This window comes from Brassica napus, chromosome C5 (genome assembly GCF_020379485.1).
Source record: "Brassica napus cultivar Da-Ae chromosome C5, Da-Ae, whole genome shotgun sequence".
Lineage (NCBI taxonomy): Eukaryota > Viridiplantae > Streptophyta > Magnoliopsida > Brassicales > Brassicaceae > Brassica > Brassica napus.
In genome coordinates this window covers 50,799,720-50,927,360 of record NC_063448.1, presented here as the reverse complement: position 1 = coordinate 50,927,360, position 127,641 = coordinate 50,799,720, and the positions used below count along the sequence as shown (strand labels likewise).

Below are 127,641 nucleotides of genomic sequence, written 5' to 3'. Positions count from 1 at the left end.
GATAAGGATAATGTCAAAATTATATATACTTATTAGGTTTTTAAGGTCAATGACGGCGCTTTTATTCCATTATCGATTGCCACTTCTGAACTTAGGTTGTTTTGTAAAAAGATATGAATGAGTTATATATGTGCTAAGCTAGTGTGGTGGTGGTTAGAGTTTTATCATGATGTGATCCAATAATTGAGTTCTTCCAACTGTGGTGTTTGAAGTTGGTAAGCTGAGATTATATGATGGGCTATTGATTAAGGATGTTGGAATGAATTTGTTGATTATATGTTTAATAAGTGTTTCTAGTCAATTATGATTTGAACGTTTTATTATAGTAATGAACTGGGATGGTAGGAGCTGGTGTTGAAGTTGAAACCCTTAAAAATAATTTTTTTTTTTAAATCGTAGTTGCAGGACACGAGTTTTTAGAACTGAACTCTTTAGGCGCTTTCTGATAATTGGTTTTCATGCTTCCCTTTCTACTGGTTAAGGAATGCTTTAAGTGAGCTTATTTTGGGAGATTTGAATGTTGTTATGTTATTGTTTTGGAATTATTTATTCGTTTGAGGAAAATTTGGTGGGACATTCAAGATTTTTTTTGTTATATGAGGTGATCTAACCGCGATGATGATGTTGTAGGTCAGATTTCAAGTGGATTTGTTGAAGTTTTTGTTGAGTTTGTAGTAATTTACAGGCTGATGTGGGGAAACTTTGGTTGGTTTTAGCAAAAAAAAAGCTTTGGTTGATTTCCGTTCATGTTCGGCTTCTGTGTTAATTTAAAATTTGTTAATCATATCAATTTATGAATATACGGCGAGGGTGGGGTGTGTCTGATTTTCCCAGTGGTGGTGTCATCGGTTTTTATTAGAACATTGTCAGTGAATGTGAAGTTGTCGAGCTATGTGTTAACCGTAACACCGTATGGCTATACGCAGAAGTTTAAATTTAATTTGCTATGAGGACAGTGTATTTATTTAAGATAACGTAACTAATTGTTTGTTTATTTTTGTAGTCAAAGATTCATAAAAACATTTGAAAAAATGTTAAGAAATTTGTAAGTGCTTTTGTAGTTACAGATTAGCATTTATATGAAATTTCTATATATATCTGTCCATTTAAATAGTAACCTTTTTTGTTTTCATCATAGGTAAAGCTTTGTAAACAATAAATATACTTCTTGTATTTAATAAAAGTGTCACTGGAATTTTTTTCACGCATTAAGAAATCACTTAAAATTCTATTTTATTCTTTGTTCACACACTAAATTTTTTGCTTTTTAATTAATTCACTAACATAATGAAATTAAAAATGAAAATTTATTTAAAATTCCGCATTGAAAATACTAAACGGCACGAAAATAAAATTCTAAATGACATTTTTTTTTAAGAAACAGAGGAAGTATGTTTTCTAAGTGAAGATTATAAACAAAATTAATTAGTTTTCTATCGGAGTTGTATACATTTAACTAAAACAAAAAACTATCCAATTACATTATTAAATACATAATTTATTAACATTAATGGTTTAAAAAATAGTATTAACGTTAAAGTGACAAAAATTATCAGTTACGTGTTCTATAAGGCACATCTTCAATATCCCACAACATACCCATCTACATTATTTTATAAATTATTCTTTAAGACGTTGGATTTCTTCAGCCAAAACCAAGTGGATTGTAACATGACAATAGTAAGCAACCTGCAAGAATCCTATTTCCACCAAAGCCATCATACATTAGATAGAAACTTGCAAAAAAATCCATTTCGAATAAAACCTATATGATATATACATACAACCTACGGCAACCAAAACATAACTTAAAGTTTTTCCAAAGTTCCATGTGGTTAAAATGTCTCCTGAATGTTGGATATCTGGATATTTATTTGGGCATCCTTGAAGCCTTTGAAACAAAACCGAACGCAGGTTAAAACGAAACGACATTCATTTACATGTGAAGTTTTTATTATATGCTTACCTGTGAGCTTACTTGTGAAGCTCAGCATTTCTTAGCTCCTGTCAAATGAAGAGAATTAGAGCTTTTAAGTCTCTCTTTATCTCCAAACAGCAATACCAACTTTCCAAGATACTCTTCTTCTTCAGATAGGTTTGTTGCTTCAGCCTGGTATTTAATGATAAGAAACGGATTCGAAAACCAATCAAAGATGGTCTTTTGGGAAGATTATTTGTAGTTATCTCCCTTACACTATCATCTACATGAAAACGCACAACATTTATGATTCAGAGAATCTCTAAAGATACGGTTCGTGTAACCATATTGCAAGGTACCCAGCAACAAACCGGTGAAACTGGATTTGATATAGCGTAGAAGCTCGTTAAGAAGGGAATAAGCGGTAAGGAAATGATGACGACGGTTGCCTTTGTTATACTTGGCTTCTTTGATGTTGTTTGAGTATATAATATCTTTCATTACCATAATCTCTGTGCTGCCTACATTCCACAAAATGAGCATCCAACTGCAAAAACCATTAAAAGATTTCAGACAATAGTAACAAATAAACAGTCAAGATAAACAGTATTAGAGAGACTCTCGAGAACATCAAGTGGTTTCAGGTCAATCATTGGACCCTTTTTTTTATCCTTGTCTTGATGGACTTGTCTTGAAAGACCACCAGAAAACGCCGAAATACCACATTCCGCTTCGTTTCAAAAAGTTTGCCTTCAAACTCCCTATTGCTCATATCAATTAAACGATTTACAAACTTCAGCATACCTGAACGCCTTTGTGACCATCATATATCTAATATACCGGCGAAGTGACCAAACTTTGAGGGAAGAGACGTTGGAGTCCACTGGCGAGGATGGTAGAATATGTATACGATGGCGGATGCTGCGACTATTTGGCAGAGCACTGGAGCTGCAAATCCTTTTTTCTTATCCAAGGAACCGGTGTTGGACTTGCAGTATTTCACTAAATAGTTTAGGCTTCACTATACAGAGCGGTTAACGTAAAACTCAATATTTTCGTAGGGGTTAATACATAGATTTTGAGAAAAATTAAAAAATATAACAATATTGCTTTAATGCATAGTTGTCTCTTGTACTAGTACATGGTGATGGTCAAAGAGGTTTGGAACCTTTGTTGTCTTCATTTCTCTATAAAATAGTGATTTTATAATGGCTAATCCATTAATTTAGGGAGAATATGAAATTTTACTAAATTAATTTTTTTAAGAAATTGAACGATGTTTATGTACCATGAAAGAGAGTTTAACATACATTAATACGAATGTAGAATGTGGTTAGAAATTTTAAAACAACACTAAAGATTATAGGGTTCAGTAAATAAAGCATTTACCAAAATTCAATATTTTTATAGAGGTTAGCACATAGATTTTGAGAAAATTTCAAAAAATATGACAATATTGTTATAATGCATAGTTGCATCCTACACTAATATATGATGATGTTGAAAGAGGTTTAGAGCCTTTTTTGCCTCCATTTTTCAAGAAAATAGCGATTTTGTAGTGGTTGGTTATTTCACTGATTTAGATATATAGTATTATGAAGTTTTACTAATTAATTGATAAAAAATTAGAACGATTCTCATATACCATAAAAGAGAGTTTAACATACATTAATACAAATTTAGAATGTCGTTAGAAAATTTAGAACAACAATAAAAAGTATATGTTTCAGTATATAGAGTGTTTAACGTAAAACTCAATATTTTCGTAGACATATAGATTTTGAGAAAAATTTAAAAAATATAATAATATTTCTTTAATGCATAGTTTCCTCATGTACTAATATATAATGATGGTCAAAAAGGTTTGAAACCTTTATTGTCTCCATTTCTTTTGAGAATAACGATTTTATATTGGTTAGTCCACTAATTTAGGGAGTATATGAAATTTTACTATATTAATTTATAAAAAAATTGAAAGATGCTCATTTACCATGAAAGATAGTTTATCATACATTAATGCAAATGTACAATGTGGTTAGAAAATTAAAAACAACACTAAAGATTATAGGCTTCAGTATATAAAGCGTTTACTAAAATTCAATATTTTTGTAGGGGTTAACACATAGATTTTGAGAAAATTTCTAAAAATATGAAAATATTGTTTTAATGCATAGTTGCATCCTGCACTAACATATGATGACGTTGAAATAGGTTTGGTGCCTTTGTTGTCTTCGTTTTTCAAGAAAATAGCCATTTTATAGCGGTTATTCCACCGATTTTGGGAGTATTATGAAGTTTTACTAAGTTAATTATTAAAACATTATAACGATTCTCATATAACATGAAAGAGAGTTTAACATACATTAATACAAATGTAGAATATGGTTAGAATTTTTAAAACAACACTAAAAAATTTAGGCTTCAGTATATAGAGCGTTTAACGTAAAACTCAATATTTTCGTAGAGGTGTTAACACATAGATTTTGAGAAAAATTCAAAAAATATAACAATATTGCTTTAATACATAGTTGCCTCATGTACTAATATATGGTGATGGTCAAAGAGGTTTGTAACCGTTGTTATCTTCATTTTTCTAGAGAATAGTGATTTTATAATGGTTAGTCCACTAATTTAGGGAGTATATGAAATTTTACTAAATTAATTTATAAAAAACTTGAACGATGCTCATGTACCATGAAAGAGAGTTTAACATACATTAATACAAATGTAGAATGTGGTTAGAAATTTTTAAAAAATACTAAAAATTATAAGGTTCAGTATACAAATCATTTACCAAAATACATAGATTTTGAGAAATTTTCAAAAAAAAAATGACAATATTGTTTTAATGCATAGTTGCATTCAACACTAATATATGATGATGTTGAAAGAGTTTAGAGCCTTTGTTGTGTCCGTTTTCAAGAAAATAGCGATTTTGTAGTGAATATTCCACTGATTAAGATAGTATTCTGAAGTTTTTCTAATTAATTGATAAAAAAAATAGAACGATTCCCATTTATCATAAAAGAGAGTTTAACATACATTAATAAAAATGTAGAATGTGGTTAGAAATTTAAAACAACACTAAAAAATTTAGGCTTAAGCATATAGAGCGTTTAACGTAAAACTCAATATTTTCATAAGGTTAACACATAGATTTTGAGAAAAACTCGAAAAAATATAACAATATTGCTGTAATGCATAGTTGCCTCCTGTACTAATATATGATGACGGTCAAAGATGTTTAGAACATTTATTGTCTCTATTTCTCTAGAGAATAGCGATTTTATATTGGTTAGTCCACTAATTTAGGGAGTATATGAAATTTTACTAAATTAACTTGTAAAAAATATTGAACGATGCTCAAACACCATGAAAGAGAGTTTAGTATACATTAATACAAATGTAGAATGTGGTTACAAATTTTAAAACAATACTAAAGATTATAGGCTTTCAGTATATAAGGCATTTACCAAAATTTAATAATTTTGTAGAGGTTACACAAAAACTTTGAGAAAATTTCAAAAAATATGACAGTATTGTTTTAATGCATATTTGCATCGTACACTAACATAAGATGATGTTGAAAGAGGTTTGGAGCCTTTGTTGTCACCGCTTTTCAAGAAAATAGCGATTTTGTAGTGGTTATTGCAGCGATTTAGGGAGTATTATGAAGTTTTACTAAATTAATTAATATAAAATTATAACGATTCTCATATACCATGAAAGAGAGTTTAACATACATTAATACAAATTTAGAATATGGTTAGAAATTTTAAAACAACACTAAAAATTTAAGGCTTCAGTATTTTGAGCGTTTAACGTAAAACTCAATATTTTCGTAGGGGTTAACACATATACTTTGAGAAAAAATAAAAAAATATAACAATATTGCTTTAATGCATATTTGTCTCATGTACTAATATATGGTGAAGGTCAAATAGGGGTTTGGAACCTTTGTTGTCTTCATTTCTCTAGAGAATAAAAATTTTATAATGGTTAGTGCATTAATTTAGGGAATATGTAATTTTACTAAATTAATTTATAAAAAATTGAACGATGCTCATGTACCATGAAAGAGAGTTTAGCATATATTAATACAAATGTAGAATGTGGTTAGAAATTTTAAAACAACACTAAAGATTATACGGTTCAATATATAAAGCATTTACCAAAATTCAATATTTTTGTTGAGGTTAACACATAGATTTTGAGAAATTTTCAAAAAATATGACAATATTGTTTTAATACATAGTTGCATTATACACTACTATATGATGATGTTGAAAGAGGTTTAGAGCCTTTGTTGTGTCCGTTTTTCAAGAAAATAGCGATTTTGTAGTGAATATTCCACTGGTTAAGATAGTATTACGAAGTTTTACTAATTAATTGATAAAAAAATAGAACGATTCATATGTACCATAAAAGAGAGTTTAACATAAATTAATACAAATGTAGAATGTAGTTAGAAATTTAAATAATACTAAAAAATTTAGGCTTAATTTAGGCTTAAGTATATAGAGCGTTTAACGTAAAACTCAATATTTTCATAGGTGTTAACACTTAGATTTTGAGAAAAACTCAAAAAATATAACAATATTTCTTTAATGCATAGTTGCCTCCTGTACTAATATATGATGATGGAAAAGAGGTTTGGAAGATTTATTGTCTCCATTTCTCTAGAGTAGCGATTTTATATTGGTTAGACCACTAATTTAGGGAGTATATGAAATTTTACTATTTTAATTTATAAAAAAAATTGAACGATGCTCATGTACCTTGAAAGAGATTTTAGAATACATTAATACAAATGTAGAATATGGTTAGAAATTTTAAAACAACACTAAATATTATAGGCTTCAGTATATAAAGCATTTACCAGAATTTAATATTTTGTAGAGGTTAAAACATAAATTTTGAGAAATTTTTTTAAAATATGACAATATCGGTTTAATGCATAGTTGCATTCTACACTAATATATGATGATGTTGAAAGAGGTTTGGATTCTTTGTTGTCACCGCTTTTCAAGAAAATAGTGATTTTGAAGTGGTTATTCCAGCGATTTAATTAGGGAGTATTATGAAGTTTTACTAAATTAATTAATAAAAAATTATAATGATTCTCATATACCATGAAAGAGAGTTTAGCATAAATTAATACAAATGTATAATGTGGTTAGAAATTTTAAAACAACACTAAAGATTATAAGGTTCAGTGTATAAAACATATACCAAAATTCAATATTTTTGTAGAGATTTTGAGAAAAAAAATTTTGAAAAAATTTAAAAAAAATATGACAATATTGTGTTAATGCATAGTTGCATCCTACACTAATATATGATGATGTTGAAAGAGGTTTAGAGCTTTTATTGTGTCCGTTTTTCAAGAAAATAACGATTTTGTAGTGATTATTCTACTGATTAAGATAGTATTACGTAGTTTTACTAATTAATTGATAAAAAAATTAGAACGATTCTCATATACCATAAAAGAGAGTTTAAAATACGTTAATACAAATGTAGAATATGATTAGAAATTTTAAAACAACACTAAAAAGTTTAGGCTTCAGTATATAGAGCGTTTAACGTAAAACTCAATATTTTCGTATGGGTTAACACATAGATTTTGAGAAAATTTCAAAAAATATAACAATATTGCTTTAATGCATAGTTGCCTCATGTACTAATATATGATGATGGTCAAAGAGGCTTGAAACTTTTGTTGTCTCCATTTCTCTATAGAACATCGATTTTATGTTACATAAACTTCGATTAGAAAGAATTTCAGTATTTCAGTATGTAACAAACCGGTGGAAATGGATTTGATATAGCGTAGAAGCTCATTAAGAAGGGAATAAGCGGGTAAGGCAATGATGACCACTTGACTGCCTTTGTTATACTTGGCTTCTTTGATGTTGTTTGAGTATATAATACCTTTCATTACCATAATCTATGTGCTGCCTACATTCTACAAAATGAGCATTCAGCTGCAAAAACCATTAAAAGATTTCAGACAATAGTAACAAATAAACAGTCAAGATAAACAGTATTAGAGAGACTCTCGAGAACATCAAGTGGTTTCAGGTCAATCATTGGACCCTTGTTTGATCCTTTTCTTGATGGACTTGTCTGAAAGACCACCAGAAAACGCCGAAATACCACTTTCCGCTTCGTTTCGAAAATTTGGCCTTTAAACTCCATATTGCTCATATTAATTAAACGATTTACAAACTGCAGCATACCTGAACGCCTTTGTGACCATCATATATCTAATATATTGGCGAAGTGATCAAACTTTGAGGGAAGAGACGTTGGAGTCCACTGGCAAGGATGGTAGAATATGTATACGATGGCGAATGCTGCGGCTATTTGGCAGAACACTGGAGCTGCAAATGCTTTTTTCTTATCCAAGGAACCGGTGTTGGACTTCGCCGAAACTTTGGTGGTGGACTTGCTAGGACTTTGCTGGTTGAGTTTTCGAGAATAGTATCCATGGAAGCAGTTTTGAATTTCGCCGGGGTTGTGGAGATTGAGTTCACCGGAGCGGTGGAGCTTGGAAGCTATATTTTGTACCCTGTAAACAATGTATGTGGTGGGTTATTAGTGAGATGATTGGGAACAGTGGAGCCACGTTGTGTGAGAGAGGGACATTTATCCCCAAACAACTTTTTAAAATTTTATGGTAATCATTAAATAAATTTAATATGCCCTCATTGTTTTTAGCAAATATACTCCTAATCCATTGATCAATTTTACTTATGCCCCCAACAAATAAATTATCTGTCTCCGCCTCTGATTGGGAAGTACATGAGGCTTATGATTATAGGAGTATATATGCTGAGCTTGGTTGGAGGTGAAGCGTTTAGGTGTCACAAGGAGATGAAGTTATGAGTAGTTTTGATTGGAGGAAGAAGCTACACAGACAATTGAATTCGACACTAAATTCTATAACTTTACACATTCACAGTTTAGATGGATATTTTTATTTCTCAGGTTCGCAATTAAGAAGGGATAAAGACGGAGCACGAAGAGGCAGTATCTTCTTGGACTGAAAATTATGTCACACATTCAATTAAAAGAAACAAGCTTCCATAAGAGGCCATGATCAAACGTAATTTGTCAAATTTCAATTTACGATAAAATGGAGAACAGAAGTCACGTGTCCAGAGGAAGGACCCTCTTCGCTAAGGTGGTTTCATGAAAATTGAGACTTGTCGTAATAGATTTCATTTATCACTTGTCACCGATTTTCGATTTTCTGGGCTCACTCATTCAATTTTTTAAATAATTTAGTAATTAATGGGTCAAAAAAAGTTTCACATAAAGGGCCCAGAATTTCGCTACGTATAAGCAATCTTACCTTTATGATTACACCACCTCTAGTGCATACAACTTGGCATCACTGTAATAGCATAAACACTTAATTTTACCTTTATGGTTACAATTAAATGTATACACTTCTTTACTAATTTTTAATTTTATTTGATTCATGAAAACATATTTCGTCCATATTGAAAAGATGTTATAGGATTTACAGACATATTAATTAAAACTAAATAGATATATTTATCTATTAAATTTTTGTTTTGTTTTTATTTGATTCCTAAATAAAATTATACTACTCATAATTTTAGAATTTAACTCTAATTTTAGTTTAAAATAAATTGCAATAATTAAAATTTTAAACATCAAACTTTTAAGGAAAAATCTCCAAAATAGCATCTTTCTAAGTTTATATCACAAAAATAGCACTCAAAAACTAAAATGACCAAAATAGCACATTTCTAAGTTTATCCTTTGAAAATTTTAATTTTTTTATTTTTCAAAATTTGAAATCTTATCTCCAAAACCTCATTTTTCAACTCTAAACCCTAAACTCTAAACTCTAAACCCTAAACTCTAAACCATAAACCCTAAACTCTAAACCCTAAACCCTAAACTCTAAACCCTAAACCCTAAACTTTAAACCCTAAACCCTAAATCCTAAACCCCACCCTTTAACTCTAAATCATAAGTTTGTGACTTTTGATAAAACATTAAATGCTATTTTGTGACTTTTGACCTTGAGTGCTAGTTTGGGAACAAAAACTTGATTTAGTGTTATTTTTGTCTTTTTCAACTTTTAAATTCAAAATAAAATCCATATCGATCCTACAAGTACTCTAGCTCCAAAAGAGACGAGACACAAGTTTCCTCAAAGTTTGGAGAAACACACTCTCTTCCTCGTGCCTAATAAAAGAGACCAAATCAAACTTGCAGGTCTCTACTCTATAAAAAGCTCACACCATACAGCAAACAACAACCAACCTCATCAACAACAAAATGTCTTCTTCTTATTCTTCACTTACACTCTTCTTCTCCTTCGCTTCCACATTCCTCTACACTTCATCAAACTCATTCAACATCACAAACATCTTAAACCAGAACAATGAGTTCTCCACTTTCAACAACCTTCTCACCCAAACCAACCTCGCCTCCGCCATCAACTCCCGTCAAACCATAACCGTCCTCGCCCTTTCCAACGACGCAGTGTCCCACTTCTCCGACCAATCAGCCGAAGACAACAAGAAAGTCCTCAGCCTCCTCATCATTTTAGATTACTACGACATCAAGAAACTCAGAAGCCTGAACAAAAAATCAGTAATACTCACCACTCTCTTCCAAGCAAGCGGCCAAGCCAAAGGCGAACAAGGGTTCGTAAACGCAACCGTTATGAACAACGGTGACGTTATGTTTGGATCTGCGGTTCCTGGATCTATCCTTGACTCTAAGCTTATAGACTCTGTTGCCACACACCCATATAACATCTCGGTGCTTCATATTAGTAGCTACATACGTTTCATGAATCCTGATGGTTCATTTGATGTTGGTTCATCATCTAAACCACTTCCTCCACAACCTCCTAATGATGATGATTATGAATTTGACGAGCCACCATCCCCACCTTCCTCTACTACTAAGCCCGTTGTTGCTGATGCTACTGCCGCTACTGCTAAGCCACCTTCTGCTGCTACCGCTAAGCCACCTTCTGCTGCAAAAGCCAACTCAACAAGTGGAGTTTCAGCGATTAATGCTCCTAACTTTGCGTCTGCGTTCGTGGTCTCATCATTTTGGTTGTTCATGACGGTCTGGTGATGTGATGGTTAAGACTTGACGGCGATGAATAACAGGATGCAAGAATCAAAAATATCAGATCAGCTTTTTGAGAGCCAGAAAAAAAGAGGAGATTGGAAGAAAAGTTTTTCACCAAAAACACAAAGAACAGTTCAAGCTTCACAAGTTCTATGGAATAAAGGCAACAATATCTCTAGAAGAAATAAAGTGATTGATGATTCAATAAGGATAGAGGAAGTTGTAAAACCCAAAAGTTATTTATTTGGATGCTTGGCTAAGTTGTAAGAGATTTCAATTGGAAGCCAATAAAGAAACACAAACTTGCACGGCTTTTCTTATTACAAATGGTGCCTTGTTGTTTGGTTGCATTATCCCAAACAATTTTCTTAAAATCAGTTTAAATCATTGTAAATCAATTTAAACTGTTTAAAATCAGTTTAATTCGATCTAATCTAATTTTTATCTGTTTAATTAAATAATAATATTACTATGAATCCATAATTTTGTCTATTTTTAGTTTTATATATCTAATTTTAATAATTCATCAAAATAATATTATAATAAAATCCAAAATCTAAAATATTTTTTATAAATATTTAATATACAAAATAAATTAATAATTTGTTAACGCCTATGCGAAGTTATAATCAATATAGTTGCTAGTCTTTCTATCTTTCTACCAATCTTTTTAATATTGGTTACATGTATAATAAAGGAAACAAAGTAATGCAAACATTAGATTAAAGATGTTTATTACTTTAAGCTATGAAAAGGCAAAAGCACCACAAGAACATGAAGCACATTTGACATCCATGTCTATCCCAAAAACCAACAACAAAGTCTTCAAAGACAAGGAAACAAAACTCAGGTGCTATACATGCAGAGTGTTTTTGATTAAAGGGAAACAAAAAAAAGAAGAAAGCGAGTGCAGTAAAATTTTCTCTTCATTGAGTCAGTGATGTAATCCGTTTCCATTGCTATACACATTGCCATTCTGGTAAACTTTCCCCGTTGTCGTTCCATTGGCCACTCTAGTTGTTGAAACTTTGCTCACCTTGCCACTTGCTTGCAGAACTGCCTCTAGACACCCAGACGCTGCTGCTATAAGACCTGTTTGTATCAAAGTGTTTTCTTAGCAAGCCCACAAAAAACCATCAAATACAGGTTCTTGCCATTATGCTATATAACCGAGAAATTACCTAGAAACAATGCAGAAGGTTTTCCAGGTCTGGACTTGAACTCAGGATGAAACTGAACACCCACAAAGTATGGATGATTTTGAAGCTCCACAATCTGCACACCACACACGCAGAACATTGACATACTGTTCCAAACTCATTGAAGTTACACATTAAACAGGGTGTCTACGAGCATATTACCTCCATACGACGCCCAGTCTCATCCTTCCCAACAAATGAGAGCCCAGCATTCTCAATTTCTTGTATCATATCTGGATTTACCTGCCATTACAAAAATATATTCCAAGTTTCACGACTGAGGAGAGAGCTCAAGGAAAAGAATATGTAGAATATAAAACATTACCTCATATCTGTGCCTGTGTCGCTCAACAACAAACTTTGCATTGCCGTACCTACAAATAGAGATAAGAAGTTATATAGGCTTTGGAAACGAGCCTTAAGAGTTATCATGTGCTATGGAGCTGGTATGTGCTTACAACTTAGCAGACTTGCAATCAGGAACCTGAAAGTAAGTCCTCCTTGACCCTAAGCGCATTGTGCCACCCATATGCGTTGTAGATCCCTTAAAAATAAGATTAAACCAAGGTTAAGAAGACACTTGAGAAAATGAAAGCATGTAATCAGTCAGATGAAAAGACTATATGGTCTAAGTACCTCTGGCATAAAAATGACGCAAGGGCTTGGCGTTTCTGGTTCAAACTCTGTGCTGTTTGCATCCTCAAAGCCAAGAATAGAGCGGGCGAATTCAACAACAGCCAGCTGCATTCCCAGGCATATGCCAAGGAAAGGGACTTGATTCTCACGGGCGTACTTTGTAGCAAGCATCTTCCCCTGCACTCCTCTGTCACCAAAACCTCCTGGTACTAGAATACCATCAGCACCCTGAAACAAGCAACAAATGGTGAGTCCCAACATATTTACAGAATTGGTGTAGCAGTCTCTGTAAGGATTAACCTACCTTCAAAAGATCCCATGCAGCTTTATGGACATCTGGCGTCTGCAATGGCAAGTCGTACAAAGGTTCATGAGATTAAATACAGTTGTAGTACACAGAGGAGAGAAACGAAGAGAAGACTCACTTCCTGTGCTGTAATCTCTTCAAGGTCACTGGCTGCAACCCAGTCTACAACAAGCTTCTTGTGACATGCAACAGAGGCATGTAAAAGAGCCTGTAGACAATAATGAAAATGCCAAGATACTCAATACTAAGCCCAGATTAGGGCATAAACTAAAGGTTAACTATTTTTGGTTTAATCAAGACCACAGAGATCAAGTTACCTTCAACACGGAAAGGTAAGAATCAGTAAGGCCAGTGTACTTTCCAACCATAGCAATTCTAACCTGAAAGAGAAGACCACTGAGAATGAACAACAGTTTCCATTATCTAGACACGCTGCCATCAAATAAACAATTAGAAAGTTGACTAACAAGATCTTGCAGGGTATCATAGATTTTAGTTCTTGCAGTCCATTCTGTCACGTCAGCCTCTACAGCTTTGCTGCAAAGAAGCAAATGTCAATTAGTAGAGAAAAAGTCATCACAGCGAAGCTAAAGTGTAGGACCTAAAGCAGAACAAAAATTACACTTATAGTCAAGTAAAAACGAAAAGATGGTCTAGGGACAAACCCAAGGAGGTTCAACTCTTTTAAAATTGCTTCATGAGCCTTTTGATCCTATAGAAGAGAATTTAACACCAAAAGAGTAAGACAAAAAAACAATTAATTTGATTTTGTAAGTAGTATTAGAAATTATTCAAGCACAATTTTACTTACCCTCAGAAGCAAAGGAACGTGCCAGATATTTGGAACGTCATAGAGTGTTACAATATTCTCTTCCTAGGAAACAAAAGAAAAGCAGACAGAATGTTTGCTTAAGACTTAAATGAGAGATAACGTCTCTGCTCTAAGAGGTTGAGAAATTAAACAACAAGTACCGGAACATGGCAAAACTGAGATAGTTTCGTCTTCACATTGTCTTCAAGTGCCTGTTTCAAAACAAGAACTGATAAGATGAAAAGCCAAAACTCATAGCTATTCAACACTACAACAAATGAACAGTGTTGGAGAGGCTATTACCTTTGTGCTGCGACATGCAAGGATATTTGGAGTCAAACCAAGGCTCCTGAGTCCTCGCACGCTATGCTGAGTTGGCTTTGTCTTCTGCAAATACAGATGTTGATACCTCAACTGTTACAAATCAATAAAATAGAATCTCCACTGAAGATATGAAAACCACAGAAAGCTACCTGTTCACCAACAACACTGAGAACAGGCACAAGGCTCACATGCACCAAGCAGAAATTACCAGGCCCTAAGAACACAAAAGACAGAAGGTAATGGAGCCGATAATCAATAACGTAAGAGAACTAGTGGATCTTTGACAACTTCAGAGCACAGCTTACCAACTTTATAGAAGAATTGACCAAGAGCCTCAATGAAGGGCATAGATTCAATATCACCTGCACAGAACATAAGTAAATAAAAGCCACTCATCTGAGCAATATCAACCGACAAAAAGTACCTACCTATGGTCCCTCCTAGTTCAATGACACAGACATCAGGAGGACCTTCCTTTCCATCCACGGGAACATTAGCAACACGCTCAATCCACTCTTGGATTGCATCAGTTATATGCGGAACCACCTTAAAGAAAATTCAAACGCTTTTGTTCAATCACCAAGTCAAATTAGAACCAGCATAAAGTTAAGAAGCGACAAGTAGATAGTGAATGAACCTGTACAGTTCTTCCAAGGTAGTCCCCTTTCCTTTCCTTGTCAATGACTGACTGCAAAAATCAAAGACAAAAACTTTGTAAACCAGGTTCTAACATGAGATGATTATTGAGGTAGTAGACAACTAGACATACCTGGTAGATCTTTCCGGTTGTTAAGTTGTTATCACGGGTCAATGTACTGTCTAAAAAACGCTCATAGTTTCCAAGGTCCAAGTCCACCTAAATAATGCTCACCGGTTAGATACAACAATGCATCAGTTTTATACAGGACATACAATCTGACATACCTCTCCACCATCATCCAGAACAAATACTTCTCCATGCTCAAACGGAGACATTGTCCCAGCATCAGTGTTAAGATAAGGATCTGCGTAAACAGTGTAAAATGATCATATAGATAGGAACCAACAAAAACCAGTCAAGAAAGTCTCATCCTTGCTAACAAAAAGGTGTCTCCTTTAGTTGTTACATGCAGTCTCATAGCCAAAAACACAGGATGTATATAAAATAGCCTCACCAATCTTAATGGAAGTAACACGAAGGCCACAGGCTTGAAGGAGAAGTCCAATGCTACTTGCAGTCACTCCTTTCCCAAGTCCACTCACCACTCCTCCTGTCACCAAAACATACTTCATTCTGTTTGGTTTGTCTCTTAAGTTTCTTCTTACTCTTCACCTAAACCATCAAGAACAGACTCAGTAAGCATAAGACGAACAATCTCTTCCTAATAAAGACAAGATGGTTATGTATGAATCAAACACAGAAGAAAGCGTGAATAAGAAATGCAAATTTCTACCTTAGTCGAATAAAGCAATGGCCTTTCTGGATTTTTTCAAGGCGGCGGCTTTAAGCTATAACCTGCAGACCCTCCCCTCTTATTTAAACCTCTAAAGAAAGAATAATTTAATTTTTAATTTAATTTCGACATGTAGTTGTGGCTTTGACCCATCTGAGTCTTTAATGAGCTGTAGATTTCATTCAATACCATGGAGACACGGACACCCGTGTTGAAGCTGTGGGAGAGGTTGCATAGTGTTTCGGTAGAGATAGGCCCAGGAGAGGGTCTTGAAAACTGTGCGTCCAATTTTAAAACCAATCAAAAAGTTTTAAAAAGAGAGATGGGAAAGGTATCAAACTTTTTGAGTCTTTGCTCTGCTATACATCTTTGATCGTTTGTCCTTTTTGTCGTTAATAGAGGCATTCACATGTTTTCAATCAAAACTAGAGACAAGAGTCTATAACTCCATGTACTCTTCCTCTGCCTTTGTTTGCTGTCCTCTTCTCCTTCTGCTGATAACAACCAAAAACTAACAACACAAAACTTTGGATCCGCTAGCAGTTGGCATCGACATGTTTCTTGCTGACGAAGCATGTTTACAAGAACTAGCAAACGGTTTTGGAAACTAGTTTGTGTGTGTGTGTGTTCTTCAACGTTATTGTATAATTTGGTTGGAGTTTACTGATTATTGCTTTCATATTAAGTATTGAATCATTGAGAGGAGAATAATGGTAATGGTGAAAACTTCAGACCCACTTTGTTGCCTTTATAAACATAGAAGCTCTACTGCTTGACCAATTGTAGAGAAGATACTCAGCAAAGTAGGACTCACTCAATCTCTTCTTTTGGTTTTAGGATGTGATAAAAAGGGATTTGAGAAAGGAGAAACAGATGCAGAACATAGCAAGTAAAACAAGATTACAACACGCTTATCATCTTATCTTACATAAAGATAGCTACTCACTGAGTCGTGTCAGTCGCTCCACCAGCAGCATCAGCTTCAGCTTCTGAAGCGGTTTTAGCCATAACTTCGCCTGGAGGAGGATGGTCAAACTTGCATGTTGCCCCGTACTTGCAAGTCCCCGTCTTCATGTAATACGGGCAATTTTGCGCACCCTGCAACAGATTCCTCTATTGGATTAGCACACAAAATACAAGCAAAGCAGTGTGGATTCTATTTGATCAACGTTTTGTACGGTACCTCTCTTCTGGGATACCCTGCAAGACTCAGCTTCACATTCGGCTGCTGAGGAGCTTGTTTACTCGTTGCGTTCAACCTATCTGCTGGGTGATGGAACCTGCACCTCTCTCCAAACTTGCACTCCCCTGTCTTCATGTAGTACTATAACATATGAAAGATAGTGAGGGGTTTTAGTAAAAGTCCAATTGACATGTCAACAATCTAAAAAGTTGCACAAGAATACTCACGTCACATTCTGGTTGTCCAGGTCTTTGGGGATACGTTGCTGTAAGCGCTCCTAGCTGCAACAAGTTCTACTTTAATTAAACCTCCAGCATCTTAGAAGGAGCATTTAAATATTTCTTACAGCATGATTGTAGACATCTACCGTGGGTTGAGCAAGAGTCTGATAGAGGGAGGCAGCTGAGTTAATCAACCCAAGGTTTACACTCGCACTGGTCGGGGACACTAGAGGATAATTTATCCCAGCAGCTTGGGGAGTGAATGCTGTGGCCAAAATCAAAACACGCACACAGAAGATACCGTAAAGATTCTAAGAAGTGAAAGTGGTACCTGAAGATTCTAAGAACAAACATATTTAAATGAGACACGCTCACTAACCAGTCCTCTCAGGATGATTGTAGCGACAGGTGGCACCATACTTGCAGCTGATCGTGAAAATGGAAAACATATTAAACGTTAGTGTCATTTTTTCTGTTCTTTCGAGGTTGTAATCAACGACTTTGTATTTGATATTCACCTTCCGGTCTTGAGATAGAACGGGCAGTCTACTTCAGCCTGTAAAATCTAACAATCTAATTAATGAAACTTCATTCTAAGATGACAGAACAGGTCAGCATACAATCTTCATCAGTTATAAGAATAGTAACTAGACACTAGATAGTTCACCAATTCTGACTATAAGATAATATGTATGGAACTTGAAGTTGAAACCATTACCGGCCTAGCTGGTAGTCCCTTCGAGTTGTAATATGCTGCTGGAGCAAATGTCACATGCGGATTGTTGGTGACATCAGGTTCACTGGTTACAGCCTCAGTACTACCATTATCTTGACTAGATGATGGTAGCTGGATATCTTTTGGGTGGTGGAACTTGCATGTTAAACCAAATTTACATTTTCCAGTCTTCATGTAGAACTGTTGCAGAGTAGAAAACATCAGTGAACTTAATAATTAGGATTAGATTATTCATCAGTGAAAACGGATAAGTTGTGTTACTATATGTGTGTATCTTACAGTGCACGGGGGCTCAGAAGGCCTCTCAGGTAAGGCATCTGGAGTTTCAACAGTAACCTGATATACAGAAGAGCATCAAGTAGCATATATTAGAACCACAAGATCTTATCGGGAGTGTCTGCTGCCACATACAAAGAAACTGAGGAATATAATTAGGAGATGGAAAAGTCACTTACTGCAGCCGCTGTTTTGGGATGATTAAACTTGCACCTTAGACCATATTTGCAACGTTGTGTTTTTATATAATACTGCCCGGCAGTGAAGAGAAGACAATGATGGTCAGATCCTAAGGAAGAAACAGAACTAAAATAGCGAGAAAAGTTTTCAGAAACAGCTTACCGGACAATCTGGTTCACCTGGTCTCTCAGGGTACTCATCGTTTGGAACAACTGGTGCCTGAATGAAAAAAAAGAAAAAAAAGATTTTATCATCTTATCCTTGAATGCCTAAACAATGCCACTTTCAAGTCAAGAAACGATCTGACAAAGAGAAATGCAAGAATAACAAACATAGTTGCAGAAACAGAAACTGAAGCCTTGAGTCACTATCAAGATACCTAAACAGTATAGATATATTGTACTAAGTGCTGACAAAATATATATATATATATATTGTACCTAAGTTTATGAGCCCAGACACCAAGCAAAAAGAGTATAGGTATAGTTTAAAAGTAATCAGACACAAACTCTCGTGGTATAAACATATAAGTACATAGCCTAAATCCAGAGAAGAGAAAAACGTAATCATCATTATAATGTAAATACTTAGATAGTAGTAAACGATCACCTCTTTCCAATCTGGGATTCCACCTTCAGGAACCCAAACAGGATGATCAAATTTGCAGCCCTCTCCAAATTTACAAGTTCTTGTTTGCATATAGTGGGTACAATCCTTCTCCCCTGCCCGCTGTGGATAGACAGGCAAATGGCTCGTACTCTCCAACTTAAGGCGCTTGGTTAAGTAGTCCGTAGTATACCAAGCTTCCGTCTGACCCATTGGATTATGGGCACCGTAGAGAGTCGGATAGTAGAGCGCTATATTACATAATAAACAGTAATATACAACAACATGAGAAGGTAATATATATATATATATATATATATATATATATATATATATGCTGCTGTATATTTATACCTTGAAAATAAACTTGAGGATAATGAAATATACGAAATAATACAGCAGAAAGCAAATATAGCCTCAATAAGTATGTCTTACATATAATCCTTTTGAAAAGTTTATTGGAAACCATAAGAGAGTTGCAAGAAAGCATAACTTTTAAGGGAAAACTAACTGTCTTTCTGAAATTTTAAAGCAACAAAGACTAATTAATTACATTACAGTAGTCAAATATACTTTACAGAGATGTAATAAACTAATAATTAATAGCATTAGAGTAGTCAAATATCCTTAGGGATGATTCTAACTTGTATAAGCTTAGTGGTATCCCAAACACAAAAAGGCCAACCAATTCAACCTCTATTTAAAGATAAAAGCACAGGGGAACACAAACCATAATGCAAATGTAAATCAAGATCTATCCAATCCTAGAATAGCAAGCTAAGCTAGAGACCAATGATTAAAGAAGTGTGTTCTAATGTTAAAGATAAGTTTTTTAATGCTGCAATTGAAGGAACTATAGAGGTAGAATCACGATGAGGGCAGAGAAAACGGAAAGGTGGAGACTTTAAAGCTTTACAAATTGAACAATTCAAGCAATAAATAAGAATCAATGAAGCAGATCTGAGAATTAAGTAAAAGGACAAACCTTCAGAGGTGCGTTTGACTCCAGGAGGAAGAGGCTCAACGGCGGCGGCGGCGGCGGCGGGAGGCTCGACGCCAGGCGGCCAAGCTTCCTGATGAATCAGCTGAGGAGGGTAAGCCAAATGCGACGCCGCCGCCGCGTTGGGGAGATGGTGGTGGTGGTACATGGCCGAAGAAGAGGAAGAAGAAGCAACCGTTGCTTGGTAGTTGGTCAAAGCTTCGGATCCGTCGCGGGATAAGAAGCGGAACGTGGCGTCGGGGTAGTAGCGGTCGGCGGCGGAGGAGGCGTAGAGAGAAGAAAGGGAGAGACTTTGCTGCGGTTGCGGTAGCGGTTGCGGCGGAGGAGGAGCGGGGGAAACGGTGGAGGCGGCGGCGAGAGAAGGTTGGAGGGCGTATGTGAACAATTGGTGACGATGTGCTGCCATTCGGATTTGTGATTGAAAACCCTAAAGAGAGAGAGGTTTGTTTCTCTCTTCTTCTCTCTCTCTCTCTCTCTCAGATCCCACGAAACTGATTTGACATCTCTTCACTGATTCTCTTTAGTTTCTTTTTTCTTTTTTTATTAAATTACTCTTTGTTTCTTATCATTATCAATAAATAGATTTATAAAGTTGTGAGCTTTTTTTGTTTTATTATTACATAATAATAATAATAAACACCGAAGTTAACAAAGAGACCGAACAGAGACTTCAACTTTGATTCTTCCTCACTGGTCTTGTTGCACTTTATGTAAGATCATTTTGGTTGGGTCACATATGTTAAGGAATAAATGTGATATGACCATTAATAAGTTTGGGCATAAAATGTTATGAAATATTATATGTGGATGCCTTATGTGATTTCTAGTTTAGTGAAGGGTTGAACAAGAAATTACTTCTACATCATGGGTTATGGTCCCCAATGCAACCTAACTTGACATTAAGTGAAAAACTCCATATCCCATCAATGGAGAGCTAAGGTCAACAAGGGGTTTGTATTGGAAGATCCATTCTCTTGCCATAGATCATTGAGTCATGGATTCACAAGGTATGTTTTCCCCTTTGTCTATTCAAATAGAGAATTATATGGTTATGAGATTCAAATTGATGAATCATAAAGAAATAAAATTAACAATTGGTATCAAGAGCCACCATATTGATTTTCTATTTGGATCTAAAATAATTTCGAATTTAATCTAAAGTTTGTATTTTAAATTCGAATTTAATTATTATGTGAAAATATTGGATTGTTCAATCTGTTTTTTTCTAAAGTTTATGTTGAATTTTGGGACCATGCATGTTAGATATAGATCTTTGGTTGTTATCTATGTTTAAGATTTATATCTAAATAAGGTTTAAGGTTTTATTGATGGAAAATATTGTTCATAAGGTTTATACTTTCTGAAATTTTGTTGAAAATTTTCATTTTTTTTTTTTGTGGAACAATTTTTTCCAGATTTGGTTAGATCTGTTTTTTAGGTATTAAAGTTGAAAAAATTGTTTGACAATACCCAAGGTGGGAGGCAGATTCGTGATGGGCTTGTTAGTTGTTTGGCCCAAATAAAATTTCTGATTTAATTAATTATTCTGGGCCTGCGAATTTAATTATTTTGGCCCATTTTCTTATGTTTTAAATCAGTTGGGCCAGTTTGGTACAAACATTAAGTTAGGCCCATCCAGCTTTAATTAAGTTAAAAAACGCAGAGTGTGGGATTCGAACCCAGGTCGCGTGACTAAAGCTGGCACCTCCCTTGCTGCCTCCAACCACTCTCCCGCTTAAGTATTCTTGCATAAAGAACCTACATACGTTCACTTATATGTATGTGCAAGAATAAAATTCAGCTTTAAATCAATTAATAAATTTGATTATACATATTTAATAATTTGATTGGTTAATTTAATCAAGATGTCGGCCCAAAGGAAGACCTCTCTTGAGAAGATTTTTCATGAGAATTATTAAAGGAAGTATGTATGTAAGTTCATGGCGAATATTTAATCGGCCCAAAGGAAGGTTGTGTTTGGCCGAAATTTATATATATACGTGTGTGCAATATTCATGCGGATGTTGAGTCGGCCCAAAGGAAGACTTAATTTTTGGCCGAATTGTACATACAATTATGATGATGAATACATGACAATTATATGGTTTCAACATGTAAATAATAAATCGGCCCAAAGGAAGGTTTATTGTTTATCGTGGATTATTGTCAATATTTGATTGTTATTACAAGAGTACTGCTAGTAGTCAATATTACTGTCCAAAGACTTGATATTGATGTTACATTTGGTATCTTGGATGGGAAGTATAATCAGTTAAAATTTATCATTGATTTCTTCGGATATTGAGTTAACTCGGTTTTGTTCTCTCTTTTCAGCTACTTTATCTGCCAACTTAGGATCCATTCCAATTCTTACGGGTTCCAATTTTTCGGAATGGAAAAGTAAAGTGAAGATTGTTCTTGGGTGTATGGATCTTGACCTTGCGCTCAGGATGGACAAACCTTCTTCTCCTACGGATGACAGCACTTCGGAATATAAGGCTGTTCATGAGAAGTGGGAGCGTTCTAACCGCATTGGTTTGATGATCATTAAGGACACCATTCCAGAAGCCTTCAGAGGTGGTGAGGAGATCAATGATCTCAAACAGTTCCTTGCCGAGATGGATTCCCGTTTCGCAAGAAGCGATAAGGCGGAAATTAGCATGCTTTTGCATCGCTTTAGTACGATGAGGTACCATGGCAATGGAAAAATAAGGGAGTACATTTTGGAAATGTCCAACATTGTTTCGAAACTCAAGACACTTAAGACTGAGCTTCCGGCTGAATTGCTCATATACTTTGTCTTGAACTCTCTTCCTCCTCAGTTCAGTCAGCTGAAATCAAGTTATAACACACAGAAGGAGCAATGGTCTCTTAACGAGCTCATTGCATATTGTGTGCAAGAGGAAGAGAGGATGAAACAAGAGAGGACCGAAAGTTCTCATATGGTTTACACCTCTAAGGGACAGGGCAAAAGAAAGAAATTTGAGCCCACTAAGGATAATGCTGCTAAGGGTCCTACCCAAAAGAAACATGCTAAGGTTGAAGATACATGTTTCTTTTGCAGGAAGGGTGGACACATAAAGAAGGATTGCCCTAAATATCACGCTTGGCGTGCTAAGAAAGGTATGTTCCTTGCTTTGGTTTGCTCAGAAATGAACTTAATTGAAGTACCTAGGAACACTTGGTGGTTAGATTCTGGTGCTACTACTAACATTAGTGTTTCACTTCAGGGTTGCCTGAGCTATCGAACCCCAAATGATGCTGAAAGACGCATTCATGTGGCTAATGGGAGTCCGATGCATGTGGAGGCAATTGCGCATTTTAGATTGTTTTTTGTTTCTGGTCATTTTCTGGATTTGAAAGACACTTTTGTTGTACCGTCTTTTAGACGTAATTTGGTTTCAGGTCCTTGGTTAGACAGATCAGGTTATTCTTGTCTAACTGAGAACGGAACCGCTACTTTGTCTTTAAATTCAAAACTTGTTGGAACCGGTAAACTTTTGGAAAATCACAGTCTTTATATGCTTGACACTATAAACTCTAAAGATGAAAGTTTAAGTGTTGAATCAAGAGGTACTAAACGAAAGTTTGAAGATGCAAATTCAGGAACTCTTTGGCACCAACGCCTAGGTCACATCTCTAGAAATAGAGTTGAGCGTCTTGTGTCAGATGGTATATTGAGTTCCATAAAGTTCACGGATTGTGATATGTGTGTGGATTGCATTAAAGGAAAACAGACCAAGCATAAGAAATTGGGTGCATATAGAGCTACGGAAGTCCTTGAGTTGATACATACGGATATTTGTGGACCTTTCCCTACGGCTTCTTGGAATGGTCAACAATATTTTATATCATTCATTGACGATTATTCTCGATATGCATATTTGTTTCTTATTCATGAGAAATCGGAATCTTTGGACGTGTTCAAAAGGTTCAAAGCTGAGGTTGAGAACCAACTTGACCAAAGGATAAAGTCTGTCAGATCTGATCGTGGTGGCGAATACTACGGTCGGTATGATGGTTCAGGTGAACAACGTCCAGGACCGTTTGCCAGATACCTAGAGGAGTGTGGTATAGTGCCTCAATACACCATGCCAGGTTCTCCTAGCATGAATGGTGTGTCTGAGAGAAGGAATCGCACTCTTAAGGACATGGTGAGGAGTATGATTAGTCATTCCTCCTTACCTGAATCACTTTGGGGAGAGGCACTAAAGACTGCAGCATACATTCTTAATAGGGTGCCAACTAAAGCAACTGCTAAGACCCCTTATGAGCTTTGGACTGGGCGCAAGCCTAGTCTTAAGCACCTTCGGATATGGGGATGTCCAGCTGAGGCAAGGCCTTATAAGCCATATGAAAAGAAACTGGACTCAAGAACCATTAGCAGCTACTTTATTGGTTATTCGGAGCGTTCAAGAGGGTATAAATTTTACGATCCCACTGCTAAGACTATTTTTGAGACAGGAACAGCTACGTTCTTTGAGGATATTGATTTTGGGGGGAGAAATAAGGTTAAGGATATCATCTTTGAGGAAGAATCGGCTCCAATACCTATACCGATTCGTATAGTTACTTCTGATGAAGTAAATTTGGATCCTCAAGTTGATAATGAAGTCCTTCCTCCAACTCAGGTTGTCGATGATATCGTACATGAAGGTCAAACTCAAAATCCTCAAGAACTAGTGCAACAAGATCAAATTGCTCTTAGGCGATCCACTCGAATAAGGAAAAATGCTATCCCAGATGATTACATAGTATTTTTAATGGAACATGAGGAAAATCAAACTCTTTCGGAAGATGATCCCATCACCTTCCTTCAGGCAATGAGTTGTTCCATGTCGGATAAGTGGACTGAGGCAGCAAATGAAGAGTATAAGTCTATGTTAGACAATGAGGTTTGGGAAATCGTTAAATTACCAGAAGGAAAGAAACCCATTGGTTGCAAATGGATATTTAAAACCAAGAGGGATTCGAATGGTAATGTTTCGCGATATAAGGCTCGTCTAGTGGCTAAAGGTTATACTCAGAAAGAGGGGATTGACTATAAAGAAACCTTCTCTCCGGTATCTTCAAAGGATTCTTTTAGGACAATCATGGCTCTTGTTGCACATTATGATTTAGAGCTTCATCAGATGGATGTTAAGACAGCGTTTCTCAATGGAGACATTGAAGAGACGATTTATATGGTGCAACCAGAACATTTTACCTTAGGTGATGCAAAAGATATGGTTTGCAAATTAAAGAAATCCATCTATGGGCTAAAACAAGCTTCCCGTCAATGGTACCATAAATTTCATATGATTATCACCTCCTTTGGTTTTGAGGTGAATTTGGTTGATGATTGTGTGTATCAAAAGTTCAGTGGGAGTAAATATATTTTCCTGGTTTTATATGTCGATGACATACTTCTGGCCACTAACGATATTAGCATGCTGGTTCAAACCAAGAGATTTCTTAAGGAAAATTTTGAGATGAAAGATCTTGGTGAGGCATCTTTTGTATTAGGGATCGAGATTCATCGAGATCGCCCTCGAGGAATTCTTGGATTGTCACAAAAGAGCTATATTGATAAAGTTCTTAAAAGATTTGGCATGCATGATTGCAAACCAGGAGATACCCCAATCGCTAAGGGAGACAAGTTTTGTCTCGAACAATGCCCTAAAGGAAAACTGGAAATTGAGGAGATGCAAAAGATCCCTTATGCATCAGCAGTAGGGAGTCTTATGTATGCTCAAGTTTGTACGCGTCCAGATATAGCGTACATAGTTGGAGTGTTGGGCAGATACTTAAGTAATCCGGGCATGGACCATTGGAAAGCAACCAAAAGGGTCATGAGGTACTTGCAGAGAACAAAAGACCGTATGCTCACGTACCAGAGATCGGATAATATGGAGATCATTGGGTATTCTGACTCTGATTTTGCGGGATGCCAAGACAGTAGAAAGTCTACATTAGGTTATGTTTTTCTGTTAGCCGGTGGAGCGATCTCTTGGCGTAGTGCTAAGCAATCACTCGTAACATCATCCACAATGGCAGCAGAATTAGTAGCAGTCTACGAGGCATCACTTCAGGGAATTTGGCTAAGGAATTTTGTCACATGTTTAAGGATTCTTGAAGGAATAGAAAGACCCCTCAAGTTGTATTGTGACAATAAGGCGGCCGTTATGTATTCCAACAACAATAGAAGTTCGGTAAAGTCTAAGTTTGTAGACATCAAGTACCGAGTTGTTAAGGAATGGGTACAAAGTGGAAAGTTTACCATAGAACACTTAGGGACAAACTCTATGATTGCGGATCCTCTTACAAAAGGAATTGTACCTAAGGTCTTTCATGAGCATACTGCTCATATGGGTATTTTGGTGTTTGGGGATCATTCGGTTTAGTGGGAGTTTGTAATTTGTTTTTTTTGTTCCATGTTTTGGTTGTATTATACACACTTTCTGATCAGAAATAAAGTTTAAAGTCTTCGGCATATACACTTTGTACCATAAGGGTTAAGTTGATCTCACTAAAGTAGGACCAGTTGAAAATCGACATATACAGACCACACTTCATGTGATTTTCATGCCACATGTTTCATAATTGATCTATGTCATTTGGCTGTATTGATATTGTGACCATGGAAAGTTTAGTTACGAAAGTAATGTAACGAAAGCCACCATGATCCTATGTTGATATAATCAATAGACAAGATTGCTTATGCTCCCAGAATTAATGGCATAAAGAGCGCTCATAAAGTTTATCACATTCTAAGGCACATATATGACCCAGTGGGAGATTGTAAGATCATTTTGGTTGGGTCACATATGTTAAGGAATAAATGTGATATGACCATTAATAAGTTTGGGCATAAAATGTTATGAAATATTATATGTGGATGCCTTATGTGATTTCTAGTTTAGTGAAGGGTTGAACAAGAAATTACTTCTACATCATGGGTTATGGTCCCCAATGCAACCTAACTTGACATTAAGTGAAAAACTCCATATCCCATCAATGGAGAGCTAAGGTCAACAAGGGGTTTGTATTGGAAGATCCATTCTCTTGCCATAGATCATTGAGTCATGGATTCACAAGGTATGTTTTCCCCTTTGTCTATTCAAATAGAGAATTATATGGTTATGAGATTCAAATTGATGAATCATAAAGAAATAAAATTAACACTTTAAACTCATCTCTTCAACTCTTTGAGCATTGGTTGTTGTTGTTAGTTTGTTCAACACCTTCGCATGCTTACTAACTTCTCTCCTCACATCCTGCAATGCTACAAGAATACATGAGATATAAGACATTTAGATACTACTGTCTTCTCTCATATATAGCTTACAAGCAAAATGTCTCAAGCAAAGACGGTTTTCACCACCACTATCTATAGACCATTTACTGATGCCCTCTGGATCCTCTACTTGTCACAATGAAGAAGATAAAGGAAGTTTTGAGTTTTGGCATAAATGAGCAAAGTACTCGAGCATCATACATGCATGATAAGGGCAGCATAAACCACTATTAGGCCAAAAATGGAGTCAACAAAATCCCCTGAAGCCTAACCGTATTCAGGAAGTTGCATAAGTTGAAAACTCTTAGGGATGATTCAGAAGAGAAAAGGTTCAAGCTAATTGCACTTGCTGCAGCCACAACAGACTAAAAGCATCAATAACTGTCTGGTTCTTCAAAAAAAAAAATTTAAAATCATGCGGGATCCACCATTATTTAAAACCTGCCTCTTCTACCTTTTCAGTAAGAGGTGAGTTTGTGAGGTTTTTGCCACTTTTCGCGGACCCCACTGTCACGTGGCGGTCCGCGATTGATCTATTTTTTTTTTAATCGGATAAAACAAAAAAAAAAAAAAAAAAATTAGAACCCACGCTCCCTCCCGTTGCGTTAATGCTGCTCTAAGTTCTCAACATTGATAACACAGGACGTGAGAGGATTTGGCTTCTTTGAGGAAGAGTTTATAAGATTGAGCTTTTAGTTGGAGGCAGAGAAATACATAGTATTGGCGTTATGAGACACAAAGCAGTGATTCAGCATATCTGTTTGCAAAGGAATAAACTTTGAAGAGGATGATGATAAGAAAGGGGGACAGTGAGAAAACTGGAACCAATGCATGGCTCAGTTGTGTTGTTGATCTCATTTACAAATGTTTCCATATATATAAAAGCTAATTTTCACCTTTTAAGTAACATAGTGACGACCTTAGCGACCTAACCACTAATAATAATAATCATCAAACTATTGTATGTTTACTACATTACGTTTTTCTCCCGGACACTGTCTTTGAGAAAGGTCCTTGCCCAGCAGTCTAAAGTCCCATTGTTTGACTTTTCTACCCGGTTTTACCTTCTATTGGCCTAAAACCGCTGACACTCCTTTTTCTTTTTCAAATTCCTTTCCCCTTTTGGGATTGTCCCCCGGTCACTAGCACCCTCTGCCCTTTACCCGCCGGGTTCTTCCCCCGACCCGGGTCGGAGGGACCGCTCTCACCGCTGCTTTACCGGAATCTACACCTCTCGAAGGCGATTATGGAAGCTGGGTTGCCTCTCCCGTCTTTCCTCCCCTCTGGTCTCTTCTAGTTATCTCCTCCCCCTGAGAATTCCTTACCACCCTGCACTGTGGGCTCTCCAAAAGCAATGTTCCTTTGTTTGTTTTTGTGTCTTGCCTCCGTTGTGAGGATAGTTTGTGTTTTTCCCCTGCTCCGATAAACGCCACACTCTCCTTCGCTCCGTACTTCTCTCCTCAAGCATTGAAATGACTAGAAGGTACTCAGCGACAGAGAAAGCCAAATGGGCCTCTGAACCTGCTGCTCCTCGTCGTAGGACTCCGGTTCAGATCCCCGACCCCTCGGTTCCCCGTCGCAGGGCTCCGATACAGATCCCAGACACTGACAACTCTGCCCTCATTGAACAGAACAAGTTCACTCTTATCGGTAGAGTCTCTAACCCTACTGCTCAAAACACCAGAGCTCTGTTTGAATTTTTTCTGCAGCATTGGCAAGTCTCGGGTTCCATCACAGGAAGGGCTTTAGGTCCCCACCTCTTTCAGTTCAGATTCGAGTCTGAAAAGGACCTACTTAGCATTCTGAACAGAGCGCCATACCATTTTAAGCAGTGGATGATCTTGCCCAACGTTGGGAACCAACAGTCTCAGAGACTTTCCCCTCCTTGATCTCTTTTTGGGTTACCGTACACGGTCTCCCCCTGCATTATTGGACAGATCAAGCCCTCCACGCCATTGGCTCTGATATTGGCCACGTAGAAGCTAAGGATGCCACTAATGGGCGCTTCAGAGTCAGTATTAACGGTCTTCAACCTCTAGATAGGACTCTGGAATTAAGCTTGTCGTCTAGTGGAGTGAAGGAAGTCGAACTAGAATATGAGAAACTCGAGAAACACTGCTTCTCTTGTCTCTCTCTCTCTCTCACGAAAGTGATGACTGTCCTTCAGCTCAGGCTCCCAACACTCAACGCTCAGCCCCCATGGGTATCAACCAAGTCAGGACGCTGGAAAAATTAACAGAGAGGAGACAAGCTAGTGGTAGAACCGATAGGATGCATGCCCCCCCCAGACCGAGTCGCTTTGCACAACAAGGAAGGGAGAGAGGTTCTGACTCTGCGTATCCTCGTCACGCTCCCCTTGGAGACGACAGACATGAACGCAGACAGCATGACTACGCCCCCCGTTACCACCACCATAGAGCATCTACTCAACGAGAGGTGTGGGTTCCGCGTAAGGACGCTCACTCAGCCTCCCCGCGCTCTGGTGGGAGATGCTCAGATACTAGAATTTCAGAAAGAAGATCTGGGGGGACTCCAGTTACCTCTCATGTCTCTCATACTCCTCCTCCTAAACCTGCTCGTGAGCCAACCCACACTCCCTCAGCTGCTATCTCCTCGAGCACTCATAACTCCAAAGAACGACGTTCTGCTCTGGAAAGAATATCCCCCGCTGGGAGCTTAAATGTTTCCAATGAACGTCAATCAGCTCTCCATTGGCTGTCTTTGCCCTCCAATGAGATTGTAGTACCTCAGCGTGAGGATCATAACTCAGGCTCAGCAAATCTCCAAGATGTAGAACTTCATTACTTTGAAGACACTATGACTGATGCTCCTTTTGTCGACAAGACAGGAGCTTCGAGCTCAAAGGCTCAGCAGGCCCCTGCCTCTCCCATCAGAACGCTGAGTGAAGATAGACGTCATGTGTCTCTTAGACTAGGCCCTGTACCAGCTGAGTCCAGTCCTTCTGATGCTCTACCCATTGCCTCTACCGTGAAGAGATCTAGTAGAATTGCAGCAGCAAGACTGTCAGGAAAGCGTCAAATGCCAACTCCCCCTCACACAAAGATCACTAGAAGTTCCACTCAGGGGGTTGCTATTAAAAAAAGAAGAATCACAAAAACCCATAACTCGCCAAGGAGAAAGCTCATTATGCAAGCTGATGGAAAAAAGACAGGCCCCTCGTCTAAAGCAGTCCCGGGTTCTAGAGTTTTTCCAACCAGCACTCGTAAGGTGACGGATTTTCGGTCACCTCAAGGATCTCTTCCTTAGCCTGTTTGAGCTGGAACTGCCAATGGATTGGAAACACCCTGACAGTCCAGCGCCTCAAAGAGATTCGCTCGCGTTTCTCTCCCGACATCTTGTTTCTAATGGAGACTAAAAACACTGATGAAAAAGTTCTCCGTTTGTACCAAAACTCGTTGTATAAGCATCACTTCTCTGTCCCCCCCCCCCACTGGTGTTAGTGGTGGGCTGATGTTATCTTGGAAAGAGGATATTAATGTGGAGATTCTATATTCATCGTGTAATATCATTGATACCCACATTCAAGCCAAAAAGGCCTCCTTCTTTGCATCATTTATCTACGGAGCTCCAAAGATGGAAGATCGCCCAGAATTCTGGAACAAACTTATGGAACTCGGCAAGAACCGTAACGATGCTTGGCTCGTTACCGGTGACTTCAACGACCTGCTTGACAACACCGAGAAACTAGGCGGACCTCTCCGCTGGGAAGGCTCCTTCCTGGCTTTCCGTAGCTTTGTGTCACAAATGGGCCTTTGGGACCTTCCACATGCGGGAAACCACCTCTCTTGGAGAGGTATGCGCTATCAACACTTCATCCAATCCCGCCTTGATCGCGCTATGTCCAATTGCTCATGGTCTGAGAAGTTTCCATCTGGTCGGAGCGTCTATCTACGCTTTGAGGGTTCGGACCATCGTCCTCTCCTCACCTTGTTTGGCCAGTCTAAAAGCCTAAAAAAGGGCTCCTTCCGGTTCGACAGGAGACTGCGCTCAAAGCCAAAAGTCAGAGAGCTGGTAAAAAATCATTGGCCTCATCCCAAGCAGGAATCAGTCATATCTAAAACTAGCAGGATTAGAGCCAAGATCATTGAGTGGACGAAGGCACAAAATGAGAAAAGCAATGAAATTATCAGAGCGGCCCAACTCATTCTCGAAGAAGCACTCTCTGCCCCTTCCCCGGATACTGATCTAATTGCCTCGACTACATCCAAGCTTGAAAAGGCATACCGCGAGGAAGAAGAATACTGGAAGCAGCATAGTCGCATCCAATGGCTACAAAGTGGGGATCGCAACTTGTCTTTCTTTCATGCCATTACCAGAGGCAGAAGACAAATCAATGCCTTCTCTATCTTTGAAGATGAACATGGCGTTATCTATGAGACTGAAGAAGACATAGTGGCAACTATCTCAAAGTAATACCAGTCTATTTTCACAACCTCGGGCGCTGACTGGATCGAAACCGTTGAAGAAGCTCTCTCTCCCTGCATCACGTCAGCGATGAACTCTGATCTCATCGCTCTCCCGGACAGAGAAGAGGTCAAGGTTGCTGTCCTCGCCATTCATGCTGATAAAGCTCCGGGCCCTGACAGATTTTCCGCTGGCTTCTACCACTCCTATTGGGATATCATTGGCGAGGATATTTACCGGGACATCCGGGAATTTTTTGAGACAGGGTACCTCCACAATAGGCAGAACGAAACCCATATTCAGCTTATCCCGAAAATCACCTGCCCGAGGAAGGTGGCTGACTACCGCCCGATTCCGCTTTGCACCACCCACTACAAGATCATTGCTAAGATAATGACAAAGCGTCTTCAGCCGTTTCTGCCACACATCATCTCGCCACACCAATCTGCGTTCGTGCCTAAACGGGCGAGACAACGTCCTTATTACTCACGAGATCCTCCATTATCTCAAGACATCAAAGGCTAAGGTGCGATGCTCCATGGCGGTGAAAACTGACATGAGTAAGGCCTATGATAGAATCGAATGGTCCTTTCTCGAAGCGGTACTTAGAAGATTGGGTTTTCACGAGACTTGGATTTCTTGGACCATGATGTGTGTGACCTCGGTGTCATATTCTTTCCTGGTGAACGGAGCTCCCCAGGGTCGTGTTTCACCTTCCCGAGGTCTCCGGCAAGGTGATCCGCTCTCCCCGTACCTCTTTATTTTGTGTACGGAGGTTCTCTCGGGACTGTGCACCAAGGCACAAAATCTGGGCTTGCTGACTGGAGTTAAAGTGGCACGAAACAACCATGCGATAAACCACCTACTTTTCGCCGACGACACTATGTTCTTCATGAGATCGGACGCCCAAAGCTGCGCGCAACTAGTGTCTCTCCTCAACAAATATTAGAAAGCGTCATGCCAATGCATAAATGCCACTAAGTCCGCTATCACTTTCTCCTCCAAGACGTCTTCCCACACAAAGCTTCGAGTTAAGCGCCAACTAACAATAGAGAAGGAGGGAGGTATCGGAAAGTATCTCGGGCTGCCCGAGCACTTTCGTAGAAGAAAGCGGGACATTTTTAACTCCATTTTAGATCGGATTAGACAAAGAGTTATCAGCTGAACCACAAGGTTCTTATCTGGCGCGGGAAAGCAAGTTCTCCTCCAATCGGTTCTCTCCGCTATACCCGCCTACGCTATGTCATGCTTCATGCTCCCAGCCTCCCTTTGTAAGCAAATACAATCTTTACTTACTCGTTTTTGGTGGGATGCTAACCCGGAAAAGAGAAAAATGTGTTGGGTAGCTTGGTTTAAGCTTACTCTCCCAAAAAACCTTGGAGGTCTTGGATTTAGAGATATTGAGTGTTTTAACCAGGCCCTTCTAGCAAAAATTGCTTGGCGCCTTGTGCAGGATCCGAATTCTCTCCTTGGCCAGACCCTGTTAGGAAAATATTGCCACTCTGATCCCTTCCTTAGGGCTTCAAGCTCGACCACATGCTCCCACGGATGGAGAGGGATTATCTGGGGCCGTGACCTTCTCTTGACAGGTCTCGGATGGACAGTAGGCAATGGAGCGTCTGTGAAAGTGTAGGAGGACCCGTGGCTGTCAAACCTCTCTCCGTCTATTCCAATGGGGCCTCCAACCCTCCACAACCGGAACATGCGAGTCCATGAACTCATTCTCCCACACTCAAAAGAATGGAACATTCAAGCTATCCGCCAACACTTGCCTCTCTATCAGGATCTCATCCTACAACTCATCCCTAGTTCCCTGAACAAGGAGGGCGAGTTGGTATGGCTGTTTGAAAAATCAGGTTCTTACACTTCGAAGTCAGGCTACGCCCTCTCCAGAATCACTTCTTACCCCCACAACATTGATCCATTCCCCTGTAAAAAAACCATTTGGAACCTTAAGACTTCTCCAAAGCTAAGGTCCTTTCTTTGGAAGATCAAAAGTGCGGCGCTTCCAGTTGGCTCTGCTCTCCTAACAAGAGGCATACAAGTCGATCCTAGATGCAAACGATGTGAAGAGGTTGAGACTCCTATCCACCTACTCTTGACATGTACTTTCTCTGCCCGTGTATGGGATCTTATTCCGGCCCTGAACAAACCAGACCCTAGCTCCGACCTCTCCATCTCTGAGCTTCTACTATGTTGCACTACAATGACCAACCTCTCACCTACCGGCCTGGCCTCCACTCCGGTCGCCCCCTGGGTTATTTGGCATCTCTGGAAGAACAGGAACCAACTTGTCTTGGACAACAAGTCTTGGTCTGAAGCAGAGATAACTCTGAAAGTTTTGAAAGATGCTAGGTCCTGGGAAGAAGCCTCTCAAGCCCCTGTTAAGACTTGCTCTCTACGCAACCGGCCTCCTCTACCGCAGCCACCATCTACTGGATATGCTTGCTTCACAGATGGAGCCTGGGACCCCAACTCAAGAAACAGTGGACAAGGCTGGGTCTTTCACGACCCCAGGTCTCTGTTGAACACCGATCTTCAAACCGCTCCCATGTCGCTTCACCCCTGGTTGCTGAAGCCCTTGCGGTAAAGGCTGCTCTACTTGACGCAGTCGCTTACGGATTCTTTCGCTTGAATGTTTTCTCTGATTCGAAATCCCTCGTCAACCTTCTCAACTCGTCCTCTTCAACAATTGAGCTGCATAGCTTACTGTTTGATATTAGGGTTTTAAGTTGCACGTTCGAAGTTATCTCATTTGGTTTTATTCCACGTTTAAACAATGTTAAAGCAGACTCTCTTGCTAAATCTACTCTGTTTTCCCTTGTAAACCCTCCCCGTGGGGAGTAACTCTTTTTCTTAATGATAATCACTTGTTCGTTCAAAAAAAAAAGTGACGACCTTAGCGAAACCATCAAATCTGATGTTATTCAAAAGCTAGTGATTCTGTGAAAAAAAATAAAAATTTAATGAAAGGATTTTGTGAAACTTTTTGATCAGCTAAACGAAAGGTTCAAATGTTATTCTCAAACACTGTTTAAGCGACACTTCTTTGTTTTTACAAATCACAGTCTGTATTCGTCAAAAAGAATATGAACAAAAAAAAAAACACATAGTAGAGTACATTACTTGTATTAGTTCTAAAAGTACTCGAAGTCTACATAAGCCGTATCATCAGTAGGAGTCGCGGGACCAGCAGCACAAGCAACCTGAGCATCATGCTTAACCGAGTTATACTGATCACCACCTCCATATCCCTTACCCTTCCCTCTCGCAGCGGTCAACGGTCCCAAGTCAACAGGGTCAGGAATATGTGGCGGAGAGGCGCTACGCACCAGAGCCCAGTTCACACCTTCAAAGAAAGGATGCTGCTTTATCTCCGTAGCTCCCCTTGTGTAAGCGATTCTCCTATGAGGATCTTTAGCTAAAAGGCCACGGATAAGATCACGCGCTGCAGAGCTCACATGAGGAGTATCAGGAAACTTCAGTGGCTTGCCCACCACGTTTTGCAGCGTAGCTCTGTTGCCCTGACCTTTGAACGGTGTTGTCCCGTGCAAGAGCTCGTAGAGGAAGATCCCGAACGTCCACCAGTCAACAGCACTGCCGTGTCCCTCTCCACGTATGATCTCTGGAGCTAGGTACTCGTGTGTGCCCACAAAGGACATTGACCGCACGTCCGTTGGCTCTGCCATGAGCTCTGGCATGGAGAGGCCGCCCAGGCCGGAGTCTGATTTGGCTTTACGGGTTTTCTTGGAAGGGAGGAGGCGTGGGAGGAAGGCTGCGGGATGCATGCAGCCGTTGACGGCGAACTCTTCGTTGAGGATAGCGCTTCCTGTGCTGCAGACTGAGGAGGACTTGACGAGGGTGGGGTTAAAGGAGCAGCGGAGGGAGAGGTCAAAGTCAGAAAGCATTATGTGGCCTTCGTCTCGGACTAGGATGTTCTCTGGCTTCAAGTCTCTGTACACAACCCCCAACATGTGTAGATACTCTAGGGCTAGCAACACTTCAGAAGTGTAGAACCTGTCAAAGAAACTCATCAGAGAGAAAGATAATAAGTAAGCTCCAAACTCCAAACTAGTGTTGGGGTTTTTTTGGGTTAACGGTTGGGGTGGGTTGGGTTATTCGGGGGGTTTCAAGTTATTCGAGTTGAGGTGTTTAGGACCCGTTTAGGAACCGGACATTTTAGGATCAGATCGGTTTTGGGGTAACGGTGAGTTTAGGTCAGGTTTCTGTTTTTCTATAAAATTTGAAACAAAACTGATTTAGAAATGGTTCGGATTTGGTTTGGGTTTAAAGCCGAAAAACTGACAAAACTCCGAGTTAAACCCTGCGAGCACTTAAAGTTTTTTAATAAATTTTCTATTACAAACTATATTTTTTTAATATTTCAGATTAAAAATATATTAATTTTAACATTTAAAATTATTAATATTTTTATTACATTTCAGATTTGGGTAACCTCTGGTTTTTTTTGTTTGGTTTCAGTTTTCGAGTTAAAAATTATAAACCATTTTTTGTAAAATTCGGTTTGGTTTTGGTTTTTTTGGTTCCAGTTCGGTTTTGGAGTTTCGGATAATATGCCCCTTGGACTACTCCAAATAGATGGAGGAATGTTTTGTCTCACCTTGCAGCTTCTTCAGTGAAACGCCTGTTGGGCTGCTTCTGTCTGAGAGAATGGAGATTGCCTCCGCTGCAGAACTCCATGACCAAGCAGTAGAACTTCTCAGTCTCAAAGTAAGAATATAGCGTCGGCAAGAAAGGATGATCAAGCAGAGATAGGATCTCTCTTTCGGTCTGAGCCCTCAGCAACTTGTTTCTACTAGCCAACGAGGCCTTATCCATCACCTTCATGGCAAAAACCGCGTTGGTCCCTTGTAGGTCAGCGAGATAGACACTGCCTATGTCCCCATACCCTAGACGTTTAAGAAGCCTGAAGCTGTCTAGACCTATCTGAGGGCCTCTTGAAGTGACTGAGTTAATAGCCTCCCACCTCACGTCTCCTCCCGTGTGGGGCTTGAAGGGTGTAGCTGATGGGCCCATATCGCCATAACCATAATCTCCATTCTGTCTAGGGACTCTCTTTTTGTCTGGAGACTTTGTCTTGTGTTGGTGATGAGCTCTGGCGCTTGGGGATTGTGTTTCAGGTGTGGTTAAAGGAACAATCTTCTTGGGATCATAATAAAGATTTTTAAGAACATTTTTCTTGGCTCCCAAGCTATCACTCTCGTTGGTTCCTCTAGCTGAGGAAGGAGGTTCAGGAGATTTTGAGGGTTGATGTCTGACGAGAGGATCCATCTTCTTGGGATCGAAATGAGGGTTCCTGGGAACGTTGTCTCCTAGTTTAAGCGAAAATGAAGAGGCTTGTGTGTTGCTTGGTCTAGGCGACTTAGGTTTTACGGTCGGATCTATATCATTAGAGTTAGCTGTTGTGTTCTTATTGGAAGCTAAGTCCATGTCTCCAGGCTTGTGATGATTCTTTTGGCTTATAAAGTAGCTCTATCACCTGCGGAATCAATGACATTCAAATTAAGATGCTTATTCAAAAGACACACAAAAAAAATGTGTTGGTACGCTTACTTGATGATTTAAGAGACAAGTTGAGGAGAAATCAAACCATGTCAAACTGAAGAAACCAACGACCAACATACAAATAAAGAGAGATTGTAATGCGTCACATAAACAGATATAATAATACAGAAAAATGTTTCGAGAAATCAAGAATGCAGACCATGTTTAAATTTCCGTGGCATAAGTGTAGTTCAGAGGATACGAATCACAAAATCATCTAAAACAAAACCGTTGTTATAATAATATGTTCCAACATTCCAATCAAAAAGAAAACATGAAAGAAGGGGAGCTTTAATTGGCTTGTCTTTTGTAAAACATTTGTTTATCCTCTTAATAGTATCTCCACCTGGTAAAGCAGAGAGAGAGGAAGAGACATGAGGAGATGCAAAAGAGATGGAGCGAGTGAAATGTTCTTAGCCTCTCATCTCATTAATGCATGTCTTTTGCCATCAATTTCTCTCTCTAATCTCTCTCTTGACTAAATTAGCAGTTTAATTGGTCCATTGAGAGAGACATCTTCTTATTTTTTACAAAAATATGGTGCGACAGAGACATATCTTATCAATAAATAGTTACAAAAAATGAATTCAAGAATGTCTAATGGTAAAGGTCACCTGGTCATTAAACATTCTCCTCATCTTCTGCTTCATATCTATACGTATGGTCTCTTGGTCTCTCTCCCTGACCAACAGAGAAAATAAAAATTTCGGACAGCAACCTGCCTCAGTGGATATTCATTCTTCTGGACGGCGTCCAAGACGCAGTTGCAACTGTCGTAGAAAAAGAAGTAGGACTGGGCGTTCGGGTACCCGTTGGCATTTGGATCGGGGTTTTCGGGTTTTCGGATTTTCGGGTTTACGCTTCTAGGTCCCATACTAAAATTTTATTAGTACGGGTCAGGTTCGGATAATAACACTTCGGGTTCGGTTCAAAATTGTATTGCATCATAAAACCCATAAAGTAATCATATATCGTACGGATTCGGGTTATATCGGTTCGGTTCAGATATAACCAAAGTAAAAAACAAAATTTAAAACATAAAGAAAAACATCTAAATTAAATAAAAATTAATCTATCACATATAAAATTGATAAAATAGCAATAAAATGTTAAATCAAGCATGAAAACAAACATCATTTGTAAACAATATGTATTGCCTTAAAGAAAGTAGACTTTTTATTTCAATGATCAAATTATAAAATACTTATTTATAACTAATTGTGTACTTAAATAATTTATTAGAATTTTAATATTTATTATTATATATAATATTACCACAAATATTGAATTTAATAATTAGAATACTTATATATATTTCAAAATATTTATATTGACTATTAATTTTGGATTTTTCGGGTTACCCGTTCGGGTTCGGTTAATAACACTTCGGGTTCGGATATTTTTTGTACCACCCTACAAAACCCATTCGGGTATTTTAACGTTTCGGGTCGGATAACGGGTCGGGTTTTTTGGTTCGGGTTTGGTTCGGATTTCGGGTTCCGGATTTTATGCCCAGGCCTAAAAAGAAGCATGAGTTCCGTTTAAGAAGTTGCGGGAAAAGAAACTGACCGGAGAATTTAGAAACATGTTGTCGTATTTGGGTTTACCCGTTTTAATTGATGAAGTTGACATGTCTATCAATCCTTTATGGGCTTATTTAGTAAAGCCCATTTTAGGTTTTAATCAACAGAAGCCCATAACGAATTTTAGGTCGGTTCTAACATTGCTGGCGAATTTTTAAGCTATGTGAATACTTTGTTTTTGTTTTTCAACTTATCAAGTCAAATAGAAAGATAAAGATTATACCATTATGTAAGCAAAATTGCACTAACATTTAAAAAAACACTTGAAAATCTAGTTGACATATGAAACTGATCAAGTGGACCGTTGTCCAAGTTAGATGATGAGTAGAAGGAATATAAATATGAATTGTGTGTTGTGATTTGTGAATATTGGTCAAAGAGATAAACACACTCACAACCAACAAATATAAGATAGATGATCGTTGACGTTTAAGCTATTGGCTACAATACTTTCTCATTATGATATTCTTTTATTGTTAAAATAAAACTCTTGTTAATCTTATCACTGAATTGAAATAAATAATCTTTTCTGATAGACACGTAATTGCACTAACGTTTAAAAATAATCAAATAAATTTGAAAATTTAATGAAACATGCAGTGGGACAAAGAAAACTGATCAAGTTTAGTGGACTAATTTCTAAAATAGATGATGATTTGAAGGAATAGAAATAAGTTGTGTCTGTGAATAGCAGCATACAAACAAAAAGATAAATACAAAAAAAGTCCCTAATAAGATATATGATCCGGAAAATAAGCAAATGGCGGGGAATGGATGATGTCATGATACCACTACACACCTCCTCTTTCCTTGTACCATACGTTTGTATAAATATGTGGCATTCTAAGTTCTAATAATCAAGTACTTGTTATCTTTCTTTTTTCTTGTAACTGAAGTACTTGTTATCTTTATGTCATACGAATGCTAGAACATGACGTTTCTTTCTTAGAGTTTTATAGAATTAAGCTGGTTTTGTAAACAAGCCACAAAAAAAAAAAAAAATTAGTAATATATGTTGACGCGGTGACAATTGACTGTTTCCACAATAACTCGCAACGTGGAATTAAGAGCTGGTCATAGGTGCGAGCAACGATGTTATGGGTAGACCGTTCCGCGATTTGTGGACCAAATTAGTATTGGATCTAAAAACACAAAGCATGCATGCATGAATGAAGGGTCATACTAGATTAGGTTTTCGTTCGATACAAATCGCATCAAAACCGTTTCGCCCATTGCACATCTTTAGGTGTGGGTCGTTCTAGATGGGATCGAAACTATAAGCTCGAGTGACAAACGAAGTGATCAGATATCCATTTGTTTATACTCTTCGCTCATTTTCACGTTTATCATATCAAAAACCTCCATAAATGGTAATTAATGACTACTGAACAAACAAGTATCGCCATGTGGCTACTTGCTTGTAATTATTAAGGTAAGTCGTTTTTTTCAAAATACTTGCGGCGGAGAATCAACACTGGCCAGCTTCCCTGGCTTTATCATTAGCTTCTCAATGCATTTGGTCGTCTCAAGTAATAGTATTAAAATCAGTTTGCTAGATTTTCTTTTGATATATATATAGACTACCTTTGTGTTAAAAAAAGTCATATAGACGTCCGTTTCGTAACAGTACCCTAAGAGCATGATTAACCCGGACTGTCGAGTTATTATGTCACAAAGGCCGGAGAGAACCTCTCTGCCCATTAATTTATCAACGCTGTCGAGTTATTATTATGACACAAATGATCAGGTCCGTCCCCTGCCATAAGGCAAGTAAAACATATGCTTTAGGCCATAATATATAGAAGAAAAATTAAGGCCACATATCACCAAATATTAACTACTTAACTAGGTCAAATGATTAACAAGTTTAAATTGAGTTAGGATACCATAGTTCGATCCTCTTTTTGTCCAATATAATTTTTATTTTAACCATTTGATTACTTTTTACACTTTTGTACTGGTTTGGTGTTAGTGTATTACTATATATTGTTGGTATTTATATAATAGGCCACACAAATTTTTTTGTGCTTTAGGCCACCCCAAATTATGGGACGACACTGCAAATGATATATAAAAGAAGAAGAATTGAGTTGAATGGTGTCGCCATACAGTACTCTAAGAGCATGATTAATCCGGGTTCTTAATTTAGGATTCTTAACTCATGATTTGACATTTTGTTTTTACACTTTTCGGCTAACATACGGTTCTTATATCTCTTATTTAAGTGACGGTTCTTAGCTTTTCTTAGTTAAAAGCTAAGAAACAGTTCTTAGCTTCACTCTAAGAGTTCGGGTTAATCATGGTCTAAATGCACTAAGAGCATGATTAATAGAGGGTTATTAGGGTGGGATTCTTAGCGGAATATAAGAAACCGTCACTTAACTTTTAACTAAAAAATCTAAGAATATGCTCTTAAATATTTAAGCTTCTTAGTTTTTTAATTAAAAGTTAAGAGACGGTTTCTTATATTCCGCTAAGAACTTCATCCTAAGAGCATGATTATTGGAGGATTCTTAGGGTGAGGTTCTTAGTGGAATATAAGAACCTGTTTCTTAACTTTTAACTAAAAAAGCTAAGAACTGGTTCTTAAATAAGAGTTTTAAGAGACGGTTCTTAACTTTTTTAGTTAAAAGTTAAGAGACGGATTCTTATATTCCGCTAGGAACCCCACTCTAAGAACCCCCCAATAATCATGCTCTAAGAGCATCATTATCCCAAATACCCAATTAGAGTCTCTTATTTATTGTTTAATATTTTTAAGCAATAAATATGTGTTAAAAGACTCCGTTAAGAGACCCGATCATTTATGTCCTCCATTGCAAGTCCCTTATTTAAAAGTTCTTAAAAAAATTAAAATGAATTAGAGGAAGGTGAACATTGCCACAAAAAAAAAAAAAAACATTGCCAAAAAGCTAGAGTCTTTGCTTATGACAACTCAAACATCAACCAAATGACTAGTATAGAGATGAAACCAAATCATGGTGGAACTTGGAAGGTTTATGACAAGTCTGAGTTGCTCCAAAGAAGCTTTTGATGAGATAAACAAAAAAATTGCAATGCCAATGAACTTCCAGGAACAACTAGTATATTCTTTGCTTTGTTCATCCCAAACTACTGAAGCCTTGCATGTTACAAGCCAGCCGAAAAACAAATAACAAAATATATTGCAACTTAGATACTAATATTACAGAAGCAAAAGAACTCAGAAATAGTTTGTGGTGTTCTAGAGTTACCAAGCTTTGCGGAGTTGTTTCCCATCCAAGACAATGATTCAACTCCTTTCACAAACGCTCCTTCGAAGTTCACTGTAGGAAGAGGATCATCGAACGCTGCTAGTAGCGCCCATATGGAGCTAAGATCAAAATTCTAAACAAAAAAAATAGGATTGTATCAGAAGAAGTCACATGGTGTTTATTAGAAGATATTGTCTACCTTCATCTGTTTAGCAACGAGGGGCAAGCCTGATGCAGACAGCAAACGGTTCGCACATTTACCTGAACACAAGGTGGAACCATTTTGAGCTACAGAGAGAGAGAGGAATCAATACAGTTTCTTACCATTGTGAGCAATGATAATGACATCAAACTGACCACGAGATGTTCCGTTCTTACCATTGTGAGCAATGACAATCGACTCTGCAACAGAACCAACAAGTATTTAGTTAGTTCACCTCACAAAAAAAAAACAACAAAAAGACTCTTTTTCTTTTGTTGCAACAACAACCTCTAATAGCAATGAATCAGCGAGAGATCGCATGCCGTGAACAGCAATGTATCTTGGAGGCCATGAAGGAGGAAACTGCGAGAAATTGCCTCCAACTTCAAGCTCTCCCACAACACCTTTCCACTCTCGAACAAGTCCTTTCTCTAACCATCCATCGACGTACTGGATAAGACGAGAATCATCTGCAATGAAGAACTGAGCAGCGTGATCGAACACCAGTCCTTTCAATATCTGCAGCAATAAGATTACAAACAAACATACAATTAAAAAAACTACCCTTTTGAGAGTGAAAAGATACAAATTAAGGATTGGTAAGAACCTCGTAAGCAATGGCGATTTTGACTAAGAAAGAAGAATCAATAATCGCATGATCTCTTTATATCTGATGCGTTTGCATCTTGAGATTAAAATCAAAATCTGAATTGGAAAAAAAGATGGGAAAAGATGAACCCTAATCAATGCCCAGCACCACCGCTCCGTTGCCGGCGGCACCATCTCTCTCTCTCGCTGCGAATCGGGAGAAATTGAAGAAGAGCGAAGTCGGGGAAGAAGAGATCAGAGTCGCAAACGATGGGACACGTGTTCATAAGATCCGTCTCTTGTAGTCCCCAAATAAGAGAAGTGTTTTCATATATAAACTAATTTTCTTTTATTTTAATTCCTAAATAACATAATAACTCCACTATAAAAGATGCTCTAAGATTCCCTGTTAATCATGCTCTAAGGTACATACAAAATATATCGAACATACTGCTATTTGAATTAAAGTGCAATTATATTCGTAATAAAATAGGGGCTATGTAGGCCATTATAAGCAGCCTATATCGTGAATTAAGATATTGAAAGCAGCAGTGTTTGTGTTCAAAACAGAAAAAAAAAGCTGCAGTGCACGGCCGTGCATGAAGTCCTTAGGGTTGTTTTTTATTTGGTAAAAAGTCCTCAGGGTTTTTATAAATTATTTTTCTTGTCGTCACATTAAGATTGTTGCAATTTTATATATTTTGGGAAAATTCCTTAAATATACACGGATTAATTTTCATTTGCTAATAAAATACACAAACTATTTTGGATTTCCGTTTAATACACAAACTAATTTTCGTTGCCTCTTAAATACACAAACTTTTGAAATTCGCAGATTTTATACATCGTTTTAGACGGCGTTAACTATATTTAACGAAAATGATGACGTTAGTGTTTAATTAGCACGTGTTTAAATTTAAAAACAATTTCTTAAAAATACACAAACTATTTTTCATTTGCTAAATAAAATACACAAACTATTTTTGGATCTCCGTTTAATACATAAACTAATTTTTGTTTTCCATTAAATCTACAAACTTTTGAAATTTTCAGATTTTACACATCGATTTAGACGATGTCAACTATGTTTAACAGAAGTGAAAACGATGTTTTAATTAAACAAGTGGTCTAACTATGAAAAGCACGCTCACTCTCGGCCAATTAAAATTAATTTGAGTTAATTTCAATTCGAGTTTGACACTCTAATATGTTCCAACCTCTTTTATTCTTCAAACTATGTTCTTCTTCTTCTTCTTCTTCTTTACTTAGATTTCCCTTTATATCGATTCGAAGTGGAGTCGATTTCCATGTCGTGAAAAAGGACAAAGAAAAATACGTAATTTTAAACGAGTTTCTGATTTTGGAATTAGTTTAGTGTTATGCATTTCTAATTCTTGTTTTTCGCTTTGCTAGTAGTGATAATGATTCAAAGTTAATTTACACTATGATAAATAAGTTTAGTGTTATGAATTAGGTTCTACATATGTTCTTTATACTATGATCAAAAAATTTGAAATTTAATCAAAAAAAATATTTACACTATGGAAGCGTAATGGAGAAGAAATCTAACAATATAATCTATAGGAGGATTTTTAAGGAACTTTTTCTTTACAGTTTAACTACATGCTCAATTAAACACTAACATTATCTTCACTTCTGCTAAACATAGTTGACATCGTCTAAATCAATATGTAAAATCTAAAAAAATTAAAAGTTTGTATATTTAATAAAAAACAAAATTAGTTTGTGTATTAAACGGGAATCCAAAATAGTTCGTGTATTTTATTAGCAAATGAAAAATATTTTGTGTATTTTTAAGAAATTTTATTTTCACAATTTAAACATGTGTTAATTAAACACTAACGCCGTCATCACTTCTGTTAAATAAAGTTAACGCCGTCTAAAATGATGTGTAAAATCAGCGAATTGCAAAATTTTGTGTATTTAATAGACAAAAAAAAATAGTTCGTGTATTAAACGGGAATCCAAAATAGTTCGTGTACTTTATTAGAAAATAAAAATTAGATGTATTTTTAAGAAATTTTCTAGGTGCATGCAAACTAGCAGTTTGAATTAATCTCGCTTCTCCCACTTGTTTTTTGGGTTTGAATGCAGTGCAATATAAATGTAGTACAAATGCAGGAAAAAATAATATGCAGATTGATCTGTACTTTATCTCGGGTCACCATTAAAAGTGCAGAAGAAATTATTATATTAAAAAATAATATGCAGATTGACAAAAAACTGATCTGCATGTAGGAATGTCAAACAGGTTGATCCGTCCCATCTCGTCTCGTACCGCAGCGGGTTCGTCTTCGAGCAGGTCATGACGAGTCAGGTCCGCGCGGGCTGTGGTCCTCAAAATGCTGACCAAACCCGTACCGCAAAACATGTAGGTCTTTGCCGATCGGTCCGCGGGACATATAGTTACAAACGGACATATGGCTCCTGAACGCTTCAAGACATGATTCAGGACGCTTTATCAGTTTCATGACGCATCAGTAAGTGAGTTTAGTCGAAGATTGAACTGGATAAGGCAATACACTTGTTAGTTGAAGATTTTAATTGGATCAAAACACTAGTTTATTTACTTTTGTTAGATTCTAAACATTTTAAAAATAAATAATACTTTAGTTTCTGAATCCAAATATTATAACTCATAAGTTCATAACAAATGCTTTAGTTTTCTGAATCCAAAATTAAATAAAACCAATACCAAATCAAAGATGCTAATCCCAAAAATAAATAAAAAAAAAACACCAATCACACTTCTTGTTCTTCATCTTTATCACCAACAAGCGACAAAAAGATGGAGATTTATCTTCTTCACCATCAACTTCATCTTCTGCGAATAAGAATAATAGAAGTCAGTTAAAGATATATTGAAACCTAAAACTCCAAAATGTATAATAATGTGAACAAATACATATAGGCAAAACTACGAAGAACCCATTGCGGGAACTATATCTTCTTCTTCGGTGGAAAGTGAGTTTTCAAATTTCTTATGATGACTCGAAGACTCGAAGAAGCTTCACCGGTGCAGATCGAAGGCGCTTGGGAGACCGAAAGCATCATCGATCCTGAAACCACCGTCACCAGAGCTACATAACGTCGAATCACCTTCTCTCTCTCTCTCTCTCTCTCTCTCTAAGAATTAGGTGAAAGAAGAAATGAGGACTTGGGGTTGCGGGTCTTCAAAATCCCGCAGGTTAACCTGTAGTCCATCCCGCTTTCGTTACGTCCCGCTTTCGACCCGTCCCGCTTTGAACCTGTCCCGCTTTTGACCCGTCCCGCGAGGCCCGCAATTTTGCGGGCTTACCACATGGAGGTCCAATCCCGTCCCGCAGCAAGCTTTTACAGGTCAGGCCCGCGGTCCAGATCCTTGATTGACATCCCTATCTGCATGTAATAGGGAAAAGTGGGCTGGTCGAATACAGGAGCCCAATGAAAGGTTTTCTTTGATTTTTTTTTAAACAACTACATTTTCTCCTTTACTTATCAATATTTCATATTACTTTATTTCTTTCCTTCACAAATTACAATTCCTCTTTAAGTGAAAGTCTTTTTCTTTATAACAAATTTAAGATGAATTTTCTTATGCAAATATTTAAAATGATATATTTATATATATATATTAAATATTATTAAATTTGATAAACACTTGTATATATATAATTTACATATTCAAAAATAAGGGTGGGCATAAATCGGATATCTGAGTTTTTAGAAATATTCGTTATATGATCCGTTTCTTCAAAATAATCAATTATTTGTTCGGATTTGATCTGTACCCATCATGATATTCTATGTCCCGGATATCCTATTAGATCCGTAAAAATAAATAAAAATTGGAAAATAAATAAAAATTTTAAAATAATATAAAATAATAATATTTTATTATAAAATAAAAATTTATTTACTTTTTAAAATTCTAATGAATAATTAACCATTTAGTAAATAAAATACAGTAAAACTTATATAAAATATAATATTTATATAACTTATATATAATTCCTTAAATATATGTATATATATGCATATAACGGATCGGACAACATATCCGTTCTTAAAAATATTAATATTTGTGATTTACTTTGTTTCTTACGGATATCTTTACTTTTTGGTTTGAATCAAAATGTATAATGAATCGAATCAAAATTTACACATATTTTGTCCAGCCCTGTTCAAAAATTATATAATTTTTCTGTAGAATGATTTTATGCACACTATTTTTCTAATATTAAAAAAAAACAAAATCAGAGTACATCCAATAAAAAAATTTAAAATCAAGGTACATTGTTATTTGTTTTTAAATAAATTATGAAAACTTTAATTTATTAGAAATAAGTTAAAATTAATATTCAGTAATACACAATAAAAATTAACATGTTCTGTACAAGTAGATAATCATTTGTATTTTTATTTTAGATATTTAGCTTACACAATTATTTTTAACATTTAGTCAAATATGCTAATTCGTAAATTAGTTTAACCAGTTAGAACTGCATTTGTTCTGCATGATCTGCGTGATCTGCATTTGTTCTGCTTGATCTGCATTTTATGTTTGATATGCATATTTTTGATTTGCATACCATTTGAAGCCTTTGTCATTCGTTACATATTTTCCGAAGCAGTTAGGATATTCTACTACCTATGTAGCTCTGTTGCTTTCACAATCACAATCTCAATTTATAAGTTCGGTGATACCATTGATTAATGAATATCATAAGAAACAAGTTTCAGTGTTGGTTTAATAAACGCATGCATATACGACATATACGAAGTCACAAATATCAAATAGCATATAAACTGAGACAATAGATTGTAGTACTGTGGCTTGGATTGGAGTTCAACGCATCACAGTGTACACGCATCTCTCTGGATTTGGATAATCCAACTTATGTTTTGTGTCTATCTTCTAATTATGCAGTTTTTGTTAGTATTAAATTTGAACCTATGAATATGATAAAATCTATATGAATTCTTGAGGAATCCAAGGATTCAACAGCCAACCTGTGACAATAAGACAGCTGCAAATCTTCCTCTTTCCCTTGTGACAGAGAGAAGAAATCCGCAAGTCAAATTAGCACAAATGATTTGTTCTCTTAAAATCTAATCTATTAAAACTGAATTACACTTGATACTTGACCCTAATTTTTCCTAAATAATTACCACTAATGCCATTGACATTTAATCTACACCTATTATTTAGGAACAATATGTGTACCATGTTAATTAGCCTAACATAGCATTTAGTTATTAAAGACAACGTTGATTGAAAGCAGATATTCTCATTTATAGTATTTATTTTTGAAAGTGAATCTTTGTTTAACACGTAACAAGCTATCTCACGTATATACCAAAATAATCGATATTTTGACTATTTCACATTATGAAACCATCTATATCACTTTTTTCATTTATATCACTTACGTAGACCTGTTTATAGTTAAAGTGGTTTAATCCGGTTTAATTTAATATTTATCAATTTTGTTCTAATATCAAACCAATTTTATATATGCAAAATGTATATCATACATAGTATACATTATAACTTTGTAAGACTTTTTGAATTCGGTCTACAACAGTTTTATAGTTTGTGAGTCTTCTTTGTGGAAATAAGTTATTATATGTTAGGAGATTAAATTAGGTAAACAAATATCAAGGATTGGTTTGATACCAGATTGCAAAAAATACACACACAATTTATAGACATTTGTGTGGTTATAAAGATATTATTAATATATGTTATTTAATTAGTTTGAGTCTTAAATTCTGGCTAGATTTTACTGTTGGTTTTTTATAAAAGATAGATATATACGGTTTTGGTAACAACGATTTGGATATTATGTTATTATTTCTCATCAAAAAATTCGGTATTAATTACATTCCATATTTAAGTATGTGCTACTAACAGTTAGAATATTTATAGGATATCTGGAATATTATTTATAAAATTAGTTACCATCCATATAGGGAAAATTTTAATAGTTGAGTATTTGAATAAAATGTGTACATCATTTTATTTAATACCTAAATCTCATCTAAACAAAATAAAAAAACTATTTTATATTTTCTATCTATCTTAATAAAACATAAGTACATTTTTATTCGACATAAAATATTTTATTTTGAAAAGATATTTATTAATATGCATAAATATAATAATTGTTGTTTTTATATATAAAAATGGTTACTGTAATTAAATATTTTTAATTGATGAATATGTTATATAAAATATTATTTTATCGGTTTTACATCCAACCGCAATATGAGAAACCAAAAAAAATATAGACAATTAAAAACCATCGATCTGTCATAAATATTATATATTACAAATTGAATAAACATCCATACAGACGCATGTTTGTGCAACCATTACATATTTATGTTGTAAAAAAATTAATACATCTATTTAAAACAAACACCCGTGCGGGTGCACGGGTCAAGCTCTAGTAATCTATTAAAACATGAATACATTTTGTACTTAACCCTGAGTTTTTCTGAATAATTACCATGGAATGCCATTGAGTGAATATTTTCATTTTTTTTAATCAACTAAAATCAGAATAAAACCAAACCGTTAAGTACAAACTTATTGCACACATTAATTTCGTGGAGGCTAATAACTATATCGCAGATGATACAATTAGCGTTACCCCCTCTATATTTTTTTTTGTGATTAACGTCTATTGTAACACTAGATATTATAAACGTTATTTTGATATATTTAGGAAAATATCATGAAAATAAAACGACAGCATGGGAAAGGTGGATAAAATATTGAGAATGAGATACCAATGTTTTTATGGGTAAAAACTAAATATCAATTCACAGTAATATTAACATTACTGATGAACACTGCCTTGATCAGCAAGGAAATCTACATGTTCCAAGTGATTGTGCTTTCAAGCTCTATTTTTAATAGGGTTTTTGATTGTCTTGATAAAAACCCAGCTACCACCTTTATGGGTTCTTTAGAACCACAAATCACAAACACACAAAAAATCCAAGAATCAAAACGAAATGCAAGCTAGGTATGTGTTTTTTTAATGTCAAAATACTGAAAATGGTTTTTTCAACTTTATGAAGAAACTTTTCATTAATATGGTATGTTAATTTAATCAAATTATTACTAGGTGAGGATTTGATATCAAATCAATCTTTCAACACTCCAGAACAGAGGAATTGTCTCACAGCCTTAATCATGTAAGTTCATTCTAATCTTAAATGTTATTATTTTAAATAATCAGATACCATAAGCAAAACCCACAGGTATGTACCTAATATCTTTGGTTTTATTTCCATATCAACAGCTCGTGATTTTAACAGTTTTTGAGTATATTCGACTCAAAACAAAAACTCAAAGAGACCAAGAAAGAATCCACCTATTATTCTAAATGATATAACGACCATACAGAATTTGTAGCAACTTCCAATGAAGCAAACATTAGCAACACATTAAATGATCTAACCGAGGATCAAGCCAGTGAAGATGCTGGAGTAGAACTGAATGCTTACAATATGGATTATATATGGAGGTTGTATTTTTTACGGTTTGCGAGATCTTTAGTTTTCGAACATCCTGAGAGGTTACTAATATTGTTATCATTGTAAGAATAAAACAACACTAGAGTTCGACTGTACTTCTCTGGACAATTCAGATTCTGAAACTGAGCAAGATGACTTTGCTGTTTCAGTTGTACCAGAAACAGATCCTTATCAACCTGAAGAATTATTCAATATCTTGAAAGGTATTCGAAAGCAAGCTGTCAAGTCCAAATCTACTAATAAAAGCTTTACCAAAAGAAAATGGTAAGCCTCTATTTAAAGTGAACATCAAACCAAATACTTCCTACGTGAAGACTGATCTATTTTAATACTGTAATGTTTTAACATTCATATTCATCAAATTATTTCGAATCTAACCTGCTTCATCTTTACTCTTATAGGTGTTCAATTTCAATATTAGGACATGAGTACAATATAAAATTAACAATGAAACAAAAAAACAAAATAATTAATAATTTATCCGTGTATTATTAATCATTTATCCGTGTTAAAAATACATTCAATATGAAACAACAGTCTAAAAATAGTATTACATAAAAATTAAAACAATAGTTAATTACAGTAATAATCCAACACTAATCTAGCAATATTTATCTATAACAAACACAATTAGATAATAAGCAAGAATTACAAACATACATCCGCGCGGACGCACAGATCAAGCTCTAGTTATGTATTAAGTATCTAAAATTCTAACTTTAGTTATGAATAATCTCCATATATCTAATTGGACTATATGGAGATTATTCATAACTAAAGTTAGAATATTGATTATCTAATATTCTAACTAAAGTTAGATTATTCAAAGTTAATTACATTTAGTGTTGATTTTTATTTTTGGTAAACATTTTAAAATATGGTAATAACTCATACATTATCATTAAAATAAATATATTCAAATATGTCATTGCAAATTTTGAAATATTATTTAGTTTTATTTTTTATAATTATATATTTTTATTACTAAAATTTTCAAAATTTTCTAGAATTTTTTTAAAATTATAAATTTTTAATCGTAATATCGAGTTTCTTTTAAAGTCTAGAGCTTAATACATAATCTAGTTAGATTATTCATAATCCCCATAACTTTAGTTATTAAGTATCTAATATTCTAACTTTAGTTATGTATTAACTTTAGTTATGTATTATGTAATATTCTAACTAAATTATGTATTAAGCTCTAGACTTTAAAAGAAACTAACAATATTACGATTAAAATTTATAATTTAAAAAAATTGTAGAAAATTTTGAAAATTTTTATAATAAAAATATATAATTATAAAAAATAAAACTAAATAATATTTCGAAATTTGCAATGCCATATTTGAATATATTTATTTTAATGATAATGTATGAGTTACTACCATATTTTAAAATGTTTACCAAAAATAAAAATCAACACTAAATGTAATGTATGAGTTATTACTATATTCTAAAAGATTTACAGAAAAATATAAATCAATATTAAATGTAATTGTCCATATCATATTTTACTTACGGACAATTTTTCAACCAATCAACAAGCTCCTTCAACTTCTTTTTGTCAATTGGTGCAAAAGAATTATAGACTGGATAAAGCTTTTTGTTTGGAATGATCACTTTGGCCGTGCTGTTTGCCGTATAAGGAGATTGCTGTGAGGCAGCAAGTTTCCTTGTTCGATCACTCTTTGCACGGCAAAGTGCCAAAGCAGCATCCATCTTTTCCAGATATCTAGCATCCTCCTTCTGTAAATTCGAAAGAGTGGATTGATTTTTGTCCAACAGAAGAAGGCTCGGTTTTGGAGCTTTATCTTTCGAGGAACTAGCATCTGCGGGCACATCTGGACCTTTATCCTCCGACAAGCTCTTCCTTCCCGCGTTCGTCCCATTAACACTTTCACTCTGCAATATACAAGATGAGTTTATACAATAATAACCAAAGATCCATTTCAAACAATAATAACCAACGACTTTGTCCAAAGATCCATTTCATACACTATAAACAAAGCACACATGTTCTGACATACAAGAAACAAAGCAAATGCAACTTTTCAATTCTTATTCTTAAGACTTTGTCTAGTCAATCTCTTGTTGGGAGAGGATTTGTTACTAACCCCGGGTTCGAGCGTCGGTTTAGGTGGAGGGGTAGTGTTTTGAGCTGATGTCCCTTTCCGTTTTGTGGTGATACCAACCTTCTTCTCCACAGCTTCCACCCTTTCCGACAAATACTTGATCTCCTTAAGGCACGTCTCAAACCCTTCCCTCATGGCATCAACTATGTCCTTGAACATGGTTTTAATATCCTATTTGGTTAACCCACCAACATTCGTATGAACCTCTTCACTAGCCTCTGCAACTGCCTCTTCACTAGCCACTGAAACTGCCTCTTCACTAGCCTTTTTACGAGCTTTCTTCCGAGGTCTTGGACTGTCTTCCTTCACTACCTTTTTGTTCGCTGGACTCACAACCGCCGGCTTTGTATTGACCCAAGTACCGGTGACTTCCCAGCAATCCATGGTCCACTTCCACGGTTTCTTCACAAACATGAGTTTAATTATGTTCTCCGCAGGTGTGTCCTCAACATCAAACTTCCATTTTGGAAACATTTCACCAATGTCCTTCTGAACAAAGTTGATCACCCTAGCCTGCAGTAAATAGAAGATATGAACTTAGATATTTGACGGATTAAGAAAGATGGAAAGAAAAGTCTTCGCAGACGACTTATAATTAAGTCATTTGGAAAGTCTTCCAGCTGGACGACTTAGTAGACGACTTATAATTAAGTCGTCTGGAAAGTCTTCTAGCTAGAAGACTTAGTAGAAGTCTTATAATTAAGTAGTCTGGATAGTCTTCCCATACGACTTAATTTAAGTCTTCTACTAAGTCATCCAGCTAGAAGACTTTCCAGACGACTTAATTATAAGTCTTCTACTAAGTCGTCCAGTTGGAAGACTTATGAGACGACTTAATTATAAATTTTATGTGAAGTCATCCAGATTGAAGTAAATACCTGACTGAGGATAGCCTCTTTAAATTGTATGCGTCCTTTGCGACCCTTGTAAGCCAGTATCGGTGGAGACGGATTGTTTGGGAGAGGATTACCATAATTAGCACTCAATTCCGGCAGAGCTGTGTACACCCAGATCTGGAGAGCTTGCACAAACCCATTAATAGTGTAACAACCCTAAATATCTCTGCCCTTCACAGAGTCCATCAGCACCTTAAACGCGACTCTCCCCCATGGATAATTCTCAAACCATTATAGCTCCATCACTAGCCTTGCCAGACTAATCTGTGTAGGGGTTGAATACTTTCTCCCTTCAATGTATCCAGTGAAGATGGCAAGGTACGCGAGCCGCTTGCGATCATCCCGAGACCACCCTTCGCATCTTTCAAATGCTGCTATTATCTCCTGAGTATATGGCCCAGCTTCGACATGAACTCCCAACATCTCCCAGAAAGAAGTCAACTCCTTTGTAACAACATAGTGAGGTCTCTCAAGGTCCACGATGTACTCGCAGTTTACACCAGTGAGGTTTTCAAACTCTAATAGTGAAAACCTCACAGGTTCTGGACCAACGAGACTCCGCAGCTCATACTTCTTCTTTATGTCCAGCTGGAAACCGAGCATTTAGTGAACCAGCCTTGAAGCCCAATCAAATCCAGCTCTTAAAACTTGATGAAAACTCCCAACTTCGACTCCTTCAGCTCTTCATATTCGTCATCATGAAGAGCTTTCTTTAAAGCAGTATGCAACGTCCAACAAATATGATACGAAATGCTATGCACTGCGGGGGTCTCTTCCATTAATGCATGTATCCTACGGGGGAGTTCTGGTATATCCTTTTTTTTTCCTGCAAAACAATCAAAGACAACCATCTCAAAACAATCAAAGACTTATAATTAAGTCAACCATCTCAAAACAGTCAAAGACTTATAATTAAGTCGTCTTGCAAGTTTTCCAGTTGAAAGACTTATAATTAAGTCATCTATAAGTCTTCCAAGACTTCTAGTAGAACATTTTAAAGCCGACCTGAAAATTCGAAGAAGATATAGTCGTCTTCGACATAGCGGTTATATATCTGCAAAAATAGACGTGAAAAAAAACGAGTGTATAAATTGATAGAGACAACGTTTTATGTTCATCTTTTCCTCAATCAATCACTCGACAGTAAGAGATATAACTTACCGGCGGCGGAGGTCAACAAGACGCCTCTGAGAGAATGCGCGCTAGGGTTTCCTCTCAGATCTTATATAGAGGAAGCGGCTGTGAGACGGTGGTGATAATGGCGGAGAGATAACCGGCGGTGAGAACGATGGATTAGAGAGAATCGACGGAAATCGCCTTCGAAATCGTCTTTGAGAGAAACGGCGTTAGAGTTTTCTGAATTTCGCGAAACAGTGAATAAAAAAAAACACCTTATATATGTCCGGTAAATAATCCGGTTAGGTTTAAAAGTATATTGAAAAATTAAAGATTCGGTCTGGTTTGGACGACTTACTAGTCGTCTGTTGAATATTGTACATCAGAGTCTCATACCCTAAATTTAACCCCTAAACTAAATTGACTAAATTAACTAGCTAACCACGTTATAAAGCCGTAGTTATACTTAAATAGTGTTTACTATACACAAAAATAAACACTTAGGTAAATTTTAAAGTTTTCAAAAAAAACATTTATGCATTCCAAAATCTAACCCTAAGAACACATATAATACTACAACATATGTTGGCAAAACCTAAACCAAAATATATCATGACTCACCACTTTCACTCATCTATGTTGAAAATAATTAACTTTTGTTATATCTTAATTTATATCTTTTAAAACATATGTTAATTACATGATTTCAATTTTTCACTTATCAAAATATTTTTTACAAAAATTTTAAATTATTTCTAAGTAGAACTAGTCCAGACGACTTTCCAGTAAGTCGGGGGTTAGAAACGTAAAAAAAATTCGGTTTTTTTGTTTGTTCACAAGGAGCTGGTTGTAATTTCAATAGCCTTTTAGGTTGCTTTTGCATTGATTCAAGTTTGAATTTACTTTTGCATTTGAAATTAAGTTGTGAGTTATATTTGGCAATTTTTTCCATATTTCTTTCGTGAAAATGATGGTAAAGAGAACATGTGACGCTTCTTAAATAATATCTAAGGGATTTTTTGCTTTCAAGCCTCAAATAACATATAGTAAGCCCATATATATATGGACTTTCACAAAATCCAATCACCGATCGAGTTAGCAAGTTACATAGAGAGAATATTTCAAAAGTTGCGAGGTTAAGTATCTTTGAATGACACACTTAAATATAAATTGTTTGCTTTTCTGTTAATAGAATGGTCAATGAATTGAATGTTTCCTAATATTTTAGTGTCATCTAAAGATATTCGACAAATTTAAGTATTCTAAAAAAGGAAATTAAGATTTACAATATCATAAATGAAAATTTGGTCTTAACGTTCAGTGCAATATTTAGTTGCGTTCTTACCTTAATTTCCCAAAGAAATATTGACTTGCTAGTAAGAATTGATAAGATTGTCATTAAACCCTAAATCAAGGAGTCAAAAATGAATATTTTTGAATTAATAGCTTTAAAATACAAAAGGAATTGTAGGACTGAAAAATCTAAAATACATAGAAAAGATGGTTTTGACTTTTGATCTGTAAGCCTCAAATGTTTTATTTTTAGTTTATGGAAGATGTTTGCAGCCTTTAAAAAAGTTTATGAATTTTAGATAATAGCAAAAATATGTTTAAATATAATAATTATAAATACTATATTTACTCTCGATGGAAAAAATAGGAGTACTGTTTTTAATAAGAAACCCAAATAACATGGTCTTTTTAAAAAAAAATTCGAAAAGCTAGCTATAAAAATTAGTCTCCCTAATTTTCAGGCAAATAACATCTACAAAATCATGATAAATATGGTGATTTCCGAAACTAAATCTAATTAGAAGTGTATATTTCCTAAACTAAAACAATTCTAAAAACTACAGAATATTTTAAGGTTTTAGATAATGATGATTTGAAAAAGAAGAGAGAAAAAGACGTGTTGGTCAATGTATATAAATACTCTGTTCTAGTCTTTTAGAAACGGACAACCCAAAAAGGAGCAAAACAAACAAAAAAAAAACAGAACAAGAGGACGAAAATGAAGACAATGAAAATGCTCTTGTGTCTCATCACGATGCTCCTAATAGCCTCCGCATATTCCAACACGGTGATGCGTCTCGACATGACGCACCGTGACACACTCTCCCCGATACATACACCTTTCCATCGCATTGAAGACATTATCGGCGAGGACAAGAAGCGTCACAGCCTCATTTCTCAGAAAATAAAAGCAACCAAAAGTGGAGCGAGAATGTCTCTGGGATCAGGTTTCGACTTCGGAGCCGCGCAGTATTTCTCGGAGATTATGGTCGGAACGCCGGCGAAGAAGTTCAGGGTGGTGGTGGACACAGGGAGCGAGCTGACGTGGGTGAATTGTAGGTTCCAAGGGAAAGGAAAGGGGAACCGTGAAGTCTTTAGAGCAGAGGAGTCGTCGAGTTTTAAAACAGTTGGATGCATGACAAACACTTGTAAGGTTGATTTGATGAACCTCTTCTCCCTCGCCATTTGCCCTACCCCTCAATCTCCATGCTCTTATGATTACAGGTACATGTCACATAAAGAATCTCTCTTTCATTTGTGGTGATTGCATTCTTGATCCATAGTCAAAATGTGATTAGGTAGAGTTTATTTAGGGATAAAGATTAGCTCAGTTCAAAAAAAAAAAAAACAATCTGATTAGCTTATTTGTAATGACTTATATACCAAAGAGGTATTGTGTGCGTTTCATTTGGTGGTGGTGATTACAATATAGATCCGTAGTCAAAATGTGATTATGTAGATTCTAAACAGGAGATGATTAGTATAACAATATGATTAAATATGTAGTTATATGCCAAAGAGGAAATGATGGTGATGGTCATGAACGAGAGAAGAAGAGGGACCTCTCTCTATTGTTAACATATCCTTCTCTCTGTTTTTCTCCAACTATCTAGAGAATTTGAAGGAGACATATTTAGACGCGAGTGCATGTAAGGGATAAATGTGACATTAAATGTGTCATGCTACTATTCATTAGAATAGATCAATGTCACTTATTGTGACTTGTGAGTTAGGTAGGTTTGCCTTTTGAGTAATAGATAAAACTCTAGCCTCTCTTATTGTAATTAATAGAACCTAATGCAAATATTTCATGTTTTATGCATTCTTACTAATACTAATTAATTTGGATCGTGTGTAACAGATACGCAGATGGGTCAACAGCACAAGGTGTATTCGCTACGGATACATTCACACTTGGCCTCACCAACGGCAGCGCTACTAGTATCCCTGGCCTACTCATTGGCTGCAGCAGCTCCACAAAAGGTGACAGCCTCCGTGTAGCGGACGGTGTTCTTGGCCTAGCCTTTAGCGATCAGTCCTTCACTTCAAAAGCCACTAACATCTTCGGAGCCAAATTCTCATACTGCCTCGTTGACCATACCTCCAACAAAAACATCTCCAACTATCTCACCTTCGGTTCTACCCCCACGTCTACCCTCAAAGCCCCCGCAAGACGAACCGCTCGGCTTGAACTCAATCTCCTCCCTCCCTTCTACGCCGTCAGCATCATCGGAATCTCCATCGGAGATACCATGCTCAACATCCCTCCCCATGTGTGGGAGGTAAGAAAAGGTGGTGGGACCATCTTGGACTCAGGAAGCAGCCTCACGTTCTTGGCTGATGTAGCGTACAAGGCGGTTGTGTCGGGGCTAGAGCGTCACCTTGTCGGCGTGAAAAGAGTCAAACCAGAAGGACTACCAATGGAGTATTGTTTTGATACCAGCAAGTTCGACGATAGCAAGCTGCCGCAGCTGTCGTTTCATTTCAAGGGCGGTGCTCGTTTCGCGCCTTATCGTAAAAGCTACCTGATAGCTACTGCTTCTCCAGGAATCAGGTGTTTAGGGTTTGTGCCGGCCGGAGCTCCGGCTACTAATGTCATCGGGAATATAATGCAGCAGAAACATTTGTGGGAGTTTGATCTTGCGGCCTCGACCTTGTCTTTCTCTCCTTCTACCTGCCTTTAGATATATTTATCTTGGCGTTTTATTACTTGACAATATTAAAAAATTGTTATTGAAAGATCAAATAATGTTCACAAAACTGGTTAAGGCATCTTCACTTTAAGATCATTTTCGTTCTTGATAATTCGTGGGATTATGAGAGCTTCTAAGTGTTTTAACCGTGATGAAGCACACGAACAAAGTAAAAAAGGAGTGAAGTAACCGTAAGTATTTGAGAGAGAAGAGAAATTTGCGAATTTAAGAGAATGAGAGGATTTGTGAGATTGAGAGAATGAAAGAAATGTTTGTATTGAATTGTGTGTTTTAATGGTGTATTTAAAGGAAACAAAAGCAATAAACACTCAATGGTGGAAGAATAAATAACTAGTAGTGGACTAGCCACTGCTCCCCATTTGGTGAGTGATATGGTCACTCCTCCCACTTCCTCCACTAACTAGTAGTGGACTAGCCACTCCTCCCCATTTGGTAAGTGATATGGCCACTTCTCCTACTTCCTCCACTACTTCCCTTTGTTTAATTCTTCATGTCAACACTCCCCTTCAAGCTTGACAGTAGTGAATGTCAAGCTTGGAAAGCCATGAATTATTCCCTCATAAAAACCTTTTCTTGGAAAAACCACTTGGGATAAAAAACCAAGCAAAGGAAAAAGAGTAGAATACTCCACGGTGAGGAGATCATTGACATGGAAGGTTTATGAGTCCAAGTCTTGGAAGAATGGACTCACAAACTTTGCTACTGACCGCCTTGGTGAAGATGTCAGCCAGCTGATCCGCACTTCTTGTATAACATGGGAGAATCACTTGCTGCTCCACTGCTTGTCTGACCTTGTGGCAGTCTACTTCTATGTGCTTTGTCCTTTCATGAAAGACTGAGTTGGATGCAATGTGTATTGCGGCTTGGTTGTCACAGTGCATGGTCATGGGAGAGGTGATCTCAATTCCCAAGTCGCCTAAAAGCCCCTTTATCCAGATAAGCTCACTGGTTAGCTTCCTCATTGATCTGTACTCTGCTTCTGCGCTTGAACAAGATACTACTTTCTGTTTCTTGCTCTTCCAAGTGACAAGATTCCCTCCAATGAATGTACAATAACCGGTGGTTGACCTTCTGTCTACTCTATCTCCAGCCCAATCTGCATCACAGTATCCTATCACCTCAGTGTTTTTGTTGCAAGCCATCCATACACCTTGTCCTGGTGCTTCTCTTAAGTATCTTAGAATCCTCTCCACCATGTTCCAGTGATGAACCTTGGGAGTTTGCATGTGCTGGCTCACTTGATTAACTGCGAAACACACATTTGGCCGAGTGATGGTTAGATAGATCAGCTTCCTAACCATCTGTCTATACTGCTTGACATCTTCAAATGGAGTGTCTTCATACTCCCCCTCTCGCAATACCTTGTAACCTTCTTCAAGTGGTGTCTTGGCATGTCTTCCTCCAAGATCTCCTGCCTCCTTTAATATGTCCAGGGTATACTTTCTTTGGGACATGAATAATCCTTCCTTTGATCTGCACATCTCAATGCCAAGGAAGTACTTCAGTTCTCCCAGGTCTTTGATGTCAAATGCGGCCTTGAGAAATGTCTTGGTTAAACTGATCCCCTCCTTGTCACTACCCGTGATGATGATGTCATCCACATAGACTAGAATTACTATAATTCCTTGCTTGCTGGTGAGAGTGAAGAGTGTGTGATCCGCTTGAGACTTCACAAATCCCCTTCCATTCAATGTAGTGCTTAGCTTGTGGTACCAAGCTCTTGGTGATTGCTTCAAGCCATAGATTGCCTTTCTGAGTCTAAGGACATTCCCTGGTTTCACCATTTCTTCCATCCCCGGAGGTGGTTTCATATACACTTCATCTTCTAGTTCTCCTTGCAGGAAAGCATTCTTCACATCCATTTGCCAAAGGTCCCATTCTAGGTTCACTGCTAATGAGAGTAGAATCCGGATTGTATGAAGCTTGGCCACTGGTGCAAAGGTGTCTAGATAGTCCTCTCCATACACTTGTGTGTATCCTCTTGCCACCAGTCTGGTCTTCTTTCTTTCTGGCTTCCCATTTGCAAGATACTTAATGGTATGTATGAGTCTGCTGGTCACGGCTTTCTTCCCTTTTGGAAGTTCTGTCTCATACCAGGTGTTGTTCTTCTCCATGGCCCTCATTTCATCATCCACCGATTTCCTCCATTCATCATCTTCGATAGCTTCTGCATATGTTCTTGGTATCCATTCCAGGTCCAATGAACTCATAAAGACTTGATGTTCTTCTGGATAGTGAGCTAGGGAGCATAATCCACTTTCTGGATGTGCCACAGCTTGAGCATTGTAGTAAACAAAATCATTTTTAACCCAATCTGAGGCTGGTCTTCTGATCCTTGTACTTCTCCTTAGTACTTGTGTCTGCTCAGGTTCATTACTGCTGCTTGGTTCTCCTTCTTGAGCTTCAGTGTCTGGTTGTCCCATCTCATCTTGATCATGAGATAATACTGGGTTTTCTTCAGGTTGAGCTTGCGCCAGTTGATCTTCATTCCCCCCTTCATGGTCAGGATGAGAGTCTTCAGTGTTATGAACCATGGTCTCTTTATAAGGAGTAGTGTCCCGGCCTTTCTCTGGTTCCTTTTCTAGGTTAATGCCGAGTCTTTCCATAAGAATCTTCAGGTTGTTAGCTCTGTCCGAGGCAGAATGAGATAGATCTTTGAGTTCCTCCCAACTCTTCTCATCATAATAGGCCTTGGATTCCATGAACTTAACATCTCTGGATACTAGGACTCTCCTTGTCTCTGGTACATAGCATTTGTACCCCTTTTGGTGCGTAGAGTATCCAATGAACATTGCCTTTGTGCTCTTTGCCTCCAGTTTGTTTCTTAGTTCTCCTGGAATCAAAACAAAGCACACACACCCAAACACACGCAAATGATCAATTGATGGTCTAGATTTGTTTAGTACCTCATATGGGGTGGCATCAAAGAGGACTCTTGTAGGTGTGCGGTTGATTAGGTAGGTGGCTGTGACTACTGCATCCCCCCAAAACCGCTTGGGTACATTTGTATGGAACATCATACTCCTTGCCACTTCCATCAAGTGTCTATTCTTTCTTTCAGCCACACCATTTTGTTGGGGTGTGTAAGGACAGCTGGTTTGTTGAATGATTCCATGTGAGGCTAGATGTTGTTTGAAGGCTGTGCTAGTATATTCACCACCATTATCTGATCTAAGAATTTTAATCTTAACATTGAAATGGTTAGTAATATAGTTCTGAAAATTTTTAAATGCTTCTAGCACCCTATCCTTAGATTGCAACAAAGTGATCCATGTGTATTTAGATTTTTCATCAATGAATGTCACAAAATATTTATGTTGTTCTCTAGATACACATGGAGCAGTCCACACATCAGAGTGAATCAAATCAAAGCAGTTTTCATATTGGGTTTTTGATTTAGGAAACACAGTTCTGCAATGTTTTCCTAATATACACGCTTCACACTCATTTTAAAAGAAATACTAGGCAACAGGATGTTCAAGGAACGAGAATGGGGATGTCCTAGTCTAGCATGCCAGATTTCATCTTTAGGGAATTCAGAAACAGAATGAAACACACACGATAATTGAGATACAGGTCTTGTGTCCTCAAGTAAGTACAAGTCTCCCTTGGTAACACCTTTGCCAAGCAACTTACTAGAATCAATATCCTGAAAGTATACACTGTTAGGCGTGAAAGTAACTTGACAATTGAGATCATTAGTTATTTTTTAACAGACAGTAGGTTTGAGGCAAATGTAGGCATATAGAAAGCTTTAGATTCTTTATCAAACAATCTAAGTTCACCTACACCTTTTATTGGAATTTTATCTCCATTTGCTATCATCACATTTCCTAAAGCCGGTTCTATGTTCTTAATCAGTTCTAAATCACTTATCATGTGATGAGAAGCACCAGAGTCTATAACTAAGGGCTTAGCCGATTTAAAATTATTCATAGAACCATTTGCATTGTGAGAAGCATTAAGGGAGATACCAAGAGTTTTAGATATACCAGATTCCTTGAGAGCCTTGATGAGAGCGGTTAAGTCAGACTTCTTGATGGTCTCATCTAGATTGGCTCTTGGCGTGGCATAGCCTGATGTGGAGGCAGTAGCTCTTCCCACACCTAGGTTGCTTATACCCATGGTGATTGGTGTTGTTGGCTCAGCACCATCAGTTGAGAAGTTGGCTCTTGCATCTTGGTATTGAGGGCGGTTGTCCCTAAATTTGTTGGGCTTGAGGTGCGGATGTAGTATCCAGCATTTGTCCTTCATGTGGCCCTTCTTCTTGCAGTGATCGCAGGTCAAGTTTTTCTTCTCATCTAGCTTGTAAGCTGCCTTGTTTGACACGGCTCGTTCAGCTTGATGTGCCATGTTTAAGTCTCCCTTGCCTCCAAATAAGCCCACAGAGCCTTCTTCCTTCTGAATTTGAGCGCATACTTCATCCAGGTCAGGTAACTTGTCAGCTCTCAGGATGTGCTTGATTAAGCTCCCATAAGATGGATTAAGCGTGAGCAGTAGTCCAAACACTCTGTCCTCTTCACGCCTGGTTAAGAGAGTGGCGGGGTCGGTAGTATGTGGTCTGAGTAGTTCCATCTCTGCCCAAAGAGACCGGAACTTGCCAAAGTGAGGCTGGAACTCCATATCTCCTTGGTTGAGGGTATTGATAGCTCTTTTTACTTCAAAGACCCTTGTAAGGTTGGAGGTATTTCCATACACTTTGTAGAGTGTATCCCACAGCTGCTTGGTAGTTTCACAGTAGGAGTAAGACTCCATGATGGCGGGTTCTAGGGAGCTAAGGAGCACCGTGAGAACCATGAGATCTTCCTGAGCCCATTTGTCTTCATCAGTAGCTACCACAATCTCCTGTCCATCTTCTCCTTGGGTGGTTTGTTTTGGAGCTGCTTCTGCTGAGACATGACTCCACAAACCCTTTCCTCCAAGGGCAATCTTCACCATCCTGGCCCACAAGAGGTAGTTAATCCCCTTCAGGGTCACAGGTATGCTGATGCGGTTGTTGTTATTGTTGTTGTTCTCCATCTTGAGGATTTACTTGGTCAGAGGTAAAGTTTAAGAACTAGAAACAGAGTTTTGATTTTGCGGAATTTAGAAAGGTTTCAAGATTGTTGCTGCTCTGATACCATGATAATTTGTGGGATTATGAGAGCTTCTAAGTGTTTTAACCGTGATGAAGCACACGAACAAAGTAAAAAAGGAGTGAAGTAACCGTAAGTATTTGAGAGAGAAGAGAAATTTGCGAATTTAAGAGAATGAGAGGATTTGTGAGATTGAGAGAATGAAAGAAATGTTTGTATTGAATTGTGTGTTTAATTGTGTAACATACATGGTGTATTTAAAGGAAACAAAAGCAATAAGCACTCAATGGTGGAAGAATAAATAACTAGTAGTGGACTAGCCACTCCTCCCCATTTGGTAAGTGATATGGTCACTCCTCCCACTTCCTCCACTAACTAGTAGTGGACTAGCCACTCCTCCCCATTTGGTAAGTGATATGGCCACTTCTCCTACTTCCTCCACTACTTCCCTTTGTTTAATTCTTCATGTCAACAGTTCTTTCTAAATGAATTGGAGTTTCACTCATTTTTCCTTTTGAAAAAGAATATTGTAAATATATTTTATTATTAATACTTATTATTAGCTCTAATAATGTGTTGCACAAAAAAAAGTTCTAATAATGTTTGTTATTTTATAATTTTACAAATTTTATCCAAAATAATTGTATTTTAACTATCTTTATTATATTATACATAAATTTAGTCTTTACAAGAATATAAAATTATTTTTAGAAATTTATAATTGTATTATGAAAATATTAATAATTTATTAAAGCATAAAACACAAATACTGAATTAGTTTTGATACAAACAAAACTATATAAAAATTGAAAGATCAATTTATAAATAAAAAGCTCTTCTTGGCTTGACCTTTCCACTCGACTCACTTACGGCCGGCCTCTCTCTTGCTCTTGTTCACTCAAGACTCTTTTGTTCAGTCTCTGTCTTTGTTCTCACTCACTCTCTCTCTCTTTCTTACACTTGTGTTACAATGTCATAACACAAGCGCACACTCTCTCTCTTTACCCTCTTTCACGTTTGTCTTTGAGTCCAAATGGTGTGACGTAGAGAATGAAGGAGAATACTCGATTCCTATTCATTTCTTAAAAATTACACCATTTATAAGAAAGTTTTTGCTGCATTTGATTCATTTTCATTCTTTAAATTTTAAGGAACTATATAAGAAAAACATTTATTATCAAAATTGATATGGAACAAAGGGATTAAATATTTATTTTCATTCATTTTATTTTGTTATTCTTCATTCTTTTCTTATTCATTTTTATTCTTATTTTAATGGTCACCGATGAGAGTTATTTGTTTTGCATTCCTACTTTAATTTCTCAAAAAATGTTAGATTTGCTAAGAATTGATCAGTTTGTCATTAATTCATAAATTAAGTAATCTAAACGAACACTGTATTTCTGAATTAATAGCTTTAAAAGTAATTATAGGACTTAAAACTAAAATACATAGAAAACATGGTTTTGACTTTTGACATGCTAGCCTCAAATGTTTTCTTTTTAATTTACGGAAGATGTTTAAAGCCTTTAAAATAGTTTTTGAATTTTGGATAATAACAAAAATATGTTATAAAATAATAATCATAAATAACAAATAAACTCTCGTTGGAAAAAATAGGCTTTTTAATAAGAAACCCAAATAACATGGTGTGTTTTTTGTTTTTATTGTAGCTACAAAAATGAGTCTCCCTTTTTTTCAGGAAAACCACATTTTCAAAATCTTGATAAATATGGTAATTTCAGAAACTAAAACAAATCTAAAAACTATAACTCAATCAAGGTTTTTTAGATTTATGATTAAAAAAAAGAATAGAGAGAGAAAGGCGTGTTGGTCAATATAAATACTCTGTTTTAGAAACGGACAACCCTAAAAGGAGCAAAAAAAAAAAACAGAACAAGAGGACGAAAAAAATGAAGACAACGACAACAATGCTCTTGTGTCTCATCACGATGCTCCTAATAGCCTCCGCACATTCCAAGGAAGAAACGGCTATGCGTCTCGACATGAAGCACCGTGATTCACTCTCACCGAATCCGTCACCTTACCATCGCATCGAAGACATTATGGGCATGGACCAGAAGCGTCACAACGTCATTTCTCAGAAAATAAAAACAACTAAGGGTGGAGTGAAAATGTCGCTGGGATCAGGTTTCGACTTCGGAGCGGCGCAGTATTTCTCGGAGATCATGGTTGGAACGCCAGCGAAGAGGTTCAGGGTGGTGGTGGACACAGGGAGCGAGCTGACATGGGTGAATTGTAGGTTCCATGGGCAAGGGCCAGAGAAACTTGAGAATCGTCATGTCTTCAGAGCAGAGAATTCGTCCAGTTTCAGAAAGGTTGGATGCATGACGAAGACTTGTTCGGAAGATTTGGCGAAACTATTCTCCATCGCTATATGCCCTACCCCTAGAACTCCATGCGCATACGATTACAGGTACAAGGATAAATAAACTCTCTTTTAGTGGTTGTGTTTGTATTATTGATCCATAGTCAAAATGCGAATCAGGCCTGGCATTGGGTTTTGGGTTCGGTGCAGATTCGGTTCTTTCTGTTTTCGGTTCAATGAACCATTCGGTTATCTATGAAAATCGGTTCGGATTTAGTTCAGTTATTTCGGTTTTTGGTTCGGTTCGGGTAATAATTATAAGAACAGGCTAATATCCAATAAACTTTTGGTTTCAATTCGGTATCGTTTTGTCGGTTAGTTTTAGATATTCGAGGGTACAAATACAGATTTTTTTCAGGTTTTTAGATTAAAAAATCGGGTAATTCGGATAAATTTTAAATTTTTGGATAAAACTATTCGAGTAATTTGGTTATTTAGGGTAGTTCGGAAATTTTTAAATACTTTGGATAAAAAATATCTGGGTAATTCGGTTTATAAGTAATACTTTTAAAAAAATTGCTAATTTTAATACTATATATAATTGTTCTCGATTCAGTTCCACTCCGGTTTCAGTTTTTGGGTTATAGAAATATAGGAACCGTTCAGTTATTTTTGAATATCTGTTCGGTTTCGGGTTCGATTCCGGTTCAATTTTTGGTTCTCGGTTTTTATGCCCATGCCTAAACATGAGGGAGACATAGAGTTAGATGCAAGTGTATGTAAGGAGAAGATGTGAAAATTAAATGTGTCTTGTGCTACTATTCATTACAGTATATAAATGTTACTTATTGTGACTTGGGAGTTAGGTTTGCCTCTTTAGTAATAATTTATCCATGTTTTTTGCATTCTTACTTAGATTTGGTGTAACAGATATGTTGATGGATCATCAGCACAAGGTGTATTTGCTAAGGAGACCTTCACTCTTGGTCTCACCAACGGCAGCGTTACTAGTGTCCGTGGCCTCCTCATTGGCTGCAGCAGCGCCTCCGAAGGTGGTGCCAGCTTCCGTGAAGCAGACGGTATCCTTGGTCTAGCCTTGAGCGATTACTCCTTCACTTCAAAAGCCACTAACATCTTCGGAGGCAAATTCTCATACTGCCTCGTTGACCATACCTCACACAAAAACGTCTCCAACTATCTCATCTTCGGCTCTACACCCTCGTCTACCACCACCAAAGCCCCCGCAAGACGAACCGCTAGGCTTGATCTCAGTCTCCTTCCTCCCTTCTACGCCGTCAACATCGTTGGAATCTCCATCGGAGAGGAAATGCTCAATATCCCTCCACAAGTATGGGGTGTAAAGAAAGGTGGTGGGACCATTTTGGACTCAGGAAGCAGCCTCACGTTCTTAGCTGAGGCCGCGTACAAGGCCGTGGTTACAGGGCTACAGCGTCACCTTGTTGGTGTGAAAAGAATCAAACCAGAAGGACTACCAATAGAGTTTTGTTATTATACCAGCAAGTTCGACGACAGAAAGCTGCCACAACTAACGTTTCACTTCATGGGCGGTACTCGTTTCGCGCCTTATCGTAGAAGCTACCTGATAAATGCTGCGCCAGGAATCAGGTGTTTAGGGTTTGTGGAGGCTAAAGCTGAGGCTACTAATGTCATTGGGAATATAATGCAGCAGAATCATTTGTGGGAGTTTGATATTGCGGCCTCAACTTTGTCTTTTTCTCCTTCTACCTGCCTTTAGATTGGTGTTTTGACAAAATTAAATTTGTTAGTGAACAAGTAAATAATGCTATCAAAACTTGTTAGATAGCATTCATTTCCATAGAATCACTATTGGGCCTTGTAAATAATAGCCTCTTAGTGGGCCGTTGAGAGAGCAGGTTGGGCCCATAACTTCATTAGCTTGGTCTTTACTCTTTACTAAGTTTACACGCTCTGACAAAGAAGGGCTGCTTCTGTGTTACGGTGTTGAGGAAAGTAGGAATCTGATGCATCGTTGTTGCAGTCTCATGTGCTCTCTTCTCAAAGCATATTTGATTTTTCTTTTTCATTTTTACATTCTCTCAACATTAACAAAACTTGTCGAGTACTCTGTTTTATACCAAAAGTCACATCCTTACTTAAAGACCACATCTTCTATAAAAACATACGATAAGGGTAAATATTCAAATAATATCAATGATCATATAAACAGAGAGTGAAGGAAGGAGGAGCCTTGTCCTTGGAACTTGAATAAATAATTGAAAGGGTAGAACTGGGAAAGAAGTTATATTAGGGATGGGGAGAATGACCCAATCCAATGGGCAATGACCAATCCCATCATGGCATCCACTAAAATGATGCAATCATTATTGGTGACAGAGAAGCATCACATGCTTCATCATCATTCTATTTGCTTCTACGAACACCAATCACCATTTTTTTTGTTATTGTACTCTTCTTTCAATTCTCAATACAAATTTTAAAACAATAAAATAAATATCTTGGATAAAAGATTGGATAGAGACGATATTTTGAAAACCCAAGAGGATATTGAATTTTCCCATGCACATTAGTCTTTTTCTTTGGCTAAGAATGCACATTAGTCTTAAGTTATTATAAGATAAGTTAAACTCAAATGAAAATCAATTACTAATTCAATTTGTCACACCACACATACATCAAAAACCCTTATACATGTGATTATAATAAAAACGTCACACAAAAGAAAAGAAAAAAAACACAAACTACACCAGCTGGTTTATCTTACATGCCAATTAAAATCACACAATCCATTTCCTCCTACACCTACATTTGTTGTACACAAATCACCCGAAAGTTGAAAAACACACTTTCAATTAAGTAAATAAATAAGAAATGAGTTCTTTTAGGGATTGGTACTGAGGAGAGTGCAAGGAATGTGACGGTAACAAGTGAGCAAGTGGTCATTGGTTAGACCAGCGGCTTGCATGAAGGAGTGAACCACAGTGGGGCCCACGTACCTGAAGCCTCGACGCACCATGTCTTTGCTTATGCTCTCCGACTTGGATGTCTTGACCGGAATCTTGTGGCCAAACTTGTAGTTCGTGGAGATGGGTTTGTGGTTCACAAAACCCCAAATGTACTTCTCTAGTGACCCGAAGTTTTTCTTGATCTCTAGGATCTTTGTTGCGTTCTCCACAATGCCTCTCACTTTGCTCATCTCTATCTTGTATTCGGTGCTTATTTCATTCATCTCTTTCTCGCTAATTTTTGCAACCGCTTCCGCTTCAAATTCCATAAATGCTTTCCTGAAGTCATGGCGTTTTCTCAAGGTTGAAGTCCAATCGGAGCCTACTTGCGCGCCACTTAGGGTTAGCAGTTCGAACAACGTCCTGAAATAGAGATAATTAGTTTATTATTTGGATAAAATGAAAATGTGTTATAGTAAGATATAAAATCTAAGAAACAAAAGAAAGCTAATCACTTTTAGTTCCAAATATATAAGGGGATATAGATTTAAGATTAGTAGGTTACCAAATCATTTAGGATTATATCCTAATTTCCAAGATTTTAATACCCTCAATAAACTAAATTTTGTTGCAATTATGAAAATAAAAGTGATAGTATTAAAATTGTAAGAAAATAAAATATGTAACGCACTTGTCATCATGGACAGGGACTCCCCATTCTTCATCATGGTAGGCAACGTAAATAGGATCTGAGAAAATGACATTAACAAAATTCAGAATTTTGAAGAGAGACTAATACACCAAGTAAAAGAAAAATGGAAAGGCTAATATACCAGAAGTAGGGGTGATGAAGCTGCACCTCTGAGGATGAGGATGAGGGCTAGGGTGAACAAGAGGGACAACTTTGGAGGAGGTAAAATTAGTTAGCGTTGATTTAGATCTGCCGTAATGAGCAATCTTCAGTTTCCTTAGGGCTTGTTGTGCAGCCACTTGCTCCCTCCTCACGGCGGCTATACTCCCAGGAGCCTCGGTTATGAGCCAAGAAGGATAGCTTTCTCCTTCTTTAAAACTCTTTGATTTCTTGCGCTCCAAGCTTCCTCTCACTTTAGCTGAACCACCATTGCTCATCACACTGTCCCTTTTGAGGGACTCAGAACGGCCCATAAGGCGATTGCAACTACTTGACTGCAACGTTCCTCTTTTGGTCAAACCCATCGTCTCCGTTCTGCTCATTTTTCTATATATCAACTCTTAAGTTATATGATGTGGGAAGAAAGAAGCCGTAATGTTTAGTAAGACGAGAGAAGGGTTGAGTTGATTATTATGAATTTATGATGATGAAATGGAGAAGAGAAGTGGTTGTGTACGTATATATACTACGAGGGACATAGAGAGTTGAAAAGTGGTTGTAACTAAGGGTAATTACATTCTTACAGTGTAACATTATTGTAAAACTAAAACCGTGTGGAAATTAAATTATCAAATAATAACAACAAGCAACAACAAAAGAAAAGGAATATGAAAAAGAGTTAAGAGGCAGTGGCATGTGCAGAATTTGATGCAATGATGCCATCAAATCACATCCATGTGACCTTTAAGTCTTCCTCTAACTATTTTTGTTTACTTTTCTTTTGGTACTTCAATATTCTTTCATGTATTATTTTCGCCTTCTGTCCTTTATTCATTTTTTTTGTATCACATGCTCAAAACAATATCTATAGCGTTAGTATTCACTCATATTTTTTTTTTTGAAGAATAGTATTCACGCAACTTAAATTTTCTATTATCAACTTTCCATCTTGAATTTTATTTATGTATTTATTTATATGAATTAGTTTACAGAGACAATACAACTCTTTAATGGAAAAAGTTCGTTTTTCAATTGTTTATATATTCATGTGCAGTTTTGTATGCATATTGCAGTTTAAACATTTTGCAGAAAAATGGAAATTAGGAATTTCAAAAGGACTGTTTAGGATGGAGGAGATAAGATAAGAGAGTAAGAGACAGACCATGTGGTTTCACATATCCTATTTTTAAATATCTTATTTTTATCAGTTTTATAATATTAAACACTACCTAATAGGCTAATACTCTAATACATATCTTTATTCTCCATCTTCTGTGCTTCGGTGTTTGTCTTCCCGTTACTCCTAAGTCCTTTTTAAATCCATGATATGTTTGCTTCCTCCGTTATGTCCATTCCAATCAAATATCTATTATGCAGAATATTTATACTGTTGGATTAAGCTTGAAAGAAAATGAATTTTGAGATACAAGTTAAAGACCTAATCCTACCGAGTTATGGCTTTGCAAAAGGATTAGGAAAAGGAAATATGAAATATCTTAAGTTCATAGAGTTTAGGAGAAATCTAATCTCTATATAAGAAGATATCAATGTGTGGTATAACTTATGAGTTTTGTGATTGTGCGAGAGTTTTAGGTTTTTGAGTGAGTTTTTCTTAAGATTAATAAGAAAGTTATTCTTATTATTGAGTTTTATACAATTCAAGATTTTATATATACGTTGAATGCCATCTTGTGAATCATTTCTTCAGAATAACACAATTGACTTTCTCAACGCTTATGCTAGTTCATGTACAAGTATAAGCCTACAAGCAAATTAGAAGAATGTGGTTACAGGTTAGAGAACATGTGACGATGTTGCACGTTGCCTCTTTGCCTTCGCGCTTCGCACGAAGTTTCATCAACACTTGGCATAATTATTTCCACACGATCAATATCATTGGGGAACCAAATTTTAACCAAAAAAATATATATATCATTGTGGAATACGTATAATTGAATTTTGAAGAACAAAAAAAAAACGTATATATGAATCCATCGAACATATATCGTCATTGTCTTATCAATCATAGGAATGTTTTGACCACAAAAAAAAAAATCAATCATATGAATGCAATATATAATTGAGTCTATAAGGTCACACTGTTTAGTGGTATGGATTTGGCACTTTTCTTTCCCTTTAGCCATGTACTATAACCTAAGAGCCCTACTAATCCGACCCATCATTATATGGGCCTTTATGTAAATAGATAAAATTGGAGTTAACAAGCCCAACTTTATGTAATAGAAAGCAATAACCTATACGAAAGTAGTGAGAAAATGACAAACTGATTTTGGTAAAATCTCAGCTTTCAAAACTAGTGACAACAACAAGTGGAACTTATTCGTACAAATTATATACATTTTAGAAAACTAAAAAAATTGTAAAGTAAAACTAAAAGGTCCAGCCAAGATCATCCATGGGATTGAAATCCATAGACATTGCTGAAGAAAACATGGAACCAAAATCAGGATCAAATGTAGAGGAAGAAGGCGTGTTAAACAAAATGTCCATGTTGAGATCATCATCTTCAACACCTATCACTGCCTTTTCACTTGAAAACATGGGAGCTTGTTCGTGGATTGGTGCCATTCCATCAACATTTGACCAGTTAGGAATCATATTTTCATCATTTAAAAGACTTGACATGGTATGGTCGATGGGGATCACGGTTTGGGAGGGGATTGTAGTCTGGTTAGGAGATTTAACTTTGTTTGGTTTATTGGAAGTGTAAGGATTGACGTTTGTGATTGAGAAAGCTGTGGTTGATTGATCAAAAGTAGGGTTTGTCATGATGGACTTCGTCTTGCTTGGCTTAGGTGTATTATTACTAGAAGAAGAAGCAGATCTTTTGTGTGAAGGCATAAGGTTATGAGTGGAAGGATCTAAACCTTGAGAAAGAAGCTTCTTCTTAATGCATGAGTTCCAAAAATTCTTCACTTCATTATCAGTGCGTCCAGGTAAGTGCTTAGCAATTTGAGCCCATTTGTTACCAAGAATACGATGAACATCAATGATAGTCTGCTCTTCCTCCGCTGTAAAGGATCCTCTCTTCAGATCAGGCCTCAAGTAGTTTATCCACCTTAATCTACAACTCTTCCCACATCTCTGTAATCCTATATACACACATACATACTATATATAAATCATACATCGAAACTGTAAATGGACCAACATTAATATATAAATAACATGTATCGATATGTTTAATCGTCAATTGGTTTTGAGTTGGAAACTAGTAATTCCTATATATATATATATATATATATATATATATATATAGTCAAAGAGTTAGAGAGAGATGTAAAACCGGCAAGCTTGGGAACAGAACTCCAACTAGGATGACCGTGAGTGGTGATATAACGAAGAAGCTTGGCGTCTTCCTCTGGAGACCAAAGCCCTCTCTTCACTTTGTGCTTCCCACAACATCGATGTCCCATTTCATCTCTTTTCATTTCCCACTTCTCACTCATCTTCCTAATTTATATATGCAACATACAAGCTAAGACTCTTGGTGTTAATAAACCACCAGGGTCACTATTTAATTAATTTTCCCTCAGCAGTTTTATTTTCTTTCTTCGTATAATTAATTTAATATGATTAACCAAACTTGTGTTGTTTCTCTTTTTCTCTCTGCGTGTCTTCAAATGGAAGCCTGTTTAGAGACATTAGCAGTTCACGTCACTTTCCTTGACAAGAAAAAAAAAATCCATTCATGTATCTATTTAACTTGTTTTCTGATTAATGATTCATTGCATGCATGGTTCCTGTAATTATCAGTGTACTTTAATGGAATGGTTCTATACTATATGTTCTTTATAAGACGCTAACTTCCTAAATTATACAAGTTTTGATTAAACTAGACTTCAACATACATGGCATGGGTCACTGACTCATTAGTAAGAAAATAGTAGATATATTATCTTCGGATCATTACACTACTTAATATAGAATGACCCATTGGATTTTAGATTAGTTGTACTCATGATCACGCACCTTTGTAAACTAAAATTCAGTACGCATAAACGCAGTATGATATGTTCAAATGCCGTAGACTAGTAAAACCAAATAGAAGTATAAAAAATGCAGCAGAGTATCATTAACTCTACAAACAATCAACAAGAGTATAAAGATCATCAAATCTGTATTAATTTCTTTTCTTCTTTTTTTTCAAACGAATTTATTAAAAGGCTACTAGAACTCGATCTTCCACCGCCAATGGATCAAGCTTTCTTTGCGGTGATAAATCTTTAGAACCCGTGTTTAAATTTTGACCTAAACTGATATGAACAAAAAGATTATAGGCTTTCTACATGATCTTTATCAACTTATCATGTGAAAGGCTTTTTGCAAATGCGTTACTTTTGGTAGTTTGAATATTGGAATCCATGACTAGTATACGTACTATCCATCAGTAAATACGTTTCATTTACTAACATAATAGTTAAATTAAGAGGTAAAGTAAGGAGCACGATTGCAATATTTTCCGACCTAATCGCAACTACTAGAAAATTGGAGCATGAGAAGAATTAGAACAATCCTTGGGGCTTCCAAATAACACTTCCGCTCAAGTAAGCCACGTACGGTCAAGCTTGATATATGTCTTTAACGCAATCGTTTGTTTGAATCCGTCAAGTTAACTGTAATAATAAACTAATCAAAATATAGGTGTGGAAAAGCGGTTAATTAACATAATAGTACTAATCCGTCGCTGTTAATTACCATATCATGTAAAATCTTCGTATTGATGAAGCTACATATATTTAACGATACCACATCTGTTCTGGTTTTCCATCATACTATAAAATTAGTATTTTATCTGGCAGCCTTTCTTTCTTTTAGTTAATTTTTATTTATTTATCGATAAACCCTAACCCTGAGTAAAGATGGAATAGACCACTTGGTAATCTTTTAGTTTTCTACAAAAAAATAAAACTAAAGAAAGTAGTGGTCATTGTTGGGCGATTCTGGTATCAATTTGACAACATGAAATTAGAATGATGTAACACAATTCATTTTGCTAATAAATAACTGGGTAATCATGATTCATGAGTCTGTTTTCTCCAAGATACGTACGTCATTTGATTGTAGGAGTAGTAACTAAGAAGATCTCGGCCTATACCGACTGGTCGTAGCGTTAACTTTGTCTTTCTTGGTTTAACATTTTTTCTTAATTAATTATTTCCAAATGTTTAGCTCGACGTATAGCTTTATTAACACGAAACATCGTCAACATAACAACACTGTCTTCTGGATCATTTGTTGTGTTAACTACTTTTGCGAATTATTTTGTGTTGAGTAGTTTTTTTTGTAATTTTTTTTGGAAGAATTTTTTTTTTGGAAATTAGAATAAGAACCTGAAGGATAAATGAGACCTAAACTAATAACGTTAACTTTATTGGACTGAGAAACTTTCAACGCGTTAGGACTGAGAAACTTTCAATGCGTTATGCCTGCCATGGACTGAGAAACGTTACCTGTACAATAAGCTTGTTTCATTCTCCCGCCTTCAACGCGTTAGGCCTGCAACGGTCTCCTTTTTGTCGACGTGGTATCTTCTTTTTAGTAGGTAGTGCGAGCTTCTAGCCATTTTTTGTAATGCGGTTCCTTGATGGACTGAGAAACTTTGTACCATAATCCTGCTTGGATGTATTAGTTACGAATGAAATGTTTAAAAAAAATAACGTTAACTTTATGTTTTGAAAAAGAAAAGAAACAACGAATAATAACAGATAATTGAAAGCTGGTGAAGTGTGAGAGCAAACAAATAACACATTTACTCCATCGTTCAATCTTATCCTTAAGTTATGTAATAAGTCTCCTTCCTTGCAGAAGATTAATAAAACACCCTTTTTTGACCGTTTCATATCCGCGAGACTTCCATTGACTCGTCAACCGACAGACTTTGAGAGGTGAGACTATAACTTTGACTAGTTGCCTTTCATGCAGTCGGAAGAGATATAGGGATCCGAGGCGAAATTATATTTTTTTTTGTTTATATAATTTTATGCGTATTATATTTAAAATGAAATAATTCAAAATAACATATTTTTACCACATGGAATAAAAATTAGAAAACAAAAAATGATACAATTAGAATGTAAAATTTTTGATTAATTTATTTTGGTTCTTTAATAATTTTCACCAAATTATCATAGTATATAAAATGTGTATAAAAGGTGATGTAAATTATTAAATTAGTAACATAAAAATGAAGGTTAAAATTTTGTGTTAAAATGATGATACTTTTAAAAATATTAAATCTCTAAAACTTAGTTACTTTTAAATGTTTTTACATTTACTTATATTCAGAAAAATGATACAAAATATATAAAACCATATAATAATAGATAAAACCTTAAAAGTCAACAAAAGTTGCTTCAATTTTTATTTCTTTGATTTTTCTCAGCAAGTCATCTTAATTTGCATGGGTTAGAACTTAGAAGTTGATGATTTTAAAAAATACTATTAAAGTCTCTAGGATTTTAACTAAAATAGATTCTAACAAAAAAAAGTTCCAAACAAAAAGTGGATCTGAAATCCGGTAAAAATCTAACTAATATTTATTAGGTACAAAAAATTAGAGATTAGGGATCCCAAAAATTTTACATTATTAAGCACGGCTCCGGTTGCCTTGACCAGACTCTCGTTTGTCTCAAGATCCTCAAATATATTGACCCTTTTAATGTGGCCCATCTAACGTTATCACTTCAAAATTCAATAAATTGGGTTTTTGGTCTTTTGGCCCACATTTCCTCAGATTGTGAGGGGATAGATATATTTGAGTGATGAAAAGTTAAAGTGGTGTTGGGTGGTGATTTTTTTACTACAAAAGTGACTAGAAAGACAAAATCTTTAAAATTTCAGTGTGCAAGTAACACACATATCTTCTGTATATTAATTGATAAAAATTTGAAAAGGTGTAATCTCAATTTTGTAATGATTAAAAAAAATATATTGCTTATGTGTCAATCAATTAGGTATAATTAGTCATAAGTGTCAGTCTCACATTGAAACTGAAAAACATGTTAGTCTAATTCGATTTTTATATCTCACTATAAATATTTAATACCAACTATATGATATCATATGATATTAACTAAAGCAAGATGATTATTTATTGTATATTATTTCATTAAATAAAACCTACGGAATTACCTAATGTGATTATGATATATATAGTAATTAATGATTTTAAATAATGAAAATTTGCTAATAATCTGTATGATTTCTATCATTGTTGTTTAATTCTTTACTATTAAAATAAATTACACAATTACATTAATCATATATTAAAAATTTAGATTTTTTTGTATATGTTGTATTTTGAATTTTTCAAAACGAGTATAAATTACTAAAACTGTTAAAAGTCTCACATAAACTTTTGTGATCAATGTTTAAATTTTTTCTATAATAATATACAATGATAATAAAATCATATAAATAAATAATTTTATTTTAATAGGTGTTTATGTTAATATATATATATATATATATATATATATATATATACTTCATATCGTTTAAATTTAATTATATATCATATACAATAGATAAGATTGATTGTTTTGATTTATTTATTCTAAAATGATTGCGAATAAACAAGGGGAAAATTGCCAAATATGACTCACAACTTGATTTCAAACAGAAAGGTTAACCCAAACTTGAAACAAATGCAAAAGTAACCTAAAAGGCTAATGAAATTACAACCAACCCCTTGTGAACAAACAAAAAAACCGATTTTTTTTTACGTTTCTAACCCCCGTAAGTCGTCTGCCCAGACGACTTTCCAGTAAGTCGTCCAGACGACTTTCCAGACGACTTTCCAGTAAGTCGTCCAGACGACTTTCCAGTAAGTCGTCCAGACGACTTTCCAGAAAGTCTTCCAGACGATTTTCCAGTAAGTCATCCAGACGACTTACCAGAAAGTCGTCCAGACGACTTATCTGAACTAGTTTTACTTAGAAATAATTTAAAAATTTTGTAAAAAATATTTTGATAAGCGAAAAATTGAAATCATGTAATTAACATATGTTTTAAGAGATATAAATTAAGATATAACAAAAGTTAATTGTTTTCAACATAGATGAGTGAAAGTAGTGAGTCATGATATTCTTTGGTTTAGGTTTTGCCAACATATGTTTTAGTATTATATGTGTTCTTAGGGTTAGATTTTGGAATGCATAAATGTTTTTTTGAAAACTTTAAAATTTACCTAAGTGTTTTAATTCTGTGTATAGTAAACACTATTTAAGTATAACTACGGGTTTATAACGTGGTTAGTTAGTTAATTTAGTCAATTTAGTTTAGGGGTTAAATTTAGGGTCTGGGACGACTTACTAGTAAGTCCTCTGATGTACAGTATTCAACAGACGACTTACTAGTAAGTCGTCCAAACTGGACCAAACCTTTAATTTTACAATGTACTTTTAAACCTAACCGGATTATTTACCGGCCATATATAAGGTGTTTTTTTTTCACTGTTTATCGAAAATCAGAAGCCGTTTCTCTCAAAAGCGATTTCGAAGGCGATTTCCGTCGATTCTCTCTAATCCATCGTTCTCATCGTTCTCACCGCCGGTTATCTCTCCGCCGTTATCACCGTCGTTCTCACCGTCGTTCTCACCACCGTTCTCACAGCCGCTTCCTCTATTTAAGATCCGAGAGGAAACCCTAGCATGCATTCTCTCAGAGGCGTTTCGTTGAACTCCGCCGCCGGTAAGTTATATCTCTTACTGTCGAGTGATTGATTGAGGAAAAGATGAACATAAAACTGGAAGTCTTGGAAGACTTATAATTAAGTCGTCTGGGAAGTCTTCCAGCTGGAAGACTTCCCAGACGACTTAATTATAAGTCTTTCAGCTGGAAAACTTGCCAGACGACTTAATTATAAGTCTTTGATTGTTTGAGATGGTTGTCTTTGATTGTTTTGCAGGCAGACAAAAAAAAATGGAGAAGCCAGAACTCCCCCGTAGGATATATACATTAGGGGAAGAGCCCCCCGCAGTGCATAGCATTTCGTATCATACTTGTTGGACGTTGCATGCTGCTTTAAAGAAAGCTCTTCATGATGACGAATATGAAGAGCTGAAGGAGTCGAAGTTGGGAGTTTTTATCAAGTTCCAAGAGCTGGGATTTGATTGGGCTTCAAGGCTGGTTCACTACATGCTCGGTTTCCAGCTGGACATAAAGAAGAAGTATGAGCTGTGGAGTCTCGTTGGTCCAGAACCTGTGAGGTTTTCACTGTTAGAGTTTGAACACCTCACTGGTCTAAACTGCGAGTACATCGAGGACCTTGAGAGACCTCACTCTGTTGTTACAAAGGAGTTGACTTCTTTTTGGGAGATGCTGGGAGTTCATGTCGAAGCTGGGCCATCTACTCAGGAGATAATAACAGCACTTGAGAGATGCAAAGGGTGGTCTCGGGATGATCGCAAGCGGCTCGCGTACCTTGCCATCTTCACTGGATACATTGAAGGGAGAAAGTATTCAACCCCTACACGGGTTAGTCTGGCAAGGCTAGTGATGGAGCTAGAACGGTTTGAGAATTATCCATGGGGGAGAGTCGCGTTTAAGGTGCTGATGGACTCTGTGAAGGGCAGAGATATTTCGGGTTGTTACACTATTAATGGGTTTGCGCAAGCTCTCCAGGTCTGGGTGTACACAGCTCTTCCGGAATTGGGTGCTACTTTTGGTAATCCTCTCCCAAACAATCCGTCTCCCCCGATACTGGCTTACAAGGGTCGCAAAGGACGCAAACAGTTTAAAGAGGCTATCCTCAGTCAGGTATTTACTTCAATCTGGACGACTTCGCAGAAAACTTATAATTAAGTCGTCTGATAAGTCTTCCAATTAGACGACTTAGTAGAAGACTTATAATTAAGTCGTCTGGAAAGTCTTCCAGCTGGATGACTTAGTAGAAGCCTTATAATTAAGTCGTCTGGGAAGACTATCCAGACTACTTAATTATAAGTCTTCTACTAAGTCTTCCAGCTGGAAGACTTTACAGACGACTTAATTATAAGTCGTCTACTAAGTCTTCCAGCTGGATGACTTAGTAGAAGCCTTATAATTAAGTCGTCTGGGAAGACTATCCAGACTACTTAATTATAAGTCTTCTACTAAGTCTTCCAGCTGGAAGACTTTACAGATGACTTAATTATAAGTCGTCTACTAAGTCATCCAGCTGGAAGACTTTCCAGACGACTTAATTATAAGTCGTCTGTGAAGTTTTTTCTTTCCATCTTTCTTAATCCGTCAAATATCTAAGTTCATATCTTCTATTTACTGCAGACAAGGGTGAACAACTTTATTCAAAAGGACACTGGTGAAATGTTTCCAAAATGGGAGTTTGATGTTGAGGACCCGCTCGCGGAGAACATAATTAAACTCATGTTTGTGAAGAAACCGTGGAAGTGGACCATGGATTGCTGGGAAGTCACCGGTACTTGGGTCAATACAAAGTCGGCGGTTGTGAGTCCAGCGAAGAAAAAGGTAGTGAAGGAAGACAGTCCAAGACCTCGGAAGAAAGCTCGTAAAGAGGCACCTGCTGAAGGTAGTGAAGGAAGACTATCACTAGAGGCTACTCATCAGATACACAACTAGCCAATTTTGTGAAAAATCATTCCCAAGAAGGTTCATCTTCAGCATCTACGATCCCAAAAGCCAATGGAAATATCTGAAAATTCCCATCTTGTGCGGCTGCAACTAACATAACACCTCCATATTTCCCACTTAGGTGAGTCCCATCCACCACAATGACCCTTCTCTGATACTTAAAACCTTTGATAGAAGCTCCAAAAGAGAGAAATAAATACTTAAATCTATTGATAAAATCAAGTTCTATAGCCGTGATAGAATCGGGATTTGCTAAGGAGATTTGCTCGAGATATGATGGCAGACGCGAATACCCATCTTCTGCTGATCCTCTCACCAATGTTTGTGCATATAAAAGTGCTCTGTATGAAGTGGTGTAATCAAGCGTCATGCCAAACATGTTCTTCATTGCATCAGTGATATGCTGCGGATTCAACCCATCAATGATTCCAACACGATCAATAAAAAGCCTACTAACATACTTCGGAGTACAGTGTCTCCGCTGAGCGAGTCGGTCTCCCGCTGAGCATGTATGTTTTTCCACATACTTTGTTACCCAAAACGTGTTTGTCCCATGTTTCACACTCGCGCTGACCTTCCATTGACAACCACTAACCGGACATGTTGTCACAAGGAGAGTTTTCGTTGACTTGTATATTCTGAAGGAGAACTTAAACCTCACTGCTGTCAACCGCAGCTCTGAAAGCAGTGCATCCTTGCTAACAAAACTCTGGTTGACATAGATACTGTTACCATTCGATCTTCCTCCTTCAATCTTTTCGATATCTTCAAAACACATATCATCATCTTCCTCATCCTCATCTTCAACCTTTCCATAAACACTGTAATCCTCACCCTTCTCGTCCGCTTCAGCAACAATAGAGATACCAGCATCCTCCTCCCCATCGACCTCATCCCCATCGTCCTCCTCCCCGTCATGATTTTCATCTTCAACCAAATCATCATCATCATCTTCAAAACATTCATCAGCTTCATCATCTTCCCTGAACTCTGAAACCGTTTCCACCTTGCTACGGCTTGATACACAAAGCCGTACTCCATGCGTTTTGGTTATCTCGAGCAAGTTTCGAACTTGTCTATCACTTGTAACATGAATAGGAGGGGTGTCTGGAGCCTGCATCATTTCTGCTGGTAATGAGTAGGTTATCTCCACAGATTTTGTGCTCATGTCCAGGTTATAATCTTCTTGAGCCATTGCAAGAAGTTCAGCATGTGTCGAACCTTCCCCCAAAAAAATGATTCTCGCTCCTTTGACATTATCAACCACAAAATCCCAACGACAATCATTCAACAACCATTCTCCATACACTGCATGTAACTGGCGCATCATCTACAAAAATTCAAAATAAAACACATTAGTAAACATAGAGAAAATGAAAGTTTACTAAACATTGACGCAGACGACATACCAGTAAGTCGTCCAAACAGGTCATTTTTGCAATTGAATTTTAAATAGGACGACTTACTTGTAAGTCGTCCAGCTTTGTTTGTTAAAAAAAAAAACCTAGACGACTTACCAGGAAGTCGTCTAGGATAAATGGGTTAGTTTTGCATTTGACCGAATTGTATCAGATATTTGACTTTTCCTGGACGACTTACCAGTAAGTCATCTCAGGGAAAACAAAAATTTCAATATTTTATTAAAGCTAGACGACTTATTTGTAAGTCTTCTCAGGTTAGTTTGCAATTCGAAAAAGAAACTTATATATTTAACTTTACCCAGACGACTTACTTGAAAGTCGTCCAGCCAGACGACAAACAAGAAAGTCGTCCGAGATAAGCAAGGTTTGACCATAATCTAGGAATTAAATCTGGACGACTTTGCTTATCCTGGACGACTTTCAAGTAAGTTGTCTTACTGGACGACTTCCGCGTAAGTCGTCTGGAAAAAGTTAAATTTATGTTTTATTTTCCAATTGCAAAAGTAACCTGAGACGACTTACAGATAAGTCGTCCAGATTTAATAAAATATTGAAATTTTTGTTTTCCCGGAGAAGACTTACTGGTAAGTCGTCCAGGAATAGTCAAATATCTGACACAATTCGGTCAAATGCAAAACTAACCCATTTATCCTAGACGACTTATCAGTAAGTCGTCTAGGGTATTCTCTAGTTCTTTTTTAACAAACAAAGATGAGGACTTAAAAGTAAGTCGTCCGTTTGACCAGAAGACTTACCCGTAAGTCTTCTACAGCCAGACTACTTTCGGGTAAGTCTTCTACACAAACAGATCTGGAAAAAATTTCAGTTTCATACCTTAAACTAGTGAGATGACTTCCTTAGCACACAGAGTCTTCTCCAACCACCCACAATCTCAAACGAAAGTAACCCACCAAGAATAGTATGCTTGAATGGCTCTATAAACCATAAAAAATTTTGAATCAAAAGCTTGAGTTTTTTGGATGAATATGGAGGCAAAGTGAAAGAGATGTTGTTTTTAGTTCATTACAAGTGAGAAAGAGAGAGTGTAAATCGATTTTAGGTGCATTAAGAGCTTCAAATTGGTTGTTCATGGTGGTTGGGGTATTGATCACAATGGCAATCTTGTAATTACTTGAAGATGATGAGGGTGAGAGAGTAAAAATATCATTTTCGGAAAAAAAAATAAAAAAAATGTGATGGTATTTTCGTGAATATCATGAACTTGTGGGGGTGAATAGGACAAAAGAAAAATCCAAGAAAAGCATGGGTTAGTTTTAGGTTTGACTTTGAGTTTTGAGTCAATCTTGCAAAAAGCCCATAAACAAGAGCGGTCATTTGATTTATATGTGTAAGCCAATTTATTACATAATAGTAACTAATTTCTTAGTTATTTAATATATAATTATTATTTTATTATTTCATAATATGCAGAAAAATATAAAATAAGTAATTATTCTGCACAAGACAGTAAATCTTAACCTAAATATGTATCTCTTTAATAATTTTGAATCTTAAACATTTTCTAAATCTCAGGCCAAAATAAAAGAAATAAATGAGAATAAACTCAAAAATCAATATTTATATAGCAATAACCAAAATGACACAAAAAATAAAAAAATATTGAAGATAGATAGGATTGACACGTGACCGTAAATTTCTCATAATCATAATTAACTTTTAAATTGCTAAATCATGATATAAAACCGAGCTGACATAGTTTCATTGTAACCAAATAGTAGGCATGAGATTCTTCGGCCTAAACGTTAGGTTTTTATGCAATAAATAATTTTTGACCTAAAATATTTTTTAAAATGAGATCAGTTCATTAGTAAACAACAATTAATAAAAAAAGTTTAAAAAATTGTTTAAGAGCCAAATATATTAATTCGATCAATAATATAATTTGTTTTCATACGATATTTCTTAAATAATTTTCATATAAATATCTTGCGGGTCTTATCCTAGTATATAATAAACACACAAGAATTGAGAAATACATGGGGCAGCCCACGTAACCATCTATTGCACATCATCACATTTATTAGAGTGGATAACGAAGATCTACTTCATTGTTTGGCAGAACTATTACATGTGAGTTTGTGCATTTATACACATTAGAATACTAGAGTAGGAGGAGTCAAATAGCTAGACCTACATATGTATTCTCTAACCGAGACAAACCGTACGGTTCTAGCTGATAGAGCTCCGAGAATCTTGGAGGGAGAAGTTGAGACTGATATCAGAAAGATTCAATGTAGAATCCATGGAGGAAGACGAGGGAAAATGATCCTCGAACCATGGAATTGGGAGGGGTGATGTGTTGTTGAAAAAGAGAGTAGAGTAGTCTTTGGTGAGACTTGCTTCTTGTGTTTCACATGCTTTCTCCAACATGCTCTCCATGTATTTCCCTTGTGCTTCTATCCTTTGATTCACCTGTCTTTCTACTTCTACCTCTTCCTCTATTCTTCTTTTCACTTCCATTTGCATCCTTCATCACCAATTCATCATTTATAATTTACCATTTAATCATATACTATAATAAGATTTTAATTAAGTTTTAAGTATATTTGAATCAATAGTTAGGAATGTGAAGTGGAAAGCACATACTCGTTCATATTGCGACCAATGATGTGAGGAGTACTGAATACAACATTCCTTTGAAGATCCAACATGGAAGCTGCATGTGTAATCGATCGATGTCGATTAACAACTAGATAAGACATTCATTGTCACAAATTAACCAATATATGGAGTGATTTTGATTAATTAAGAAGGCTGATGAATTATGCGCACCTCTATTAGTATCCCTAATATTAGTGGAGTGACCATGACTATGCTCGTTGTGAGGCTGCTTTCCAAGTCTGAACTTCTGTAAACACATATACATATAAAGTTATAGTTACCGGTATGTTATACTTTTTAATTCTAATTTCTAAGTATACATGCAAAACTAACTAATTAAGAAGGAACACAAGAACAGTAAAGTAGGAAGAATGATGTATGAAGCAAGACAAGGACCTGGAGATGGCTCTTGAGATGGTAAAGTGTAAGACCCTTCACAGCCATCACTCTCATAATCGTCTTTGGTGTAGCTTCTGTTGATATAATATCACAATTATAGGTAATGTTTACTATTAGTGTAAATAATCACCAACTACATACTATACTGCATACAGACATACATATGACTACAAATGAATGAAGCAATATAAGAAATGATAATGGTGATGAAAACGTACTGTCAGGGCCTCCAAGGTGAGTGACGGCGTCAACGAAACGTTCATGAAGCTCAGCGGTCCAGCAGAGACGAGGTTTAGGGTCGGTGGTGAGAACGAGACCTGATGGTGACTCGGCTCTCCTCTCCTCCCTCGACTGCATCATGATTAACAGATGCCGATAGGTGATGCAATATTCAACACAAGCGAATATTAAGTATTTATGAAAGATGAAAAAAAGAAACAATCGATAGGTGATTAAGTTACCCATGGTGTTGGATGTCAGTTGATCCATCTTGTTTTTTCCTTTTTTTTTGCTAAGATGTGTCAAACTTAGATCTCGCTTTGCAAAATCTCTTTTCATTTATATGATATTTACAATTTAGCAAAAAAAGAAAAAAAGAAACACACGACGTTTTGCAAACTATAAAGTTAAATTATGGACTGACATTGACACATATAACCTTTTTGTATAATCATATTTAAAGGCAGGGATGCATATCTATAGACTATATGTACAAATGCAATATGGTTTACGCTTCGAAGTTGTAAACCATGCAGGCGATTTTACATCTACACATGTCTATTGTTAAGTACCGTTAAATCCAAATTATAGCATGTCCCAGTCCTTCTATTGTTGATTTTTAACGCGTCTGGCTTTATATATTCATACGATAAGAATTTGCTTAATACCATCAAATCCAAATGTATAAGTCGTCATATTTTGATGTAATGCACCTTCATTCGATAAGAAATTGCTTTTAGATATATGCAATGTGGGAGTAAGGAGCATAAGGGCATGATTATCGGAGTATCTTGGGCTTCGTCCTTAGGTATTTCGGCCCAAAAAAAAAATAAAAAAGCCGCGACATCATAAGAAATTAAGCCGAACGTCCCCCATTAAGATGTTTTTGGGCTGGTCCTTCGTCACAGGTGGCAGCATCCGATTGGAGAAGGTATCGGTGTAGGGCAAAGACCTCTTTTCCTGTCTCACAACTCTCTCTTGTCTCTCCTGTGTCTCTCTCGACGGCGATAGAGAACGACATCCAAATTCAAGCGTCTCTGGTTTCGATCGGTGGGGAGCAATCTTTTCTCGTCTCTCACGACTCTCTCATGTTCTCTCCCGAGCCTCTGTCGAAGGCGATAAGTAACCGACATCCTCTTTCAAGCCTCTCCGCCGATTTGAAAAAGGTATGTTTTTTTTCTACCGTTTTGAGATTTAATTGTCGATCTACCTCCTCCGAATGATTGCATGATTCCCGTTTGTTGATCTTGTTGCTGTTTGTCTTGATTGCATGATTCTCGTTTGTAGATTGCATGATTCCCGTGTGTTGATCTTGTTGCTGTTTGTCTTGTCTTGATTGCATGATTCCCGTGTGTTGATCTTGTTGCTGTTTGTGTTGTCTTGATTGCTTGTTGAGTTATAGAGTTGATCGTTACCATAGACTGTTCTGTTATTGTAATGAAATGATTCCCTTGATAGATTGTTTCTAATTATATTGTTGTGATGAAATGATTCCCGTTGTATTATAGATTGTTTCTAATTATATGTATTTGTTACTTGTCGTTATTGGCCGATGAAATGTCTAGCTTCGTTTCGAATTTGTGGAACCTGTCTAGCTTCATTTCGAAATTGATGAACCTGTGTAGCTTCATTTCGAATTTGTTCATGACATCTTCTTTGTAGCCGATGAACCTGTGTAGCTTCATTTCGAATTTGATTTCACCATTGTAGGTACTGGTTACTTGTTGTTTCTTGTCACAGTCGTTAATGCTAAAATGAATATAGTAGGTACCAAATAGTCTTCGTAAATTAAATGCATTGTTGTTAGAAATCTTGTAACTAAATCTTGAACCAAATAAAGTTTATTTACAATGATATCGATGACAGCTTTCTAGTTGTGTAGAATCTCTTAACTAAAATGCATTGTTGTAACTAAAATGCATTCCATGTCTGATTGTGTAACCAAATCTCTTTTAAATTTAATGAAAATGTAACCGAGACTTGATAGCTTTGTACTTGTTAGCGACTTGTTAGATATGTAATAACTGATGATTAGACTTTGTTAGATAATGGTTGGGTGGTTGTGACTTATTACTTGTTACCGTTTCAACTATTAAACCCCAATATGTCCTAATTATCTCCATACGCTTCTTTCTCTCCTCTTTCCTTAAATTGGCTCGTTGTTCTCTATACTCTCATATCTGTTCATGGTGGTATGGATTCAAGCAATCCTGATATGGATTCAACGAATCCATATAGCCAGTATCGTAGTTATGTAGGGCTTCTTAACAGCCAAAGAGAAAATGTAGTTCATCAAAACTTTTCTTATGAAAGTTTTCCCTCTAGTGCAAACCTTGGATCCTCTGAAATCCCTCCGTTAAGTTCTCAACAATCTGAAGCTCCAGCTGTACCTGAAGACACACCCGCGGAGCGTCGGGAGAGAAAAAAATGGTCTCCAGCTGATGACGAGGTTCTAATAAGCGCGTGGCTCAACACCTCTAAGGACGCTGTTGTTGGAAACGAACAGAAGTCACGCTCTCGAGACATTGCGGCCAGCTCTCGGATAAGGTTGATTATCTAACGTCTGTGAGTGACTACGACACGCAGCTTAACCAGGTAAAGGAACTGCATTACGAGACAGAGCAGAAGTTGGTTAGCCTTGAGAGAATTGTGTGTGACTTAGCTAAAAAAAAATTTAGGTTTGGGAATGGCTTTCAACTCGTTGTAGGTTTTATGGTTGTTGTGCTAGGGATAATAGCCATGGTCCTCTTGATTAAGTAACTGCAGCTCGTTTCCTCGTTGCTCATATGCAGTTGTTGTAGGTTTGAACTCTTGGCTTTGAACTTGTATGCACTTGATAGCCATGGTCCTCTTGTATGAACTCTTTGAACTAGTATTTTGTATGCTCGGCTCTTTTGTATTAACTTGTATTTTCTATGCTCTGTCTCTTTTGTATGACTTGTATTTTGAATGCTCTATAACTTGTATTTTGTATGCTAAATTAAAGGAAAATATAATCATAAAAAACTTGTATACTTCACGAGATTTATCAAGTAAGAAACATGCTCTCTTTCTTTTGTTTGTATACTTCACGCGTTTTACAAACTTGCTCACGGGATATAGAATCACACAAACAAACAAATAAATCACTTACACAATCAAAGAACCTATAAAGCCTACTATGACACTAACAAGCTACTATCACGGGTGATTCATACACTTGCACTATCACGGGAGATTCATACAATCACACAACCACAACTTCTTCAGCCTATAAGTATGACATCTTCTTTCATTACACTTACACTTTCATCTATCCTCAACTCATTTCTATAACAATTTTTTTTTCATTTGAAATGACATCTTCTTCCCATTATCATTACCACAAAGATGATGATGCTGATGATGAACTTGAATCCCGATTTCAAATTTTTTTCCAGTACCCCGATGATTTGCCAGAACCAAAAGAGCGAAAAAAACAAATTTTTATCGAGAGAAACCGAGAAGACGGTCATATGAAGCTTTGGAATGATTATTTTAGCGAAACACCCACCTACCCGGACTATTTATTCCGCCGACGTTTTCGAATGAACAAGCCATTGTTCTTACGTATTGTGCATCGTCTCTCCACAGAAGTAGAGTATTTTCAACCATCAGAAGATGCAACCGGACGGTCAAGTCTATCACCACTCCAAAAATGTACTGCATCAATTCGTCAATTGGCATATGGTGGTGGAGCAGATACAGTTGACGAATATGTACGACTAGGTGAAACAACGGCTCGAAAATGTTTGCACCAATTTACCGCCGGAATAATCCACTTGTTTGGCGATGAATACTTAAGACGTCCCACACCGGAGGATCTTGAAAGACTACTACAAATTGGAGAAGAACGTGGATTTCCCGGGATGGTTGGAAGCAACGATTGTATGCATTGGGAGTGGAAGAACTGCCCCACCGCTTGGAAAGGAATGTATTCACGAGGAACCAGGAAACCAACAATTGTATTGGAGGCGGTAGCTTCATCAGACCTCTGGATATGGCATGCGTTTTTTGGAGCTCCAGATACTATGAACGATCTTAATATTCTTGATCGATCACCTGTTTTTGATGAAATAATTAACGGAAATGCTCCGGAAGTCAATTTCTATGTCAACGGAAGGGAGTACCATTTGGCTTACTACCTAGCCGATGGTATTTATCCGAAATGGGCGACTTTTATTCAATCTATCCGACTGCCACAAGGTCAAAGAATTGTTTATTTGCTAAGCACCAAGAAGCCGTGCGAAAAGATGTTGAGCGTGCCTTTGGAGTCCTGCAAGCTAGATTTGCCGTTGTTAGAAATCCATCTAATTTATGGGATAAATACAAAATAGGAAATATTATGAGAGCATGTATCATACTCCATAATATGATTGTCGAAGATGAACGACATTCATACACTCAGCATAGCGCTTCAGAATTTCAGCAAGGAGAAGATGTGGATCCTACATTTGTAGTCAAAAGGACTACAAATCTCGGTAATACAATGGGCCGTCGAGCAGAAGTTCGGGATAGACAAGGCCATCAACAATTAAAAGAAGATTTGATTGAAAATATATGGGCTAAATTTGGACATCTCCCGAATAATTACAATGTTTAGAGAAACTTAGACGGAAAAAAAAACTACAATGTTTAAGTTTCTATGAATTCAATAAAATGTTTTTTTTTCATGTTGTATTTTTTTTTCCAACTTTGTCATGTTTTAATGTTATATGTTTTTTTAATAATTTTCCTTTTATATGTTGTTACTTATTTAAATTAATAATAAATTTATTAAGAACCATCAAATTAATCCTACCAATAATCCTAAAATATGGGATTGTCCTTAACCTTGGTCCTTAACATAAAAAAACACTAAATTAATCTAAGGACTTAAGCATAAGTCCTACCAATAATCATGCCCTAAGCAGCTTGTTTGTTTTAAAAAAATGTTTTAATCTCGATGAGAGGATTCGTGTGCGGTGTGCTTTGAATAAAGATGACAAGTGGAATAAAGCTGATGCTTAACTTTGATCTCAACAATTAAGTTATGTGTGCAAATACGAGTCATGCAGGTTGGAAAAAAATAAAATAAAAAGTATATATTTTGTTTGCTTAGTTTTGAAGCCGCCTCTTGTCTCCTTTATTTGATAGGAATCTTCTTGTATGCATGTAAGATGAATCTATTCCCTTTCATATCACACACACCACTAAGAGCACATGCAAAGCTGAGTCTCATCAGACTCGATTTCCAATGTTTTTATATATTTTTTATTAATTTTTTTTTTTTTTGTCTAATTAAAAAAAAAAAAATTAATCGTAGACTGCCACGTGTCGTGGGGCCCGTGACACAGTAATAAAACTCAGCTAAGATCAATTTTTAGCTTGGGAGTTTTCGGCTCCGATCTGACACGAAAATAAAAAAAAAATCAATTTTTTAATATTTTTTTTAAGGATTTTTTCTATGGACCCTGAGTTGCATGTGTTCTAATGACTCCAACACAACTCAACCAAAAATGTAGACTTCTCTCACGTTACTGAGCAATACAAACATTAGACCCAAGAAGAAAGGTAATTAAGCCCATTTAAAAAGTATTCAAGCCCAGTCCAATAAACGTAAGGCCCAATTGAGTTAGGCCCCCTTTACCTTCGTTATTTTTTGTCTTTTGGTGTTCCTAACATGACAATTGCAATTCATAATTTTGTCATTTTTCCTACCCACTCTACTTTCTCTTGCTTATTCTATTTCTACTCATCAATCACCAAAGAATCTTAGCAATAGATCATTCTTTTTTTTCCTTTTTTTCTGATTTATGTGGTCTGAACACAATCGAATAATTGGTCATAACATGTGCTAGATCAAACTTAGGAAGTTAATTCGTGAACTAAACAAAGAAAGGGGACTATTATGTAAATTCAGTTAAATTAAAAAAAAAAGGAGCGAAGTTAACAAACAAACAAAAAAAAAAGGAGCGACTTTGACCAAATCAACCATGGGAGAGGGAGGAGGATCTACGAAACTTCGATTTGGGGGTTTTCTTATCTTCTAGATCGTAGCTAAATTGGTCTAAAGCCGTCGCCTTTGACGACGACCAAGCTTCTGGTCTCGTTTCTCCCTTTCTCTATTTCCTCCCCCCCCCCCCCCCGCCCCCCCACGCACAAACCTCTCACTTTTCCCTCAGCCATGCCTTCCAATACGGCGTCGTCTAGCTCCGCCCCTGCCGGATCTGCAGATTCTTCCGCCTCCCGGACAAAATCCAAGCGACCCAAGTGTAAATCTCTCTTCCTTTTGGATCCTCGTTGACTCTAATTATATTATCTGCAAAATCCATTCTTTTTGTTTCAGCTTCTTGCGTAGAAACAAAGTTAGAATCTTTAGCCATGTTTTTGAATTGAATTGAATCAACCAAGCTCTCGTTGATGTTTTTGGTTTTGCAGATTCGAAATTTACACAACAGGAGCTTCCTGCTTGCAAACCAATTCTCACGCCTGGTTGGGTATATAGCTTCTTTCTATTCTTTGAGAAACGTTATAAAAGTTTCCTTTTTTAATTATTTAATTTTGCAGGTGGTTCTGACGTTTTTAGTCATTAGTGTTATCTTCATCCCCCTTGGAGTTGTCTCTCTTTTCGCTTCCCAAGATGTAAGTGAGGATGAAGATCCTCATCTTTGCGCTTCGTTTTTCTTTTTATCCACGTTAACCAAATGTTTCTATCTCTTTATGTGATAATAATAGGTTGTTGAGATCGTTGATCGCTATGATAATGACTGCGTCCCGACGCCTGCTAGGGCTAACAAGGTTGCTTATATTCAAGGAGTTTCAGACAAATCTTGTAACCGGACACTAGTGGTGAGTTTCACTACGCAACAAGAGAACAACACTGTTTCATTCTTTGAGAGAAGGAGTAGCCTCTGATGTTGTCTTTTGTTTACTTTCTCCTTGTGGGTGGGTATCTTCAGGTTCCTAAGAAGATGAAGCAGCCTATCTACGTTTATTACCAGCTTGAGAACTTCTACCAGAACCACCGCAGGTATTCTATGGAGTTACTATAGTGCTTGACATTGAGTATGTGACTTTGATTCCTTAAATCCTTTTGTTTCTTGCATTGGTGTTTTGGATATTACAGGTATGTTAAAAGCAGAAGTGATTCTCAGTTGAGGAGTGTGAAAGATGAGAATCAAATAGATGCGTGCAAGCCTGAGGATGATGTTAATGGGCGGCCTATTGTGCCATGTGGTCTAATTGCTTGGAGTCTCTTTAATGACACATACGCTTTATCTAAAAACAACCAGCCTTTAACTGTAAACAAGAGAGGGATTGCTTGGAAGAGTGACAGGGAACACAAGTTCGGCAAAAATGTATTCCCCAAGAACTTTCAGGAGGGCAATATCACCGGTGGTGGCAGGCTAGATGCAAATAAATCGGTAAGCCTTTAATGCTTTGGTAGAGTCATCAAACTCTCGGTTGCAAAACACTTGATTTTGAATCTTTACCTCTCTCTGTCTCTTATGGTGTTTCAGCTGAGTGAGCAAGAGGATCTGATCGTGTGGATGAGAACTGCAGCTTTGCCAACGTTTAGAAAACTTTACGGGAAGATAGAGAGTGACCTGGAGAAAGGCGATACCATACACGTGACTCTGTTAAACAACTACAACACATACAGTTTCGATGGGAAGAAGAAGCTTGTTCTGTCAACAACCAGTTGGCTCGGTGGGAAGAATGACTTCCTCGGCATTGCTTACCTCACAGTTGGAGGAATCTGTTTCTTCTTGGCACTTGTGTTTACCATCATGTATCTTGTGAAACCAAGGTACATACAAATGATTCTTATCCTTGTTGGCTATTATATAACAGCAAAGCGTAGATAGATTTTGATTTGGTGTTGGTGTTTTTTGCAGGCGTCTTGGAGATCCTACTTACTTGTCATGGAACAGAGTTCCCGGTGGTGGTCGGTAAACAAAAGACTCTTTAAATGATCCGTGTATGTAAATCTCTTTATCCATGATTGTAATATTTAGCTAAAACTGCCAGTGATAGTTTGTATTTATAGATGTGTAAGTGCTATGATGATGTTACAGTTGAAAGATGCCCACCATGATTGATGCTTCCTATCATTTTCATTTACCTTTCTCCTTTTCTCTTCCTCCATCCACATAACGAATAAAGCACTTAGCTAGCCTCTCTCTTTCTGCCTTTAACTAATGTTTGTCTCTATCAAAAAGCAAGCCATTGAGTTCAAAACAGAATAGTATTGATTCCAAGATTACAGATTCGAGAAAAAAAAGAGCAGCATTGTGTGCTTGTTTGCTTGCTAGTATCTGTGGACACAATGTATCACGCCCAAATGGCTAAGAGAGACATGGAAGCAGCGCCGAGGAGGAGGGAGAGGAAAGCAGCCAAGTGAAGCCAGAGATTAGATTGCAATCTTGGGTTAACAAAGTCAGGAGCAAGAAGATCAACGAGTGACATGTAAATGAGTATCCCAGCTGATGCAGCGTTCAGCATTCCTTCCACCATGATTGCCTCTTTGCTCTCCCTCCCGTATCCTAAGCCACTCGACATCCCCATACCTATCCCTATCCCCACAGGCGCAGTCACTGAGAAAAATGTCGCCATTATCACCGTAGATTTTGACTGTAACTCCGCCTATAACATCAAAACATTTGTCAGAACTATATCAATAAAACCAATCGGAGATAAGTGGAGTGGATGCTTACGAGAGAGATGCAGCCACCGAGGCCAAGGCCTTCGAAGAACTGATGGAAAGAAAGTGCAGCCATGAGCGGCTTTATAGTGTCTACACTCTGTGAAGCTCCAAGAGATATCCCTATAATAACCGAATGCACAACTATCCCAATCTCAAGAACCTGAGAAACAATCCTTCTCCTGATCAACTCCGTCGACCCATGCGAGTGTCCATGACTCGCATGAGTATGAACATGAACATGACCCGCATGCTCTTCATCCTCAACCACGCTCACTTGCTTGTTTCCCATACTATGCTGCCTCTTGTAATACGCCGTCGCGAATGTATCGATCATAAGCGTCCCCATCGCCGACAGCATCGCGACAAAGCCAGCGAACGGGAACTTACCAGCTGCAGTGGTCTCAAGACAAGGCGAGCTTAGTCTCTCGAACGCGTCTGGTAATATATGGACGAACCCTGTACAGAGGATCACTCCTGCAGCGAAGGCTTTCACCATGAAGAAGATATCGTTCTCCGGCTGTAACGCCGGGATCTTCTTCCCTATCAACGGTAGACTCACGCCGACACCTCCTGCCACAAGAAGCAAAGCGATAGAACCGAGCTTCAGCGTTGTTGCTCGCTCTGCTTCCTCTTGTGACACAACGTCGTGTTCATCGTGACTTGTACAATCACTAGACGCGCAACAAACATGCATACATATCACTAATATTACATAAACTCTCAACATGTTTGTGGAGAAACAGAAACTGTATTCAGACATGAGTTTAGTTTAGATATTTTCTGGTTTCTATGTTGTAAGAAAGTAAAGTGTGGAGTGTTATGGAGAAGTAGGGGAAGCTTTTTATAATGAGAAAGCGAGAGAGAACCTTTAACTTTATTAGCGAGTGGTTCGTAAATGATAGTAGCAGAATATTAACTTACGTAGAGTTGACCACTATACATTACATACTAACTTCGTTGTCACGCATCTTATTACTCTGATAATTGTATAACTTTTAAGTCACTAACAATGACTAATCATAAAAATGGAATGAACAAAAAAAAAAGTATTGCTCTTTTGGCATTTTAAGTTTTTGTTATTTATGGGACAAGACGACTAAAGAAATTTCATTGGTTAGTACAAGAAGTTCCTTAAGTATCTTAGGTTGGAGTTTATGGATGGTTGATATAAGACGCCCTTTCGATAACTTCTAATCATTACTTATCTGTTTATATACATTTTTGAGATACAAAACAATTCAAAGATACATGTTGAGAAAAGTCATAGAGACAAGTTGAGTTTGGAGCTTGATTGGTCTTTAGATAACTAGCATACTGTTTTCTTTTACGTATGCGTAGATTTGGTCTTAAAGGAGATACGTTGTGAATGATTTCTAACCCTTGTAATTGCTAGTCAATAGTCATGATCATGGTGACTATTTTAACTACTTTATCAAAAGCGAAAAGAAAAATGTATACAAATTGTACTTTTTAACCAGAAAGTAAAATGTGAAGACAGAATGTCGTCATGGTAGTCTGCGAGCCGTGAGAAGAGTGATTTTAATTTAATTTTTCCATTTACTTTTGCCTTCAAAATGTTACGATGGTCTCATCGTCCTCACTCCTCACAAGGTGGTATCGGTGGGTAGTGTTGGGCCAATAAGGCCACGTGTTTTGAATTTTGATTTCACTGTCACCATTACGTTGAGTGCGATGGTTACCTGAACCTAATGTTGGCAACATTTTTCTTGTCAACAGCTTCAATTTCAATAATTGAAGAGTCTTCCATCTTGGGATGTAGACATGAGAAAAAAATAATAGGACTATAACTAGCTTTCCGCGCTAAGAAATGTACATTCGTAGAATAGAGTTTATAATACAAAAGGAACTCCGTCTCCAAGCATGCATTCTTGGCAAATCATCATGAACTTCTCAAACTGTAGTGACAGATAAGACCATTCATGTACATTTCATTGTTCAAATCAAAGTTCGAGGCTCCTAATGATGCAATGTCATTACCTGTGAGACCCATAAGGCGTAAAATATCCATATTTTTCAGATGATCATCAACTGAATGATCCTGTGACACCCCGATTTACATAATAAAATGTTACGATAAGTAAATAGTTCTGATACCAAAATGTGACACCCGTCACTTTCGAAATAGTAAAAATAATTCGATAAGTACAAATATCTGAAATATCCATTTATAAATATTTGAAAGTCCACATCCACGCTTGAATTCCATAATATAAAATAAAATCTGAAACATAAAGTACGACATAAACCGAGAGTCCGAACTACGAAATAACATAAACGATAAAAGCCCAAAGGCCTAGAGGCCCGATAACGATAAAAGCGATAAAAAGATAGATGCCCAAAAGCCCAATAGTAGTAAAAGCCCAAAAGCACCGGTCCGGTATAATCACTTCTGCTCGTCGGTCTCACCTGAAAGGGGGAAAGAAGGAGGGGTGAGCGACAGGGGAATCGCCCAGTGAGGTATGGGATGCTAATCCGCAAACCACTGACTCAGTTCATAGCACTACTAAAATGTAGGCCTAGCTCTAGCATGAAACAAACACGGTGTCGATTACACCACACAAAACAATCAACATATGTCTAGAGGACTAGACATGCTACAACCAATGCGATGATATCATACCGCATTTCCTTCATAAGGATATATATCTATAAATATAATTCTACAAGCGTCGTAAGTACAGTAGTCCACTCTGTACCCTCCGCAAATCCACGGCCTAGTGCAGAAATCTCTGCACCCCGCAATCTCAAACAATGCAGCCTAGTACAAACGTCTTTGTACCCCGCTAAACACACGGCCTAGTACAGATATCTCCGTACCCCGCGATCTCTCAAACAAGGCGTAGCTAGCACAGACGTCATGTGCCCCCGCAATCACACGGCCTAGTACAAACGTCTCTGTACCCCGCAAATTCCGCGGCCTAGTGCAGATACCTATGCACCCCGCAATCTCAACACATGGACTAACATATATACATATATATAATTAACAGTTTTTAGCAGCAATCATTTCAATCAACCGTTGAATCCTCTATTATCATATTTCCGGTTTAACAATCAATATCAATAACGAACAACCAAGACTCTCAAACAGACTCGATTCAAAGAGACGGATCCATGTTTCGAAACTAAACTTTCCATAATGGTAGTACTAAACTAGCTCGGGATTTAACGGAGTAGCCCTCACCTTAGCAATGAAGAGAAGTGGTATATATGAACTCCAGCTGCTCAAATGGACTCCAAATCTGAAATCAGATCGAAATTTCGAGTCAGAACACCTTTCGAACGGTTTAAAACGGGTATTTACGGAAAAGTCAACCCGCTGGTCAAAGATCAATTATTTAATTAATTAATTAATTAATTAATAAATTAATTAATCCGGTTTATCCTAACCGATTTCCAATTGATTTTAACCGACCGGTTTAACCTAACCGAATTGAAATCAATTTAAACCGGCTAACCAATCGGTTAACCGAGTCAACCGAGTTGACTCACTGAGTTGACTCGGCCGAGTTGACCGAGTCGCCGGTGAGTCACCGGTGTCGGTCACCGGCGGCGACGGCGGAGCTGCGGCGGCGGTTTACCGGAAAGTTGGCCGGCGGCGACGGCGGAGCTGCGGCGGCGGACGGTGGTCCGGCGGCGGAGCTGCGGTGGCGACGATTTCGGGCGGCGGCGCGTGCGTTTCACGCGCGCGCGAAGGGCGGTTTTTTGGAGGCGCGTACGGCTTCGTCCGGGCTCCGTTTGAGGCGTGGTTGGTGTCTACGGCTTCGTCTCGACGAGAGGAACACGATGATGGCCTTGGATGCATGAGATTTGCAATGGTTAAGAAGTTATGGTCGATTTACTAAAACGGCCGAAACTTAACTCAAAAACATGGCGGTTTTCAATTACCTTTGGTTGCGGATGATGGTGGTGACAAGCTGAACGTGATCACGGCACACGGTTGCTCCGGCGACGAGCTCAGGTGAGCTTTCTCTCTCTTTCTCTCTCTCTTTCTCTCTCTCTCTCTCTCTCTCTCTCTCTCTTTAAAGAAGTTGGAGATGGTGGAGATAATGGAGATGGTGGAGATGGTGGGGATGGTGGAGATGGTGGAAAAGAAGGTGAAAGTGGTGGGGTTGGGGAAAGAAGTGGAGATGGTGGGATTGGGTCATTACAAATTCTCCCCCACTTATAAGGAATTCGTCCCCGAATTCAAGTCATAAGCTGACATGCCCAATGTCAACCCGGAAAAGCTTCGGATAATCAATCCTCATCTGGGGCTCGGACTCCCAAGTCTCCTCCTGAATACCATCTCTCTCCCAACGAACTTTGACCATCATAGTCGTCATACCATCATCTGCTCTCACTTGGCGATCCAATAGCTCTACTGGCTGACACGGCGCACGCAAATTCCTACCAAGGTCACTGGGCGGCTGCTGCAAAATGAGCTCCGGTTCTCTCACGACTTTCCTCAAAACAGAAACATGAAACACGTCATGGAAATCTGATAACTCTTCGGATAAATCCAATCGGTAAGCAACTGCTCCAATTCGCTCCAAAATGGGATATGGTCCCATATATCTCGGTTTAAGCTTCTTCACCTTCCGAGTCTTAGATCCTCCCTGAAATGTCCTCATTTTCAGGTATACCAGGTCGCCAACCTGGAACTCCAAATCTTTACGCCGCTTATCTGCATAACTCTTCTGACGGTCATGGGCTTCCCTAAGCCGTATCTTAAGCATCTCAACCTGCTCAACTGTCTCTTGAACCATTGCAGGTTCTATCTCACGTCGCTCCCCCACTTCGGTCCAACAAAGCGGTGTGCGACAAGGCCTACCATAAAGGGCCTCATATGGCGCCATCTTAATGCTCGAGTGATAACTATTATTGTAGGCAAACTCCGCTAGGGGTAGGTACTTTGCCCAACTCCCTTCCCAATCCAAAACACAAGCTCTAAGCATATCCTCCAAAGTCTGAATCGTCCTCTCTGACTGACCGTCTGTCTGCGGGTGATACGCCGTACTCATATGCACTTTCGTCCCAAGCGCCTTCTGGAAGGCTCTCCAAAAGTCAGACGTAAACTTTGTATCTCGATCTGATACAATGCTGACAGGAACTCCATGCAATCTCACAATCTCGTTGATGTAACTCTGTGCTAACTGATCAGCTCTGTCCGTCTTCTTAATAGCTAGAAAATGGGCTGACTTGGTAAGTCTATCCACGATTACCCAGATGGCATTCTTTCCTCCTAAGGTGGTTGGCAACCCCGTCACAAAATCCATAGTTACCATGTCCCATTTCCACTCTGGCAATGGCAGGTTCTGCAATAACCCGCTAGGCACCTGATGCTCGGCCTTGACCATCTGACACGTCTGACACTGCGATATAAATGAAGCAACATCCCTCTTTATGCCAGGCCAATGATAATAACGCTTGAGATCCTTGTACATCTTGGTGTTTCCTGGATGAATAGAGAAACGCGAGTGGTGTGCCTGCTGCAAGATTTCCTTTTTTAACAACTCATCATTAGGCATACAAACCCGGTTCCGATACATGAACATCCCACTCGAAGCTGTATGATATCCAATACTCTCAATCTCGATCTGCTTACACAAAGCCTTATCTGCATCCTGAGCCTTACGCACTTTCCATAACAAATCTGCTTGCTCCACAGCCTCGAGGCCAACTGCCTCTCCCTCTACAGTAACTGCACATAATCTTAGACTAGCAAGTGTCCCAGTAAGCTCCTGGACCTCTTTGGTTCCCGATATATCGCTTCTGCGCCTACTCAAGGCATCCGCCACATGATTGGCTTTTCCCGGGTGATATGTGATCTCCAAATTGTAGTCTGCTAACAACTCCATCCATCTACGCTGCCTCAAATTCAAGTCCGTTTGCGTAAATATGTACTTCAGACTCTGGTGGTCCGTGAAAATCTTCACCTTCTCTCCATACAAGTATGACCTCCAGATTTTTAATGCAAATACAACTGCTGCCAACTCCAAATCATGAGTAGGATAATTGGCCTCGTGAGGCCTCAACTGTCGTGATGCATAGGCAATGACCTGACCTTCCTGCATCAGTACACATCCCAACCCGGTGCCTGACGCATCTGTGTAAACATCATATGGTATCCCTGGCCTCGGGAGTACCAAAACTGGCGCATGGGTCAGTTGTCGCTTCAACTCAGTGAAACTCCCCGAACATTCCTCTGTCCAATCAAACTCGGTGTCTTTTCCTGTTAGTCGTGTCATTGGCTTTGCAATGCTAGCAAAATTGTTGACATACTTTCTGTAGTATCCTGCCAAACCGAGAAAACTGCGGATCTCCGTCGCATTCTTAGGTGTCGGCCACTCTGAAATGGCGCTAATCTTCTCCTGATCTACGGCAACTCCCGCTTCTGAAACCACGTGACCCAAAAATCCAATCTTCTTCTGCCAAAAGCTACACTTGCTCAGCTTGGCAAATAACTGATGTTCCCGAAGCTTACCCAACACAATCCGCAAATGTTCAGCATGCTCTCCTCTACTCCGAGAGTAAACCAAGATGTCATCTATGAAAACGATCACACACTTATCCAAGTGCTCACGAAATACATCATTCATAAGCTTCATGAACGCTGCCGGTGCGTTCGTCAATCCAAATGGCATCACCACAAACTCATAATGCCCATAGCGTGTACGGAAGGCCGTCTTCCGCACATCTCCATCAGCTATCGCAATCTGGTGGTATCCCGATGCCAAGTCAATCTTAGAGAACCAAGAAGCTCCCTGCAACTGGTCCAACAACTCGTCGATACGCGGGAGCGGGTACTTATTCTTGATGGTCACTTTGTTCAAACCTCTGTAATCTATACAAAGTCTGAAACTCCCATCTTTCTTTTTCACAAACAACACTGGTGCTCCCCACGGTGACGTGCTTGGCCTGATAAACCCCTTATCAGATAGCTCCTCCAATTGTTTCTTTAACTCTGCCATCTCAGTTGGTGCGAGACGGTATGGAGCTCGTGAAATTGGTGCTGCTCCTGGCTCTACTTCTATTGTAAGAACGTCCGCTCTAGCTGGTGGTGGCCCTTTTAAAGGCTCAAAAACATCCTCGTACTCGGCGACCACTGATATATCATGCAGCTTCTGCTGACCGTCCTCCTTAGCCATCGAAATTGTTGCCAAAAATCCCTCTGCTCCACTTTCCAATAATTCTTCTGCACGCAACATGGATACGATAGGAATTTCCCGGTGTGTCTGAATTTCCTCGCAAATGATCTTTCCTTCTTCTCTAGGGATATTAACTCTTGCCTTCGGACAATCCAAGATTACTCGATGTCGCGACAGCCAATCCATCCCAAGTATAACATCGTAGGAGCTCATCTCTATCTCCGTCAAATCTCCGAGCAACTCGACTCCTCCAAGTAGAACTGGTACATCGTGATAAATGCCAACTGCACCCAACTTCTCCGTGCCGACAGTCTGGATCTGCTTAGCCTTCGGTTCAAAGACTCCCCGAAAAGACCAAGACTGGACTAAGCGCGGACTCACAAAACTATGAGAGGTTCCCGTGTCGAATAAGGTATAAGCTGACTCTCCTCCAACTAAAACCGATCCTGCACGAGATTTTGCTAACTACACATGACAACCACAAACCAAAATACTCAAACACAACAAGTATGAAAAAGTCACATACCCGCTATCGGTTCAACTCCTTGGGGATCTCCAACTGTAAAGACCCGTGGAGCGATGGCTAGACGCTTCAGTGGTGGTGGAAGCGCTGCATTGCCTCTCCTCGGACAATCTCTGTAGATGTGACCCGGCTGGTTGCAGCCGTAACAGTTCCTCGCTGCCACTGCTGGTGCTACTGCTGCTGCTGGTGTTGCAACCTGAGTTCGTGGTGGCTTCCTACAGTTCTTCGCAAGATGCCCAAACTGATCGCAATTATAGCACTGGAAACATTCCCCAAAATGGTGGCGACGACAACGCCCACAACGGGGTGCTCCAGTCTGCTCACAAGGCCTCTTCTGCGACCCCGAAGCTCCTCCTGCCTTAGGCTGAACTGCTTTGGAGAACTTCTGCTCCTCACCCATACATTTCTCCTGCACAGCCGCCTTCTCTACCAGATCCTCCAAACTGGTGTAGGTAACCACACTGCACCTACCACGAAGCTCTACTCGCATCCCATCTAAGAACCTCCTGATCAGATCCTCCTCATCTATGTTGTTACCCACAAATCTGCGGAGTTGGTTAAACTCCCGCTCATACTCCCTGACAGACTTTGCACCCTGCCTCAAATGCTCGAAATCATTCTTCTTCTCATGCAAAGCTTCCCTCGGAAAATACTTCTTGTTGAACGCATAAAGAAAATCATCATATGTCAGCTCACCACGGTGCATCAATCTCACTCCATCCCACCAGATTGATGCATCTCCGCGCAAATACAACTCAGCGATGTTTAGCTTGAGCCTTGGTGGGCACGAGATGGTCTTCAAACACTTATCCAAACTGTGCTTCCAATCGTGAGCAACTGTAGGTTCCGTCGTTCCAGTGAAATGCTCCAAACTCACATACTTCATCTGTCCCAACACCCTGATAAATGTCTCATCAACCTCGGGCACCTGAACTGGGAAAGCAGGTGGCGGCGGTGGAACCTGAAAAACTCCTGGAACCGGCTGAACAGGAACCTGAGGGTACTGCTGGACTGGAGCCGGCTGATGTGGAACCTGATGATAATGCTGAACCTAAACTGGTGGAGCCTGCTGCATGCGAATCTGCGGACCCTGCTGTACTGCAGCCATCTGTCTGGCAACCTCCTGAGCAGCTATTCGGGCAGCCTCCTGGGCAGCTTGCTGGACTGTCTCCTGTGCAGCCTGCCTAGCGGCATCCTGAACCATCTGTCTCAAAGCATCCTGATCAATAGGCGGAGCCGCCTGCTGCTGAACTGCGGGCTGGACATGCTCATCTTCAACCTCTCTAGCAACTCTGGGAGTCTGAGTACGAACAACTCTCTTCCTGGGCGCCATCTGAAGGAAAAGCGAAAAAGTTAACTTATGCCGATCTCTGGATACCAACATTTAAGAAGTAGTGATACCGAACGAAAAGGTGCGATTTATTTTCATTTTCAAAACTCCCAAATCCCCAAAATATTTTGATATCGTCTAAAACCGTTTAAACCGAATAAAACCGAGTCTCCAAAATCGCCATCCCGGGTCGGAGCCGGGACGGAACCCGCTCTGATACCAAATTGTGACACCCCGATTTACATAATAAAATGTTACGATAAGTAAATAGTTCTGATACCAAAATGTGACACCCGTCACTTTCGAAATAGTAAAAATAATTCGATAAGTACAAATATCTGAAATATCCATTTATAAATATTTGAAAGTCCACATCCACGCTTGAATTCCATAATATAAAATAAAATCTGAAACATAAAGTACGACATAAACCGAGAGTCCGAACTACGAAATAACATAAACGATAAAAGCCCAAAGGCCTAGAGGCCCGATAACGATAAAAGCGATAAAAAGATAGATGCCCAAAAGCCCAATAGTAGTAAAAGCCCAAAAGCACCGGTCCGGTATAATCACTTCTGCTCGTCGGTCTCACCTGAAAGGGGGAAAGAAGGAGGGGTGAGCGACAGGGGAATCGCCCAGTGAGGTATGGGATGCTAATCCGCAAACCACTGACTCAGTTCATAGCACTACTAAAATGTAGGCCTAGCTCTAGCATGAAACAAACACGGTGTCGATTACACCACACAAAACAATCAACATATGTCTAGAGGACTAGACATGCTACAACCAATGCGATGATATCATACCGCATTTCCTTCATAAGGATATATATCTATAAATATAATTCTACAAGCGTCGTAAGTACAGTAGTCCACTCTGTACCCTCCGCAAATCCACGGCCTAGTGCAGAAATCTCTGCACCCCGCAATCTCAAACAATGCAGCCTAGTACAAACGTCTTTGTACCCCGCTAAACACACGGCCTAGTACAGATATCTCCGTACCCCGCGATCTCTCAAACAAGGCGTAGCTAGCACAGACGTCATGTGCCCCCGCAATCACACGGCCTAGTACAAACGTCTCTGTACCCCGCAAATTCCGCGGCCTAGTGCAGATACCTATGCACCCCGCAATCTCAACACATGGACTAACATATATACATATATATAATTAACAGTTTTTAGCAGCAATCATTTCAATCAACCGTTGAATCCTCTATTATCATATTTCCGGTTTAACAATCAATATCAATAACGAACAACCAAGACTCTCAAACAGACTCGATTCAAAGAGACGGATCCATGTTTCGAAACTAAACTTTCCATAATGGTAGTACTAAACTAGCTCGGGATTTAACGGAGTAGCCCTCACCTTAGCAATGAAGAGAAGTGGTATATATGAACTCCAGCTGCTCAAATGGACTCCAAATCTGAAATCAGATCGAAATTTCGAGTCAGAACACCTTTCGAACGGTTTAAAACGGGTATTTACGGAAAAGTCAACCCGCTGGTCAAAGATCAATTATTTAATTAATTAATTAATTAATTAATAAATTAATTAATCCGGTTTATCCTAACCGATTTCCAATTGATTTTAACCGACCGGTTTAACCTAACCGAATTGAAATCAATTTAAACCGGCTAACCAATCGGTTAACCGAGTCAACCGAGTTGACTCACTGAGTTGACTCGGCCGAGTTGACCGAGTCGCCGGTGAGTCACCGGTGTCGGTCACCGGCGGCGACGGCGGAGCTGCGGCGGCGGTTTACCGGAAAGTTGGCCGGCGGCGACGGCGGAGCTGCGGCGGCGGACGGTGGTCCGGCGGCGGAGCTGCGGTGGCGACGATTTCCGGCGGCGGCGCGTGCGTTTCACGCGCGCGCGAAGGGCGGTTTTTTGGAGGCGCGTACGGCTTCGTCCGGGCTCCGTTTGAGGCGTGGTTGGTGTCTACGGCTTCGTCTCGACGAGAGGAACACGATGATGGCCTTGGATGCATGAGATTTGCAATGGTTAAGAAGTTATGGTCGATTTACTAAAACGGCCGAAACTTAACTCAAAAACATGGCGGTTTTCAATTACCTTTGGTTGCGGATGATGGTGGTGACAAGCTGAACGTGATCACGGCACACGGTTGCTCCGGCGACGAGCTCAGGTGAGCTTTCTCTCTCTTTCTCTCTCTCTTTCTCTCTCTCTCTCTCTCTCTCTCTCTCTCTCTCTTTAAAGAAGTTGGAGATGGTGGAGATAATGGAGATGGTGGAGATGGTGGGGATGGTGGAGATGGTGGAAAAGAAGGTGAAAGTGGTGGGGTTGGGGAAAGAAGTGGAGATGGTGGGATTGGGTCATTACAGATCCATCCACAACCACATGTGGTATTTTATGATTCATCAAACCTGCATGATAAATCATTCACATGCATCTACATGTGCATTGTCCATTATTTATATCACGGATATATTGTTCATATTGTTTTACATAATTTACGAGATGTGTACTTTAATTTGAAATTATTACTAGCTTTAAGCTGCATTTTACGGATGAAATTTATATAAAATATTCACCTTCTTTGGGTCAGAAATCTCCACTTTTTATATATGAATTCTTCTACTAAATCAGAATTTCATAGACTGTATTTATTATTGAGAAATAATGATTTTATTTGTTATTTATTAGGTATTCTGGTTTTATTTTCTATCTATTGGATATTTTTTTATTTAAAATATAATTAAATTTTATATAGTTATGACATGTTTAAAAGTTTAGTAAGAGATATGTTACTATTAAGTTGGATCAAATAACATCCATTCATATTCAATAAAATCTTTAATTTTTAGACTAATAAAAAAATGAATAATCTAATAGTATAACAAAATTATTAAATTTATTACTCTTTTAAATAAATAGTGTTGAATGTTTTTTAGCTTTACAATATAAAATATGACAAATATTCTTCATATTTTGTGATAAAAATCTCTTTATAGATATTAAATTTAGTTAAACTTATGTATTTATATGACATAGATATAGATGATAAAGAAAATATTACTAGCAAAAACATATAAAATGTTTATCCGTGGTCTGTTTCCACCCGGAAATTAGGTGAGTGTTTTTGATAGACGGAATCTAACTTTTTTTAGTTTCAAGAAAAAACATAGAAAATGTAAAAAAAAAAACAAAAAACAAAAATACCGAAATTAATACCGAGATACAAGTCTTCCGGTCTATTACCGAGATAGAATTCTTCCGGTCCAGTTCCGAGATATTTTACTATATACCGGTTTTCGAGATATTTTACTATGTACCGGTTTGATCAAACCGAGCCTTTGCAAATGGGAAAAAAAATCTCCAGAGTATATAAAAAAAAAGGCATTGAAGAAGAGAGAGAGGCGGACAGGAGGAAAGTGAGAAAGCTTAAAAGCAATCGTCGCGAGTCTTCCCCGAGTCACTCCCCTCTCTTCTCTCGGCGGCGTTCTCGTTCGATTAGGGTTTTTGTGTCACCTTGCAGATTCTTCAACACACAATGGTACGCGCTTTCTCCTTTCTTTCTTCCTTCCTTCTTGCTCTGTGTTTTTTTTTTTTCCGGATCCACTTAATCTCTGTATCTGACGCTGTAAAGCTTTTGTCTTTTGATAATTCAATTCCAAAGTAGAATCGAAAGCCCATTACTTTTTTGCGATTCAGTGGTTTACCGATCATCTTTTGTGTGTAATTTTGATTCAATCATATGATCTTGTGCCAGCATAAGTTGAGTAGAAGCAACCGCGACAAACTTCAGCAGTTCGTGGCTATCACTGGAGCTAGGTAACTGGATCTATCTTTACCTTATCGCTAGTTTACTGTAGATTCGATGTTTTGTAAGGGCTAGAAACAGTGATTAGTACTGTAGCTGCTTGAGAGCTAACGTGTTTGCATCATTCTTGTGTTTTTTTTTAACCATAAATCTTGAAACTTTTGGTTTGGTGACTTTGTTTAATGATGTGGGCAGTGATAAGAATGCTCTTCAGGCTCTCAAAGCCAGCGATTGGCAGCTCGAAGCAGCTTTTGATGTGTTTTACAGCCAGCCCCAGCCAAGAAGCAATGGTGATATGAGACGCTTGGAGGAGCTCTACAATAGATATAAAGGCGAGCTGCCTTCTTTCTCTCGAGTTGATTAAAAAACCTATGTTTTGATATCATTTGTGTACTTTTATGGTTTAAAAGTTTCATGTTACATTCTGCAGACCCATATTCTGATATGATTCTGGCCGAAGGTATCTCGGTTCTGTGTAGTGATCTTCAGGTATGTTTTATCTCCTTTGAATAATCCTAAGAATGATGTGGTTTATTACTGACTTGATTTTTTTTCTCCAGGTGGAACCCCAAGACATTGTCACGGTATGTCTATTCTGAAATCTTTTTTCATACAACTTGTTTGTGTGCATTTGTTTTCTTCATTTGCTCTCTGGCTGCCAAAGTATTAGTTAATTAGTAATTTGTGAGAGAGATAGTGACTTGAAAAGCTAAGAATGACAAAAAATCGAGATCCCGGGAGGAACAGATTAGAAATAGGGTTGTAAACTCATTGGTTTCTTTCATTGTTGCTCTGACTTTTCTTGTTCATCTTCTGACCATTAACGGGTACTTCTGTTTCAGCTGGTTCTGTCGTGGCATATGAATGCTGCAACAGCGTGTGAATTTTCCAAGGAAGAATTTTTTGGTGGATTACAGGCATTAGGGTGAGTGAACTCTAGTCCTAATGATGTTAACGTTGTGGCCTGTTCTATGACTTTTTGGTGCGGAGTTTAACTTTGACCCAATTTTGTGATGGCAGCGTAGATTCCATTGGGAAGTTGCAAGAAAAGCTGTCATTTATGCGTTCTGAGCTTAAAGATGAACGTAAGAAACAAACTGAAATATCCATTCGTTATCCTGTTTTATGATTTGGGTTTAGAAAGTTCCATGTTGGCTGACATGTTCTTCTTGTGCGTTTATGTTTGTTCAGAAAAGTTCCATGAAATATACAACTTTGCTTTTGGGTGGGCGAAAGAGAAGGTAAACAAAGCTTGTTCTGAAGTAGTTGCCATCGCGAGGTGTTCTCTCTTTGTTAGTGACAATCTTCATTTGTTAAAATGTTTCAGGGACAGAAGTCTCTTGCTTTAGATACAGCTATTGGTATGTGGCAGCTGCTTTTTGCAGAAAGAGAGTGGCCATTAGTAAACCACTGGTGTGATTTCTTACAGGTTAACAAACACTCGTGAGTTTAGTATTATCATCAAAAGGCATGTTCTTATTGCTTCTGATACAATTTTGCTTCCTAAAATCAGGATCGTCACAACAAGGCCATATCTAAAGACACGTGGGCACAGCTCCTGGAGTTTGCAAGGGTAATAGAAAAACACTAGTTATAATTGTGTCATTGAGCTTACATATTGATTGCAACTAGGGCTTAGCGTTGATATATGGATTGAGACCGTAGTTTGTGTTGCAGACGGTGGACCCGGCGCTGTCGAACTACGATGCAGAAGGAGCATGGCCTTACCTCATCGATGAGTTCGTTGAGTACCTGTATGACAAGAGCGTTGTTGAGAAGTAACATGCCAATTGGGAGAAGTACTCAGCTCTATTTTTACAGTGGTCCTTGCTCATTATTTATGAATAGACTTGTGTGTTCTTGTCCGAATCTTCATCTTCTTATTTTGATGATCAAATAACTAAGATGTTCCAACTTTCAGACATCCAGTATCTATCTTCTATTACCAATAATCACCGCACGAACAAACTCCATCCTTGAAATGGTGGAACCGATTGGTGTCTCTCACAACAATCTCTCTACCCACAAGCTTCGAGATAACTTTTGTAGCAGCGTGACAGTTCACACAAGCTCTCAGATTCTTTGTGATCCGCAGCGTTGTCTCTTGGGGCGTACTTATAAGTCCATACGCAATAGCTATCCTCTCGCTGTGGCTGCACAGAGTCTCCTCAGCTTCTTCATCGTTGAGATCGTGCAGCGATGCATCCTTGTACGCCACAAATCCACTTTCCTTCAGTTTAGTCTCAATCCACTCCACTTGTCTCTCAATCTCTTCATATCTTGGATGCGACTTATCACCAACTCGAAAAGCCTCCAACCTTCCCCTTACTTCAACCCAGCTGCATCCAACGTCTTTGCTCAATCCCTTCTCCTTCATTCTCAGTCGCACCTCTGCAACGCGGTCCCACAAACGAGCTGCAGCATACAGATTAGATAGCTGCACGTAATGGCCAGTGTTGGATGGGTCTATTGAGAAAAGTTGTTGAGCTGCGTACTCTCCCAAGCCCACGTGGCGATGTTTCTTGCAGGCGCTTAGGAGCGCTCCCCAAACCGTTACACCGGGATGGATAGGCATGCATCTGATCACCTCATAAGCTTGATCAATATGACCAGCACGCCCCAGAAGATCGATGACGCATGCATAGTGTTGCTGCTGCGGGTTGATTTTGTGGTCTGTCATCCTGTTGAAGAACCACCAGCCTTCTCTTACCAAGCCTGAATGGTTACAAGCCACGAGAAGCCCCAGGAAAGTGACGTCATTGGGTTGCACTCCACCACGCTCCATAGCACGGTATAGACTGATAGCTTCTCTAGCCCGCCCGTGCAGTCCATACCCAACGATCATAGCACTCCACACCACAACGTCTCTATCAAGTGTTCTGTCGAAAACTGATCTTGCGCACTCTACACTTCCGCATTTAGCAAACATATCGATAAGGGCGCTGCTAATAAAAACATCATCCCTGTAGTCGCTCCTGCCTATATACTCGTCCATCCAGCGAGCCTGCTCAAGAGAACCTACTTGAGCACAAGCCGAAACGGCAGATGTTATGGAGATGGTGTCAGGTCTTACACCTTTATTGATCATCTCATGAAACGCATCAATAGCGTCTTTGGCATAGCCGTTCTTCGCATACCCAGAGATCATGGCGTTCCACAAAATCAAGTTCGGTGACTTCATCTTACCAAAGAGAATCTTGGCGGTTTCGACTTGGCCACACTTTGCGTACATGGTGTTGAGAGAGATGAGCAAGTCAGGCTCTGTTTCAAGACCAATCTTCACAACAGAACCATGAACAGCTCTCCCTTGCTCCAAATCCTGCAGGCACGTAAAAGCATTGAGAACGCTGACGAGAGCTACACAATCAAGCTTCACATCCATCTTCCTCATCTGACTGAAAATCTCTAACGCCTCCAGAGGCTCACCGTTCTGAGCATAAGCTGAAACAATAGCCGTCCACGAGACTACCGTTCTCTCTGACATTGGCAGCCCTTCAAACACAGTTCTCGCACTCCCCATACGCCTACACTTCGCGTACAGTGCAATGAGACCGTTCTGAACAAACCCATCTGCTTCGAATCCAAGCCTGAGCACCTGAGCATGCACGAGCCGACCCATCTGAAGGTGAGGCAAACCGCTGCAAGCTTTAAGAAGATGAGGGAAAGTGAAGGAATCAGGAGAGACGCGAGCGAGTTGCATCTTGGAATACATGAGAAGCGCATCTTGGAAGAGATTGTTTCTTGAATAACCCGTTATAATAGCATTCCAAGGGAATATCTGAGGGCGAGGCAAATCGTCGAACACCTTGCGTGCGAAGCGTATGTCACCAAAGGAAGAGCTTGCGTGGATGAGCTTGGTGATCAATAAACTACTGAGCTGCAAACCCAATACAAATAAACGTGCGTGGATTTGCCTAAGCTGAGATTTGTGAGTGGAGCTGCCGATAAGCGAGGCGTAGAAAGAATCTGAATGGATCCCACTGTTGGCTACATCAAACATGAACATGTTTTTCACTTGAAAAGATCAAAGCTTTACGTGTAGCAAAGCTGCAGAATTGAGTAGCAAAGAGTTCTTACAGTGGAGAAAAGGAGAAGCAAGAAGAGATGATTCCGACATTGTCATTCCCATGTCCTCCTAAGTCCTAACAATATCTTGTTCCATATTCATCTCCAAAAAAAAATTGTATGTTGTATTCAACAAAAAGAATGTATCTCGTATTAAAAATTTGTATTTTTTTTTTACATAATACTCTCACCATTCCATAAAAAATGTTAAAAATTTATTTAATTTATATTTTTGTTTATTTACCTGTTTTAGTCATATTAATTACATATAACTATACTACATGGATTATTTATTCTTTTGAAGTTATAGTAATATTTTGGATATCATATGTGTATCTTCTTAAAAGTACAAAAATCTAAAAAAATCGAAACTGAGAGAATATATAATAGATTCCACTATTATCCTTAGTTTAATTTGCGTATAAATTATTTTATAAATAAATCTATAATATTATTTATAAAATGATTTTGCTGATTTGTCATCTCCTCCATGATTTGAGGCTTAGTCAATAATTTTCTTAAATAATCTTTTTATATATTTTAATAATAAACAATTTTAGAAACATGATAATTACAATATTTCAGCTATACAAATATTTGAGATTATCTTATTTATTAATTACATTTGATTTTAGGTGAGTCAACGATTTTAATAAATAATTTTAATAATATTTATATATTAGATAATAAATAGTTCTTATAAAGTGATTTTGCTGATTTGTCATATTCTCCATGATTTTAGGATTAATCAATAGTTTTCTTAAATACTTTTTTTATATATTTGAATGATAAACGGTTTTAGAAACATGATAATTACATGTTTTCCATGATTTTAGGCTTAGTCAATAGTTTTCTTACATATTTTATATATATTTTAATAATAAAAAGTTTTAGAAACATGATAATTACAATATTTAAGGTATACAAATATTTGATATTATCTTATTTATTATTAAAAACATTTGATTTTAGGTGATTCAACGATTTTATTAAATAATTTAAATAATATTTATATATTAGATAATAAACAGTTCTAAGAAAAGTATGATAATTATCATCTACAAAACTATTTGATATCATCTTATTAATATTATATAAAAGATTCTTCTCTTATATGTCATGAAAAGATTAAATTTATATTTTTGGTACTAAAAAGGTTATATATTTTTGGATTTTGTTAATATAAGCTCATCGATAACATATACAATTTATTATTTTAATCTATTAGTGTTTAGTTTTTTAAAAAGTATGTTTTCTAACAATTGTAAGTTTTGCTAATATGTGTTACCACAATAGCTCATATTTATGTTCTACCCAATCAATATTCGATTACATGTCGTATGAGAAATCTACAAAAAAAACAAACTTATAAAAAAAAAAGATGAATATTTAAGAAAAAAAATCATATATATATATTTTTAAAACTTTTTCATATAGAAATTTGATGTTTGATTTTTTTTTTAGAACATTTAAATTACTAAGATATAAACTAATAAACTTTGTAAAACGATTATGACCCATGCGCGGACAAAATACCTAGTTGTAAAATAATCTATAAGAGATTACACTGCTATTAAATTATTAGGTTGTTACCCATGTCAAAGAAATAAAAGTTATCCTTTAACTGTTAGGATTCGAAATATTTACAAATCCTATATCTTAGAGGTTTTTAATTTTGCTATATTCTAGGGTTTAGAGTTGTTATTTAATTTGCTTACGAGTTACGACTAAGAACATAACTCACAAGAGAAGAAAAAAATCATGAGCAGTAGTAGCAGTCCTGGTATTCGAAATTTATTCAGAACCATGAGCAGTAGTAGTAACAGCGACACTGATGATGATGATCTAACAAGAGTTTTATCTGTACGACGCCCTAGGTCAAATTCTATTGACCTAAATAGGAGGCGTGCTGAGAAAGTTAGACCAGTTTCTACTAGAGAAAAGAAAGAAGATGAATCAGAGTCTAAATCGACACCAGGAGAAGATAAAGTTGGTGACATCGTTCGCTTCGGACGAAACAGCTACTTTGTGGTTGACATCTTCGAGAAGGAGATCATGGAGTTGGGAGATAAGGTGGATTTAAACTTCAAGAGATTCAACAAGTTCGAAGCTGTTGATGGATGTTGTCCATGGGATCATCACTTCAGCAACTACAGGTGTTGTTACTCATCTTGCTGCTGCGTATGTTCAATCAGTAACGTTGAGAGAGAGTGGGGGAAGCTGCAGAGAGAGTTAGAGAAGAGAGATGGTTCTTCCAATGGAGTCAGCTTCTTTGTTAGAACTTACAACGAAAGAAAAGAGCTGATGAGAGTTGCTGTAACCGATCAGAGTCACAGCTTGTTCTTCTTCGACATTAAGTTCCCTACAGAGTATCCACACCAAGCGCCGAGTCTCTTCTACCATTCCTATGGCCTTCCTTTGAGTAACTATGAGACACATACGTTACTAAAGGCCAAAATTCATTACAACATATTAGATGTGTTTCTACTCATTGAAGAGATTGTGATGAACAACACCAACAAGTCATGTCATCAGATGCTAGATATGCTGAAGCGTCCTCTCAATGGGTTTGAGGATTTTGTGAAAGGTCATTTTAGGAAGAAGGGTGCTTTTATTCTGAAGAACATGATTGAAGAGATGGATTTGGCAAAGGAGAGAGATAGAAACATGTTCTTCAAGACTTATGTTGCCTTTGAAGACAATAAAACTTACGGTGAGCATCTTCTCAACAGTGATCTTAAAGAAGAGCTGGAGGGGTACAAAGAGAAAGAGTGTTCTAGTGATCACTACTACTCTTCTTCATCTTCCTACTTCCAACCCATTACTAGCAGGTTTGATGATATTCAGAAGACACCCAGATACAAAAACTTCTTGAACAAGATCTTTCTCTTGTAGTTTATCTAGTAGTTGCTTTATAGGTTTTCTTTTGTGTGTTTTCTTTGAATTCTTAATAATTTATGAGTTTCTTTTATGAGTGACTCTCTTAGGAGAATGTATTCATTTGAGAGTTGTGATTTGGAAACATTTGATTTTAGGGTGTTTTATTTTACCGAAACGCTAGTTTTAGTGTGTTCTTAGAAGATCTTAAGTGAATTGAATAGTTTAATATGACTTTTGCTAAGCAACTCTAAAAAATTCATCTAAAATGATGGGATTTGGATTATATTTTTAGCTAAGAAACTTTATCCAACCACTCCAAAATAATCTAATTTTTTTTGAAAAACTTCTTGCTTAATTTCCCCCCCCCCCAATAATATTGGATTTCAGAGTATTTCATCAAATGAGAAGTTCAATAATAACACTAAATTTTAAATGAAATTTTAAAATGGTGAAATTGATATTTTAATACAAAAAACAAACTCTCACTTTAATAATACACTCCCCTTATTGAATATAAAGTCAAAAAGTCTTGAATACATAGATTTGCAGCAAAAGAAACTCAATGGTTATACATAGTTTGCCTCATCAAAATGTTCTGAGTTTCTATTAAGCTTCATCAAGAGCGATCACACCGGGAAGTACTTTGCCTTCCAAGAGCTCCAAGCTGGCTCCACCACCAGTGGAGATGTGACTCATGACTCCTGCAACTCCTACTTTCTCCACTGCAGCCACTGAGTCTCCTCCTCCTATTATCGTTGTCACTCCTTTTTCACTTAGCTCTGCTAGTTTATTCGCAATGGCCTGCAACAAACCATACTCTTACCAACATATTTATCTACCATGTGTTTTTTTACTCTACTAGGAATCGTTTTCTTACCTCTGTTCCAGCAGCAAACTTCTCCATCTCGAAAACTCCCATAGGTCCATTCCAAATGACTGTCTGTGTTGTGTCCAGAGCTTCGTTGAATGTTTTTATCGAGTCTGGACCGATGTCCAGTCCCATCCATCCGTCCTCAATGCCTGATGCAGACACAACCTGCAAACATCCACTTCATTTAGAAACATAACGCTACCAATTTTTTAACAACTCTGATTATCATCTCTAGTTTAGGATCATCTGTGCAGATGCTTAAACAAGAGCACTCCTTATAACATCCACTTATAGCTTTTTTAAGCAATGGCGAGATGAGAGAGAGAGAGAGAGAGAGAGACCTTGCTGTTGGCATCAGGAGCGAACTTGTCAGCAACCACAACATCGGTCGGCAACAAAAGAGAGACGCCTTTGGCCTTAGCTTTGGCAAGGAGAGATGTAGCCAGTTCGAGTTTGTCTTCTTCAACAAGGGACGAGCCAACAGAAAGACCTTGCGCCTTGTAGAATGTAAAGATCATCCCACCACCAAGAAGAAGGATATCACACTTCTCAAGAAGCGATTCAATAACTCCAATCTTGGACGAGACCTTGGAACCACCCACTATGGCTGCAAATGGTCTCTTTGGGCTCGAAACCGCTCCCACAAGGTAATCAAGCTCCTTTTGCAGAAGGAAACCAGCAACGGAAGGTTTCAAGAACTTAGTGACACCCTCAGTGGAAGCATGAGCTCTGTGAGCAGTTCCAAAAGCATCATTGACATAAAGATCAGCAAGCGAAGCAAGCTTCTTAGCGAACTCTGGATCGTTCTTCTCTTCCTCCTGGTAAAACCTGACGTTCTCAAGAAGCAAAACTCCACCTTCAGGAAGAGAACCCACCAAGCTCTCAACTTCAGGACCAATACAGTCGTCAGCTTTCTTGACCTGCAAACAAAATCAACCCTCAAAAAGAGCTTTTTCAAGAGATTGACTTTCCCACAGAGATAATGACTTTACCTCAATACCAAGAAGCTCAGAGAGTCTAGGGACAAGGGGAGCTAAACTGAACTTTGGTGTGACTCCCTTTGGCCTTCCCTGTAAAAAAGATTGAATCAAAAGTTCAAAATGCATGAAAGTGTCTAGCTTTACATTCTACAAGGCGCAAAGTGTCTTGCTTGGACGAAACTAATATTACATGTTGTGGTTTCGGGCCCAAGGAATTATGGACCCGAACGTCCTCGTGTTAAAATAAAATAGAAATTGCACATTGTAACTAGGTTCAATCCGAATACCAAACCGGATCTGACCCGGAAGAATCCGAACCATAAGTTGACCAAGTACTCATTGGATACGTTTTCTAAATAACCAATTTACCAGGAACCGAGCAGATCAATCCTACTAGACTAATACAATATACGAATAGGAGGCACAGGGGAAGAAGCACTACGCCGAGAAATCAACAACACGAAAACTTTCTTCAAAAAGATTCCTTGCCGTTCTCACTGAACCGACCCGAATACCCGAAATCCCAGCCCTAATTGTAACCAAAAATAAAACTCAAATTTGCTAACTAACCAAAACCCTCTACTCACTCTCTCTCTTCTTTTCTCTTCCTATCTCTCTCTACAAATCTATTTTTTTTGTTTTTTTGGGTTATTTCACCAAGTCACCCTATTAAAAAGTGTCTAGCTTTAGTTCAGGCCATGGAGGAGTTTGAAATGTACCAGATGAGTGGAGAGGATGACTTTAGCGCCATTGTCGATCAAGTACTTGATTGTGGGAATGGCGGCACGGATTCTCGTATCGTCAGTGATTGTCTGATTGTCATCGAGAGGTACATTGAGATCAGCTCTCACGAAAACCTTCTTCCCTTTCAAATCAGCAGAGGTCAAGTCTCCGACGCTCTTCTTGGCCATGGAGACTACTCCTCTGGTGCCTTTGCCGCGGAAAGACTGAACCTTTGAGGCGACATGGACGGTGAAACGGGAGTCGAGGACGGCGGAGAAGCCGAGAGGACGCGTGGAGATGGATTTGGATTTGGAGGTGATGGGTAGAAGGGTGGCGCGTGCTCGAGTTGCGGCGGATGAAGCAACGCCGCCGGTTGACTTGAGGAGTGAAAGAGCTGGACTTGCGGCGGCGGATGACATGTTGAGTTTAGAGGAGAGAAGAGGATCACGAGATATGGGACAATGAGAGAGAGTGTGACTCACAATCTTCTGTAGGAGATTAGAATAATATATATTTGTTTTCTTATCGTTGATGAGAGGTTCAGACAAGCCTTGCGGGTTCGGTTAGTTTGGATAGTTCGATTCAACCAGAATCTCGGATTGAATCGGAAAAAATTCGGCTTGTATTTGGATAGGTTGATTTCTACTAAAATTAATCAAAGTTTTTGATTTTGGTTGAAAATTCGGTTAAATTTGGATTGATCGATTAATTCTGTTTAAAATTTAGTTAACTAATATGTTTTTGAAAATTCAAAATAATCGAATATCGAACCAGAAACCCCGAAAGCTTTTTATAAACCTGTCTAACTGAACTGAACTCAGGAACCAAACTAGGCAAAATGTTCGGTTCGGTTTGGCGTTCAAAACCGTAATCCTATTTCTTATTACCAAAGAAGATGTTTCATCCACAGAACCTTATTCACCATGTAGCTTGTCTCCAATGTAATACAATCACTAAACCAAACAAGGGAGTGATAAAAATGTGCTTTTATTTGAGATGGGAAACACAAATGCTTTTCAAGTTTACTGGTCTCATATCATTACAGTACTGTGTCTTCAACCAACAGAATCTTAATACCATTTCTCGCCTGTCCCCAACATAATACATTAACACAACAACACAGCTGGAACTTTAGAGTTTACTGGTCGGCTTGGCCCTGGACCTCTTCTCCACAACACGAGAGAGTTCCTTGACAGCTTCTTTGGGCAGATTTCGAGGTCTGCTAAGCCACTGTCCATTATCTACCACCATTGTCAGTCCATTCACATACTTCCCTGTTAACCAAAATCAGCCAAATGTTTCATCATCTAACCATTTTATATATTCTTTCAAATTAAAAGACAATGATTTAAACTCAGCATACCAGAATCACAGCTGAGGTAAAGGGCAGCCATGGCGATATCCCACTTCTCCCCAAGTTTGTAGAGAGGTATATAATCTCCGGCTTTGTTCTCAATCTCGTCTGGTCCAAGTTTACTCATTCCAGGTGTACCTCCGATGGGGCCTGGTGCGATCCCGTTCACTCTGATCTCGTAGTCGGTTCCCCACTCCAATGCCAAGTTCCTTGTCGCAGCATCAACTGCAGCCTATTTAAAAAAAAAAAACATTTGTTACATTTGATTGTTTCAAAATAACATACTTAGTTCCTGAAGACTAATGAATCACCTTGGCTGCAGAGACATGGATTTGGTACCAAGAAGCAGTGTAGTGCAGAGTAGCGCTAATGTTGAGAATCGAACCTCCGCCGCTTGATGAGTCTCTACCAGGCCCTCCTTTCTTAAGATACTTGAGTGCTTCACGGCACATGTTGAATGTTCCTACAGCATCAATGTCCAAAACTACAAAACAGCAACACCAAAAAGATGTTTTCTTTAGCCATAGACAAGACTCAAAGTGAACAGAAGGGTGGATGAGAGTTCACCTGTTCGGAACCCATTGGTGGACAGATCCTCAGCCGCAGCAAGGAAGTTTCCAGCGGCGGCGTTGACGAGGATATCAACCTTACCGAAATGGTTAAAAGTTGATTCAACGACTCTTCTCGCATCCTCTGGCTTACGAACATCACCTTCAAACCCAACAGCCTAAGACACATGCAAACAGAGAGAGAGAGAGAGAGAGTGGATAAACTAAACAAGCAATCGAAAAGAAACAAACTTTCGAGGAGTTACCGGAATCCCGAGAGATCGGAGATCAGAGACGGCGGCGTCGAGGACTTGTTTGCGGCGACCCATGATGGCGATGGAAGCTCCATGTTTGCCGAACTGAGAGGAGATCTCGAACCCGATGCCGGATCCGCCGCCGGTGATGAGAGCAACCTTGCCTTTGAGTACATCGGGCTTGAACGGAGAGTCCATGATCACGATTCAAGAGTCACGACACGCAAAAGCTAAGAAGAAGAAGAAAAGAAGAACACAAAATGATAAGGCAAAAGACCACTCGTGTTTCGTTTCGCTTCTACTTACTTCCATCACCTGTCACAGTCATGGGCACATTTATTGGAATTGAACAACTGAACCGTGCCCAACCGAAACCGAACCAAAGTTCATAAATATCCGGAGGGATGTTATATTTCTAAAACCGAAAAAATTAAAATCGAATTGGAATTAATATCCAAATTTTCAAAATACAGATTATATACTTAAAAGTATTAATTATATTTAGTATCTAAATAATTACTAGGTCCTTGTCCGCGCTACGCGCGGATAATATTTTGATTTTTTTTTCATATTTTTGTACTATTATGTCAATTGTTTAGTTTTATAAAATTTTATCTTTTTACTGTAAATTTGGAATTAAAAATCTAATTTTCCCTTACTGTAAATTAAGTTAATTTTTTTGAATCTTACCACAGCACATTATACATGAAGAGAATATAGATGGTCTTTATATACTTATTTGGTGTAATATTAAAAATTTTGATGGTTTGTTTAAATGGTTTTTTAGATTATATATTTTAGGATTGATTTTCGTGACTATATTCTATAATTGTCTAAAAAAAATTATTTGTCCCATATAGACATCCACGTAAATATGGACTTCTGATAAATTTGTTCATTGGGATATTTAGTTTCACTTTCAACTTTATTCTCTTTTTTTTGGCACCCTCATGCTAGCTTGTGAGGCTAGCCAACTTGGTGCAAAAGGGTTTATAAAAGTTGATCGAGTGCGCGTGACCGGACACCTTTTGCTAGGTTATGGGTACGGAATTTTAAAGATCTAGGAATATAAGTAATAGAAAGTTCAGAAAATTCTTTGGATACAGCTTGTATTTCGTCGAGCTCCGAGTCCAACGCAGGCCAATCTTCCTCCTTTTGAATGAGTATAACCAGTTGTTCACAGTCGATTGAAAGACCATCTCTATATGTCCAAACTTCAGTATCACTTGCATTACCCATAGCAAACCTTCAGCTTCCGCTTGCAGTGGTGATTTGGTGTGTGTATATCGGCCCTTGCTCCAAACAGCATCGGGAAGTCACCATCCATTAACACAAAGCCAAGTCCAGATATGTCTTTTTCATTTATCCAGGATGTCTAGCAGGGCCATTTCTTTGCCGAGGAACAGTTGTTTCCATTACCTCAACTCCCATATCAATCTCCATAATCTCGTCTATACGTTGAGCTATCCTTAAATTTTATTCGCTAATGGGAAATACATAATTCCTACGACACTATTAATGATTGTTTTTTTTGTAACACCGATACGGCAGACTTATGTTTGATTTAACAAAAATCTTATTTTAATTTTGTATTAAAGAATCAATTATATATTATATTATCCATAATTTTAGTAAATTTGCTTATTTGTCGTGTTTTTATTAGGTTTTAGCTAAATCACTGATTTATTATTTATTTTTAGCTAAGTCACTAATTTATTAATTTAAAAAATACCATTAATTAATCTTATATATATATTATAAAATGAAATTTATTTTAGTAATATAAATTTTTATTTAATATTAAAATTTAGTTAGTTTCTCGTATTTGTCATATTTTATTAGGTTTTAGACTTTTAGCTAGGTTATTGATTTATTATTAATTTCTAACTGATTCGCTAATGTGTTAATTAAAACAATACCCTTAATGAATTTTATATATAATTAAATTTTTTTTAATCATATAAAATTTATATATTATATTAATATTAAATAATTGATTCTAAAATAATATAATAAAATGATCAAAAGTTTTAAAAATCAGATAATTCTTATATATATTTTGTTGCTATATGAAAACAATATTTTTATTATAAAAGTTAAATAGATACAAAAATTATAATGAAATATTATTCAAGAAAAAAAAATTTATATAAAGATATTTTCTAAACTATTTCTAAGATATGAGTGTTTTAAAAAAAATTACACAAATATGAGTCTGTATTGTTGATGAAAAAAAAAAATTACACAATAATAAGTGTATATTTTGATAAAATATTTGACATATATATATACTTTGATGTTTGATTTAACTATCTGAAAACATATATAATAACTTATCATGCTGGTTGTAGATTAATAAGATATAAATTAATAATTATTGATAAGAAAATTATGCCCACATATGCCGGCAAAACACCTAATTTTATATTATACTGCGTGATCTCTAATGTGAAAATAGTTTTTATTTTCCTTAAAGTTATAGAATTGCATTTATGTAAATTTATTTTTATTATAGTAATGCAAAATATTAATATTCAGAAATTTATAAGCAATCTATAGATTAGTCTATTATTTTGTTATGAGGAATGTGAGACATAACAAAGAAACACATAGCTTTCAACCAATTCACGGCATGCCTTATCATTTTACATGAAAGAGTTCCCACTTCTCAGCACAAAAAAAAAAGAGAATAGAACAAAGTTAATCTTCTATATATTTTTATGGTTACCCCTAGCCAGAAGTAAATATCTCTGCTGCTCTGCATTGTCTCATGAAGCAACTGATCATTCAATCCTTATCATAACCATAAACGAAATATCTATAAGCACAATTTCTTATATTACAAAGTAGTAGTATAAACTGATTAAGACTCCCCAGAATCCCTTCCTTCTACATGTTTCCTCCTTATCCTCGTACAATCCAACAACTTGCAAATACTGAACAAACAAACATAGTAGAAATCAGATCGAAAATAAAATACAATTAGTTCAACAAACAACTTAAGCATGGTAAACCTTCTCGAGTTCTCGTGTTATGATTACATCAAGCTCTGTGTTCCTCCCAGAAAGAGAGATATAGATTCTAATAAGCCTTAGCAACCCTAAGGCACGCTTTTTAAAACCCAGGGTTCTATAATACCATACATGTATATCATCAAAAACACAACATTCCACAAGTTCATGTCACTGAAGAATCTAGTTTGCAGTTGCGCAGAGACATCATTAAGGCCATACATATGTCGCTGAAAGATGATTGCTTACACTGGGTTTATATTAAAAGTTTTGTTATTGAGATGGTGTTCATTTACCCTGAATAAAATGTGGACGTTCATCAAATCATCCACCAACTATTCTTTTTTTTTTTTTTTGTCAACATCCACCAACTATTCTTTTTGACAATTTTTATATAGGAAAACACTAACATGTGATTGATATATAATTTAATAATATTTCATAGATTTTAGAGTCTGACAAAAGACAATCAAAAATATCAAAAAGATTGTCTTGATTAGCTGTTTGAGCAGCAACTGTTACTAATTCAACGTAGCACGACAACAAATAGCTTTTTAAAATATCATTATTTTTGTTTCGTATAATCAAAAATTAGGTTCGAACTAAATTGTTTTAGGAACTTATGGAGTATACATTAAGACGTAGTGTGAACACCCCAATGAAAAAACATATGTTCGTGGTCAAAGCATGACGGCTCTTCAAGAGTTAAGACATCACAAGTTATAATAAGTCTTGTAAAAAGCTTTGCCAGTGTGGGATTCACAAATGATTCCGCTCAACTGTCCTGATGCTGTGTCTGCGGAAACAGACCCAGCTTGAAGACGACTTCAACTGCCACTTTCATGACCATTGGTTTCGCATGGCGAAAGCTTTGACAGGATCCTCACGGTACTGCAACACCTATCAAAATTTCACCTGCCTGTGTTTCTTAAGTTTCTGAAAGGTTCAGGACAAAGCGTCTTCATAACGAACAGCATGAGAAGCATCATAGGTTGTCTCTACAGAGGCAAGATCCTCAGCCACTAATAGGTCATCAAGTAACACCCTAAAGTATCAACAATTTGTAATTATGTTGTTGTGATGCCATCTTTTGTCAAACATCAGCTGTCAAATTTATATTGCTTCTTGTCGCCGGACACATGAAGTTTTCTATTTACAAAGAACTAAATAATCCATCAAACAATTTAACTATTCTGACGGAGATAAGAGAACCAAAGAAGAAGAAGTTTTCATACCGCTGCATGCTGATATCTCGCAGATACTGAGACACCGGGTGCTACAGCTCATTCCCAACTCCATCACTATGCTTAGAAAATTCATGTGCTCCAGAGACTATCGATTCATTAGAAACAAATATTAATCCCCTCAATAAGCATTCAATCCAAGGCAGTCCACTGAGTTTTTAATTTCACTCCACAGAAAGTTAGCACCGTCTCAAAAAATGATCATTATTAAATAACTGATAATATCATATTTCTTGACAACAATAGAAGTTAATAATTTTTGTTCTCGTAGGAAGTCCACAAAGTCTTACACATAATTTATGCTTCTAAATTCTTTAGTGTGTTAAACACAAAAATACAGAAAATGCGTACATCCTCATCTGCCCTGCAACATAAAACAGAAAGTGTTCATTGAACTGTTAATAATTTTTTAGTTGGAAGTGAATGATGAAAACATCTTTACCCTCCTCGGATCCATTCTTCATCTGAATCACAAATTAGATCAGTAAGAGAAAATTCCCTTTCTTTGGCTAACTCTGATGGTCCCTCTCTCATGATCTCTGTGAAATTCAGAAACTTTGCAGAGAGCAGATCAAGATCAAAAAAGGATACAAATGGAACTGAAATTGGAGATGAGATGATACCTGAAAGATCGACACGCTTAGGGATAAGGTCACCCATCTTCCTCATGTCTGCCCATGGCCCGTCTCCAACACTTACTAAAACAATCGGCATATGAGCTGAAATGTGAGAAGAACTTCAGAGAATTAGCTTCTGGAAAAATAGAGTTGCTGAAATGAAGAAAAAAAAGAGTTCTTTTACCTTACGTTAAGAAATAGTTGCTTTCTCTTGTTGTCTGAGTTCCCCCTAGGCCATATCGAAACATCTCAGTCCCTTCACATTCAGAATGTGGCCTTGTCATTAAGCATTCATACTCTGTTTTCTCTATTTAAAAACTTTAAACTTTACATGCCCATCGGCGCCAATCACCAGAACATGAAACTGGCGGTTGCTCTGTTCAACAATGTCGACAGCAGCATCGATGAGCAGTTCATACGATATTGGCCCTTTTCAACAAAAGCTATTCAAAATCTTGATTGTTTGGTACTGAAGGTAGAGATGTTACTAAAGAGAGGAAAAATACCTGATAAAGGAAAGTTAGGTGTGAATCCTCTGTAACATGGTAAGACATCTTCAAAGCCATGGCTTGGAGAATTGTCACTGTGCAAACTGAACACTTCGTCGCCATGGGTAGTAGCTGAATAATGATGAAAAAAAAACACAGTGAGTCAAAATTGAAGATGAAATTGTTTTGGGAAACAAACTCACAGTCGACAAAGCCGAAACAGGAGATGAAGTTGTCTTCATTGGAAGGAGCCAACGTTTTGCCAATAACAAAGATTGCATTCTCATATGGATTCACAATTTCTCGGAGAGCCGAACGAAGTTTACCCAGGTCAGTATCAATGACAATTCCTAAACGATGAGATGTGGCTAGAACTCCATATAGGTGATATATTCTGAATGAAAGTGTTGTAGAAGCCTGAGAAAGTGGAGCAGAAAGGTTACTAAACCTAATAACATAAGATGTTCTCATGCCGACTTAGAGTTGAGTTTACCTCGAGTATAAGAGCCATCTAAACCTAGTTGTGGAAAAGGGAAAGAGATCTGAAGTCGCATAGGATAGTGAAGAACATGAGGAGATCTGGAGCCGCGGGCAAAGGAGTATACGCACAGCGGAGTAGTCGGAGAAGCAGCGGCGGAGGCGAAGCGACAGAGTTAGAGTCACAGCGGCAGAATCAGTCGCAAGGGCAGATTGAGAGACGCAAGCATCATAATAGGTCAAAGTCAGAAATTTGGAGAGAGTGGAAACCATGGCTGTGGAAGGGAATCGTCGGAGACCATCGAAGAAGATAGCAAAACGATTTCAAATGGGCCACAGACAATTTTAAAAGCTCATCTCGACAAAAAAAAAAGATGTGAAGTGGCAAAAAGCAAGTTTTCTATTGGTTGATTATTTAGTCCAACGTGGATAGCTTCTCTGTTGATTATATTTAGCTTTTAGTATTGTATATTGATATCTAAATACTACTTATAAATCAAATTATCCAAAAATTGAAATTATCTAAATACTTCTTTATCCAAAATATTTAAAAGTACCGTATAACCTCTATAAATTAATACTCGATAAATTAATAGTCTCTATAAATTAATAAATTTTGTCGGTCCCAACTTGGACCAGTGTAAAATATGACACAAATCGATAAAATAATAAGATAATAATATTTTTAAAACTTCCATGTAAATATATAGTCCCATTAAAATCATAAATTAATAACCTATCTCTATATATATTTTATATAAGTATAAACTAAACATTATATAATTGGTTTTATATTCACAATAAAAATACTTCTATTTTTCTTAATATTTTAATATATTTTGATAATATTTAGTAAAATTATATCGAAAACCACATAACAATTATATGAAACATAAAAATATACACCAAATAAGATAATAAAATAATATGAAAGTCAAATTTCTAAAATTTAAATAATTTACATACGGTAAAATCAAATATTTTTCTGTTTTATTAATAAAAATATTCAAAAATAGAAAAAAAATCTAAAATATAAAACTTTTGTAAATTAATATCTCTATAAATTAATAAAATTTTAAAGTCCCAACATTATTAATTTATAGAGGTTCTACTGTATCTGTGTTATTTGATATGTAATTTGAAAACCTGAATTATCTAACGTGTTTATTCTTGTTATCTAAAATTACCTAAAAACTTGGAATTGAATTGGATCTGATATATTTTTTTTTTGGATATTAGCTGGTTCTCAATTTCACTACATAACCCAAACTAAAAATTAAAATAACTAAATCAAAATTGAACTAAATTTTGTAATTAACCGAATGATTCTTAAATTTATTGAATTGAAATACACGGGATGGAACTGAACGTTCACGCCTAGCCATCGTGTTTGGTTTAGTAGCTCCTCATTTTTAGAAAACTAAAAAAAATATAATCATTCCATTAATAACAATTTTCTACTATAATAACAGTAGCTCCTCATTTTTATAAAATTAAAAAAAATATATAATCTTTCCAGCAATAAAGATTTCTTTTACTATAATAACAACAATTTTACAGCCAGATAGTTCTATAGTGTATATCATATACAATCAACTAAATCCGCTAAGTATTACTATCACATCCACATCATATGGTAAAAAATCCTAAATACTTTACAAAGGAATTTATTAAATATAATTTATAATCAAACTAAATCCGTTAAGTATTATTATCACATCCACATCATATGGTAAAAAATCCTAAATATTTTTACAAAGGAATTAATTAAATATAATAACTTTAAGGAAAAGAGGGTTACGAGACCCAACAACCCTTCCTTCATCTATCTATCTGCGCCGCGCGCTATCTCTTCTCCTCTCTCCATTTTTAGACCCTTTTAGTAATCTTCCATTTTCTTTTTCGTTGTCGATCCCAAATCACATCACGTAACGAAGTGAAGAGATTTTGATAGAGAAAAAAAAAAAAAAAAAAAAACAAATCGTTCCTCCCGTTATCTCCGAGAAACCTTCTTTTTAACCTAGATTAGTCGGCTGTAAATTCCAAGATGCGGAACCGGTTTTTACTGTGATGTTCCTAGTGACGAGCCTTTTAGTTACCGCGGAGCTTTTCGCTGCTGATGTAGAAACCCTAATTTGTAATCCGCTCTGCAGTCACTAGTCATCTTCTCCCTCTTTTGGTGTACGATTCGGTTCGATAGGCGCTAGTAATGGCGTCTAGAGGTGGAAAGTCGATACCCGATTCAGCAATGTCGTCCAAAGGTGCCAAATCTAGACCCGATAGCGACTCCAAACCTAAGCGACACAAGGTTAGCTAGATTCCTACTTTGAGCTTATCTCGATCTCCAAGAAACGCATTTATATTGATTCTGGCTTTTTTTTTGTTTGTTTGTTTCAGACGCTGGAAGCTCCTAAAGAGCCGCGACGACCTAAGACTCACTGGGACCATGTTATAGAGGAGATGATTTGGCTCTCAAAGGTAAAGGAAGGGTAGCATTTGTATGCATGCATGTTGTTTCTTTGCTAAGTGAGAGATCTTTTGTTAGGACTTTGAGTCTGAGAGGAAATGGAAGCTAGCTCAGGCAAAGAAAGTTGCTCTGAGGGCCAGCAAAGGCATGGTAGATCAAGCTTCGAGGGAAGAAAGGAAGCTTAAGGTTCTCTGCCCTCTTCCTCTCTACTTACACACCCCAGCTTTAGTTTTTTTTTTTTTTTAAGTGAGAGTATTGCGTCTTACAGGAAGAAGAACAGAGACTGAGGAAAGTAGCCCTTAATATCTCTAAAGACGTTAAAAAGTTTTGGATCAAAGTTGAGAAGCTGGTAATTCTTTCATTTGTTCTCTCCCTGGTCTTGGAACTTAAGGGTTTGGCATAACTTTTGAGCATCTGAACTTGTTCTCCTGTGTGGACTGCCAATTTTACAGGTGCTCTACAAGCATCAGCTAGTACGCAATGAGAAAAAGAAGAAGGCTATGGACAAGCAACTTGAGTTTCTGTTAGGCCAGACTGAGAGGTTACTATGAAACTTTTCTTACACAGTTTTTCTTGTTTTTTGTAATTGTGAATAAAGACTGAGTTTAGTCTGTTGGTTTATGTTAGGTACTCAACTATGTTGGCAGAAAATTTAGTGGAGCCTTATAAACATGGCCACAACAAATCTCCTAAACCTATTCTGGCTATCGAATCAAAAAGTGATGAAGAAAGGGCAGAAGAGACACCTTCGGAGTTGAATGCTTGTGAGCTCCACATTACTCAACTCCGCATATGTTTACTATAAGCAAGTGAGCTGTATTCTAACACATCTCCTGACATTGTAGCTGCAGGTCTTGAATCAGAAACTCTTGATGTCGATGAGGATTATGATCTCAATTCCGAGGATGCGTCAGTGAGTTTCAGTTTATAAAATTTTAATAACTATATATTACCACTTATTGGCAGTTAATGCGTGTCACAGTTTGAATCGACCTGCACCTTATAGAAAAGATGGATAAGAATGTGTTTTTGCTCTATTTGTAAATTATAAGAGATTTAGAAAACGTTAACAAATGGAATCGTTTTGTTTTGTCATGACACCACCCTGTTGAGAATTAAATGATTTTATTTATTAGCTATGTATGTCTGATCATTTGAA

The 127,641-nt window shown here is 37.4% G+C and overlaps 19 protein-coding genes and 1 long non-coding RNA gene across 36 annotated transcripts in view; 8 read left to right on the top strand and 12 right to left on the bottom strand.

Annotated features, from left to right (window-relative positions):
- Positions 1-10,002: 10,002 nt before the first annotated feature.
- LOC106386131 (fasciclin-like arabinogalactan protein 14) lies at positions 10,003-12,223 on the top strand. The gene has a single exon (XM_013826021.3). The coding sequence runs from the start codon at positions 10,241-10,243 to the stop codon at positions 11,051-11,053; it is 813 nt and encodes a 270-aa protein (XP_013681475.1). The 5' UTR covers positions 10,003-10,240; the 3' UTR covers positions 11,054-12,223.
- On the bottom strand, positions 11,768-16,129 carry LOC106389858 (CTP synthase). The gene is made up of 23 exons (XM_013830209.3): positions 15,950-16,129; positions 15,761-15,851; positions 15,482-15,639; positions 15,252-15,331; positions 15,097-15,183; positions 14,965-15,015; positions 14,756-14,873; positions 14,633-14,689; positions 14,477-14,541; positions 14,307-14,390; positions 14,165-14,215; positions 14,004-14,066; positions 13,858-13,904; positions 13,660-13,729; positions 13,510-13,572; positions 13,311-13,400; positions 13,190-13,228; positions 12,886-13,113; positions 12,708-12,793; positions 12,575-12,623; positions 12,412-12,492; positions 12,232-12,325; positions 11,768-12,142 (listed from the first exon to the last, which is right to left on the bottom strand). Exons 3-23 carry the CDS (start codon positions 15,597-15,599, stop codon positions 11,985-11,987), a joined length of 1,779 nt encoding a protein of 592 aa, XP_013685663.1. The 5' UTR covers positions 15,600-15,639; positions 15,761-15,851; positions 15,950-16,129; the 3' UTR covers positions 11,768-11,984.
- Positions 16,130-16,564: 435 nt separating this feature from the next.
- LOC106389857 (zinc finger CCCH domain-containing protein 37) lies at positions 16,565-20,514 on the bottom strand. Of its 8 annotated transcripts, none has more exons than XM_048759218.1 (12): positions 19,948-20,514; positions 18,966-19,213; positions 18,519-18,575; positions 18,356-18,427; positions 18,180-18,236; positions 17,883-18,080; positions 17,683-17,720; positions 17,544-17,590; positions 17,311-17,429; positions 17,171-17,236; positions 16,944-17,084; positions 16,565-16,858 (listed from the first exon to the last, which is right to left on the bottom strand). In XM_048759218.1, the coding sequence occupies exons 1-12, from the start codon at positions 20,366-20,368 to the stop codon at positions 16,703-16,705; spliced, it is 1,620 nt and encodes a 539-aa protein (XP_048615175.1). In that variant the 5' UTR covers positions 20,369-20,514; the 3' UTR covers positions 16,565-16,702. The 8 variants fall into 8 exon arrangements, with proteins under 8 accessions (XP_048615175.1, XP_022554216.1, XP_013685660.1 ...); XM_022698495.2 differs by having other exon boundaries at positions 17,290-17,429; positions 17,683-17,729; positions 19,948-20,506; XM_013830206.3 differs by having other exon boundaries at positions 17,683-17,729; positions 19,948-20,506.
- Positions 20,515-28,710: 8,196 nt separating this feature from the next.
- On the top strand, positions 28,711-29,127 carry LOC106384684. Its single transcript, XM_013824615.1, has one exon. The coding sequence runs from the start codon at positions 28,711-28,713 to the stop codon at positions 29,125-29,127; it is 417 nt and encodes a 138-aa protein (XP_013680069.1).
- A 3,886-nt stretch (positions 29,128-33,013) lies between these two features.
- Positions 33,014-37,672, bottom strand: LOC106386648 (serine/threonine-protein kinase AGC1-5). Its single transcript, XM_013826471.3, has 4 exons — positions 37,389-37,672; positions 37,238-37,283; positions 36,285-37,163; positions 33,014-35,680 (listed from the first exon to the last, which is right to left on the bottom strand). The coding sequence occupies exons 3-4, from the start codon at positions 37,112-37,114 to the stop codon at positions 34,801-34,803; spliced, it is 1,710 nt and encodes a 569-aa protein (XP_013681925.1). The 5' UTR covers positions 37,115-37,163; positions 37,238-37,283; positions 37,389-37,672; the 3' UTR covers positions 33,014-34,800.
- Positions 37,673-41,753: 4,081 nt separating this feature from the next.
- On the bottom strand, positions 41,754-43,426 carry LOC125587894. 5 transcript variants are annotated; one of them, XR_007324308.1, is made up of 6 exons: positions 42,854-43,176; positions 42,535-42,765; positions 42,369-42,446; positions 42,244-42,305; positions 42,045-42,177; positions 41,754-41,932 (listed from the first exon to the last, which is right to left on the bottom strand). XR_007324308.1 is itself a non-coding variant. In XM_048759217.1 (5 exons), exons 1-4 carry the CDS (start codon positions 43,027-43,029, stop codon positions 42,246-42,248), a joined length of 360 nt encoding a protein of 119 aa, XP_048615174.1. In that variant the 5' UTR covers positions 43,030-43,426; the 3' UTR covers positions 41,754-42,177; positions 42,244-42,245. The 5 variants fall into 5 exon arrangements, 2 of the variants coding, with proteins under 2 accessions (XP_048615174.1, XP_048615173.1); XR_007324309.1 differs by having other exon boundaries at positions 41,754-42,177; positions 42,423-42,446; positions 42,854-43,180; XR_007324307.1 differs by having other exon boundaries at positions 41,754-42,177; positions 42,854-43,171.
- A 13,038-nt stretch (positions 43,427-56,464) lies between these two features.
- On the top strand, positions 56,465-58,611 carry LOC106389856 (aspartic proteinase NANA, chloroplast-like). The gene is made up of 2 exons (XM_013830201.3): positions 56,465-57,046; positions 57,684-58,611. Exons 1-2 carry the CDS (start codon positions 56,541-56,543, stop codon positions 58,504-58,506), a joined length of 1,329 nt encoding a protein of 442 aa, XP_013685655.2. The 5' UTR covers positions 56,465-56,540; the 3' UTR covers positions 58,507-58,611.
- Positions 58,612-64,869: 6,258 nt separating this feature from the next.
- On the top strand, positions 64,870-68,796 carry LOC106389853 (aspartic proteinase NANA, chloroplast-like). Its single transcript, XM_013830198.3, has 2 exons — positions 64,870-66,048; positions 66,871-68,796. The coding sequence occupies exons 1-2, from the start codon at positions 65,525-65,527 to the stop codon at positions 67,694-67,696; spliced, it is 1,350 nt and encodes a 449-aa protein (XP_013685652.2). The 5' UTR covers positions 64,870-65,524; the 3' UTR covers positions 67,697-68,796.
- On the bottom strand, positions 68,563-70,237 carry LOC106389855 (DNA-3-methyladenine glycosylase 1). Its single transcript, XM_013830200.3, has 3 exons — positions 69,719-70,237; positions 69,577-69,634; positions 68,563-69,308 (listed from the first exon to the last, which is right to left on the bottom strand). The coding sequence occupies exons 1-3, from the start codon at positions 70,116-70,118 to the stop codon at positions 68,822-68,824; spliced, it is 945 nt and encodes a 314-aa protein (XP_013685654.1). The 5' UTR covers positions 70,119-70,237; the 3' UTR covers positions 68,563-68,821.
- Positions 70,238-71,975: 1,738 nt separating this feature from the next.
- On the bottom strand, positions 71,976-74,529 carry LOC106384683 (transcription repressor MYB6-like). The gene is made up of 2 exons (XM_048759215.1): positions 73,043-74,529; positions 71,976-72,848 (listed from the first exon to the last, which is right to left on the bottom strand). Exons 1-2 carry the CDS (start codon positions 73,203-73,205, stop codon positions 72,127-72,129), a joined length of 885 nt encoding a protein of 294 aa, XP_048615172.1. The 5' UTR covers positions 73,206-74,529; the 3' UTR covers positions 71,976-72,126.
- Positions 74,530-83,790: 9,261 nt separating this feature from the next.
- On the bottom strand, positions 83,791-85,226 carry LOC106386128 (myb family transcription factor PHL12-like). Its single transcript, XM_013826018.3, has 5 exons — positions 85,010-85,226; positions 84,789-84,865; positions 84,564-84,639; positions 84,378-84,447; positions 83,791-84,258 (listed from the first exon to the last, which is right to left on the bottom strand). The coding sequence occupies exons 1-5, from the start codon at positions 85,149-85,151 to the stop codon at positions 83,961-83,963; spliced, it is 663 nt and encodes a 220-aa protein (XP_013681472.2). The 5' UTR covers positions 85,152-85,226; the 3' UTR covers positions 83,791-83,960.
- A 5,731-nt stretch (positions 85,227-90,957) lies between these two features.
- LOC106389851 (ALA-interacting subunit 1) lies at positions 90,958-93,134 on the top strand. Its single transcript, XM_013830196.3, has 8 exons — positions 90,958-91,282; positions 91,449-91,507; positions 91,578-91,652; positions 91,746-91,859; positions 91,970-92,040; positions 92,137-92,434; positions 92,531-92,820; positions 92,909-93,134. The coding sequence occupies exons 1-8, from the start codon at positions 91,195-91,197 to the stop codon at positions 92,964-92,966; spliced, it is 1,053 nt and encodes a 350-aa protein (XP_013685650.1). The 5' UTR covers positions 90,958-91,194; the 3' UTR covers positions 92,967-93,134.
- A 105-nt stretch (positions 93,135-93,239) lies between these two features.
- On the bottom strand, positions 93,240-94,543 carry LOC106389850 (zinc transporter 1). Its single transcript, XM_013830195.3, has 2 exons — positions 93,728-94,543; positions 93,240-93,656 (listed from the first exon to the last, which is right to left on the bottom strand). The coding sequence occupies exons 1-2, from the start codon at positions 94,475-94,477 to the stop codon at positions 93,345-93,347; spliced, it is 1,062 nt and encodes a 353-aa protein (XP_013685649.1). The 5' UTR covers positions 94,478-94,543; the 3' UTR covers positions 93,240-93,344.
- An 11,477-nt stretch (positions 94,544-106,020) lies between these two features.
- LOC106389846 (DCN1-like protein 2) lies at positions 106,021-108,419 on the top strand. Its single transcript, XM_013830191.3, has 11 exons — positions 106,021-106,236; positions 106,453-106,514; positions 106,699-106,835; positions 106,934-106,992; positions 107,064-107,087; positions 107,346-107,428; positions 107,524-107,588; positions 107,695-107,744; positions 107,831-107,932; positions 108,017-108,076; positions 108,181-108,419. The coding sequence occupies exons 1-11, from the start codon at positions 106,234-106,236 to the stop codon at positions 108,283-108,285; spliced, it is 750 nt and encodes a 249-aa protein (XP_013685645.1). The 5' UTR covers positions 106,021-106,233; the 3' UTR covers positions 108,286-108,419.
- On the bottom strand, positions 107,959-110,812 carry LOC106389845 (pentatricopeptide repeat-containing protein At3g12770). The gene is made up of 2 exons (XM_013830189.3): positions 110,581-110,812; positions 107,959-110,490 (listed from the first exon to the last, which is right to left on the bottom strand). Exons 1-2 carry the CDS (start codon positions 110,630-110,632, stop codon positions 108,446-108,448), a joined length of 2,097 nt encoding a protein of 698 aa, XP_013685643.2. The 5' UTR covers positions 110,633-110,812; the 3' UTR covers positions 107,959-108,445.
- A 117-nt stretch (positions 110,813-110,929) lies between these two features.
- LOC106384681 (probable ubiquitin-conjugating enzyme E2 23) lies at positions 110,930-114,151 on the top strand. Its single transcript, XM_013824611.3, has one exon. The coding sequence runs from the start codon at positions 112,330-112,332 to the stop codon at positions 113,461-113,463; it is 1,134 nt and encodes a 377-aa protein (XP_013680065.3). The 5' UTR covers positions 110,930-112,329; the 3' UTR covers positions 113,464-114,151.
- On the bottom strand, positions 113,895-116,613 carry LOC106389844 (phosphoglycerate kinase 1, chloroplastic). The gene is made up of 5 exons (XM_013830188.3): positions 116,019-116,613; positions 115,312-115,389; positions 114,661-115,239; positions 114,326-114,484; positions 113,895-114,249 (listed from the first exon to the last, which is right to left on the bottom strand). Exons 1-5 carry the CDS (start codon positions 116,439-116,441, stop codon positions 114,055-114,057), a joined length of 1,434 nt encoding a protein of 477 aa, XP_013685642.2. The 5' UTR covers positions 116,442-116,613; the 3' UTR covers positions 113,895-114,054.
- A 380-nt stretch (positions 116,614-116,993) lies between these two features.
- Positions 116,994-118,542, bottom strand: LOC106389842 (peroxisomal 2,4-dienoyl-CoA reductase [(3E)-enoyl-CoA-producing]). The gene is made up of 5 exons (XM_013830187.2): positions 118,191-118,542; positions 117,944-118,103; positions 117,688-117,860; positions 117,386-117,608; positions 116,994-117,296 (listed from the first exon to the last, which is right to left on the bottom strand). The coding sequence occupies exons 1-5, from the start codon at positions 118,374-118,376 to the stop codon at positions 117,154-117,156; spliced, it is 885 nt and encodes a 294-aa protein (XP_013685641.1). The 5' UTR covers positions 118,377-118,542; the 3' UTR covers positions 116,994-117,153.
- Positions 118,543-120,870: 2,328 nt separating this feature from the next.
- LOC125587893 lies at positions 120,871-124,768 on the bottom strand. Of its 4 annotated transcripts, XR_007324306.1 has the most exons (6): positions 123,557-124,768; positions 123,382-123,479; positions 123,235-123,306; positions 123,057-123,152; positions 122,876-122,988; positions 120,871-122,797 (listed from the first exon to the last, which is right to left on the bottom strand). It is a non-coding gene; the product is annotated as an uncharacterized LOC125587893 (long non-coding RNA). The 4 variants fall into 4 exon arrangements; XR_007324305.1 differs by having other exon boundaries at positions 120,871-122,338; positions 122,425-123,152; XR_007324303.1 differs by having other exon boundaries at positions 122,876-123,152.
- A 1,051-nt stretch (positions 124,769-125,819) lies between these two features.
- The window catches only part of LOC106389841 (protein PHOTOPERIOD-INDEPENDENT EARLY FLOWERING 1), an 8,739-nt gene continuing 6,917 nt past the window's right edge, over positions 125,820-127,641 (top strand). For 2 of the 3 annotated variants that reach the window (XM_013830185.3, XM_013830186.3), the window contains exons 1-7: positions 125,820-126,323; positions 126,413-126,493; positions 126,561-126,668; positions 126,751-126,831; positions 126,935-127,023; positions 127,110-127,246; positions 127,328-127,395. In XM_013830185.3, coding sequence (XP_013685639.2) covers positions 126,225-126,323; positions 126,413-126,493; positions 126,561-126,668; positions 126,751-126,831; positions 126,935-127,023; positions 127,110-127,246; positions 127,328-127,395 — 663 coding nt within the window. In that variant the 5' untranslated portion in view covers positions 125,820-126,224. The remainder of the gene's footprint in view (positions 126,324-126,412; positions 126,494-126,560; positions 126,669-126,750; positions 126,832-126,934; positions 127,024-127,109; positions 127,247-127,327; positions 127,396-127,641) is intronic. The other variant, XM_048759214.1, reaches the window with a different exon arrangement.

Coding starts and splice junctions, on each gene's coding strand:
- LOC106389842 (XM_013830187.2), bottom strand. CDS start 118,376: ATGGACTCTCCGTTCAAGCCCGATGTACTCAAAGGCAAGGTTGCTCTC. Junction 118,104..118,190: donor TCCGATCTCTCGGGATTCCG/GTAACTCCTCGA, acceptor CATGTGTCTTAG/GCTGTTGGGTTTGAAGGTGA. Junction 117,297..117,385: donor TTACCTCAGCTGTGATTCTG/GTATGCTGAGTT, acceptor TTTGGTTAACAG/GGAAGTATGTGAATGGACTG.
- LOC106389851 (XM_013830196.3), top strand. CDS start 91,195: ATGCCTTCCAATACGGCGTCGTCTAGCTCCGCCCCTGCCGGATCTGCA. Junction 91,508..91,577: donor CAATTCTCACGCCTGGTTGG/GTATATAGCTTC, acceptor TTAATTTTGCAG/GTGGTTCTGACGTTTTTAGT. Junction 92,821..92,908: donor ATGTATCTTGTGAAACCAAG/GTACATACAAAT, acceptor TGTTTTTTGCAG/GCGTCTTGGAGATCCTACTT.
- LOC106386131 (XM_013826021.3), top strand. CDS start 10,241: ATGTCTTCTTCTTATTCTTCACTTACACTCTTCTTCTCCTTCGCTTCC.
- LOC106389844 (XM_013830188.3), bottom strand. CDS start 116,441: ATGTCATCCGCCGCCGCAAGTCCAGCTCTTTCACTCCTCAAGTCAACC. Junction 115,240..115,311: donor CTGAGCTTCTTGGTATTGAG/GTAAAGTCATTA, acceptor TTTTGTTTGCAG/GTCAAGAAAGCTGACGACTG. Junction 114,250..114,325: donor AGTTTGCTGCTGGAACAGAG/GTAAGAAAACGA, acceptor GGTTTGTTGCAG/GCCATTGCGAATAAACTAGC.
- LOC106384683 (XM_048759215.1), bottom strand. CDS start 73,205: ATGAGTGAGAAGTGGGAAATGAAAAGAGATGAAATGGGACATCGATGT. Junction 72,849..73,042: donor TTCTGTTCCCAAGCTTGCCG/GTTTTACATCTC, acceptor GTGTGTATATAG/GATTACAGAGATGTGGGAAG.
- LOC106386128 (XM_013826018.3), bottom strand. CDS start 85,151: ATGATGCAGTCGAGGGAGGAGAGGAGAGCCGAGTCACCATCAGGTCTC. Junction 84,866..85,009: donor TCACCTTGGAGGCCCTGACA/GTACGTTTTCAT, acceptor TTATATCAACAG/AAGCTACACCAAAGACGATT. Junction 84,448..84,563: donor TATTAGGGATACTAATAGAG/GTGCGCATAATT, acceptor TTACACATGCAG/CTTCCATGTTGGATCTTCAA.
- LOC106384681 (XM_013824611.3), top strand. CDS start 112,330: ATGAGCAGTAGTAGCAGTCCTGGTATTCGAAATTTATTCAGAACCATG.
- LOC106389855 (XM_013830200.3), bottom strand. CDS start 70,118: ATGAGCAGAACGGAGACGATGGGTTTGACCAAAAGAGGAACGTTGCAG. Junction 69,635..69,718: donor CTTCATCACCCCTACTTCTG/GTATATTAGCCT, acceptor TCATTTTCTCAG/ATCCTATTTACGTTGCCTAC. Junction 69,309..69,576: donor GTCCCTGTCCATGATGACAA/GTGCGTTACATA, acceptor TCTCTATTTCAG/GACGTTGTTCGAACTGCTAA.
- LOC106389856 (XM_013830201.3), top strand. CDS start 56,541: ATGAAGACAATGAAAATGCTCTTGTGTCTCATCACGATGCTCCTAATA. Junction 57,047..57,683: donor CCATGCTCTTATGATTACAG/GTACATGTCACA, acceptor CGTGTGTAACAG/ATACGCAGATGGGTCAACAG.
- LOC106389858 (XM_013830209.3), bottom strand. CDS start 15,599: ATGAAGTATGTTTTGGTGACAGGAGGAGTGGTGAGTGGACTTGGGAAA. Junction 14,542..14,632: donor TCAATTCTTCTATAAAGTTG/GTAAGCTGTGCT, acceptor TTGTGTTCTTAG/GGCCTGGTAATTTCTGCTTG. Junction 13,401..13,509: donor CTTACCTTTCCGTGTTGAAG/GTAACTTGATCT, acceptor TATTGTCTACAG/GCTCTTTTACATGCCTCTGT.
- LOC106384684 (XM_013824615.1), top strand. CDS start 28,711: ATGACTAGAAGGTACTCAGCGACAGAGAAAGCCAAATGGGCCTCTGAA.
- LOC106389857 (XM_022698495.2), bottom strand. CDS start 20,368: ATGGCAGCACATCGTCACCAATTGTTCACATACGCCCTCCAACCTTCT. Junction 17,430..17,543: donor CAATCATCCTGAGAGGACTG/GTTAGTGAGCGT, acceptor TTTTGGCCACAG/CATTCACTCCCCAAGCTGCT. Junction 17,085..17,170: donor CTGGACAACCAGAATGTGAC/GTGAGTATTCTT, acceptor CATATGTTATAG/TACTACATGAAGACAGGGGA.
- LOC125587894 (XM_048759216.1), bottom strand. CDS start 43,029: ATGGTGCCGCCGGCAACGGAGCGGTGGTGCTGGGCATTGATTAGG. Junction 42,447..42,534: donor CTGATTCATTGCTATTAGAG/GTTGTTGTTGCA, acceptor GTTCTGTTGCAG/AGTCGATTGTCATTGCTCAC. Junction 42,306..42,368: donor CATTATCATTGCTCACAATG/GTAAGAAACTGT, acceptor CCTTGTGTTCAG/GTAAATGTGCGAACCGTTTG.
- LOC106389853 (XM_013830198.3), top strand. CDS start 65,525: ATGAAGACAACGACAACAATGCTCTTGTGTCTCATCACGATGCTCCTA. Junction 66,049..66,870: donor CCATGCGCATACGATTACAG/GTACAAGGATAA, acceptor TTGGTGTAACAG/ATATGTTGATGGATCATCAG.
- LOC106389850 (XM_013830195.3), bottom strand. CDS start 94,477: ATGTCTGAATACAGTTTCTGTTTCTCCACAAACATGTTGAGAGTTTAT. Junction 93,657..93,727: donor TCGGTGGCTGCATCTCTCTC/GTAAGCATCCAC, acceptor TTGATGTTATAG/GCGGAGTTACAGTCAAAATC.
- LOC106389845 (XM_013830189.3), bottom strand. CDS start 110,632: ATGGGAATGACAATGTCGGAATCATCTCTTCTTGCTTCTCCTTTTCTC. Junction 110,491..110,580: donor TGCTTCTCCTTTTCTCCACT/GTAAGAACTCTT, acceptor TGTTTGATGTAG/CCAACAGTGGGATCCATTCA.
- LOC106386648 (XM_013826471.3), bottom strand. CDS start 37,114: ATGGACTTAGCTTCCAATAAGAACACAACAGCTAACTCTAATGATATA. Junction 35,681..36,284: donor TTCACTGAAGAAGCTGCAAG/GTGAGACAAAAC, acceptor TTTCTTTGACAG/GTTCTACACTTCTGAAGTGT.
- LOC106389846 (XM_013830191.3), top strand. Junction 107,429..107,523: donor GGTGGATTACAGGCATTAGG/GTGAGTGAACTC, acceptor TTGTGATGGCAG/CGTAGATTCCATTGGGAAGT. Junction 107,745..107,830: donor TTGGGTGGGCGAAAGAGAAG/GTAAACAAAGCT, acceptor AAAATGTTTCAG/GGACAGAAGTCTCTTGCTTT.